Source organism: Ammospiza nelsoni, chromosome 1 (genome assembly GCF_027579445.1).
Source record: "Ammospiza nelsoni isolate bAmmNel1 chromosome 1, bAmmNel1.pri, whole genome shotgun sequence".
NCBI lineage: Eukaryota > Metazoa > Chordata > Aves > Passeriformes > Passerellidae > Ammospiza > Ammospiza nelsoni.
Window position 1 is genome coordinate 153,151,699 of NC_080633.1, and position 121,896 is coordinate 153,273,594.

General features: G+C 46.7%; 7 protein-coding genes across 7 annotated transcripts; 2 read left to right on the forward strand and 5 right to left on the reverse strand.

Moving 5' to 3' along the window:
• The first annotated feature begins 17,186 nt into the window (after nucleotides 1-17,186).
• LOC132077450 (prostate stem cell antigen-like) lies at nucleotides 17,187-21,549 on the forward strand. The gene is made up of 3 exons (XM_059479169.1): nucleotides 17,187-17,414; nucleotides 19,659-19,763; nucleotides 21,100-21,549. Exons 1-3 carry the CDS (start codon nucleotides 17,363-17,365, stop codon nucleotides 21,309-21,311), a joined length of 369 nt encoding a protein of 122 aa, XP_059335152.1. The 5' UTR covers nucleotides 17,187-17,362; the 3' UTR covers nucleotides 21,312-21,549.
• Nucleotides 21,550-41,180: 19,631 nt separating this feature from the next.
• LOC132078511 (ly6/PLAUR domain-containing protein 2-like) lies at nucleotides 41,181-47,347 on the forward strand. Its single transcript, XM_059480703.1, has 3 exons — nucleotides 41,181-41,351; nucleotides 44,392-44,511; nucleotides 45,539-47,347. Exons 1-3 carry the CDS (start codon nucleotides 41,300-41,302, stop codon nucleotides 45,748-45,750), a joined length of 384 nt encoding a protein of 127 aa, XP_059336686.1. The 5' UTR covers nucleotides 41,181-41,299; the 3' UTR covers nucleotides 45,751-47,347.
• Nucleotides 47,348-59,898: 12,551 nt separating this feature from the next.
• LOC132079977 (ly6/PLAUR domain-containing protein 2-like) lies at nucleotides 59,899-65,109 on the reverse strand. The gene is made up of 3 exons (XM_059482917.1): nucleotides 64,882-65,109; nucleotides 61,309-61,428; nucleotides 59,899-60,694 (listed from the first exon to the last, which is right to left on the reverse strand). The coding sequence occupies exons 1-3, from the start codon at nucleotides 64,931-64,933 to the stop codon at nucleotides 60,480-60,482; spliced, it is 387 nt and encodes a 128-aa protein (XP_059338900.1). The 5' UTR covers nucleotides 64,934-65,109; the 3' UTR covers nucleotides 59,899-60,479.
• Nucleotides 65,110-74,276: 9,167 nt separating this feature from the next.
• LOC132074804 (lymphocyte antigen 6E) lies at nucleotides 74,277-84,384 on the reverse strand. The gene is made up of 3 exons (XM_059474833.1): nucleotides 84,154-84,384; nucleotides 79,871-79,990; nucleotides 74,277-78,751 (listed from the first exon to the last, which is right to left on the reverse strand). The coding sequence occupies exons 1-3, from the start codon at nucleotides 84,203-84,205 to the stop codon at nucleotides 78,543-78,545; spliced, it is 381 nt and encodes a 126-aa protein (XP_059330816.1). The 5' UTR covers nucleotides 84,206-84,384; the 3' UTR covers nucleotides 74,277-78,542.
• Nucleotides 84,385-93,848: 9,464 nt separating this feature from the next.
• On the reverse strand, nucleotides 93,849-100,492 carry LOC132081891 (lymphocyte antigen 6E-like). Its single transcript, XM_059489764.1, has 3 exons — nucleotides 100,441-100,492; nucleotides 95,916-96,035; nucleotides 93,849-94,072 (listed from the first exon to the last, which is right to left on the reverse strand). Exons 1-3 carry the CDS (start codon nucleotides 100,490-100,492, stop codon nucleotides 93,861-93,863), a joined length of 384 nt encoding a protein of 127 aa, XP_059345747.1. The 3' UTR covers nucleotides 93,849-93,860.
• Nucleotides 100,493-105,251: 4,759 nt separating this feature from the next.
• Nucleotides 105,252-111,646, reverse strand: LOC132082200 (lymphocyte antigen 6E-like). Its single transcript, XM_059486362.1, has 4 exons — nucleotides 111,424-111,646; nucleotides 110,420-110,745; nucleotides 106,557-106,676; nucleotides 105,252-105,872 (listed from the first exon to the last, which is right to left on the reverse strand). The coding sequence occupies exons 2-4, from the start codon at nucleotides 110,469-110,471 to the stop codon at nucleotides 105,664-105,666; spliced, it is 381 nt and encodes a 126-aa protein (XP_059342345.1). The 5' UTR covers nucleotides 110,472-110,745; nucleotides 111,424-111,646; the 3' UTR covers nucleotides 105,252-105,663.
• Nucleotides 111,647-114,064: 2,418 nt separating this feature from the next.
• Nucleotides 114,065-118,105, reverse strand: LOC132079274 (lymphocyte antigen 6E-like). Its single transcript, XM_059481777.1, has 3 exons — nucleotides 117,914-118,105; nucleotides 115,329-115,448; nucleotides 114,065-114,507 (listed from the first exon to the last, which is right to left on the reverse strand). Exons 1-3 carry the CDS (start codon nucleotides 117,963-117,965, stop codon nucleotides 114,299-114,301), a joined length of 381 nt encoding a protein of 126 aa, XP_059337760.1. The 5' UTR covers nucleotides 117,966-118,105; the 3' UTR covers nucleotides 114,065-114,298.
• Nucleotides 118,106-121,896: the final 3,791 nt, after the last annotated feature.

A 121,896-nucleotide genomic window follows, 5' to 3' on the forward strand; every position in this document is an offset into this window, starting at 1 on the left:
TGGCAGCCACTTCCCCCTGTCCAGTCCCTACATGCCCTCTCCATCTTTCAAGAAGACCATTGGCTGATGATTCCAGCCAGGAGAATAAATCCTGGAACTCAGGTGACATCCTTCCCCTCACTTGAAGCCCATTCCAAAAGAGAACTTTCCTGGGTGTCCCATCATCCCTCGGGCTGTGTTTTCCTAAGCCAGTCCTAGAGCTTGGGAAGAACAAAGGCAGATCCCTGTGGCTGAGCAAGTTCTCCAGAGTTAAAACCACCCAACAAAATTTTTGGCTGGCTCATTTAATTAGGAAAAAAAAAAAGATACTTCCACTAATGGCAATACAATGGCTATATATAAACATATAGAAATGTCTGTGAAAGGAAGCAGCTCTCATTCCTAATTAACTGCTGGCTCTCCTGGCTGGGCTCCAGCTCCCACTGACAGATGGTGATGAGCCACTCTCCTCTACCCTCCCTTCTATTAATGAACTATCCAGGAGAAAATTCTTCTTCCGTGAGATCCAGAACTGCCCGGAGCCCGTGGCCAGCCCTTCCTGGGTTTTCATTAAGCCAGGAATATCTGAGCTCTGGCTCATTAGTGCCCGCGTTGCTGAAGGCCTCTGGTGCAATTAAGTCTTGAAATGGCAGCAGATTTCTCTGTGAAAGCTAAATCAGGGCTGACTCGTGATGGAAGATCTCAAAAAGTGGCATAAAAGGATGGCTGCAAAGCCAAGTCTCCAGGGAGAATCTCACAGCTCCACCCTAAGCTCCATGTGTATAGAGAAAAATAAGAAAGTTCTTTCTCCCTCTATTGGTTTTTATCTCAAAATACTGGTGATGGCATGGAAATGATCCCTGATTCATTCCAGGGGATGTCATGCCTGAAACACCTTGAAGATGAGGAAGGCAAACATGGCCCTGGGATAACAGGGACAAGTTTTTCCCAAAACAATCTTTTAGATAAGTTTGGAAGGGTTGGAGAGGCACATTTGGACCATGAAGTGAAGCACTGAGCCCCCCTAGAACTGGAACCAGAATGGCCTTGCCTCTTATCTCCTCCAGAGATGTTAGAGGGAGCAATTACCGCCTCCAGAACAACACCATGTCCTGATGTTTAATGAGTTAATATAGAATAATATTATGTAAATAATAATAATAATAATAATAATAATAATAAGAAGAAGAAGAAGAAGAAGAAGAAGAAGAAGAAGAAGAAGAAGAAGAAGAAGAAGAAGAAGAAGAAGAAGAAGAAGAAGGTTAATCCTTATCATAACCTAATAATAATAATGGTTAATGTTTTCCTGCTCACAGCATGGTTGGATCTGCCCTCCAGCCCATGGTGCAGAGACTGGAATTGGATGATCCTTCAGTTCCCTTCCAACACAAACCTTTCCATGATTCCGTGTTCTCGTGCACCCAGGAAGGAAGGCACAGCAGGATTTGTTGGGCAGGGGATGTTGGTCACACAAGGAGATGAGGGCAGAGTCCTGAATGCGGCAGAGTGAATTTTGATTTGAGCAACAAAGATAAAAACAAGCCTCAAGTTCACATCCTTGTCCCTAGCTCAGGAATGTCCAACATCACATCACTGTGAGTGTCCCAAGCCAGTTCCTGAATTAGGGACCAACATTCCTGCTGCAGCTCCTGATATCCCCTGTCAGAACCTCCTTTTCTCTTCCCTTTCTCCCACAATGGTGACAGTGCTGCCGTTATTGAGGGAAACCCCAGGATCCATGGATTGAGCCTCCAGATACTCAGTTTTATTCTGGGTTTTGTCACTGCCAGTGGGGTGACCTTAGGCAAGTTTTTGCTGCTCTGATCCTCAACGTCCCAGCGAATCTAAAGGGACTATTAACACTAAATTTGTTTTTCTTGTGCCTCTCTGTCCCACAGGGCAATGAACTTATAATTTACCAGCCCTCCCAACACCTGCTCCCTCCTCAAGTGCAAAATGTCTTTCCCCTCAAATTATCTGTCTTCCCTCACAAATTATCTCCCCAATTAACACCATGAAGATTACTCAAAGCAGTTTTGCTCTCATTTCTCCTTGTGTTCAAGCCTCCTGCTTCTATTTCACACCTGATTTGGGGGTTCTGTGTCTGAGAGCTCAGTGGTGTTTTCCAGCTGCATCTGGTGGTTCAATAAGCAATATTCCTTCCCCTTGTGAGTTAAAATCCCAAAAATGCTTCAGAACAAGTTGTTGAGGAATTCTAAATCAGACCAGCCATGATTTCGTGACCCCAAACAGCTGACCCATAATTAATATTCCTATCAGGAAATTTTTCAGATGGATTGTTCCAGGAGCAGAGGTCACAAAGAGTGAGAGGATCCAAACCTACATAACTTCTTCCTTTAGAATTATTCCTCCTTTTCTCTCTATATTGTATATCCTGGCTCCGTTAAAGGTATTCCAGAATGGTTCCAGTGGCCTATATTCCACTTTTTATTTGCTCTCTCAATTTCCCTCCGGTGAGTTTGGGATGATCCCCATCATGTATTTCATTCAAATTCCAGGAGAATTCAAGGAGAATTGCACTTTTAATTGGCCTATCAAATGTGATCTTACTGTACAATGCCATCTAATCCATGGCTTTTGTATATTTGGGAATTGCAGAAATATTTTATCTCACGATGAAACAGAGTTCTGTTTTGATCAGACATGAGGCAGATATGGAGCAGGATGAGTTTTCCACCTGTCCATTCTTAAGGGTTAAACAATTAGCATAAAAGAGCAAAAGCCAAAGCACAAATAATGGTGAAAAACCCACTTGGATGATTACCACATATTCCTGTTTTTACACTTTTTGATAAAAACATCATGAAAGGGTTTGGGTTGAGAGGGACCTTAAAGATCACCCAGTTCCAACCCCCTGCCATGGGCAGGGACACTTTCCACTATGCCAGGTTGCTTCAAGCCCCATTCAACCTGGCCTTGAACATTTCCAAGGATGAGGCATCCACAATTTCTCTGGGGAATCTGTTCCAGGACCTCACCACTCTCACAGGGAGGAATTCCTTCCCAATACCCAATCCAGAGCTACTCTCAGTTTTAAGCCAATTTTGAACATGTCTATTGAGTGTCTTAATTTTCAGGAGCATTGGCAGCAACAGCTCTGCTAAAATATTCATAGGGGAACATTTTCCCACAAGGGAATTGCCTGGATTTACCCTGGAGACTCCCCAGGATGAGTTATGCTTACCCAGCCCATGAGAAACAGCAGGCTGGGATTTTCCAACCTGCTCCAGTATCACTCCACATGGCTACACTCAAAGCCCAGTCTCTCCTCTCTCCACAGGGGGTTCCTGGATTTTTTCCATGTTGATTCCAGCAGGGGAAAATGAAATTATTCATAAAATCATGGAATTGTTAAGATTGGAAAATACTTCTGAGATCATCAAGTCCAACATCAGCCCAGCACGATGTCCACCATCAATGCTATACCCATCATGCTATATAAAAAGTGTTTTTTGAATACATCAGTGCTATAAAAAATGTTTTTTGAACATTCCCAGAGGTGGTGATGGGATGAATTCCACAGTGTTTGTGATAATTTGCTTTCCAGTTCTCCTCCCCTCTTGGACACCACCCATTTCCTCTGTGACCTCTGCAAGTGCATCACAAATATTGTTCCAGACTGGCAATAACTGGAATGCAAAGGGAGGGAGAGGAGGTTAAATCCATGCAAAAGGAAAGGGAGAAGGTGGAAACTCCTTTACATTTAGTGCAAAAATCATAGAACCAACCATCTTAAAGGCTGGAAAAGACCTCTGAGATGATCGAGTCCACCTCATGGTCCCAGCTTCTACCCCAGCTCCTGCCTCTTGTGTTTCCTTGGATTTCCTCCCTCCTGAGATCCCTGCTGCTCCTGATGACTGCAGGGGCTGCATGAAAATAAAATCGGAGGCTGTGTAACCTGGAAAGCGCTTTCCAAATGTTTTTCTGCCCTTTTGGAGGGTGAGAAAGCTCCCACCCCGTGGGAGCAATCACTGTGTGCATTCAGAAAAAGCCTGTGCTGAGAGCAGCAATCCCCAAGGAGATTCCAAGGGAAAACAAGATCTGTGGGAGTGCAATCAGCCGCTGCAAAGTGCCTTTCCCTGCAAGACTCAGGCAGTTCCTATCAATTCCTTGTGTGAAATCAGTGCTGGGGAAAACTCAGGGACAGGATTTCCCTGCAGTGCCTTTGCAGGAGGATCTTGGTGGATCACAGGACTCATCCCCTTGGGACACAGATGCTCCTTCAGTCTGTCCTGCCCCAACAAGGATCCATGGGGTCCTGCAGGACCTTCCCACTCTTTCCCATCACCATTCACATGCCCAGCATCCCAAATCTCTGTGGTCTCTCAACCAGAACCAAAAGCAAGTTGATTTTCCAGCTCCATCAGCTCCTCTGCACGAACCAGGGATGAGGAACAGTTATGGAGTTTCTCTGCCATCTGAAAAGACAGATATTTGTCCTAAAGTCAGTGATTTTACATCTCTCCAAGTAGGCACAGGGGATTTGTGTGCTGCATTCTGTTAATTTTATGAACCCTAAAACTGAGATGGGAAATAGAATTATGCTCATTTTATATAAATGTATCCATATAAGAGGCAAAATGACACCATCATGGACCAGACGACCTCCAGTGGTCCTTTCCAACCTCACCCACTCCATGTTCCGTGATTTTGTGATCATCCCCCATATCTCTGTGTCATGGATCATTCACCCTTAATTAATACCTCCTTTAATTAATACCTCCTGCCTAAAAAGCACAGCACTGTCTCCCACCTCCGAAGCCAGAACATTTCTGACTTACACTGATGATTTAGGGGGGGAGGACATTGCCAGCTCCAGCTTTAAAAGTCTCTTGGGTACAGCAAGAAAAGCAACAGAAATCATCTGGGACAAGCTCTGGACCAAAATTCACAACAGAGCCTGAACTGCTTCTGCTCCATATCCAACAGCAGGCATTCCCTTAAGTAAAATCCCCAAAGAGTCCTGGTGAAGAAAATTGAACTGGAAACTCAGGAAAAACTGGGAGAAATTGAAACTGTTTTTTCCTCTTTGAGCCACACTCTAATTTTCTCATTCTGACCCAAAGGGGATCAATTCCTGAAGCATTTAAGAGCAGTGGGAATCAGAGCTGTTCCAGCCATTCCCATGTGCTTCAGGAGATCACAGGAAACCTCCAGTCCAGATCTTCAGACTGTTAAGAAGATGAATATTTTATAGGTTTTAGGCTGATCTTTTTACTCAGGGATTTAAGGAATATTTGCCACAAAAAAATGCAAGCAAAATTTTCAGTGAAACCTAATCCTCCCTGGCCTTCTCCAGGTGAAAAGAAGAAAATAAAAAATCCTGGTTGGAGAGATATCCACAAATATTAGTTACCCAAAAAATATCAAACTTTCTTATGTTTTGTAACTTCTAAATATTTTGGCAAATTTGCTGCTTTCCAGACATGGAAAATGTCCATCTGGACAGCACACACAGCTAACTAAACCTGGCTTGATAAAAATGCTGGTGACAAGTGAGAAATGCCACATGCTTTGCAAGAAGTAATAATTAAATCCATGGATGCAACCAAGGTGAGCCATGGCTGAAAAGGCAAAAAAAAAAAAAAAAAAAGAGAAATTTTGGTAGATGGGGAAAAATAGGGACAGAATTTCATAAAGGCTGAACCTTCAAACCTTCCCTTGGTCTGATCCTTCCATGAGGTCACATGGAAGCTGTTTCTTGAGCAGGACAAGAGGTCTAAAACAGAAGGAAAACCAATGGAAAAGCTGTTTCACTTTGTTCTGCTCCATCTTGATGAGAAAAAGAAAAAAAAAACAAAACCAAAACTTTGGGTTTTCTTAAATTTATTGAGGCTTTCCAACAACTTCATTCAGAAGATCATTGAAATAAAGAATAGGCATCTTTCACTTAAACATGAACAACCAGAGGAGAGAAAGGAAAATTTTCCATAGTTCTGAGTGTCTCCATTGGCAATTCCCACCTCTGTTCCTCAGCAGGTGGGATCTCCAGGACCTTCCGGAATCACAAGTCACTGGTTGGTCTGGAATAGGAGAGGCTTCAGAATGGACAGAAATGGACAAAACTGTCCATTTGTGGGCAGTTTTGGGCACCACTGTAATATAAAAAGGATATAAAGATATTAGGAATCATCCAAAGGAGGGACATGAAATTAGTGATGGGTCTGGAGGAGAATCCTGATGAGGAGAGGTTGGGATTCCTTGGTTTGTTCAGCCAGGGGAAGATTCTGAGGGAGGACCTGGAGCTTCTGCATGAGCGGAAGGGCTGGCACTGATCTCTTCTGTCTGGTGACAGTGACAGAGCCAGAGGGAACGGCCTCAAGTTGTGTCAGAAGAGGTGTTGGAACCCTGGTTGCTGCTCAGAATTTTAGACTTTCTGTGCTGACAGGCACTGACCCCAAAAAGAACACTGCATTTGACCTGAGGGTGTGGAGAAGGCTTCCAAAATTGAATGATAGAACTGGGATTGTGGGTGTGGAGTTTGAAATTAAGTGTGTAATATCACATGGTGCAAAACTTAAGAGTTTAAGCTTTTAGAATATAATAATAAATATAAAGTAAGATGGAAGTTTTAGGGTGGAGGCTAGTGCTTGTTTGTCACCTTCTTCTTCACCTTCTTCTCCATGGGTTTGGGTGGTTTTGTGTAATTGGATAAAAAATCTGCATTTCAGGCCACGGGTGGTTGGATATTGGGCTAAAAGTAATAATAATTTAGGTGTCCTTTCTAAATTGGAAATTCATCCTTAAAAAGGCCTTGTGGAGAGAGAAATGGGGCTCCATTTTTAGTTTGTTAGAGTGAAGTGCTGCAGAGCTCAAGGTTTGTGAGACTGTAACTTAAATAAAAACTAATAAACATCTGAGCCCGAACAAGAAATACCATCTCACACATTTAATACTGACCCTAGCAAAAAGAAGATACCAGAGGGGTTTAGTAGGATTTTAGGAAAAGGTTCTTCCCACAGAGGGTGGTCGGGCACTGGAAAGGGCTCCCCAAGGAATGGCCATGGCTCCAAGCCTACAGAGTTGAAGGAGAGTTTGCACAACGTTGTCGGGCACAGAGTGGGATTTTTAGACATCTCCTGGAGATGGAGGTTGACCTGGAGCTCACCTGGACAGAATTTGGGCAAGGCCATGTGCTCCTAAAGGAAGAGGGATAAAAGAGAATTCCTTCCCATCCATGGAAGTTCCAGGACAGGCTGGATGGAGCTTGGAGCAACCTGGTCTAGTGGAAGGTGTCCCTGCCCATGGCAGGGGGTTGGAACAAGATGATCTTGAAGGTCTCTTCCACCCAAAAGCAGTCTCTGATTCCCTGGGAAAAAAAAAACCAAAAAAACAAAAAACCAAACCAAATAAAAATAAACGCCACTAGGAATAAAATATAACACATAAATCAATAAATAAACCAGGAGTTAAGATTTATAAACCTGGGAAAGGAGGTTTAAAGAATGATATTAATAAAAAAAAAATCTATGAATCCAAGTCCCTTCCTTAATTCTTCCTTAATTCCTTGCTGAAAATAAATGAATTTACCTCTTGTTTCCATTTTTTTCCACACAAAAGAGGGAAAACAAAGGCTTCCTGAGCCTTTATGATGAATTGAATGCAGTTAGAGCAGGCAAGGTATTTACAAGTTGTGCTTAATAGAAAGGTTTATCAAAGCAGGGTAATTACCAGACAGTTTGGGGGCCTGAAAACAGAGTTATTAAAAAAAAAAAAAAAAGTAGAAAGACAAGTAGTGGAGGAAGTAAAAGAGAATTCACAGGGAAATATGTAAAAGCAAGGGGTTGCAAGCTGAACTGGTGCCTCAGTTCTCTTTACACAGAGCAAAAAGCAAATTATGTCAGGGCAGGGCGGCCAAGGAAAACAATACCTGGATTAGTGAGAATAAATAACTCCAATAAAGGGTCAGGAGGTGCAAAGGATGTCCCTGTCCATTGTTCAGGGAGGTATTTCATCAGGGATGCCAGGTGCAGGTGAGGTCATGGAATAAAATGTTTTGGGTTGGAAGGAGCCCTAAAAACCATCTCATCCCAACCCCTGCTATGGGCAGGGAACTCTCTATCGGACCAGGTTGCTCCAAGCCCCACCCAGCCTGTCCTTGAGCATTTTCTGGGGTGGAAATTGGTGAAATCTTTTACTTTCACTGTGAAACCTCTAAGGAGCAATGTCAGAAGGGGCTCATGACCCAGATGGATATTTTGATCCAACTGGGAATATTTTCCCCTTCCCAAGCATCAGGAGCCCCACAGCTTCCCCAGGTAGCTCTCTCCAAAGTCTAATCAGTCTGAGTGCTAAAAATAACTGCTGCTTATCCATGCTCAAATCATTCCAGTAATTAATAGAAAATTAATTCAAGGCAGGCGGCAATGCCCCTGAGAGCAAGCGACCTTGCTTTGTGCAGGGAAGACAAATTAGCCAAGGTCCATCCAATGTGAGCCATCAAAATGGGAGGGACGGGATGTTCCCAACCTCCTGACTGTTATTATCCACACAGGATTTGTGGATAACAAGGGAGGAACAGCTCCCATTACCATTCCTATTATTCCCTGGCAAGCAATTATATCATCCTTGATATTTTGTTGGGATCCTTGACATTTGTTTTGATTTTTTTTTTTTCTATTTCTTTTCTTTTTTTTTTTTTTTCACCTCTGGATGATGTTCCTACAGTTCCATAAGTCTTAACCTGGTCTATGGAAATATGGTTAATCCAACTCCAGCACTGTCCATCCCTCTGTCCATCTGCTCATGGATCAGACTGGCTACCACCCTGTCCAGATTCAAGCAAATTAAATGAGGAGAAAGCTCTCAAAGTTCTAGAAATAATCTCATGAAATTCATGAAAATTGGTCAAAAAGAGGAAAAACCTCAAAATGAAGGGTACCACAAAAGCTCCTCAAGCACTCCTAGAAGCAGCAGCCAGGTGGACAGCAGGAAAATTCACCCCCGATGATGCCTTTTCCTCAGCAAAAGAGGAAGAAATCCTGGGAAGGAGCCCAAAGGCAAGGAGAAAACCAGAGAACTGGGAGCTAAGAGGATTGAGGGACAAGCAAATTGGAAATTCAGTTTCATTCATTCATTCAGAAAATTTTGGGTTGAGGAACATGATTCTCTCCCTCTACTCTGTTCTGGTGAGACCCCACCTGGAATTCTGCATCCAGTTCTGGGGTTCAGCAGCAGAAGGATGTGGAGATTCTGGAGCAGATCCAGAGGAGGCCCTGGAGATGCTCCAAGAGATGGAGCCCCTCTGCTCTGGAGCCAGGCTGGGAGAGCTGGGAATGTCCAGCCTGGAGAAGGTCAGGATCCAGGGAGAGCTCAGAGCCCCTTCCAGTGCCTGAAGGGCTCCAGGAGAGCTGGAGAGGGATTTGGGACAAGGGAGAGAGGGAGGGAGGGGCAGGACAAGGAGGAATGGCTTCCCACTGCCAGAGGGCAGGGTTAGATGGGATATTGGGAAGGAATTCTTCCCTGGGAGGGTGGGGAGATCCTGGAATAGAATTCCATGACAAGCTGTGGCTGCCCCTAGATCCCTGGAAATGTCCAGGGCAAGGTTGGATGAGTCTTGGAGCAACCTGGGATAGTGGAAGGTGTCCCTGTCCATGGTAGGGGTTGGAACGAGATGATCTTTAAGGTCCCTTCCAACCCAAACCATTCCATGATTCCATGAAAATTGCACCCCTTTGGCTGTAAATCCATTTCCTCCATTTCCCTCCTATCAGGTTTGTTTAGTTCTAGACACATTCCTGGTCAGCTTTTGCCATCCCACTTTTTGCTGGAGAGACTGACAAGGCAGCTGTTAATTCCATGATCAGTGCTGGCTGTGCTACAAATCCCAAAACCTCTGGGCTCAGGATCTGTGGCACCTTGGAAAAGGTCAGGGCCGAGGAGGAAGTGCAATTTGTAAAGGTCAGGCAGGGGAAGGGATCCTTGACTCCTGCCTGGGCAGCTGAGAGGGATGATTTCATTCCAGCATTGAAATCAAAAGTGGAACTGCTGGGAGTAGCTTTGAATCTCACCACAGGATTTTGGTTTTCCTTTTATGTTTCAGTTTATTGTTAAGAACCTGACAAAACACAACCTTCTGCAAGATGGTGCCTATTTAGTAGCCAAGCTCCTGTAAATCAGGAAAGATTTAGCCAAAAAACAGAGTTGGGAATCCGATTTGTTTAATCAAATTCAGGATTGGCTTTAGAACACATTGGACAATGCCCCAAGATCTTCAGGCTTCTCCTGGGCATATCGTGGAATCTTGGAATGGTTTGGATTGGAAGGGATCTTGAAGTTCATCTCATTCCAACCCTCCTGCCATGGGCATTTTCCACTATCTCAAGTTGATCCAAGTTCCATTCAGCTGGTCCTGAACATTTCCAGGGATGGGGAAATCACATTTTCTCTGGGCAAACTGTGCCAGGGCCTCCCCACCCTCAGAGGGAAGAATTCCATCTAAATTCCATCTAATATTCCATCTAAACCTGCCCTTTATTGGGGGAGCCTTAAAGCCATTCCCCCTTGCACTTCCAAATTAGCAAATTCCTAATGACTTTAAGCAATTGAGGGTTCATTTTTTCCAATTGATTTTCCAGCTAAACAGTTAAACCAGGAGGAAATGACAGATATTAATCAGAATTCCTATTATCTCTCCTGGTTTGTGCAACTCATCTTCTGCTGTCCTAAGCATCATAGCATTTGATAAAGCAGTCAGGAGAAAAAAAAAAAATCAACTTTTTTAATGAAATAGTTTTTGTAAGAAATTGCCAATTCATCAAAATCAAATTGCTTCATGCCACCGCATCTCTGCGGCCCAATTAGTTTGTAATTAGTTAACACAAAGTGGAACAGTTCTAAGAAGAGGGACAAAGACAAGTGCAATCAGAATTCCTGCCTCTGTAAATAGAGGAGCATCTGCTCCAGGGAAAGGAAACCTGACTTTAAAGGACTGATCTTGCACCTCCTGCATCATAATTGCATGTCCCGAGTGGAGACTCGCTGGTTCAGATGGATCTTGCTCTCCATACCTGGGTTTGATCCCAAAATCCATCCTGGACTTCAAATAACTTTGTTACTTCTTCACAGCGCTTCTTTGTCTACAGAATCCTATTTTTCAACACTTTGTCAACAGCTTCAGAATCAAGACACAAAAAAAGCCCTGACAGGAATGATCCCTCAAGAAAACATTTTCCCAGTGCTCATGAGCTCTTTCTGTGCAGAAAATTTTTCCCAAAACCTTGTTAATATTGGGAAAGCACCATCACTTCTGGGGCCTGACCACAAACTAAGGGCAGGATGGACAAAAATTGAGATTTTATAACTTTTGCATGAGGGGGAGACAACTTAGGAAGACTTCAAGGATGCCATGAGGTTAAGCAGGGAAAAAATTAGAAGGACCAAAGCCCTCCTGAGTTGGGGATTGATCTTTTCTCCCAAGGAATATGGCACGAGGAAACAGCCTCAAGTTATCAGGAAAGGTTTAGATTGGATATTAGGGAAAACTTCTTCACCAGGAGGAATGGAAAAGGCTGCCCAGGGAGTGCCCATCCCTGCAGGGATTTAAAGGACGTCTGGATGTGGCACCTGGGGACATGGGCTTGTTTTGGGAATGGTTGGACTCAAAGATCTCAGAGGTCTTCTCCAACCTGAAGGACTCTGATTCTCTGGGAAAGGAGAGACCAAGAGGACATGGATTGAGGGCAGCTTTGGACACATGAGGGGCAATGGTCCCTGCTGGTCATGTCTGGCCCCAAAACCACCCTCTTCTACCCAGGGTTGGACAGGACTTGGAGCAGCCTGGTCTGGGAGAAGGTGTCCCAGCCCATGGCAGGCACTGGAACTGGAAGACCTTGAAAGTCCCTTCCACCTAAAATTTTTCTGTGATTCTGTGTTTCCTCCTGCAGCAGCAGCACTGCAAATCTCAGGTTCTTCCCCATCCATATTCTCTGGTTTCTTGTGGGGCCAGGAAAATTAATTTTCCCAATAGAAGGAAAAGTTCATAGACTGGGAAGCAGCAAGGGTGGTTAAGGGTCCTGATATAAGATCTGTTGTGTGATCCCAGGAAATTCACATTTACTCCCTGCATTTCCAATATTTTGCCACATTTGCACACAGGAAGATGCAACGCCTGGTAAGGGAAAAGTCAGAAAGTTTTTTGTGAGGGCAGAACAAGTACAGAACCTCTTTGTGGTCCCAGCCCAGGCTGTTCTACCCACCCTTCACCCCAACTCCAAAGTGTGGGTGCAGGAAAATGCTCTCCTTTCTCCCTGAAAACAACTCTGGGATGCACCAGGCATCGCTGACAGGAGCTGGCAGGCATCTCACACTCCGAGTCTTTTGCGAGCAGAAGAGCTCAGCAATTAGCAAAATAACAAAAAAAAAAAAAAAAAAAGAGAGAGAGAGAGGAGAGAGACTCAAATGCATTTTTGATGCTCTGCAGTTGCTGAGATTTTTAAACAAACAATCTGGGGCTGCTCCCACACTCTGGGAGAGGTTTGGGCTCCAGCCATGTGGCAACAGCACCATCGTATGGGAATCTCCAATCCCTGCAGCCCTCGGAATTTTCTCCATCGACTCCTCGCTCTGCAGATGAGATCAGCACCGTGGTGGGATTTATTTTCAGCCGTGCATTGATTTCATGGTTGTCATCAGAAATGTGTGCTATGTCAAGGTGAACTTTTCCTCCGGGGCTGGTCAGGCTGGCTCCACAAATTGGTAATCCCAATTGGAATCACTGGATGCTTCACTCTTGTGCCCAGACCCTTGGAGAAATGCTCAAGGTCAAACAGACTCCTTGCTCCTTAAACTTTTGTGTTACACCCTGGTTGTACCTGTGTGCACCCATAGATCCCAAAAACTTCACTTGGGATGCAGGAATTCCAAGCCCTGAATGGTGCTGGAGGAAAAAGAGGCACAAAGAAAGGAAGGATCGAGCCAAAAGTCCCTGAGAAGCTCAGTGACAGAAACCCAAACCCCTTCCTGCATCCTCCCAATGTCTTGCCCTTAACGGCAGCTCCAGTCTCCATTTCTGAGCTGTGGAATTCCAGCAGGAATGCATCCATGTACTCTGAAGCTCATTTGAACAGCAAACCTGGATATAAATCCTTGGGGAGGGAGGTGGACCATGGCATGGAATGCTGTTAAATATCTGCAGATGTGGGAGCTGGAGCCACTCTGTGCTGGCAGCCAAGGCCACCTCTGGAGCTGCTGGAATAATTTTTCCTGCTCTGCTGCTGGATCAGCATCATTCATGACCATCCCAGAACAGAGGAAAGTGGAAAACAGCCAGGAGATGGAGAAGACTGAGATAGGGGACATCCTTTGTGTTTTCCATAGAATCATGGAATGGTTTGGGTGGGAAAAGACCTTCCAGGTCATCTTGTCCAACCCCCTGCCATGTCAGGGACACGTTCCATTTGACCAGGTTGGTTCTGTTGTCCTGTTGTGGCTGTGGACAGTTCCAGAGATGGAGCCACAGCTTCTCTGGGCAACCTGTGCCAGGGCCCCACCACCCTCAAAGGAAGAATTCCTTCCCAAGATCCAGTCTAAACCTGTCCTTCCTTCCTTCCTTCCTTCCTTCCTTCCTTCCTTCCTTCCTTCCTTCCTTCCTTCCGACACTTCCTTCCGACACTTCCTTCCTTCCGACACTTCCTTCCGACACTTCCTTCCGACACTTCCTTCCGACACTTCCTTCCTTCCTTCCAACACTTCCTTCCGACACTTCCTTCCTTCCGACTCTTCCTTCCTTCCTTCCTTCCTTCCTTCCTTCCTTCCTTCCTTCCTTCCTTCCTTCCTTCCTTCCTTCCTTCCTTCCTTCCTTCCTTCCTTCCTTCCTTCCGACACTTCCTTCCTTCCGACACTTCCTTCCTTCCTTCCTTCCTTCCTTCCTTCCTTCCTTCCTTCCTTCCTTCCTTCCTTCCTTCCTTCCTTCCTTCCTTCCGACACTTCCTTCCTTCCGACACTTCCTTCCTTCCGACACTTCCTTCCTTCCGACACTTCCTTCCTTCCGACACTTCCTTCCTTCCTTCCTTCCTTCCTTCCTTCCTTCCTTCCTTCCTTCCTTCCTTCCTTCCTTCCTTCCTTCCTTCCTTCCTTCCTTCCTTCCTTCCTTCCTTCCATCCATCCATCTCTGGGAGCATCTCTACATCTCCTCCTTTTGAACTTTTCTCTCCCCTTATCAATCCATCTGTTATCCTGCCCATCCAATTCCATGCCTTATTTGGGATCCACACTTCCCACCTCACAGAAAAGCCTATGATGCGATTTGCCCCACTCCCAGCTGGTGACTTAATCTCATTTATTCCCCACCCATTCTGATTTGGGACAGCTGAATATTCCTGAGGCTGTGTTCCCAGCAACAGCCATCAGAAATTCCCCTTTGGATGCCTAAAATTGGTCACTAAAATCCCTTCTCTAACATCCCACAGCCTGGGTAGATTTGCAGACAGCGCTTCAGGCAGCATCAGCTCTCTGTTAACACCACCCAGGAGTGGAAAAGGCAATAAAATTCCAATTTTAACCACACACAGGGACTTCAGAACATCCTGGAAAGGAGTTACAGGCACGAGCATGCTGAGAAAACTGTGGTAGATAGGGACAGGCGGTCGGAAGATCTCGCGATGTAACGGGAAGGCAGGACTCCTGTTCCCCTTAGATAAGAAATTATCATAGGAATGTAGCCTCCCTAAACCGAGTGCCAGTAACTTTCCATTCCCTACCCAGTAACTTTCCACTCCTTACTAACCATAGATAGTAAAGACAGACCCCCTCTGACGTAGAAGACCCCCTAGATTACAAAACCCCACGAGATGAGATAATAAAGGCCTTTGGACCGTCCACCACATTGGTGTCTGCGTGCTCCTTGGCCCGAGCGACCCTGGAGAGTTTGGGTCGCTGTGCTGTTCCTCAGAACCAGGTCGCCTTGCCTTACATCAGAAGGCAACAGAAAACAGCTCAGAGCTCAGCTCAGCTGAGCTGCCCCATCCCTGGAACTAAGGCCAGGCTGGACCCGGCTTAAACTTGGCTTAGACCATGGAAGGGATGTGGAATGAGATCATCTTGAAGACCCTTCCAACCCAAATAATTCCATGATCCTGTGATTTTAAGATCTGTGCCATCCTACAAGCTCCCTTACAGATGACCAAGAAATCGGAAAAACTTCCTTTTGATGTCTCTCTGTCCAGATTTTCCAGGAATCCTCTCACCTTTTTTTCCTCAAATCTCCAGCTCATGGCTGCTCCTTGCTGTGATCCATGGTCTGTACCATGATCCATCACCTTTTTCCTGACGCCAGGCAGGAGCAAATAATCCAGAACCAAGATAGAGCAAATAATCAACTCCTGTTTCCCCCTTCCCAAACAGAGAGCTTCATCAGAAATCTGCAGTGACAGCAAAAAAATATTAAAAAAAAAAAAAAAATTCCAAAGGATTTGCAGACATTGTGAGATTTCCAGAGGAAACTGATGTTTTTTTCCATGAACACAGGTGAATTTGGAATTTTATAACCTCAGGAAAAGAAAACAACACCTCATACACCCAGTCCTGTGGATAACTGTGTGTTCATGCACATGGAATTATAATGGGCTGCATTTGCCATCTTCAGGAGTAGGGCAGGAATTGCAGTTCATTTTCCCAAAACACAGTGAGAATCAACAATTTATGTAAGAACACAAGAATTCCTGGGATCTCACACAGCCTCAGGCAAGCAGGACTGGGGGATGGAGAAGCTCTCAGCTGTCAATTCTCTCACAGCACCACAAGTTTTGAGTTTTTCTGGCTGATGTTAGAAAAAGAATGCAAACAATGGCACTGGGAAAGATGGAAAGAGTTTTTCTTCCTTATCAATGCTTTTTAAAATAAATATTTAATTCCAGGCCTTGGTGGATTTGATAGGGAATGTTTTTTTTTCCCCTCAGCCCTGTTCTTCCTTACTGCAAAAAGCCAAACCCTTTTAGTCCCTCAGGAACAGTCCTGAGGGACTAAAAAATAAAAATAACCTTCAATACCTCTGAATGAGGAAGTCCAGAGCCTGAAAAAAAAATTGGGATTTTTTATCCATAAAACTTGGCTATAAATTATATGGTCTGTAAAAATATGATGAGGCAAAAGCCAACAGACACAGAAAAAAGGTGTTGGGGTGGTTTTTAGGTATTTTTTACACAGAAAAGTGCAAGTGGAAGTGGTTAAGATCCTCATGGAGGAATTAGGATTTGTCAAATCATCTGCAACAAAGACAGGGCAGGAGTTTTAGTCTGTATCCTTCATCCCACAGCCACTGATAAATGATCCATGTGCACACCTTTTGGAAAAGTCGCATGGGAATAAATCCCTGAAGGAGAGAAATGCGCAGCACTAATCCCAAGATCCCGGGGGGGGGCAAAAAAATATTACAAGTTGAATTTAGCAAAAAAAGCCCTGTTTTCTTTTGCCCTGGCATGTCCTGAGAAGTGGTCACAGGATGTGAGGAATGGGAGAGGACTCTGCTCAACCCACGAGAGCAAACATTCGCACTCAAGGCTGGAATGTGGCTGAACTCACCCTGTCTGTGATGGGGAAGTGGCATTTTATGGACAAGCCTGGGTTGTTGACTTTGCATCTGCTCTGAGCCAAGTATCCAAACTTGTACCCAGCCTATGCCAGACAAGAGCGCACAAAGAGAACCAAGCCACAGAGGAGACATCTCAAAATGCCAAACAAAACCCAGCACAAAGTCCCTGTGGGTTTCAGACATCAAAAATAAGAGTTGGCCATTGCTTTGTAAGAGAAAACAAACGCAAACGAGGGCAAATGAACCCCTCTATACCTGGAAATGCCAATGCACTTTTAATTTGCCCACATGCCTCCCTACCACATACCTTGTTATCACGAGTATCACTCACACGGGCAGATAAATACCCGGAGCTGTTGATTCAAAGAACATTTTGTCCTCAGTTTAAACACAATGGCTCCACTCAGGGTGGCACTGGGGGTGGAGAGCCTCGTTCACAGGGTGCCACCACAGCCTCAGTGGCTCTGAAGAAATGCATAAGGCCGGCCTTGTTCGGAAGAATCTGGGGCTTTTTCCACTCCTGTGAGCACTTTGCCCAAGGGTAGGAGGGAAGAATCTGGGGCTTTTTCCACTCCTGTGAGCTCTCTGCCCAAGGGTAGGAGGGGAAGGCAGGGGTGGAGGGGAGACCAGAGAGTGGCAGGGGAAAGAGGAGAGGCACCAAACACAAATATCCCAACTCCACAAAGCAACCCCTCCCTTGGTGCCGCCAGCAGCTCCCTCACTCAGGTGCCTTCTCAGGGATGACCTTGTGGGCACGCCCGGCCTCCCAGGATATATAACCTGCCCCAGGAGCAAACAAGCCAGAGAGGCAGCCCCAAGACAGGTTATTCCAAGATGAAGGCTTTCCTTGTGCTCCTGCTGGGAGCGCTCCTGTGCGTGGACTCAGGTAAGTCCCCACAAAGGATCTGCCCTCCCATCCCTCCCTGCAGGTTTTCAGACTGGAAGGAGGATTTGTAGTGGGATTTGGTAATTAGGGAAGAGAGAGATGTTGGCACATTGTCATACCAAGGTGTTTCCCTTCAGACGGGTGTTGAGTGGGAATAATGCACATCCCACATGGGGATGGTGGGAGCTGAGTGATGGGGAGAGAAGCTTCCAGGAAAGATAAATCCTGAATCCTGAATTAATCAAAATTAAATTTTTTTTCCCAGCCAGACCATATAGTTAAGGAGGAAGGGGAGGGGCTAAGTGGGGTGGGAGGATTATTTTCCTTCTTTCCAGGCTATCAAAAATGCAACATTTACGCAATGTTTTCTACCAACTTTTTTTCTGACTCTTCCTTTCAAAAGCAGACCGTGACTCTGCTCAGATTTCCAGAATTTTAGTGGGACAGTAAAAATGACTGTGCCATGATGTGTTATTTTATAGACTGAATGGGTGCGCTTTAGATAATATCAGATTTTTATAGCTTCAGTAAGAAGAAAAAAAAATGGGTTTAAAGCAGCTTTTCCCTATTACCAGAGAAGAGAAGAATCAAATTTGGGGAGTTTCTCAATCAGCAGAGGATGCTTAAGGAACAAGCTGTGAAGGGTCTTGCACAGCCCTCAGACCTTTCTCTCTGCCGGCTTCCATCAGAACACTCAAAATTTGACTTTTATTGCTTTAAAAATCAGATCAGTGTGGGAACAGTTCAGCACAAATTGAGGGTTGGCTCCTCACCTCTGTGACTGCATCAGTCATTTGCAACAGAGAAGATTGGACAGAAGGAGACCAAGAGCCTCAAATTAATTCCTTCAATCACTAATTTCCAAACAGGTCTTTCCAGTGTCCTAAAAGAGTATTGAGATGCAGGTTTGATGGTCCTGGGGCTCAAGGAAATTTATTTATTTATTAATTAACTGACACTTGCAAGGCTCCAGTGACACCCTGGGGCACAAGTAGCTGACAGGAATAGGTAATTACACCACAGTCTCACTCCTCTGGGGACAATTTTTCACCAGGCCTATTTGCTTGGGAGGTGCCGTGTTTTCCCTGCCTTTGCTGGATGCACAGAGCAGCTCAGCAGGTGTGCCCAGCACTGATTTCCATCCCCTCTGCAGTGACATTTCCACAAGGGGTGGTCAGAGAGGGCTGAAAGCCATTTGCACTTTGATTTCCAGGAGGGCGTGATGGAAAGGGTGAGTCAAAAGTTAAGAACTGAGACAAGGGGCTGGAAGAGACTTTGCAAATTCCTTCTTCATCCCTCACGCAAGGCCAGGTCAGATGGGGCTTGCAGAAACCTGGTCTGGAGGAATGTGTCCCTCATGATCCTTCCAACCCAAACCATTCCATGATCCTCTTCAAGCCCTGCTGTCCCTCTGCTCTCTTTTTGCTCCCTCACTGCACTGACTACATCCAAAACATCTCCAGCATCTGCCAAACCTGGCTCCCACCTCAACCAGGTATATTATTATCCACACAAAAAAAAAAAAAAAAAGGAAAAAAAAAAAAGAAAAAAAAATTTCCCAAAGCAGAGAAGATATCTTCCTTTGAAGATCCCCAGATCCCCAGAATTGGTCCTGTTCTGTTTCCCTGTGGTTGAATTCTCTGGAAAGCTTTGGATAGATTGAAGATACATAGATACATGAGAGGTGTAGAATTGTTCCCCACCTGCAGGGCTGGGTCCAGTTCTGGGGTCCAGCATCAGAAGGACATGGAGCTGCTGGAGCAAGTCCAGAGGAGACCACAGAGGTCCCCATGCTCCGAGAGCTGGAGTCTCTTTCCTCTGGAGCTGGGAGAGCTGGAGGTGTTCACCCTGGAGAAAACACTGAGAAGGCCTTACAGCCCTTTTCAGTGCCTAAAGAGACTCCAGGAGAGTTGGGGATAAATTTTTAGGAGGTCCTGTTGGGATAGGATAAAGGGTAATTTTTTTAAAATTAAAAGAGGGTGGATTTAGGTTAAGTATAATTAAGACATTTTTTATAATGAGAGTGGTAAAAAAAACCAATCAGGCTGCCCATGGAAGCTGTGGCTGCCCCATCCCTGGAAGTATCCATGTCCAGATTGAATGAGGCTTGGAGCAACCTGGTCAGCTGGAAGTTGTCCCTTCCCATGGCAGAGGGGTGGAACGTGATGATTTTAAAGTCCCTTCCAACCCAAACCATTCCATTATTCCCTGACTTCTCTCCTAACCCCTCTTGGTCTCCTGCAGCTTCATCTTTGCAGTGCTACAGCTGCACCTCCCAGCTCAGCAACTCCAAGTGCCAGACGGTGAAGACGTGCGGAGAGAACAACATGTGCAAGACGGACGTGATCCGTAAGGAAAATCAGGGGTGGGAAATGTCTTAGTTGGGATGTTGGAGCTAAAACTTTTCCCAGCCTCAGGTGTTCCATCCAGGCTCACCCAAGTCTGGATACACCAGGTGGTTTGGGCCAGCAAACCTCAGTGTGCAAGTGTCTTTCACCTGTGCAAAATTTGGTTTATTTCTCTTTCACAGCACCAAAAATTATTTGTTTGAGAGGGAAATGGTTAATTTGTTTTGCAATATTTGCAAACATGAATTAGGATAGGAGGGGCTGAGCCTGATCCATCCTGGTTGTGAAGTTAGGAGGCACTGATTTGAGGTGAAATCAATGAAAATGACAAAATTTCATCTCTGTGTCTGTGGGAAAATGTGAAAAACTAGGATTTTATCCTTCTGTCCTAAATCTGGTTTGCCCTGTCCAGAGCTGTGCCAACAGCTGAGTTGCTCTTGGACCTGGGGCACAAAACTCATCAGTGCCACATTTAAGCTCCTCTCTGTCAGGCAGTAGATGGGATATCTCCAGTAGGAATTATCCCAGTTGGGAATGTGCAAATCCATGACATTCACATGCAGGAGAGCCAAGATGTTGTAGGACTCTTTGTTATTTATTGCACGTGGCAAAGATTTGGTGCCCAGAATGGATTTTAGATCTCCTGGAGGAGAATGGGTCAAATCTCCTAGAGGTCAAAATCTGCTGGTAACCAGCAGTTGCCAAAAATGGCTAAAAAGATGGGCTGTGCCTCTCAGAAACAAATCAAACAACATCTGTGCCATCTGAAATGGGAATAGCCATGTTTCCATAATTTCCCAGGTGTGGAAACGCTCCATGCAACAAAGATGTTTGGGATTGGGCTTCACATGAGAGAGGGCAGGGTTAGATGTGATATTAAGAAGAAATTGCTTGCTTTGAGAGTGGTGAGGCCCAAAGAAACTGTGGGTCCTCCATCCCTGGAATTGTCCAAGGAGAGGTTGGACAGGGCTTGGATCAGCTTGGCCTAGTGGAAGGTGTCCCTGAGCATGAGATGATCTTGAATGTCCCTTCCCAACCCAAACCATTCTGTGATTCTGATTTTTGTCCCACAGAATGTGTCCCATTTTTCAATTCCACAAGTCTTGGCTTGTACTGAATCCTTGTAATAATGGTCCTGCTTTCCTCCCAGGGGTAGTGGCCTAGTGGAAGGTGCCCCTGAGCATGAGATGATCTTGAGTGTCCCTTCCAACCCCAAACCATTCGGTGATTCCGATTTTTGTCCCACAGAACAAGCATCCTGCTATTCAGTTCCACAAGGCTTGCCTTGTGGAAGGCTGAATCTTAGGCTAAGCCTAATGGTCCTGCTTTCTTCCCAGGGGTCGTGGGGCTCTTCAGCATCATCAGCAAGGGATGTGACTCCTCGTGTGACCCATCCTACCAGGACTTCAACGTGGGCAACAGGAACATCTCCTGCTGCAGCAGCGACCTCTGCAACGCCAACGCCGCGGGCAGCGTAAGGTCCAGCTATGGGCTGGCTGGAGGGATAGCGGCCGGAGTGCTCTGGACCATCCTCAACAACAAATTCTGAGGATCAAAGATGCCTCCCATGACCACAGAAAGTCTCAGAGCACCCCTCTAATAACAGGAACCCTAACCAGGAGCAGTGGGGTGTGTTGGGCACCCAGCACCCCAGGAGCTGATGGCAACTCTTTGCCATATGATGGCTTCTGCTTTAATCTCATTGCAAAGCTCCTGTGCTACCAGATAAGGAAAGGTGTGTTCATGTTATCTGCAAAACACCTAAAATAAAGTTATTTCTCCACCAACTGTGTCTTTCACTCAGTCATCTATTTCAGCCCACAGCAGAGCTGCAGGTGTGTGTTTTATGTCTGGCCAATGTCCAGCCCAGGTCATTGCTGTGCAATGTGACCTAAAGTCCTTTTTATGACCAGGTAATCTCCCCAGAGGAGAAGGGAAAAGCTACAGATGTATCTCCCTGGAGTTCAGGGAAGCCTATGATGCTTCTTCCCATGATGTTCTCCTGGAAAAACTGGCAGCCCAAGGTTTGGGAATGTGCACTCTTGGCTGAGTTAAAAACTGGCTGGATTCCAGGCACAGAGTGGTGGGGAATGGTGCCACATCTAGCTGGTGGCAGGTCACCAGTGGTGTCCCCCTGGGATCAGTACTGGGGTCAGTCCCATATATTTATTGATGATCTGGATGGGGAGGTCAAGACCACCCTCTGGAAGTTCATGTATGACACCAAATTGGGTGGGATGTTGATCTGCTGGAGGGCAGGAAGGCTCTGCAGAGGGATCTGGACAGGCTGGATCAGTGTTCCAAGGCCAGTGGTTTAAGATTGAACAACACCTATGAGTACAAGGCAGACTCTTTAACATCTCTCATAAACAGTAACAGCCCCTCTCTGTGGCTATAAATTCAAAGTTCTTCCGTGCCTTCTCCAGATTATTCATTTTATGGATATAAATTCAGATGTTCCCACCTTGCCTTGGGAGATCAAAAGCAGCAGGAAAAGCTCAGTACAAAGAGGCCTGAGAGAAACTCTCAGGTGTTTTCTAAGCTACACCCACATGAAGAGATCTGGTAAAAAAAAAAACTAGGGGGAAAACATAGAGAGTGAATCTGGGAAAGCCCTGGATGGGAAAACAGGATTTAAGGAGCTGTGAAGTCAGGACAGCAATGGTTGGAGGATTAAAAGGGGAGGGACACTGGCCAAGAGCCCCAAATTCCTCTCTTCCACCTTAAAACCTACTGGAGCTGCCAAGAATGTGGAGATCCACAGGCTGAAATAACAGGGAATCATTTCCCTGGGGGGATGAGTCACCTGGAGGATCCATAGCCATGGGACAAGGGTCAAAATCCCATATGGGATGTAGTCAAAGGAACTAATGACACCATCTGCTGTTGTGAAAAGCTCATAAATCCTCAGGATGTGGGACTAATTGTAAGGAAGCTGCTAATTGTAGGAAGCTGGGAAGGGGTTTCCCCGGAGGAAATCAAGAATGAGCCACCTTGTTTATAGGAATCCAATCTGGTTATTGGTGAAGGGAGGATTTGGGACAAGTGCAGTGATTTATTCTGGCTTTTCCAAACCTCCTGAGTCATATCCCTGAAAAGAGGCTTGTCCAGCTGTAAGTCTTCCAGTCAGGCTGTTTTCTGCATGGGTGACCAACTCCGTGAGCTCTCCAATCCAGGGAATCTTCTCCTTGTGCTGCAAGGATGTCCCTGACACCCTTAATGCCCTGTGTCCACTTTCTGAAACAATTCCACATCCAGACGCCATTCCCAACAAGCAATTTTGCTGCTGTGGTCTTTTCTATAAACTAGGAATTTAAGTGGCCAAAGCATGGTGGCACCAGAGCCATTGGAGTCCTCAGGGAAATTGGGTCAAACAGCCTCTTCCAGCCTCTTCCAGCTTCTGGAGCAGTCAAACACATTCCTAAAATCATGGAATGGTTTGGGTTGGAAAGGACTTTGAAAATCATCTCATTCCACTGCCCTGAAATGGGCAGAGGCACTTTCCACTAAACCAGGGTTCTCAGATTCCCATCTAACCTGGCCTTGAACACTTCCAGGGATGGGAATTTTGGGAATTTGTCCCCAAAATTTATATTTATACCTCAGGGGAGTATAAATGGGGGCTGTTCATCTCTAGTTTAATATTTTGGTCCTGTGGCAATGCCATCTACTTCCTCGAGCCTGTAATTGAGCAGTTTCCTCCCAGAGCCAAGAGGAGGCTTTCCCAAGCTCTGTCAGTTGAGACCCAATGTCTAAACACTCAGAGGCTCAAGGGATTATTTCTTCTCCCAATTTCTGCCCTGAAGGAGTCCAGGACTGACCACTGAGTGGTTCTCATCTGGATTTACCCAGAGATAAATCCTCTCTGTGGATGTATCTGGAAGTTGCACAGGTAGGACGGCATGGAGCACCTCTCCTATAAGGAGAAGCAGAGAGAGTTGGGGTTGCTCAGCCTGAGAAGGGAAGGCTCTGGGGAGAGCTTTCAGTGCCTAAAGGGGCTCCAAAAGAGCTGGAGAGGGACTTTGGACAAGGGATGGAGGGACAGGACACAGGGAATGGCTTCCCACTGTCAGAGGACAGGGTTAGACAGGATATTGGCAAGAAATTTTTCCCTGGGAGGGTGCTGAGGTCCTGGCACAGGTTTTCCCAGAGAAGCTGTGGCTGCCCGATCCCTAGAAGCGTCCAAGACCAGGTTGGATGTAGTTTGGAGCAACATGGGATAGTGGAAGTTGTCCCTGCCCATGGTGGAGGGTTTGCAGCCCAGGATATTCTGGGATTTTCCATTATTTGGTGGTGAGATAGTTTAGAAAAGGTGCAGCTGGGAGAGGCCAAGACTGGGACAGAAACAGGAAAGAGCTGGGCAGGAGCCCCCTGTGGAACTGATGGCACCTGGCACAGCACTTGGAATATCCAATATCCACTGTCCCTCCTGGTCACCAACGGAGCAGCCTCAAAAACAACCCTCTGGTTTTTGGGAGGGCAAGGAGGTGGCAAACTGGGGCAGATAAATGACTCAGCTGCGGATCAGAACCTGGGCTGGGCCAGGGCAGGACCAGGAAGAGAATGAGATGTTTTCTTGAGGGCTGTGACTGCACCTTGGCAGAAAGATTGGTTCCCCCTCCTGCTTTAAACCCATCATAAATCTCAACAGGACTCTGGGTCAGGTCCCTCTGGTCTGCCCTCAACCCTCTGTCACCAGCTGTGCTCTGTTGGTGCAGAAATCTGTGATAATTTACATTTTGGGTGCTGATAAAACATCCTGAGAGCTGCTGCAGGACACACAAGCACAATATTCATCTGAAAAACCAGGCTGGGTTTATTTTGCCCAAGGAAGTTGCTTCTTGAACAGTTTTATCAATTCTTCTGTCCTCTCCACACTTCTCAAATTTGAGAACAGGGTCTTAAAAAACTCAAGTGTCCCAGGCTGGGTTGGATGGGTCTTGGAGCAATCTGGTCTAGAAGAAGTTGTCCTTGCCCACCACGAGATGATCTTGAAGGTTACTTCCAAATCAAACCATTCCATGATTCTAAGGTTTCATGAATTCTCTTTTGTCGCAGACATCTTTTTTTGAAAATCCTTTCTTAAGATTTTTTCTTCCTGAGAAGCTGAGAGGCTCCAGGAACAAAATGTAAACAATGGTTATCTGCTGCTGTGGAATGCATCAAGTGGATTTTTGATTGGCCCATCTTGGATGTGTATAATTAATGGCAGAGTCCAAGACAGCTGCCTTTTGTTATCATTCCATTATTCTTAGCTTAGCTAGCCTTCTGAGATGAACCTTTTCCTTCTATTCTTTAGTATGGTTATAATGTTATTTATATCATAAAATAATAAATCAAGCCTTCTGAAATATGGAGTCAGATCTACGTCTCTTCCCTCATCCTGAAAACCCCTGTGACCACTGTCACACACTTTATTCCTGGTACAATTAACCAATTATTCACCATCCCTGTGGATAAGGATTAGGCCACCCAGTATTTCCTACAGCATGGTAGAATTTACGTTACCAGTCTGAAAAAGTTACTCTGAAACCACCCCAATTTGCAGCAGCTGATTAAAAACTGGATTTAAACCACTGGAGAAAGTCTGTGGATAAGCTGGACTTAGGGACCAGCAGTTGTGCTCCACATTTCCTTTATGACCCGGGGTGAGTTCCACAGCATTTCCATTCCTCTGCCTTGTTCAGATGTTATCAGGCCCAACACGTTCAGAGATGTTCAGATAGTGACTTTAACGGGCCAGGGGAGAGATTGAGGCTAAAAATGATCTCACAGAGCCAGCTGGGGAAGGCTCACCCCACTCCCAGCCCACCCTGCCCAGCCACATTCCTGCTCTGAATCATGCACGTGTTGCTGTGCAATGAAAGTGTTTTTTGGGGACAAATAGAACAGTTAGCTCTCCTCCACCTCTTATTAAACTGATGGTTTTCTGGGCTACCTAAAAACAGAGGCCAGACAAAATTAAGAGGATAAAAAGCAATTATATTTATTGAAGGGCTTTCATTTGGGCAGATGAAGCCCACCAGGGGGCTACACCCAAAAAAACAGACAAGGGGTCACAGGTTTTTATACTTTTATAAGTTTGGTCCATTTGCTTATTGGGGGTTAATCCAATTACAGCTTAGGTAATGAAGTAATTTACCCTAAGTTTGCGCCTCCCAACTCACTTTTGTTTGTATTTCTCAGGGCCTGAGACAGTGAGTTGTCCTTGATTTCCAGGCCTGGAGAGAAATTGTTTTGTCTGACCAAAATGGGAAAGCAGTAGCTAGCAATGTATATGGACTTTAGAGTTATGCACTAAAGAATTACAGGATTACAAATACATGAAAAACATAAAATCTTAAATCCTAAGGCATCATTACCACTAAAAACCAATCCAAGTTCCTGCCCTTCGCAGGAATGTATAAAAAACACATGAAAAATATAAAAGCTTAAATCCTAAGGCATCATTACCACTAAAAACCAATCCGAATTCCTGCCCTTTGCAGGAATATATTAAAAAACACATGAAAAATATAAAAGCTTAAATCCTAAGGCATCATTACCACTAAAACCAATCTGAATTCCTGCCCTATGCAGAACTTCCCTTGATGAATTGTAGTTGCCTCTCATGCAGGACAAGCCAAGTTCGTTCCATGGCGTCTTGATTATTCCCACTCCCATCCTGCCACTTGACAGCTCCATGTGCCAGGGGACCCTTGATCCCTCATTTCTGACCTTATCCTGAGCTCTCTTAATGCCCTTCCAAACTCTTTTTCAGGACTCTTTGCAAAACAGGTGCTGCTCTGACTCACCTGATGATGTTCTTGATGCTCAGATTCTCTTGCAACCCCAACCTCCTCCCTCTATGGCTTCTCTGATTCCTCATCCATATTTTATGGAGACATCACCTTAAAAGCCATCAACTCAGTAAAAAAGCTCTTGTAATGTGCCTTTCCCAGAATTTTTTACACCAGACAAGTTCACCCCTGACAGTGGAATAAATTCTGTGTCTGGATTACTGAAATTTAAGGGCACCTGCCCACCTCTGCCAGTGGTTCCCCACATGAATCACTCAAAGACACCATGACCCAGCCCTGGAACCTTTCCCAGCTCTGCTGGTGGCCCTCCCTGGCTGGGGTAGTGTCACCACCTCCCCATAAAGAGAGGTGACAGGTGTGGGCCTGAGTCAAAAGAGGCGAAAAACATTTTGCTCCTTCCCCTCTGCTTATTTTCATTCAGATTCAGTCGAGGAAATCTGTGGAATGAGGACTTCACCCAGGGCAGGGAGTGAAAGTGGAGTGATGGAGTTGTTCTCCTCAGGGGTCACCACACACTGAGTTATTTGCAGGGACAAACCTGGGTGGTGCCACACAGAGGTGCCAAATGAGTTGTGATGCCTGCTTTTGGATTTACATTTGGCAGCAGCCTTTGAATTCGCGAAAATAACAGATTTGTCTGCTCTCACCGACAAATTCAAGAAAAAAAATGATGTAATCTCTGTCTGTAACCTCTAGTATTTCTTCAATGAAGAGGAGGGTGATCATTCATCCTGCTTAAAATATTATTTTTTTTTCACACCTTCCTTCCTAACTGCCATAATTAAAAAGAGAGGAAGGTGTGGCCAAGGTTTCAAATCAGCACTTGAAATGTGATAATTGGAACACACCTGTCCTATTCCATTCCTCTGCATGTGAAATGAAAAAAAAATAGAAAAATAAAGGCAGACTTGCCATCAGAATTTGACAATTAAAATAAAATGGGAATATTTAGAAGAAAATAATTGGGAAAGCAACCCTTTCCACTCTTGCTCTTGCAAGGAGGAGGCAGGGAATGGCGATTCCTTGTCATGAATGAGGCGCTCATTTCCAGTCATTACCTTTGGACTGGCTCCAGCTGCCTTGCATAAAATGACAGAGCATTTAACAACATTCTCACACCCATGGACTATCAAAGACAGCTGTTTCCCTGCCCTTCATAATCCCAGACAATTAATTTATCTTCTCTGATGTTTTTGCAGCAAACGTTCTGTTACCAGGCGCTCAAGTGCAGCAGCTCTGCCCTGCTTCTCCTCATCTCTTTGATGAGGAAAAGAAATATTTGCCTTTGCCATGGAGATCTGTTGATTCACAGTATCCATGCGAAGCAGGGATTCGTTGTCAGCATGTCCCTGTCAGGAATTCTTGCAGGGTTTTCATCAGTGTCACCTGTGTCCATAAGAATTGAGAATTCCCTGACACTTGGATTACCAGAAAAAATTAGGTGGATTCACTTCTTGGCTATCCCCAAAATTTATTGTCCCTTTGTGTTTGTTTGTTTGTTCGTTTGTTTGTTTTAACATTACTGTACAAGTTATGAGGTCCATTTTGGCATAAATCAAGCCCAAGACATCCTGATATACACTGAATTCCCTGTAAGGATCCTGCTTAATGAGCACAGGAGGTGGGATACACCCACACACCCCCCAGAAATGTGGGTTGAATAAAGAGTGAGAAAAATATTTCCTTAAAAATTATGGAAAGCAAAACACAAACAAATTACTACTTTTCTGGCCTTCTAGAAATGGGATCAGCCCAGAAGTCACAGCTCCAGGACAGTGGACACCTCTGAGCACTGGAGGTTCTTCATCCCTGCTGTCACCAGCATGGGTTGAGGTCAAGGATCTCCCAAACAATTCCTAGGGGTGGCAGAGGAGTTAAAATAACCCAAACACCATTCCCAGAGGCCATTTGGGTTTTGGCAAGCAAAATAATCACAGATCATTTTTTTAGTCAGCTTCAGTGCCAGAGACTCGTCCTCAGCATCTCTGTCCCTGCCCATAGCAGGGAGTTGTTTGAGAGGATCTTTGATAACCTTTCCAAAATAAACTATTTCCATGATTCCGTGGTCTTCAATTTTTTAGATGCTCTGCAGCATCATTTTTAACCAACAAATAGTATTTATTGCAGTAGAGATGCACAGAGAAAGGCTGTAGATGTTTGAAGAGACTGAAGGGTTTTGTGTGAAAATGTGACATTGAATTGTGGGATTGCTGAGGCAGGAGAAATCTGAGTAATCTGGTGAAGGGAACTCCTCTTCCAAATGGATTCAAGAGTTCTCAGACTGAACTATTCCCAAAACCATTCCCGAAACCAACTCCCAAACTGGATTTGTCCAGTTTTCAACCAGTGTCTTCAAAATGTCTTCAACCAGTCACTACCTCAACCCAGATCAAGGTCTACACAAATGGTCATTGCTGTTGCTGGTCCATGCAATATCCTCACATCCAGGGCTGCACATCAGTATTCTCCATTCTCAGCAGAAATTCCTAATATCCAGGCTGGAAATGTTTGTTTTCCTCCAAAGTTTTGTGACTCTGTTGTGAAATGTCTCATTCTCAGAGACATTTGTGTAAAGTGGAAAAGATGCAAAGAATAGAAATGGAGTCTGGGATGGGTGTTTATTCCCCACTTGTGAAAGAGAAGGAAATTAATGGTTAATGGGATGAAATTTAACAGGTCTAAATGACAGATTCTGCACCTAAGATGGAGCAATGCCAGGCACAAGATAAACTGGGAGAGGAGGGACTGGAAACCAGTCCTGCAGAAGGAATCTGACAGGAGTTCCATAGGAGTCACCAGCGTGTCCTGGCAGCCAGGAGGACAAACCACATCCTGGGCTGTGTCCAGGGAGATTATCCTGCTGTGTCCAGCATTGCTTCCCCTAGAACATTCTGTACAATTCTGGGCCCCACCAATCAGGAATGATGGGAATGTCCTGGAGTGCATCCACGTAAGGGCAATAAAGCTGGAGAAGGGCTGGAAGGAAAGTCCTTGAGCTCCCTGGGTTTGCCCAGTTTGGAGAAAATGAGGATGAGAGGAAACCTAATTGCAAATCCCTGAGCAGGCAAAGTGGAGAGGGGTGTGCTGAGCTCTTCTCCCTGGGACCCAGGGACAGGACATGTGGGAAAGGGTCAAAGCTGCACCAGGGGAGGTATAGACTAGATATCAGGAAGGATTTTTTGCCAAGAGAGCGGTCAAACACTGAAACAGCTTCTTGGAGTGGTGGTTAGTGCCTCAGGTCTGTCAGAATTTGGATTTCAGAATATGCTTTAAATTCTGGTCAGCCCTGGACTTGGACTGGATGGGCATTGTAGAACCCTTCCAACTGAAAATTCCAGTCAAGTCTAGTGTAATCTAATTTATTCTAATCTATTCCAATCTAACCTAATCCATCCTGTTGAGGACAGCTGGCTCTTTCCCTGCACATATTTTACCACACTTTCTGTGAAGAACCTCAAAACACCAAGGGTGGAGCCCAAACAGACCAGGAAACAAAGCCACAACCCCTTGTGTCTAGGCCAAGGTAAATGCCCTGCCACCACCACCCCGGTGATTCACCACAAAATAAAAACCAGGGGACACCTTTGCATCACGGAAATGACAGGGGAAACTTTTGTTGGCGCTGTTATTTAGATGTCGACATGAACAAGCCCAAATCCTCTGGCTGAAGTAGAGCTCACAGCTGCCTCTTTCCAACCCAACGGTGGGATCAGGAGCAGGCAGCATCCTGAGGACAGCCAGGAATGCAGGAGGCAAAGAGACAATGCAGACACTCTGGGAAGGTTTTTAGTGAAGGGTGGATGTGCTGCTCTGCCCCACATGACAGGGCTGTGTCTCCAAGAGGAGCCCAAGAGGAGAAGAAGAGATCTGCTTCATCAGTATCAAGTTCAGAATCGTGGAATGGTTTGGGTTGAAAGGGACCTAAAAGATGACCCAGTTCCAACATCCCTTCCACTATTCCAGGTTGTTCCAAGCCCCGTCCAACCTGGCCTTGGACACTTCCAGGGATCCAGGGGCAGCCACAGCTTCTCTGGGAATTCCATGGCCTCACCACCCTCCCAGCTCTATCAGATGTTCTTTCCTCCCTTCTCCTTCTCAATTTCCTTTTGTCCCATTTTGAGGGGAACTTCAGGGAAGATGAAATTCCTTCATTAATGTCCCTGATTTCAACCCAAAATTTTCATTTTGGAGATTAAAAAAGCTACCACTGAGGTTTTAATTTTCATTTTTGCTCCTGGTTAATGGAAATTTGGACATATCCATCCCTCAAGGTCTCCTGAGGTTTTTTCTCCAATATTTTGGATGCCTCAGAAGTCTCTGTGGAGCCTCCAAAATATGCAGGAAATCAGCACCATCCCTGAAGCAACAGCTGAAGGAGACACAGCGAGGCCAAAATGTATTTATTGTTTTAATTTAAATCTCATCAGACTTTATCAGTTTTACCCCTTGTGCACCTCTTCCCTTACCTTTTGCTGGGAAAACCTGTGCCAGGGCCTCCCCACCCTCACAGGGAAGGATTCCTTCCCAATATCCCACCTAAACCTGCCCTCTGGCAGTGGGAAGCCATTCCCTGTGTCCTGTCACTCCATCCCTTTTCCAAAGTCCCTCTTCAGCTCTTTTGAAGCCCCTTTGGGTACTGGGAGGGGCACTAAGGTCACCACAGAGCTTCTCTTCTACAGACTGCACAATCCCAGCCCTCTGAGCCTTTCAATATATTTAATAGGATGCTAAGGCAAACAGATCCCACACATCACAGCACAGTGAATATTCCACTTATGTGTCACCCTTATTTTCCTTGTCACCTTCCTCCAACTTCATCCAGGCAGAGCTGCCACGAGACCTTGGGAGCGCTTTCAGCAGAAGCAAGGTGTAAATTTCAGTCTCACCTTACTCACATGGGGAATAACTTTCAAACCAGCTCAGTTCACCCCCAAACCAGTGGAAATCTCACCTGGGCTCTTCCTCCATCATCCACTTCTACCATTCCAAATCTTGGAGTTATCCAAACATGAATTGCCAGGGCATAGGCACTGCCAAAATAGTGGAGTGTGGAAGAGCTGGATTCATCTGTACCCAAAGCTGAGCACTGTCCATAAACTCTTATTTTTAGCTATGTGGGGTGTTTGCTAACCTGGAACTCCAAATGAGGCATTACCCAAAATCCTTGGATCACAGGACAGATATCCAGGATAGATAGACATTGGAACATTGGATGGACAGGTGGGCATTGGAGGCTGAAAAGACTAAAGGTTTTCCTGGAATGTTACTGCTGGGAAGGTGATAAAACCTTTCCACTCAAGTGTCTGGCAAAACCACTGTTTATATTCAGTCCAAACCAGTCCAAACCTTCTGTGTCTCCATCCCAGTTTTCCAGTCATGAACGTGGATCTGTTCTCCAGCCTTGAAAACTCCCAGGCTGGCACTGAGCCTGGGACATTTATATGGAGAAGTGAAGGACTATTTTTCTCTAGTGCCACCATTTTTCTTATCTCAGGCAATTCTTCCCTGCTGTTGAGTGTGTCCATATTTGGGAAAGAAATCCCATCTCTTTCAGAATTATGGAAAGGTTTGGGGTTTAAGGGACCTTCAAAACCATTAATTTCCAATCCCATGCCATGGGCAGGGACACCTTCCACTATCCCAGGTTGTTCCAAGTCCTCTCCAACCTGGTCTGGAACACTTCTAGGGATGGGGGAGTCACAGCTTCTCTGGGCAACTTAATCCATTGTTTCCCCTCTCTCACAGGGAAAAAAATTCTTCCCAAATTCTGATGTAAATTCTCTTTTAGTTTAAAACCATTTCCCCTTTGTCACATTGCCATCTGTCTGTGTGAAAAGCCACTCTCCCTCTTTATTAAATCTTCCCTTTTGGCTTCATATTCCCTCCATTCTCATCTCCCCATGAACCTTTTGATGGGAATTCAGGTCCCTCAGCCACTGGTGGGGAAATGCACCTGGTGTTGAACCTTTTCCATGCTCCACAGAGATTCCAGCCGGGAATCATCCAAGAATTCCGGCGTCTTTCATCTCCCAATCATCTCCAGGTGACGTCCTCGTTTACCGTGCAATTGACTTATTATGGTGGATGATCCTCTTTAATCCATGACTTGCATCCAAGCCACCTGCTTGTTCATGATACCCTGATCCTTCCTGGAATTGCTGAGGCTTCCCGAATTTGTGCCACCAGTAAATTCCCTCCTATTTGGCATCTTTCAAGGTCTTAACAGAAAATTTTAAGCAAGAGCACTCCAAAAGTGAGGAACGGCACTGAAGAATTTCCCCAGGCTCATATCCTGCTCCCAACACATTAAATATTTCTAGCTCCTCTACTCCCAGGCCTTTAAAAAATTCTCACCCATCTTATTTCAATTTAATTTCCATCTGTGCCATCTTAATAAATATTCCCACATTATTTTGTGTTATTACTTTGCTAAACTTGACTTTAAATATGATTTTATTAACATGAAAACAGAAAATACAACATTGGATTTTAAGTATTTTTCTGGGTTTTTTATTGTTTTCCTTCCTTCAAACCCTGTTTTTACTCCTGGCACTCTATTGAGGTCAGACAGTGGCTGTTACCCCTCCTCTTTTTAATTTAGGGGTTAAATTCTGACCTCATGATTCTGCCTTGACCAATTTATAAACAATATTTGGGAGTGGACCTGGACCTGTTTTTCTGTATCTCATCCAAGAGTTCTGGGATGGAAAACATCCTGTCCTGCTTTGTCATGGTTTGAATACATTGAATTTTTTTTTCCACCCCAGTTGTGGTTGTTTCTTTTTTTGGACACTTTTTTTATGCTATCTTTACCCCCAAATTCAAAAGCATTTTATATATTGAATAAACAAATGGTTAATTTATTATTCATTTTTCATCTATCACTAGTTTATTTTGCCTTTCAATTTAAAAGTTAAATAATTTTACATCATATTTAAATAACTTTAAATAATTCATTTAAAATAAATTAATAAATAACATTCAATGTCTTTCTCAAGATCTAAGTAATTTTGACTATTGCAAATTTTTACTTCATATATTTCTTAACCTCCCTCGTGTTGTTTTGTCTGCTGCTCCATTTTTCATCTATTCCTTTTGGCTTCCCTCTCATTCCTGGAATAATCTTTGAAATTATTCAGCTATGTCAGGCCACAGTCTCTCTCTCTAGAAATTTTTTTCTCCACTTTTCCTCTTTTTTACTGGAAAAAAACCAAAGAGGTTTCTGAATCTTTCATTTCAGTGAACCACAATCTTCACACTTTGCATCCATACCCTTGAACTTCCAGTTCACTTCTCTTTTTTCCTGGATATCAACAAATACATCTGGATATCAACATAATTGTCTATATATCAACCATATATCAAAGCTTTTCTGCTTATCTAAAACTGAATAATCCCAAAAGTCAGCCGGATGAGGGGACAACATTATTCCAAGTGCTTTATACTCCTGATCCCAGAAATCAGGGTGTGCCACCTCAAAAACTTCTCTGCAGGGAGGGACAGGCAAGGAAGGAAAGACACGATTGGTCTGTGGTGTAGGAGGCTAAAAGGAGCTGAAGTCAAGTTAAATCAAAATTAATTGGCAAAGCCAAACTGCTGTAGGAAGCCAAGAAGCAGGACAACAAATGGAGAGAGCATTGGATGTGGTCATGGAAGTTGGACACGTGGATGGGTGAGGAAGGAGCTTGGTCCTGCTGGGATGGATTGGAAAAATTCAGAGGAAGTCCAGAGTTGGAAGGGACCTTCAAGGATCACCAAGTCCAGCTCCTGGCCCTGCACAGGACTCTCCAAGAATCCCAGAGTGTGCCTGAGAGTTGTTCTGGCAGGGAGAGGCAGCCCTGAGACTCCCCTGTGTCCTGAGCTCTGTCCCCACAGTGTGGGCAGCAGGTGAGAGGGGGATTCTGACCCACTGCCCCCCTGCTCTACTCAGGTGAGATCCCGCCTGGAATTCTGCATCCAGGTCTGGAGTCCAACAGCAGAGGGATGGGGACATGCTGGAGCAAGTCCAGAGGAGGCCACGGAGATGCTCCAAGGGCTGGAGCCCCTCTGCTCTGGAGCCAGGCTGGGAAAGCTGGGAATGTCCAGCCTGGAGAAGAGAAGGATCCAGGAGACCTTAGACCTTCAGGCAATGGAAGGGGCTCCAGGAGAGTTGGAGAGGGGCTTTGGAAAAGGAATGGAGTGACAGGTCATTGGGAATATCTTCCCACTGCCAGAGGGCAGGGTTAGGTGGGATATTGGGAAGGAATTCTTCCCTGTGAGGGTGCTGAGGAGTGGAATTCCCTGTGAGGGTGCTGAGGAGGAGAAGCTGTGGCTACCCCTGGATCCCTGGAAGTGTCAAAGGCCAGGCTGGATGGGGCTTGGAGCAATCTGGGATAGTGGAAGCTGCCCTTGTCCGTGGCAGGGGTTGGAACAAGATGATTTTTAAGGTCCCTTCCAACACAAGCCACTCCACAATTCCATGACAAAACACACACATTTACTAAGAAGAGTCCTCCAGGTGACCCCATCTCCACCCTTGCAGGGCTTGCTTTAAAGCCAGTGAAGGTAAGCAGGTAATCCCCAGTGCCATCCACTTTTTGATGAAGCTTTTGTCTGATGAAATTTGGTTTTGTCTGCCTGACTGGAAAAAGAAACAGCTCCAGTGAGTCACCCAGGAGCCACCTATGGTAGAGAAGAAAGGCTGTGCTTAGGCTCGGTGGCTCCCACTCCAGACTTTTTGTCTGCTTCAATCTTCCCATGACTCCACAAATTTTCAAAAGTTATTTCTGCTGCGTTTTCTGCTAATTGAGGCTCCCACAAATTTATGCCTTGACCATACAGAACCCCATGATGGGAATTGGCTTCCTTGTCATGCTATTCCCATTATTGTGCTGGATCCCCATGGCAACACCCAGCACAGGCTAATTTTATTACTTAGCAGGGGTTACTTATTTAGCTTGACTCATCCAGATCTGTATCTGGCGACAGACTTTGCTGCCAACCTGTCAGTCAGAGGCACTGCCGATGATGCTGAAGGGTGACAAAGTGATGTCAGGCACTTCTCACCCACAGACTCAGTGACAGCCCCTGGGTTTGACAAGTGACAAATTCGTGGCCAGGTCTGTTTCCTTTCTCTGCACAATCAAAGTTGATAAAGAGGGAAAATCTTCCTGAGATAAAGGAAGGAAGTAGCTCTGTGACTGGCCAGTCTCTGCACGTTGCCCTCGTACTGCAGAATGTTGATAAGAGATCAACAGTGCCATCAGCTGAATAAAGTGTGGAAAAAAATGCTGGGGACTCCCAGCCAACAGCAGCCCCGAGGAATGTTCCCAGCATCCTTCAGCCTTGGCTTTTTTAGTGTTCGAGCGCCAGAAAAGGGAGGGGTCACCATGCCTGGAAGTGTTCAAAAATCACATGGATCAATTGAGGACATGGTTTAATGGGGAACATGGTGGTGGCTGGATTTGGTGATCCCAGAGGTCTTCTCCAACCTTTAACAATCCCATTATTCCAAATAGTCCAAATTTCAGGTGGAAAATCACATGGCCACAGACTCCTTACATGTTGGAGTGTGGATTTATGGGTCACATGGGCTTTCACATAGAGTTGGCAGCAATTGCCACTGGGATGGAAAAGGGATGAATGAACACCAGAATGAAAAGGGAATTTAAAAGGGATCAGGATCTATTCTCTGATCCTGATCACAACTGTCCCAGCTTGTGCCTGAATTTCTCATCCTTCTAACCAGAACAACCTTTCTGGAAACATCCTTGGCCCTCAGAGTGTGCCTGGACATTCCCTGGAACAAATCCAGTGGGTTCAGGACATGACACATTCAGGAACCACTTTACACTAGCTAGACATCTCTCAAGTTTGTGGTAGGACTGACACAGCTTAAAGAAAGCCTGAAATGCCTGAATTGTGGATATTCATCCCTCTGGGATCCAATCCAGAATCACATCTTGGACATTTTTGCTGTTTTCAGAAAATGCTTAAGGGACCTACATTCCCTGGGTGGATCAAACACAAGTGATGCCTGAAGGAATTGTCCCCAGCCCTCTGGCTGGAAGAAGAGGAACTTGAGCAAGTTGGTCTAGTGTAAGGTGTCCCTACCCATGGTTGGGAGGTTGGATGAGATGAGATTTGGGGTCCCTTCCAACCCAAACCATTCCATGATTCAATGATTCCAACCTCCACGTGACCACATCCCTGGACTTCCCTTTTTCCTCTCAGAGCCCTGAACACAACTCACCTTTTTGTAAAAGTCTTTACATCTTTTTGTAAAAATCCAGCAAGCTGGGATCTTTCCTCCCATCCTGCTTTTTAGTCTTGGGATTAGTGATCTTAAGCCAGAATTCGGGAAATGCAAGTACAGTTCCCTTCTCTGCTTGGAGTCGTTCAACTTCTCACCTCACATCTTCAGATGTGCCAAGCAGCAAAATGAAGCTCAGACACAGAAAAAAAAAAGGGTAGAAGCTCTTTAGAGACTGAATCAGAGCTGTGAATCTGGATTTTTTTTTTTTTTTTTGGGATACTTTCCATGGAGGAGAAACATTTAATACCAAACAGCTCCTGGAAGACAGACCTGAAGCGCTCCTTGGAGAAGGGTTCTCACATTTTCACCCTTTTCCAGCCCAATGAAACTTGAATTCCTTCCTGCCCAGTGGCAGAGTTTCATCAGGAGGGTGGAGACCAACTCCACCCCAACAAGCCCAAAGTCTTGTTGTTGACACACACCCATGAGAGGTGGAACTTCCATTGGATCATCAAACATCGCTGCGGCCACAGGCATGGGCAGAGAGGTTCCCAGCCACTGAGTCACACGTGAAGATAGATGGTGGAGCATCCAAAAAGTCCCCTGGCAAAAATTCTGCCCCTTTGGAATCACAGGAGCTGAACTCCAGGTGGCTCAGTGTAATGATCAACAGTATCTGTATTTTCCTGCAAACCAATTATCACCAGGATGCTCGGGAATCCAATATCTGGGAAATGGAGCAGACTCCATGCTGCAAATCAGTTCTCAGGAAAGACAATGATGTCATGTAGATTGATGCCATGGTTACCATGACATGACCACGGTGTCACCATTACATGACCTGGTGTTCGTATCACAAGTGGATCCATAAACAGGATTCCCCCTGTTTATTCCTGGGATTGCAGAGGAGAAGGCTCTGGGGTGATCTTGTTGTGAGCTCTCATTAGCTGAAAAGGGGCTCCAGGAGAGCTGGAGAGGGATTTTACACCATGGGCATGGAGTGTTGGGATTTTGGACAAGGGCGTGGAATGTCAGGACAAGGCAGAATGGCTTCAAACTGAGAGTGGGTTTTATGGGATATTGGGAAGAAATTCTTCTCTGTGAGGGTGGGGAGCCCTGGCACTGGTTGCCCAGAGAAACTGTGGCTGCCCCAGCCCTGGAAATGTCCAAGGGCAGGTTGGACAGGGCTTGGATCATCCAGGGATAGTGGAAGGTGTCCCTGCCCATGACCAGGGATTAAAACTGGGTGATCTTGAAGGCCACTTCCAACCCAAAACATTCTGGGATTCTACGGAGTGGCTCAAGAAATGTCCAGATCTGGGCTGGACAATGTGGGAGAGAAGGTGGTGAAACAGAGGGAGTTCAGAGAAGGACCATCAGAAGCATTAAAGCCTTGGAGAACAGAGAAGTCAGAGAGCCCACCAAAGTCTATCCAAGACATATCCCAGACAAAATACATTTCTATGGAGAAGAGGAAAATTGCAGCAGTGAGAAACTGAATTTAGTTGAGAGGTGCAACAAGAGCCACTGGCTGTAGGGACTCCATAAATCATCATAGAAATATTTTACACAGGACTAATTTCACGTGTGGCTGATAAACAACAACTGGAACAGCTGAGCAAAGCTTGGTGTTCACTCCCTGCCACAGAACATCTCATAAAATGTGGGGTTTAATCATTCAAACAAGAGTTGACTGTAAGGGAAATTAGAGCAGGTGAAGCATTTCACCTTCTTACCCGCAAACACCAAATTTCTGTAATCTGCCTTTCCTGCTATTTGTGATAAGCAGAGAGAGATTATGTCTCCCTGTATTACGTTATAAATTAAGACAGTCTCCCAGGGACAGGCTGGGAGAGGGTTTAGATTGATCCCACTGAAAATTCCCGAAGGCTTTTGGCACACAAACCTTTCTCCCTAACATACCACACCTCGTTGATATTCTCAGCTCTCTAGACCCAAAATGACATTTCAACCAAAGTCCCTTCTGGCTCCTGTCAGTCAGTGCTTAAAACCTTTCCCAGGCTTTATTCTTCCCCTGACAGAGACAGAAGGGAATTTTTAGGACCTCCTGAGTCCTACAAGCTGTCTAAGCCTTTCCCAACTGCCCCGTCAAACTACAGTTTACACATACTTATCAGGTTTAAAGCAGGTCAGGTTTCTTCCCTGCCTTTGTTTACAGAAATAATCCCAATTTTTTTAGTGTTTAATATCCAGCCTCAATTTCCAGTCTCATTTAACTTAGGTTTGTCTTAACTCTGCCAAACTAAAAGGAGCCAGTGTTTTCCATGTCATCTTTTGGTGTGAATCCTGTTGTCCCACTCTCCTCATTATTGCTTTGGTGTTTTCTCGTTTTTTTTTTTTTTTTTCGTTAGGATCCCATTTTATTCTTGACAATGGCAGTGGAATTCTACCTGGGAAGCCAGAAGGGTGTTGCCACTTCCAAAATCAAAAATCCAAATCCCTCCTATCCCAATACACACCCAGACACCACCTGGGGCTGTTTTTGTTAGGTTTTGGGTTTGTTTCCAGGGCTCCATCTCTCCGTGAGCTCCTGATTATCTTTAGATCAAGGAATACCTTAAAGGTAACAGACCTTAAAGGTCTTTCCTTGCCTCCACAATTTTGCTGGAATGCTCCCAAATCCTCTTTCCCTGAAGTCTGGCACTGCTGCACCTCTGCAGGAGCTCTGGTGTTTTGACAGTGTTTTGCCTTATGGAAAGATTTCCAACATCTCAAAGCCTTTAAGACAGAGTTAAGTCAGTGGTTAAGTATTTATATCCTTATTTCTTCAACCACACAGATTTATCCCAAAAATTTCTTGGTATGGAATGACCATGGACATTTCCACTCCACAATCCACCCAGCAGCTTTACTGTGCCAACCCCACTGTGCTTTCCCATTGAGGCACAACCACCTGGAATGCTGAAAGCACTGGATCTCTTCCAGTTTCATGGCTCTTAATTAGGATATTGCTCAAATGTGCCTTGAGCTGCCCTGTTCCAAGCAAGGATCTGGATGTAACCAGGTCTGGCGGCTTTCACCAAGTGGATTTTTTTCCTATGTCCCCAGAAAAATATAAAAATATGTTTTATCCAGTTGGTTTTTTTTAGCACCTGAACTTGGAGAGCACAGAGAGATAAAATAAAGGATAATTTTCATTCTTATAGAAAAGGATTAGGGTGTAGGTCTTTCTCTCCCTTTCCCACAGCTCTGTCAGCTTTGTGTCATCCGTGGCTGTGGAAATTTTCATTAGCAACACTTCTCGGGTTACTGGGAACCATCCTCCATCTGGGAAGAAGGAGAGGCTGCTGGAAATGGCAGAAATATTCCCACGTGTGTTGTCGTGACAAGTCTGTGACAGGCAAAGCACCTCATTAAAGCTCCTTCACTCACCTCATCTCCAGCCCTAAAATCTCCCAAGTGCTCCAGTGATTCACAAACTTTGCCTCTTTGGCTTATTCAGCTGTTTTATGGGAAATTGCACAACTCCAGGGTTTTCCAATTTGGATCAAAACAAACCCAAGGAAAAGTCTATCAGCTCTTCCTGTGAAATATAAAATACCAGCAGCTCAGTCCAAAGGGAGAAGTAAATAATTTCTCCCCGGCTCCAAGCATTTTTAAGCTGTCTCCCCAAATATTGGATAAGATACAAAATAAATTAGGATGTTTGAAAGGGTTGCCCTGATGTGGATAAAGTGAAATTTGCTATCAGGAAGGTGCTGGAGTGGGAAAATTGATTAATTGTTCCATGTTGGGCTTATTTCCCAGCTTCAGGATAAAATTTGGTAAAAAATTGACAGCTTTCCAAAGGGAAGCTGAGCATCCTGCTTTGCCAGCATGACCCAGGACCTAAAACCACATGATTTATCCCAATTCCAGACTTGGAAGTGGGATATGGAAGCACCATATCCCACAGGCCTCCAAGTGATTTCTATGCCCAGCAGCTCAGTTAATAATCAAGGAATCCAGAAACCAGGCTTGATTTTGAACTGGATTTGGGAAAACATCTTTGGGCAACCCCAGTCCTGCCAGCCCATGGAATAATTTCTCCAAAGCACGTGGAAGCCAAGCCTGCTGTCACTTGCCCCTTGCCAGTTGTTGGCCAGTATAACATGTGTGACACAAGCCAGCTCTGGGCTCGTAGAGCCAGACTGGAAGGAGCAAACAAACCTTGTCACATTCCCCATCCAAGCCCTGGCACGGGGCCACACCTTGCAGTGCCAGCCGTGTTTTTCCTTTTTCCATGGGACCAGCCCCAGGACATAAACCTGGGGAAGAGCGGAGGTATGGCAGGAGTCTGCTCGTTGGGGTGATGTCACCTCATCAGGGAACTCGTTCCTCTGCAAATCCCAATCCAGACTGGAGCTGGGCTTTCCCCTGATCACCCCGAGGGAATCCGCCCACAGGATCAACAACAGCTGATGGTGGAGGGTGGGAAAACATATAAAGCTCCTTGGGAGAAGCTCTCTGGATCTGTCCTGGCTGCCTGGATCTGCTCTCAGCATGAAGAAACTCCTGGTGGGATTCCTGCTGGGCCTGGCGTTCGTGGAGTTGGGTAAGAGCTCCTCATTTCCAACACTCCAGGGCCCCCCACCCTGGAAAATTTGTGGGAGGGGAAAGAGGGGAAAGACCTGGTGACCCCCAGGTAAGGGAAATGATGCCTTTTGTATTGAAGAAGGTTGAAGGAGAGGGTGAAATGGGAAAGGGGAGATGCATTCCTGGTGGGAAGAGCTGTGATGCCTGACTGGGAGCGATGCATGTCTTTTGGATTCCTGTCACCCACATCCAGGGATGGAGGGGACAACCACAAGGCACAGGGGAGAACCAGCCTGGGCAAGAGCTTGAAGTGCCAGTCTCTACCTGAGCTGCCACCCTGTCCCATCAGGAATGTTCATTCCGAGCTCCTGACTTTCCTAAAACCTCCCAGCTGGCTGCTGGAAGTGCTGGAAGCCAGAAGGTGAAACTTCAATACAGTGGGGGTATGAGAAATAACTCCAAGGACATTGGAAAGTTTTATTAAACCCTCAGCTCCAGGATTTTCCCTTATTTCAGAAGATAGGAAATTCCCCTGGAATTCCAGGAGATATTTCAGGAGATAGGTGGAAATGGGAAATTCCCCTGGGTGTGTGATGGGTCTGGATCTTGGGCAAGCTGGCAGCAGGGTTTGGCCATCGCTGTGTCCTTCCTCCATGCAGATGTGACCAACTGCAGCCACATCCCTGCCTGGAGCAGGCATTCCAGGGATGACACCACCCCAGAGGGGTTTAACCCACAGCCCATGGGCCCCAGATCCATGGGTTGTTTCCATGGAAGATCTCAAAGGAAAGGCAGCCTGGGCAGGGATCAAACATCTCCATCCGAATTTTTCCCTTGGATTTAATGGAATTTCTGAGAAACCACCCAAAATCTCAAAGAATTTTATGGAAACAGAGTTATCAACCCCATTTGCTTTGCAGTTGAAATCAGGCAGAAATATTTTGGGGGGATGATCCAAAGGGAAGCAGCTGGTCTAGGCACCCCTGTTGTGGCTGAGGGATATGTCTGTGACCGTTCATATTCCTGAGGTTTGATATAGGAATAGAAGGTCCTTTTGGACAGTGAGGAACTGGGAATTATTGGCTCAGATCAGGACACAGAGTTGTCCCCGTTCAGTTTTCTTGTCCCAGTCCTTACGGATTTGGACTTTCCTCTTCCATGCAACCTTCCCACAAAACCCATGTCCTCTAAATGTCCCATCTGGAGTCGGTGAAAGATGAGGGGGTTGAGGTTTTCCTTCCTTAAACCTGCTTTTAACTGGGATTAATTCCCCCAAGGCACTTCCCAGTATATCTATGAAAATATTGAGGTTTGTAAATGGAAACCACCTCACCCCAAGGGTTGCAGGGCAGTTTCTCAAGTTCCTGAAGCCAGAACTGCTCTGTCCATCCATCTATCTATCCATCCATCCATCCATCCATCCTACACATCCACAGACATCCAAATGATTGTTGATTATGTGTTACCTCTGTTAAAATATATAACAATTTTATGGATTGGATCATGGATTGTTGGGAAGGGAACTAGTGAGGTCCTGAGCTAGGATAAACAGGGATGGCTCCACCACCCTTGTTTACAGGCAGTATGGCCACAGGAAAATTGAAATATTTCCATGAAAAATTCCTTTTTACTTCTGCAAAGAGACAAGGAATTGTCTCTTTGAATTGAATTCCTTAGCAAGAGCTAAGGAATGAGAAAGCGAAGTTTTGCACTGTGTAGGCTCTACCCCACAGGTCAATTTTCCAAAGGAGCTGCTGCGAGGAGTAGATGTTTGAAAATTCCTTTCTGAAGTCAGGTGTTCAAACAAATGCCTTCAAAAATATTTATCCTTATCACAAAGCCCCAGAGGTTCCTCTGATGGCGGAACGGGAATTAAAAAAAAAAAAAAAAAAACAGCGTCGGTTTGAATTTTTACCAATAGATGGCACTGGACGCTCGCCGGTTGTTTTTCAGCCGGTGGAAGGAGGGTAGGATAGAAAATCTCAAACCAGGCTGGTTTTTGTCACCAAGCCACACCAGCAGGACTTTGGAAAATCCACACTCTCAGTGTCTGCTGGCTGTGGATGGACAGCGCTCACACTGAGGGTTTTGAGAGCTGCTTTGCATAGATTTGCATATTTAGAGATGTCCCTCCCTCAGGTGGCAGCCAGCAAGGGTTTGTACATGGCCTCTTCAAAAAGCAGCAGTGGCCCCTGATGAGAGCGGTTTTAGGGCCTCACTCAGCCCTCAGGATCTCTGACACAGCTCTGAAATTTAAATCCTGCTCTCAGTTACTGATTCCTGCAGAATTTCCCTGAAACGAGCAGGAAGGAGCTGTTGCTGTGAGGGGAGGGATGGGGAAGCTGCCTATCTGTCAGAGCTGGGGAATGCTGCTCTCAGCAGAGGGAGCTGGTTTTTACCATCATGGAATATCCTGATATGGAAGGCACCCACAAGGATTATCAAAGCTCAGTTCCTTGTCCTGCCCAGGACATCCCAATAATCCCACCCTGAGGCCTGAGAGCGTTGTCCAAACATGTCCTGAGCTCTTGAGGCCATGACCATTCCCTGGGGAGTCTGTTCCAGTGCCTAACTGGGGGAAGAACCCAGTTAGGCACTGGATATCCAACCTAAACGTCCCCTGACACGATTTCAGGCCATTCCCTTGGATTCTGTCACTGCTCCAGAGAGAAGAAATCAGTGCTACCCCTCCACTTCCCCTCATCAGGAAGTTGTAGATCCCAAAAAGTCTCCCCTCAGCCTCCTCTTCTCTAGGCTGAATTCTTAAAGAGGATGCTCAGACACACCAAAACTCAAGCTTAAGTCCCTCTAAATCCCCCTTTTTCAGGCTGCTGAGCCTCCAAAGTCATGTTTAGGCCCAGCTCCTGCTACATCACCCTTGTCCTCCAGTGCTGGGATTTATCCTTTTCCCCCCTGGCATATCCAAGCTCTGCCATTGCCTCCAGACACGCTTAATTTTGGACAATTTTGGACACTGCTGCATTTTGGTCAGAAAGCTGCAGATTTGGGTCTGTCTTCCTGGCTGTGTCACCTCAGAGCCTTTTCTGTCCCCTCTGCAGCCCAGTCCCTGCGATGTTATGTGTGCAAGCAGCCCACAGACATTTCCCAGTGCAGGACACCCGTCACGTGTCCCCCAAGAGCCACCGTGTGCACCACGACCCTGCACTCCGTGGACTTAGGTGAGTGACACCACTGCCGCTGAGGGGCCCTGGGGAGAATTCCAGGATGGGTTGGGTTGGGGAAGAGCTTAAAGATCATGGAACTCCAAATTCCCACATTCCAGTCGACCAGGTTGCTCCAAACCTTGTTCAACCTGGTCTTGGACACTTCCAGGGATGGGACTGCCACAGCTTCTATGGAAAACCTGTGCCAGGGCCTCACCACCCTCACAGCCAAAAATTCCTTCCCAAAATCCCATCTAACCCCAGCCTCTGGCAGTGAGAAGCCATTCCCATTGTCCTGTCCTTCCATCCCTTGCCCAAGTCCTTCTCCAGCTCTCCTGGAGCTCCTTCAGGCGCTGGAAGGAGCTCTGAGATCTCCCTGGAGCCTTCCCTTCTCCAGATGAACATTCCCAATTCTCCCAGCCTGGCTCCAGAGTAGAGGAGCTTCAGCCTTTGGAGCATCTCCATGGCCTCCTCTGGACCTGTTCCAACAATTCCCTGTCTTTATTGTATCAGGACCCCAGAGCTGGATGCAGATTCCACTCTTCAGGTGGGGTCTCACTAGAACGGAGGGGGAGAATCACCTCCCTCAATCTGCTGGCCACATTTCCCTCTCCCCATCCCAGTCCCTTTAACATCTCTGTAAAAACTCTGGTGAAATTATCCCACTTTAGAGAGGGAAGGAGAGAAATCCATCAGATTTGGAGCCTCACAGTGAAGTATCAGGACTCACTGCACCTGTTACCGCTGTGTTGCCTTTCCTACCCTGATATCTCTCTGGACCTTGAATTTATAGAGGGTGCAAACCTGTATGGGGAATTGTGTCCCTTGTCCATGCTAGAATGATTTGAAAGGAGCAGGAGGGTGAGAGAGAGTCAGCAGTGAGAGCTGGCAGGCCTGTTCCCACAAAAAATAGGCTGGGTTAGAGGCACCCATGGATTAGGGATGTCCAACCCCTCCTCTGTCAGTGTTTCTCAATCCCATTTTCTTTCCCTGTTTTTTCCCCTCTCTCACCTCCTCCTCCTGTCCAATCTGCCTCTCCCAGGTTATCCCTTTTTTGGCAACATCACCGTGACCAGGGACTGTGAGGAGGAATGCCTCGCCTACAATGGGATAGGGGCCCAAAAGCCCAAATCCTGCTGCTACACTGACCTGTGCACAGATGACACAAAGACCAGCAGTGGGGTGAGGAGCAGCTCTGCAGCACTGGCTCTGGTGGCACTGGTGGCTGGCACGGTCCTTCAGTGCTCCCTGTGAGGTCACAAGTGTCCCAGCTCCAGCTGAAAGCCCACCACTCTCCCTGCCAAGCTGCCTCATGAACTCTTAGATGCTTTGGGAATGTCCTTCTATGCTGACGGGTGGCTTCACCCCATCTTCAATGCTGGATTCAAGCCAAGAATGGACTTAAACCTGGACTTAGCCTGGACTTAAACCCCTCAAATCTCCAGTTTCCTGCTGTTTAAGGAGATGTTCCTCACCTTCAGCTGCTTCTCAGGATCCAAAGAGAATGGGTTGGGTTGGAAGGAACCTTCAAGATCATCCAGCTCCAATCCCCTGCCACGGGCAGAGACAGCTTCCATCATCCCAGGTTGCTCCAAGCCCCATCCAACCTGGCCTGGAACACTTCCAGGGATCCAGGGGCATCCACAGCTTCTCTGGGAATCCTGTGCCATGTCCTGATTGAGAGGAGCAGATGGATCTGGGCCCAGTTACTTCCTGCCCATCAGGGTGTGGGTGGCAACTGCAGAGATCTGGAGCTTAAGTCCAAGGATAAGCTAAGGAATGAGTTCAGAAGGGCTCAGCTTCCATGTGGGAAGAGGATGGATTTCTGGAAAGCTCAGCACACCCCCTGGACTGACAAAGCTGCAACTCAAATTTCCAACTTTGGCCAGACAAACACACATCCGCCTCCCTCAGCTTCTGCCTGAGCTCAGGTTGCAGTTGGAGCTCCCGGATTTCCCTTTCCAGATGTTTTAAAGACTATTCCAAGCAAATTCTTCCCTTATTCTGCCCTCCCTTCATCCCTTCAGAGCAGAGACTGCAGGATAGGAAAAATAATGGTTATCCCAGACCCTCAGCTCTAGGAAAAATTGGTTAAAAGTGCTGAGATCCCAGCTGGGATTTGCTTGGAGCAGATGTGGGATTGATTCTGAGGCCCTGCCTTCTGCAAAAGCAGCTGGAGTGGAAGCAGATATGAATGACCCAGGTGTGCCCAGCTCACAGAGATGCAGGAAATTTTCCATTCCCTCTGCTCCTATTGCCAGGGATCGTCCAGATGATCAGGAAACAAGGGTAGAGTGGAGCATGGATACACCCCATGCACCATCCTTGTGTGCTCACAGCATCCCTGCAACCTCCTCTGTGGCAAAATCTATTTATCCTCCATTTTCCCCCCCCTTTTCCACTCTCTTTCCACAAGAAACCAAAGCAGGGGGCTCTTTTTCCTCCTTGCACAGAGGGAGTATTTTCTCAATGTCTGTCTCAGTACCATTTAGGAGAAAACTCTGACAATCTTGCATTCCTTGGCAGAGCTCAGGAGGATGGTGGGCCCTTTTCCTTGGAGGTGAAACCCACTAAAACACTGAAACACCCCCCTGGCAATGCTGAGATCTGCAGGGAGCAAATGCCATGGAGAGGACAATAATTGGAAGTTACTCAAATCCCAGAATTCCACCCACCCTCACAGGCACTGAGCACCAGGCCCTACTTCCCACTCGTTTGTTCTGTTTTTCCCTGCTTCAAAACCAGTTGGATGTGTCAGGCCAGAAGCAAAGCTCCATCCCTGCCATTCTCAGATCACATTCCTTTTTTTTTTTTTTTTTGTCCTGGATTCCAGCTCTGTCTCCAGCAGCCTTTCCACATTTTCTGCAGGATCCCGGGTTCTGCTTTCCACCCGTGGATGAGGCAGGGTCTGGATACAGAGGGACTAGGAGAGTGAGGGTGAGAATTTGGTAAATAAAGTTGGATTCTCTGTTTTTCAGCCTGCAGCATCTTTATTTTGTCCTGGATATTCCCATGGGAAAGGAGTGTGGGGCAGCACAGGGTGCAGGGAGGGGGTTTATTGTGATGGTATTCACAGGGGTTTTCAGATGAGGGAAGAGATGAGGATTTGACTCTATGTTTCAGAAGGCTTGATTTATTATTTTATTATATATATTACATTAAAGCTATACTAAAAGAATAGAAGAAAAGGTTCTCAGAAGGCTAGCTAAGCTAAGAATAGAAAAGAATGAATAACAAAGGTCTGTGACTCGGACAGAGAAAGAGCCAGCTGTGCCGTGATTGGCCATTAATTCCAAACATCTACATGAGACCAATCACAGATCTACCTCTTTTTTTTTCCACAGCAGCAGATAATCATTGTTTAAATTTTGTTTCTGAGGCCTCTCAGCTTCTCAGAAGGAAAAAAATCCTAAGGAAAGGATTTTCATAAAAAGATGTCTCTGCGACATTTATGGCTTGTTTTTTAGCTCCCAAACTGTGCTGTGCCAGACAGGGGGAAAACCACACACAGGGATGAGCACAGGAGTGCAAAAATCCTCCATGGAAAAGTCAGATTTATGGCCATCCCGGCTGGAAAAGGAGGGGGAGAGGGGTAAAATAGTGGGACAGGAGGCATTTTTGGGATATGCACAGGAAGAACTGGGAGGGTTTCAGGGAGCAAAAGAGACTGAGCTCAGCATCGAGGCCAACAGGAGGCTGGGAGTGACCCTGCTGTGCTACAAAAATGCTCCCTGTGGGGACTGTCCCCTCATGTCACCAGTGCTGGCTGTGAGCATCCTGCCCCTCCCAGCCTCCTGTCACCCAGGACTCACCCACCAACATGACCTACAAGTTTCTACTGGAGCCAAAACAGACCCAGAATCAGATTTTTATCTTCAAAGCACCTCTAATGCATTCCTTGATTAGGAGAGGTGACAAACCCTTCACGCAGGGGTACAAAATGGCCTTTTTTGTGTTACAAGTCACCTGATCACACTGTGGCAGCCACCAGGCAGAACAGGCACACTTTAAAAAATCAAATTTGCTGTTTCTTGGGTTATTGCTGTTATTTATCCCTCCCTTTGCCCCTTAGGAGTTAAACACAGCCAGTGCCAGTGCCCCAGGAAATGCAGGAGAATCAAAGGCCTGGTCGGATTTTTGCGTCACTGGGTCGAGTGGACACGGGGAGAGAGAAGTTTAAATATAGGCTGGAGAAAATAGAACAGAGGAAAATGTGTCTCCAAAGGGCCAGAAAAAGACCTGCAACCTCTCAGCCCTGCCGGGTGAGGCTTCACAGCCAGCGGAATCCAGCACTGGTGTTGCTCTGCTGAAGGATTTTTCTTGTCTGTCTGAGGGCTTGTTCTTCCCAACACATGCAGAGGTTTTATATCCAGATTTGAGGGCATTCCTCAGTGCCTTATGTTTTATCTGGTCAAAAAAATTGCCTTTTCCACCGCCTTCCAGCCCTTCTGCAAATGTGGGGCAGCACTAGAGGTATGCAGAGTCATGGAATGGTTTAGGTGGGGAGGGAGCTTCAAGATCATCAAATTCCAACCCCCTGCCATGAGCAGGGACACCTTCCATTATCCCAGGTTGCTCCAAGCCCTGTCCAACCTGGCCTTGGACACTTCCAGGGATGGGGCAGTGTCCTGGTCCAGAGCAAATCTGGGAGAGGATCCCCAAAGGGGTTCCTGTAGGAAAACAGATTCAATCAGCCTCTCCTCCCAACTGGTGCAGGAGAAACTACCTCCTTGGAGAAAAGTGGAAAAAAACTGTTTATTAAACAGTAAAACCTAAACAATATTAAACAATAAAACCCCTTGCTGCTCCAAAAGAGATGAAAAATTGAAAAAACCCCTCCCCGGGTTGCAGCTCAGCTCACTCAGTCTCTGGTCAGTCCCTCCGGTGCTGGAAATGTCGCAGGCCAGGCCTGGCCTGGTGGGCCACAGGTGGAGCTGCCGGTGCTCCCCTGGGTGTTCAGTCCAGAGCAGGTTTAAACAGCTCCAAAGAAAAGGGAAAAAACCACAGTCCAGGGAACTTCTTAGCCTGAGCTAGCTAACATTAACTAAAAGCAAAAAGAGCTCTGTGCAGCTGTCTGTCCATTCGCAGACATCACAGTGCAGGAGCAGGAATGTGCAGGAGTGAGTGCAGTGTCTGAAAACAAACTGTGTGCTTCTTCTCTCCCCCCCTTCACTCTCTGGAACACGTCTTAAAGGTGCAAAACTTACTATTCAGCATAACAGAACGAGACGATTTGGGATAAAAGCATCATATAGTCAGCCCAGGACAGGCAGCCACAACTTGTCTGAAAAACCTGTGGCAGGGCCTCCCCACACTCACGGGGAGGAATTTTTTCCTGATCTGCATCTCCTGCTTCCAAACCTGAAGTGCTTTTTTCCACTCAAGAATTAGAAAGTAAAGAACAAGAGAGGCTCATCTGTGAGGATATTCCAGCTGGGATATCCTATGGAGTCCCACCTCCAGCCAAAAATCAGTGCTAGGTATGAACCTTGAGTAGCCTTTACTTGTGAGCTCCACAATTCCAGAAGGTGGAGTGGGCATTCCAAAAGATAATTTCCCCGGAAAGACAAAACACTCAGCTTGGATTTAAACTGAAGGAGGACCCAGGTTCAATCCTAGTTTGCCCTGAGCAGGATTCCCAGGGAAGCATCGCAAGAACAGCAGGATTAATATTTAAAGGACTGGGTTTTCCAGCAGGGATCTTTTCCAGTGGCTTTCCACAGCAGGACACTGGCCAGGCCATGAGTGGTGGTTGTTATACCAGCACGCCCTGATTGCAGAGGTGGGAAACACCAGGAGCTGTTTGGCTGCTTCATTTTTAAAAAAAAATTATATATTTAATCATCTTTGAGAGCAAGAAAGAGGAAAAGACCCCCACACAGCCCTCTTGGAACACACATTAAACATGAAAGAGAGATGAGATAAGGACAGAAATTGTTGCAATATTCCAAGAGCAGGAACAAGAAGGGGATATTTTTTGCAGTCGGGACATTGCATGTAAAACAGAGCTCTGATGTCATCAAATACAGAGAGGACTTGTAGTTCTTGCTAAAAATACTTATCTAGAATATAAATATACATTAGAGTGTAGCTGCGAGGCTTCTGGAGAGCTCTGCCACAGCCTTGTATTTACAGAGAGGGATTTAAATGTTTAATTCTGCACCCTCAAAGGAAAGTCACTCCATCTGAAGGAGTTATTAATTATGGAATGAGCCTGGCAGCGCTGAAGTACAGCAGCAGTGATATCATTTTCAATATCACTCCCAAATTATTTCTCATCTCAAACCTATCATGTGCACTTTTTTCCTGTCTTAAAATAGAGCTATTTTTCCATATTAGGGTTTGGAGGGCTTGGAGCATCTGCCTCTGACACAGCAGCACATCCTCTCTCAGATATCTTCATTTTTCTCCTGCTTGACTCTCACATCCCTAATTCTAGAGGAGCACAGAAGCCTCTTTCCCTCTTTATTCTGTACAGCCCCAGGCATGAAAACAAAGCCTAAAAATGAGGTGAAAAGATCCTTTCAGTGTCAGCAGCAGATGTGTTGAGGGGGAAGGAAGTTGAGCACGGCATCGTGGTTGGGATCTTAATTTAGAAAAGTCATTTTGGGTCACTTGGATACGAGAGAGACGCTCAGAGTGTTGCAAAAGGCTGGGGCAGATGGTCTGGGTGGGCTCCACCTCCAGCACAGACCTGGGGCTGCACTCTGCACATTCCCATCCGGTTGGAAAACACAAGAATTAAAACATGTTGTAATCCTTCTGTGCCCTGTTCTGGGTCCTGATCCCTTTTATCCCTCAGTCTCCATTGGACAGATGGGAATTGTCACACATTGGTGGCTCCAGGCTTGGTCCAGACACACTTTTTTTTTAGGATTGAGCTTTAAGTTTCTGAATATCCTCAGTAAATATGGGTGGGGATGTTGTGCCTTGGGGGGAAAGGATTTTGCACCAGTTCATGGTTGGGCAAATTGCTGAAATCCATGAGATCCAACATTTTACAGGGAACTGAAAGCCAAAACATATGAAATCCATGTATCAGAGTCCCAAAAACCTACTCCAGAATCTGAACAAAAATCCTACACGCTGCCTTTGGCCAGCAGGTCTCTTCATGGAATCATGGAATGGTTTGGGTTGGATGGGTCTGTAAAAATCATCAAATTCCAACCCCTTGCCATGGGACACCTTCCACTATCCCAGGTTGCTCCAATCCCTGTCCAACCATGCCTGGAGCACATCCAGGAATGAGGCAGCCACAGCTTCTCTGGGAAACCTGTGCCAGGGCCTCCCCACCTTCACAGCCAAGTATTTCTCCCCAGTATCCCATTTATCCCTGCCCTCTGTCAGTGGGAAGCCATTCCCCCCTGTCCTGGCACTCCAGGCCTGTGCAATACAAGGGGTGAATATGTTTTCCATGTCTTCAGGTCTTTCCTGCCCATCCCAAGGACAATTTGATGTGTCCCCAGTCACACCAGCAGTGACACCCCTATACTGAGGCACAGTTCAAACCTTGCTTTAATGCCCAGCCTTGCCCTGGACTCATCATCCAGGAGCAGTTGAGTTATTCCTGTCTTGTTGGGACTGGGACATCCATCCCTTCACATCCTTCCAAAAGAAATGGCTTTGACTCAGTAATCAGGAAAGGAGATATAAAAGATTTCCTGGAAAAGCAAGTTGAGTGAAGTCAAGGCACTCCAGTGTCGGTGCATTTGCTCCTGCAATACCTTTGGATTTCGAATCATGGAATCACAGAATATCCAGAGTTGGAAAGGACCAACAAGGCTCATCGAATCCAGCTCCTGGCCTGACACAGGACACCTCCAAAAACCTCACCAGAGGAGCAGAGTGAGGAGCTTGGGATGATTGGGAGAAGCTCAGCTCCTTCTTTTGAGGCCTGCTGCTTCATACATTCCTTGGCTGCTCCCTGGACCAGGCACAAACACGGGCTGGGGCTGAAGGCTTTGCCTCCGTGAAATCCCGGGGGCGGGTGGAAATGTGCCAGTCGAAACTGTGCCCTGGGCAGTGGCAGGATTCCAGACGGTGGCTGGGAGCCAGCAGGGATGGGAGATGCTTGCAGAGGGACATGCCACTGCTCCTAGTGAGGAACATTGATCCAAAGTGGGATTCCTGGGAGCAGGCTCACCACGAGCTGATATCAACATGCTTTGGTGTCGTTCTTCCACACAAACCTTCTGAATCTTTAAAAATGTGTCTTCAGATCCAGTGGGAGCTTCAACAGAACCTTTTCCACCCAAAAATCTGTTTCCTGAAATCCACAGGGCCTCCAGAAATTCCTTCTGTGCAGCAAATCCAAAGCAACAGTTCTGTGTTGTTACCTGCTCATGCACAAAACCAGGATCAGATGAGCCGTGTCCTTACAAAGCCAGGCTGAAAACAAGCCAGACGTTGTTCCTAATCTTTCCTGGCTGCTGCCAATCTCCAGAGAGAGAAGCCACGGGGGAAGAGGTGTTTTTAGCATCAAGACAGCTGTCACTGTGTTGGGAGATGCCACCCAAATCTGAGAGAGAAACAAACACCCAGGAGATGGTGACAGACTTTGATGCACTGACAGCAGAGCAGGAAAGTCAGCCTGGAAAGGAAGGGAGAGTGAATAGCAAAATATCTGATTTTTCCCCACAAAATTATGGGTTTTAAACAAAATGCCGTCATCCGCCATCCATGGGCAGCTTAAGAACTTTGGGAATGCAGCTACGGAGGGTTTTATGCTTGCTCGTGCCCTTGGATCACAAAAGGAGTTTCTGAAATCTTATTTTTGCTTTTTCAGCTCTGTGCAAAGATGTCACAAGCTGGTGGGGTTCTTCAAGCACAGAGAGCCTGTCTTGGTATCTCAAGGGGCTTTTACTACTCAAGGGGCTCATGCCTAGAGTTTCCAGAAGTCATTTCCCACTCTTATTTCTATCCTATTTCTTATTTCTTCTGGGAAGAAAAAAAACTCATCTGAAATCTGTGCATCTTTGTGCATATTCCAGAATTTCACAGCTGTGATAGTCAAAAAGCACATGGAGAATAAATCACTGCTCTTCTTCCCCTGCTCTTGGGGGATATTTCCTGTTCTGATCTGCTCTTGGGAGATCAGCACTCCAAATACAATAATTATCATTATTTGTGACTGTTACCTTGAGAAATCCAAGCTCTGTGCAAGATGTGGGCAGTTAGGATAATGTCACAAGAAGGGTCCTTGGAGGATCCGTTGTTTTCTGTCTTCTGGGCTGGATAAAGGAGCTGAGATGTTTTATTCAGATAATATCTGAGCTACAATATTACCACTAATAAATTAATTTAAATAATTCATTAATCCTTACTTCATAGAAAAACACAGGAAGTCCCACAGGTGCTCCCCCTTTTTTTGGAATGAAATTCAATTCCTGGCAGAAGGCTGCTTTGAAAAGACACGAGGTCACTGGGAGAGAAGAGGAAGGAGAAGGAGAAGGAGAAGGAGAAGGAGAAGGAGAAGGAGAAGGAGAAGGAGAAGGAGAAGGAGAAGGAGAAGGAGAAGGAGAAGGAGAAGGAGAAGGAGAAGGAGAAGGAGAAGGAGAAGGAGAAGGAGAAGGAGAAGGAGAAGGAGAAGGAGAAGGAGAAGCCATTTCATTTGCAAGTGACCTACAATGACCATCTAATCCAACTGCTCGACATACCTCTGGACTGATCAAAAGTTAAACCTTGTTATATATGGCATTATCCAAATATTACTTAAGCATTGAGAGATTCAGAACACCAACACCTCTCTGGGAAGCCTGTCCCAATGTTTGACCCCCCTCCCTGTGAAGATATCCCTCCTAATTTCTACTCTAATCTGAGGTGTTCAGCATCTCTTTTTTTCTTCCATCCCGCTCTTTTATTCAGTGTCATTTCTCCACTTGCCATGATTCCATGGATTTTTCCAAGCTTTAGACCTCAACCATCCTCCACCCCACAAGCAGACAGCACCTCACCCTGAACTGCTCAGGGAAGGTCTGCTCAAGCTGAGAATTCCCAGGAACCTGAGGGAGAGTGACGGAATCCATCCTGATCCATGTCCCAGCCTCTGAAGGATTAGGAGCCCTGGGGAGTGGCTGGATTTTTTTGGGAAATCCAGGACAGCAGGAGGATGGATGGATGGATGGATGGATGGATGGATGGATGGATGGATGGATGGATGGATGGATGGATGGAGCTGTGTTCTTGTTTCTCCCTCATTGCTCAATAACCTTATTTATTTTGGCAGCTTCTTGCCAGCCCTGGAGGCCAAAGAAGGGGTTTTATGGAATCCTGTAATCATCCAAACTCTGGAAAAACATGTGACAACATTATTGGTTCATTAAGGATTAGGTGCACCCCAGCTTAATGAGGCTGTTGGGAGTTTGTAGGAGATGACTGTAATCCCCCAGATATTTGCAGCTGGATTGGCTCCAAGATCCTCATGCTTTGTTTTTGGGGACAAGGAGTGACAAAGCCACCTCCTTCCAGCACTGAGGTAGAAAGAACTCCAGGAAATGTCCCTGCTGTGTCCTGGGTTCACCCAATCCCAAGGAAATTATTATCCCATGGGGACGGGTGGCAACAGGTTCCTCTCTGCAGCCCAGGCAGGTCCAATCCAGGGTGGGATCATTTTTTCCCAATCACAGGAGGAGAAATGAGGCTGAACCATTTTTATAGCATTGCTTCTCTCCTGGAAACTCAAAGTTCTGTCCCTGGTCTGTATCCTTCCATTCTACAGGTCTGGAAAGATGCATGGAATTAGTCACCACTGGAGAAAACAACTTTTTAAGGAAAGTAGGCCCATGACAAACCTGAGCTGTTGAAATGCAGCACTGTTGTTTCCAATGTCGTTTTCAATTCCTCACGAAGCTTTATCCCACACTATTTTTGGGATCCAGATGTAGGTTTTCCTTATAAATAGCTGCATATTCTAATTCTGGCTGATAACTGGGACAAGGATGCACTGGGCATCCAGACCTTGGTTTTGGGGGGTGGAGAATGCAACATTTCCAGCTACGATTTCTGTGAGATCCTTCTCTCAGGAAAACTTTGCACCTGAAAAGTGTCCTGAATTCCCTGGATACAATCAAATGGGAGCACTGGGAAGGGTTCATTGCCAAGATAACAAATTATTGGAATTAGGTTTTGAAACTCTACAACAACTTTTCCTCTGAGGAGCTCAGATCCTGAATTTAGACCGAAAAACTCCAGCATCACAGCTGGCTGATAAATATTCCTCTCACTTCAGAGTCAAGGAAGCCGTGTCATAAACCCGTCCTGTGTGACACTGAACCAAAGCTCTTTGCAAAAGTTCATAAAATAAAAAACTCTGTGTGGTTTGTGAAGATATTTAAATTAATTACTCAAAAAAATCAAGTTTCAAACATGTCCCAGCAAACAGAAACAATTTTATTTGAAAGAAAGGGTAGATTTAAATTGGAATTTAGGAAGGAATTCTTCCTTGTGAGGGTGGTGAAGCCATGGCACAGGCTGTGCAGAGAAGCTGTGTCTGCCCCATCCCTGGAAGTGTCCAAGGCCAGGTTGGACAGGGCTTGGAGCATCCTGGGATAATCCCTGCCCATGGCATGGGATTGGAACTGGGTAATCTTGAAGTACTTTCCAACTCAAACCATCCTGTTATCCCATGAAATATTGCTCATCCATGAATAAGGGAGAACTATGAAGGATGGCTCAGTTCCCACCCCACCTTCATCTTCATAATTCACCAAAAATGGGCTTTGGAACAGAACTTCCATCCACATGCTGGGAAAAGCAGCAGAATTGTCCCCCAGAGCAGCCCAGGGGATTGGGCCGCAGATTCCAGAGCTGCCTTCCAACCCCATGTATAATTCCAGATCTGGATCCATACTGGGAGGCAACTCCTTTTATTTCTGCTTTACCCCCAAAACGCCTTTCACTGCGCCTCAGCTGCTGTCACATCCAGCTGGATGTCTTTCCAAACATCAGCAAGAGTTTCCATTCTCCCTTGGATACCTGTGCTGGCTCCAAGTCCTTGCCAGTTCGTTTGCAAAGGGGATGGTGGGGTTGCCATATGGAGCAGGGATTCACAAATCCATAACCATGGCCTGGTGACACAGCCCTGCCCTTGAGGGCCTGAGTCACGTTGACACAGCCTTGAAGTCAAAGATAATCTTCTTATATAACCACGGGAGCCCTCCTCAGAGTGAAGGAAGCCATCTAGATTTGTTTTTAAAATCAGTTTTGAAAAGAACTTCTTGGATTTTACGAGCGCACATTTCAGCTTCCTGGTCCAGGCACACGCACACCTCTGCTTGCAAACTAGAATGTTCAATCTGGGTACAACTATCCAGTTTTTTGTTTATTTTCCAGGAAATTAAGGTGACACTGCATGGACAGGCTGGGAGAGCTGGGTGTGTTCACCTCGACAAGAGAAAATTCCAGGGAAAAGAACTCCTGGTGCCTAAAGGGGCTTCAAGAGAGCTGGAGAAGGACTTTGGATAAGGGATGGAGGGACAGGACCCAGGGAACGGCTTCCCACTGCCAGAGGCCAGGGTGAGATGGATATTGGGAAGGAATTCTTCCCTGTGAAGGTGGCACAGGTTTCCCAGAGAAGCTGTGGCTGCCCCATTTCTGGAATTGTCCGAGGCCAGGTTGGACAGGGCTTGGAGCAACCTGGGATAGTGAAATGTGTCCCTGTCCCAGGGAATTAAAGGTGTTAACTTCCAGATGGACCAACTCAAGCACTGCTGAAATTCAGACTTCATATTCTCAGGAGCAGCAGCAAAGGGCTTTTTTTATGCAGGTACATAAAAGAAAACCTTGGTGCCACCTCCTCAGGATGTCACTGAAGGGTTCTGCAATCCCCAGCAAGAAATCACAACTGCCTTGGCCTCTTGGAACACCGCCTCCAAGGAAGAATTAGCAAACACACTGGAGGATTGGAAGCACGACACAGATCCATCCCTGTGTGAAATGTTCTGGCAGGGCTGTTTGCTGATTCCCACATTACTGAGCTTTATCCTGCAGTCGCCAAGCTGGATTTTACCTGGAGGGCTTCCAAGAGGGAATTCACCTGCTTTTGCCTCTGGGACAGGGAAAAAACCAAAATATATTCAGAGAATTATTGTAGGGAGCTTAGCTCTGTGTACAGCAAGGTTGTGTTTATCCAGAGTGCTGCCTGAATCCTACTGCTCCCAAGGGAATCTGTTTAGACAGATCCAGGCCCTTGGGAAGGTGTCTCAGGCTGGGAGCTGAAGCAACAAACCAAAGCCAGGTTGTTCTACAAAAGTTCGTGCCTGAGCTGAGCTGGGAGGAAAACACAGATCACTTTATTAATTCCCAATAACAAAAAAATTAGGTGGCAACTCATTTGAGCTCCATACAAGAGTCAGGAAGGTGTGGGGTGGGTGTCTACTCCAAAGCCAGTCTCCAGTGAGCAAGCAAAGCCCTGCCTCATTTCCTCAGACAGCTTTTGGACAAGTTATCCATCTCTCCCTGAAGTTCTCCTTGACTTTTGTCTGAAACATGAACCCTTGTCCTCTCCAAGTATTTCAAAAAACATCAAGAAACGGCTGAGCCAAACTCTTCCAAAGATTCACCATGACAGGACAAGAGGTAAACCCAAAAAGAAAGAGCTTGGGAGAAAAAAAAGAAAAGGAGCAAAACACTCAAACAAATCCAGGGAAATCTTCAGGGACAGCTTCGAGCAACTCCCAGGAATGAGGAGGATCAGAAAAAAAAGATGGCCCTGGACGTCAATTGGATGAGGAGGGAATTAAATTTCAGCAAAAATGAACAAAAATAATCCTTCTGTGGCTGTTGGAGGGAAATAAATAATCAGAGACATTTCCAGAAGCGGGAAGTTGAGGACAGCTTCACTCCAGGTGGAACAGAGCTAATATATTAATCAATATATTAATTTTTATATCTCAGAAAAGTTACAAACCACAGAGAGGTTCAGGTTGATGTCTAACCACAAAGCATCACCCCGTGCTTGGAGTGCTCCACTTCACTCCAGGGGGAGCGGCTCCAAAGCCTCACCCACAGAGATTTTTTGCCTTTCAGACCAGATCTTCTCCCACAGCCATGATCTCTGCAGGGAACAGCTGGAATGTGGGAAACACGGTGCCAAACTGGCTGGAGATCAAAGGGGTGAAGCATTCATGGCCAATGAAGGGAGGGGAGGATCAGCTCCTCCGCACGCGACTCCTCAAAGCGATGACGGCTACGGAGCCGCTCCGGCTCAGCCACGTGAGAGGTGCCTGCAATCAGCCGTGCCTGATCATTTTTGGAGGGTGGGGACCTCAAAAAAATCTCAGTGGTTCAAGGGAGTCATAAATGGGAGAGACAAAGGGCAGAGGAAATTGAAACAAGGAAGGAAATTGAAAACAATTTCACCACTTACCCCAAATGAAATCTCAGGGCGGGTGTTGGGATTTCCTGGTTTTATCCCAGGTGGCACCTCTGGGGTCAACCCGCTTGGCATCAGGATCTGTGACTTTGGCAGAGCTGGAGAAGTCCCCACCAAGGAGTTTTCAGAGTTTCATGGAATCATGGAATGGTTTGGGTTGAAAGGAGCCTTCAAGATCATCTCATTCCAACCCCAGAAATGGGCAGGGACATCTTTTGCTATCCCAAGTTGATCCAAACCCTGTCCAACCTGGCCTTGGACACTTCCAGGGATGGAGCAGCCACAGCTTCTCTGGGCAATCTGTGCCAGGGCTTCATCATCCTCCTAGGGAAGAATTTCTTCTCAGTATGTATGTTCCTTTTAAAATGCCTGGAAATTATGGCTTTTGTGTTCCAGTGATCCCATTGGAATAATGATTTACAGGGAGCTCATGTTGGAAAGGCAACCTCAGAATGTTCCTAACCCAAGTTCCTGATCCAAGCTCCCAGTTCTGAGGTCAGCCCAGGTTTCCCAGGACTTCATCCATCTAGGCCATGAAATCTTCCCAAGGATGGGAATTTTGCCACCTCTCTTGGAAATCACATCTGCCACATGGAAGAGTTGATATCACATTTGGATTGATTATCCCAAATGTCAGGAGCAGGGTGATAATTGGAGGAGGATATTTTTGCTGGACCTTGGAAAGGGGATTGTAGGAAAGTGCAGAACCACAGCAGGAAAGATCAAAATGTAGGAGCCTGGAGCAATACACAAGGAATTCAGGGAAAATTCAGTAAAGATAGATTTGTACAGTTAAGATAGATTTTTATTCCCAGTAAAGATAGATTTGTACAAGGAGAGTTGATGGAAGAAATGCTGATGGAAAGTCACTTCCAGTGAGGGATAATGGGAAATGTCTCATCCATCTGCTGTGTGACTGACCCCAAAACCCAACTGTGTTAACTCCCTGAAAGAGGGAGTCTGGAAATGAAAAAAAAAAAAAAGGGAAAATGTGATGTGATTACAACCATTTTAACACAAGATTCATTTTATTTTACTCAAAAGGGTACAGAGAACATGAGATTTTAACCTCCCTGGAACAGATCATTGGCATGGGAATTTCAGTCTCCTGCCTCATATTTTGGACACAGAAATGTCTTCTTATTTTTTTTGGGTACAAAGAAGGAGATCTAGGAACAACAGCAGAAAATGATGGGGCAGAGAGGACCTGCTCTAAGGAGATAGTGAAGGCTCTTCTCAAGGTTTTTTGCCTTAAATATACTTCACACATTTTAATATTTTACTTCAAACCCAACCACACCAGCACAACAAAGAAACTCCATAGTTAATTTTGGGGGAGTTGTTGGAAAATTAATTTAAAAAATTGAGTTGGGCCTTCCTGTGTTCTGCTTCTCTCTATTTGTGGGGAAAGTGTGAATATTAGAAAACAAACAAACAAATAAACAGAACAAAACAAAACAAAAAAAAAAAAAAAAACAACAAAAAAAAACCAAAAAAACCAATTTTTGGGAGCTGTTGAGCGCTGTTCATGAGGCATCCACCTAGAAAGCTGGGCTGGTGGGGGGTTATTTTCTTCATGGAATTTTTGGAATGAATGACTCCCATCATCCCCTCAGAGTCTAGTCCAGAAAAAGGCACAGAGGGAACTTGCCAGGATCCCAACTGGCACAACACTGGTCCCCAACGTCGATGCTGCATCATCGATGTTGCACAGGTCAGAGAAACAGCAGGTGACAGGATGTGTCATCCCGATGCCATCCACGTCAGAGGGCTCACAGAGAGAGGAGCACATCTTGGTGACAGTCGAGACTCCCGTGTGGGGATAAACTATGGCAAAGAAAAAAAGCAGGAATAGTCAGGAATGGGAAAAACAGAGGAGAGCATCATCATTGTCTTTTGTCTTCTGATTGACCAGGAGTTGGTGTCATGGAATTAGAGAATGGTTTGGGTTGGAAAGGAACTTAAAGATTGTCAAATTCCAACCTCTCTGCCATGGGACACCTTCCACTATGCCAGGTTGCTCCAAGTCCTGTTCAACCTGGCCTTGGACACTTCCAAGGATGGGGCACCATGGCTTGTCCAGGAAACCTGTGCCAGGGCCTCCCCACCCTCCCCACCCATTTCTTCCTAATATCCTAAATCAAACTCACTACAATCCCCATCTAAACTCATCCTCTTTAGGTTTAAAGCCATTCCCTGTTTGCCTGTCACCACATGACCCTGCAAAAAGTTAAAATCTCATTTTTGAGCATTAACCAGGAGCTTGAATTCACCAAATATTCCCTCGCACAAACACTGCTTCCCACAACAGCCTGAGAGCTGGAGCTCCCATAGGAATTCTTCTCCACTTTTTAAGTGGAAAGAGGAACTGTTCTCCACAGCAGCACTGTCAAAGCACTGATTCCTGTTAAAACTATGGATAAAGAAGGAATTGTCCTTACCATCCTCCAGGGAATAGATTGTAGTCTTGCATATGGTCTCAGTCTCTGTGCAGTTCTCAATTTTCAAGCACTCCTGAACTGGGGTCAATTCCTTGCACGTGTAACACTGCAAGGAGTGTCCTGTGAGGAGGGAAAACAGGAGGATGGAAAACATGAGGATGGTCTCAGTGTGGATCCTCACCAGGTATCTCTCAGGGGGGATTTTCCAAAATAATCATGCTGAGAATGGGAATGGAATAATAGGACGTGTTAAGACTGATGGGAATGAGAAACACAAAGGTCTGGTGGTCAAAGCACAGCCTCAGGTCGGGTTCAGACCCCTTGTGATGAGTCAAACAAGACAGAGCCACACACACAGGACACCCCATGACACAGGAAAGAGCTTGGGCTGATTTATTTCTCTGTTTTCTGGATCTACACATCTCCTTTACTTTAGCAGAGCATCAGAAAGAGATCCCAGACTCCCAAACTCCCAGAATCACAGAATGGGAGAGGTTGGAAGGGGCCTCTGGAGCTCCACCAGCCCAATCCCTGCCCTCAAGCAGGACTCCCTAAAGCCTCTAATTCAGGACTGTCTCCAGGTGGGGTTTTAATACCTCCAAGGATGGAGAACCCACAACTTCCCTGGGAAACCTCTGCCAGTGCTCAGTCAACCTCACAGTCATAAAGTATTTCCTGATGTTTCCTGTGCCTCAGTTTGTGTCCTTTGCCTGGTCCTGGCACTGGGAATCACTGAAAGGAGCCTGGCTCTGTCCTCTTTGCTCTCTCCCTTCAGGAATTTACAGACATTTATAAGATTCGCAATCTGAACCTTCACTTCTCCAGCCTGAGAAGTCCCAGCTTTTCCTCAGAAATGTCCACCCAGCCCATGCCTTGTCCATGAGGATTTTGGAACAGGTTTCCTAAAGAGGTTGTGGACGCCCCCATCCCTGGAATTGTCCAAGGGCAGGTTGGACAGAGCTTGGAGCAGCCTGGGATAGTGGAAGGTGTCCCTGCCATGGCAGGGGGTGGAACTGGATGATCTGTAGGTCCCTTCCAACCCAAACCATTTCCTGAATCCACAATCTTATAGGAGAGAGCATCAAAGTCCTTCCTGAAATCCAGGCAGAAAATATCCACAGCTCATTCCTTGTCTACCAGGTCAGAAATTTGTCAGCTTGGTCAGGTTTGTCCCCTTGGTGAAGGATCTGGATACACACACAAAAAAGTTGGATTTGGGCATGAGTTGCAGCAGTGAGAATTTCCCCTGGTGCCATCCGCTCTGCCAGCTCTTCCCAAAGGCTGGGAGGGTGTCCCAGAATGAAGGAATTTGTCTCCATCAAACTGAGAACAACCTGAGCACAACCCTTCCCCTTGTGCTGAGATTCTGGATGTGTGAGGGGTTATTTTAAATCTTGGAACAGTTTGGTTGGAAGGGACCTTAAAATATTCCAGTTCCAGCCCCCTGCCATGGGCAGGGACACCTTCCACTATTCCAGATTGCTCCAAATCCTGTCCAGCCTGCTCTTGGACACTTCCAGGGATGGAGCAGCCATAGATTCTCTGGGAAAACCTGTGCCAAGACCTCACCACCCTCACTGAGAAAAATTTAACCAGACAGCAGCACCGTGAATGGATTTCATGTGACAAGTTCTGCTCTAGGCAGAAACCACAGACACAAAATTTGTTACTCAAGACTCCACATTTGTCCTGAGCCAGCTCCTCCTGCCTTCTCCCTCACTACTACAGAGATGTTCCTCATCCCTGTCAGGCTGTAAAGCCCTTGAGAGCTGCAGGTACTTCTCAGCTCCTACAACCACAGAATAACCACAGCCCAAGTCTTTCAGTGCCTAAAGTCTTCTGAGATGGAGAAACTTTGGAGGAAACCACTGAAGAACCCAGATTTTTGTGACACAGAGCACTCAAAACTAAAAATATCAAATCAAAACAGTGTCTGGTGCTTCCTATCACCAAAAAAAAAGCCATTTTTGACAAGTTTTTCAGGGCATTTTGCTTTTTGCGGGTTTTTCTGAGGAGCCCAACATTTGATCTGGGTGCTGTCTTCCACCCCCTCAGCAGACACCTCAAAGTGTGTGCTACAACCACACTGATGTATTTTGGTGCCATCACACCCTAACAGCCCCTCTTCAGTCTGGGAAGCCCTTGTTACCCTGTCTGTGTGACATTCCTGCTGAAATTCCTTAAAACCTCGCTAAAAAGGAGAAATTATTCAGCTTCTCCCAGCACAGCTCCAATGGGATGTCAGCAGGCTCAGGCAAACAAGTCACCCTGTGAAAACAGACACCATCCTCATTAATGAGCCAGGAAAAGCCCTTTTTAAACAAACACAGCAATTTTCCTGCTAAAGCAAACTTTATTCTCTTGCTTTGCCCATCATGACCTGATGCTTTGTTTGCACTAATTCACGTCTGACAGTTGTGAAATTCATCTTTAGGAGGAAGCATCACTTTTAGTCTCGCATTTCAGGATGCTGGACAAATCCAACCCACAGGATTTGTGTTCCTCTCTGAAAAGAAAACCAAACAAACCACCACCTGTTTCTCCCCTGCAGAGTCTGCTCAGCAAGGAGGGAAGAACTGAAAATGTCCTTGCAAAAGAAGGAAATAAATAGGAGTTAAAAAATCCTGACATAGCTCCATAGACAGGCACAGATAAAATCAGAGCTGGCACTGTCTAGATCTGAGAATATCCCAATGAACAGTCACAGATCCTGGACTGATCCTGCTCACAAATTACCTTGGAGAACAGGAGAATATATCCAGGAGAACACCAACAAAGCTTGGGATCATCAATTTTTGTCCAAGAGGTCGGTGTGGTGGTAGAAACAAGAGACAGAAAGGATGGAGGGAGGATCATGGAACCATGGAATGGAATCACAAAATGGTTTGGGTTGGAAGGGACCTCTATGATCATGGCATTCTACCCCCTGCCATGGGCAGCAGCACCTTCCACTGGACCAGGTTGTCCCAGCTCCAGCCCAACTTGGCCTTGGACTCTTACAGGAATGAGAATCCAGGGCTTTATTGGGTAATCTGTTCCAGTGCCTCATTTTGATCCTTAAGGTCCCTCCTAACCCAAACCATTCCATGATTCTATGATAAACATCAACCCTGGAGTACCTGGGCCTCCAGCAGTGTCCCAGCCCATCTTTCCCATTTCTAAAATTGGATAAATCCCACATGTAACATTTTTGGAGAGCTCCCACACACGCTGCATGGAACTGACATCCAGGGCTAAGTATCAAAAAAGGTGCAGAAAGTTAAAAATAATGTTAAAAAAAAAAAGAGTGAGATAGAGCACGAACATGGAAAAAGTGAGAGTGGGAATTTGCATTAAAGGAATGACAGAGTTTAATCACACTCTGCCTTGTGAAACTTCCTAAAGAGCCTGACCTGATAGTCCCAATGACACCAGCACCATCCTGAACATACGAAAAATTCCGAAGACAGATTTTTTTTTTCCCTGACAACTGCCTAAAGTCAGAGACATGACTTTCAGAGGGAACAGGGCTCATCCTATCCCACCACGCTGCATCTCCTGAAGGAGTCTGGATAAATCCAAGCAGGAACTCACCCAAATCCATGCAAGTGACAGCAGCCAACAGCAGAGACAGAAACACCTTCATCTTGCACAGCCTTCGCTGTCTGGTCACTGAAGGTTGTCACCTCTCTTCACCGATGTCACACGTCCCGGTGATTTGCCATGCAACGATTCCGTCCCCAGATCCAAATCTACTGGAAAAACAACTCTCATTGAGCTATAAATGAATTGAAGGAGCTCCAAAGCAGGCCCCACCTCCTGCCACTCCGTCATGTCTTTTCATGTTCCTTGGAGAAGAAAATTCATTTTTGCAGGGTGGACAATGGCTGGGATTGGTTAAGCCTGGTGTTTTGTGTCCAAGCAGGATGTGGAAGGCCCGGGGTGTTAAGTAATCCTGGTGTCCAGGTCTTGTCTTGCAGCTTGGGGATATTTCCTTATTTCCTCTCCTTTTTTGGGAGTGGTTTCAAGAAATCCTGGATAAAAATGCCTTGGTGGGTGTGAACATCAAGGAATTGAACCTCATGGGTATTTCTCCTCTGCATTTTTACCTTCAGTGGGGTTCAGAGTTTATCAGGAGGAGGAGAACCATGGAATGGTTTGGATTGAAAGGGGTCATCTCATTCCAAACCCTCTCCATGGGCAGGGACAACTTGCACTAGACCAGGTTGCTCCAAGCGTTGTCCAGCCTGGTCTAGAAGTGGAAATCTGACTTTCAATCACTCACTCACTGGAAAAAAACATGGAGCACTAGGAAAAAAACAGGACTGGGACCCAAAAGTTTGGGCCAAAGGAATCTCTTCAGGCTCATTATCCCAAGGAAAGATAAAATGGAGAAGCCCCTCTGCTCTGAGCCAACCCTCTCCAAACGTGGTTGCAAGCTCAAGACATTTTTGCTTCCCAAACACTTTTCCCATTCCCAGCCCTGCTGCCCCAGGCATCTGCTGGATTTTCCTGCACGTCAGGCCAGCTCCATGCTAGGAAATCCTCCTCCAACATGTGACAACCAAAGTGTGGAATTGCAAAAACTGGGAAGGAGGAGCCTTTTGGTGGCTATGCCAGGCACCCTCCCAAACAGACTTTTACTAAGGAATGGAGAAAAGCTGAATCCAAGATGGTGTTGGAGATATCCCTACCACCTTTGTTATTCCACCATTGAAGGAACTTTATTCAGGGTTATTCACTTGAACTTTTGGAATGATAGAGCCATTAAGGTTGGAAAAGATGTCAGGATCATCACATCCAGAGTCCAACCAGCACCAGCACCATTTTCTCCACCAAACCCTCTCCTCAAGTACCATTTTTGAGCACTTCTAGGTTTGTGACTCCATCACAACTACCCTCAAGCCTGTTCCAATGCCTGACAACCCTTTCTGCAAGGAAATTTTCCCTAATATCCAATCCAAACTTTCCCTGGTTTGACTTGAGGCCAATTTCTTTTGCCCTGCCTTGGAATGTTAAAAGTTTTTCTAGGAAGGCTGGATAAAAAAATTCCAATCATCATCTCTCCAAATCTAAAGCTCCAGAATCATGGAATGGGTTGGGTTGGTAGGGAGTTTAAAGACCATCCAGTCCCAACTTCCTGCCATGGACAGGGACAACTTCCACCATTCCAGGCCGCTCCAAACCCCATCCAACCTGGCCTTGGACACTTCCAGGGATGGGCCAGCCACAGCTTCTCTCAAATTCCATTCCAGGGCCTGCCCACCCTCACAGGAAAGAATTTCTCCCTAATATCCAACCTAAAGGTGGTCTCAGCATTTCAGCAATCCCTGCAGCTTTTCCAAACACCATTTCTGGGAGACTTCCAACCTCGGGAATTCCGACAGGTTGTTTTCAGAGTTGCCTCACTAATACAGTAATTATGTGGATTATGAGAGCTAAGCAGTTATTTGCAGCCCCAAAAATTACCTAGGGAAAGACATTTAGGTATATTCCACGTCTGGCATTCCTCATGTTCAGCAGAAAATATTATAATCCTATTAAAAAGGTGAAATCCTCTGACGGTGTTTGCCTTGTTCATAATGAACAAAAAAAAAAAGAAAAAAACATTAATGGGGTGTGGCTTCTGGTTTCTGGTATTAAGTGGCCTTGAACAATATGTGTTAAATGACTGGTTCCACCTGCACAGCTGAAATGTGATCTCCCTTGCCTTAGAAAATCTTGGATGGAAGAATCTCTGCCACCACCCTGCTCTAAATCCTCTTCCCTCCTTCGCTCCGCAGGGTGGTTTTGGGGGGAATGTCAACACACCTTGTTTATGGTTTCAGTTGATCTTATCTGAACCCTGAAATGTCTCCTCTTTTATGCACACCCTGTACTGCTGCTTTGCAAGGCTGGCAACTCACCCAAAAAAAAAAAAAAAAAATTAACAAGAACTAATGAGAATATTCAAACGTTGTTTTGTTGAATTCCTTTTATTATTTTGTAGGAAACCACAACCTGTCCTACGGGGAGGGTTTCCCACTAATTGCAGAAAAAAACTAAAAAGACACACAATCGGCATAAATCTGCCTCATCACAAGTTGGATTAAAAAAAATATATACATTTTTTAGTGTATCTGTTCAAAGGAAAATTAACACAAAAACTCTCACTCTTCAGATAAGTTTGTTGTCATAAATAAGAGGAAAAGTTCAACCAAATATTTACTTTCAGCCTGGGAATCCCGTGCCAAATTCTTTTCCTGTCCTACCTTGCCAGCTGAGGCAGTCTCAGGGTGGAGGCACCTTCACCAGCCCTGCCTGATTCGCTTCCAAGCCTGGAATTCTCCAAATCCCACAACCTCCCAGGCTGCCCAATTCCACTGCAAATCCTAAAATTCCCCATCCACCTCCAGGGCAGAGTTTCAGGGACCAAGGGCTGCAGGCACTGAGAGCCTGCTTGACTTAATTACTTTGAACTCTCCATATTCATTCCTCTAATGAGCTCTTGATGTATCTCCCATGAATCCCAAATTTCCAGAGCCGGCAGATGCAGGAGTGAAAGATGGGATTGGATTTAAGGGTGGAGGAGTGCTGACATGACCCTGGCACGTGCTAATGCCAAGCTTTTTTGGAAGAGGATTTAAAGATCATCCCATTCCAACCCTTGCCATGGGCAGGGACGCCTTCCACTAGCCCAGGTTGCTCCAACGTGGCCTTGGATACCTTCAGGGATGGGGCAGCCACAGCTTTTCTGGGAATTCCATTCCAGACCCTCACCATCCTCATAAGAAAGGATTTCTTCCCAATATCCCAATTCCTGTTTAAAGCCATTCCCTGTGTCCTGTCCCTCCACCTCTTTTCCAAAGTCCCTCTCCAGCTCTCCTGGAGCCCTTTCAGGCACTGGAAGGATTTCTGAGGTCTCCCTGGAGCCTTCTCTTCTCCAGGCTGGACATTCCCAGCTCTCCCAGCCTGGCTCCAGAGCAGAGGGGCTCCAGCCCTTGGAGCATCTCCGTGGCCTCGTCTGGATTTGCTCCAGCAGGTCCATGGGTCAGGGATGAAAGACTCTCATGGAAGCACCAAGGATGGGTTACTCTGACACTGAACTGCTGCTGGGAAGATGCCAGGGATTAAATCACCATGAATTTCACCTCTTGGGACACCACAGCCCCCACCTGTCCCTCACAGAAACAAAAAATTCTCCGGAGCTGAAGTTCTCGCACCAGAAAGAGAGGAGTTAAACAGGTGTCCCTGCCCTTCTCCATCTCCTCTATTGATGAGGAAGGTCTTTAAAAGTTAAAGAGAATGCTGGAAAAACAAAGTAAAAAATAGAGAATGCCAAGCCTGACTCTGGCCTATCCCTGTGAATGATGAGTCAGGAATCCAACCCTGCAGCTCTTTTAGAGCCATTTTCACTAAGGCACCACTCATTAGCTCAGTCACAGCAGCCTTATTCCTGCTAATTGATTTTACTACAATCCCCTACAATGTATGGCCAGGATCCAACATGTCTCTGCCTGGCTCAAAAACCATTACATTGGCACAGCTTTGGAGTCACTTCATCACTCTTTCAAACCTCTGGAATATGTAAACATCAGGTGATTCCCATAAATGAGCTTCTGGAAGGTGCCCTCAGGGAAAGGACATGTGTCCCCTTGGTGGGACAAGGCTCAAAGGACCCAGCTGAGCAGAGAGTTTTGGCTTTCACACCTGGGACCAGGTGGGTTTGGCACAGATTTGAGCTGCAGGAAGTTTGGAGCTCTCTCCACATGGGTTTTCACCTCGGCACTGAACTGGAACGAAGAATCATGGAAAGGTTTGTGTTGGAAGGGACCTTCAAGATTATCTCGTTCCTAACTCCTGCCATGAGCAGGGACCCCTTCCACTCTCCCAGGTTGATCCAAGCCCCATCCAGCCTGGCCTTGGACACTTCCAGGGATCCAGGGGCAGCCACAGCTTCTCTGGGAAGCTTGTGCATCACCACCCTCACAGGGAAGAATTCCTTCCCAGTATCCCATCTATCCCTGCCCTCTGGCAGTGGGAAGCCATTCCCTGTGTCCTGTCCCTCCGTCCCTTGATCCAAGTCCCTCTCCAGCTCTTCTGGGGCCCCTTCAGGCACTGGAAGGGGCTCTGAGGTCTCCCTGGAGCCTTCTCATTTCCAGGCTGGACATTCCCAGCTCTCCCAGCCTGGCTCCAGCCCTTGGAGCATCACCTTGGTCTCCTCTGGACCTGCTCCAGCATCTCCAGGTCCTTGTGCTGAGGCCCTCAGAGCTGGATACAGAACTCCAGGACGGAGCGGAGCAGAGGGAGGGAATCCCATCCCTGGACCTGCTGGTCACATTCCTTTTGATGCATCCCAGGGTTCTGCTGTGTCCTGGCTCCAACAGGGACCTGAGAGAATGTGATTAAAGCCAGACCCAGGGCAGACAGGTCAGACCACCCCACAAAGGGTTCCCTAAATCTGCTGCTCATCCCAGATTCCCACCAGACCTCACTGTGTCCCCCTTTCTGCCCCAGCCATGTGCTGTGAGCTGCACCTGCGGCTCAGAGAAACTTTGGATGTTCCCCAGGGGAAGAAGGCAGGAACAAGATGGTTTATTTTTATAAGGACTCCTGTACCTTCCAGGTAATCATTCACGTGCCTTTTTTTTTTTTTCCCAACCTGTTTTTCTCCCTCTCTGAATTCCATGCAGGTACTTCTTATCTCCAGGTTATTATTTAGATTAACCTCTGTGTAGTTCTTAACTCTTTCAGGGTGAGACCTGCACGTACGTCCCTTCCCTGCCCAGTGGCCAGCACATGGATACAGCAATGCCATGGGGGAATCTTAGAGGATTCATAATTCCTAAAATCTTAGAGGATTGATAATTCCTTAAGTGTGTTTATGTTGTGCGCATAAAAGATTGATCATATATTTATAACTGGCGGGAATTTTAATTCCTTCCCTCTCGATTCTTTTCTCGCTGCCTTTTGTTCTTTTTTGCTTCTAAGCTGAGAAATTCTCCCTTCCCACCAACTCTGACTGAGGCAGCAATCACTTATTTAGAGATTATTTGCTCCATCCAGCTTTTCCAAGACATTATTAATGATGCAGGAATGTAAATCACTCAGTTCAGTGTAGCTGTTACCTGCCTTTATTACCCCTTGCCTTTGTTCCAGGCTTAATCCAAGGAACAGGAGATACTTTCCTACCTGAGTCACTTCTCGCTGACCCAGAAGGGAAGAACAAGGACAACACGTGTAGAACACTAAATAACCCGACTGAAAAGTACCAGCTTTGCCCCCAGGCCCTTTTCATCTCCCTCTAATCCTGCAAAGCTTGGCACTGGAGCTGGAAATATCCACGTTTTTGGCTGCTGGGAGCTGCCCAAACCAGTAGAAAATTTAAATGAAGATTCCACTGCCCAGGTGAGAGGCTCAGTGTGTCCTGCACCAAAAAAAACAGCTCAGGTATGGCCTCCAGATGCTTGAGGATTTCAGGAAGATGTTTCTGATCCCAAAACTTGTGGCTTCCAGAGCATTTCACCCTGGGGAAGGTGAGGAAACCAACACGTCCCCTATGAGGAAAGGCTGAATTGGGATTTTTCTGCCTGGAGAAGTCTCTGAGGAGACCTCTGAGCCCCTTCCAGTGCCTAAAGGGACTCCAGGAGAGCTGGAGAGGGACTTTGGACAAGGGCATGGAGCGGCAGGACAAGAGGGAATGGCTTCACAATACAAGAAGGCAGTTGGGAACGTGAGGCTTGTTCCAGATGTCTGGAAAAGGCCTTATCTCCTCCCACCTGATCAGGCTGTTATCAGACACACACCACATCACCACCTGTCCTGATCTACCCCCTCTCCCTGCCCAACCAGAGCCCAGCCACAGCAGAACTCAATTCTCTGAGCTTCTCCCACCATGTCCCTGTCATCCCAACATTTCACGTGGCTCGGAACATGGATTTAACCCCAGGCAACAGGAGGAGTTATGAGACAGATGGATTTTTCAGCCTGGAAAACAGGCTGGGAAGGGAGGGCTCAGGGGGCCCCATAGCATCTGGTATGGAAAAGGGTCAAGGAGAGGTCTGGGATGGATTTATTCCTCATCCACAGGTTCCAAATGAAGTAATTTTTCCATCACTTCCCACAGGAGAAGGGGCTTGTGGTCCTGGAATGGCAGCACTCCCATCCCAAGGGAATGCACTGGAAGAACTGGGACCTGCCACTGCCACCTCCTGACAAGAGAAGAAAATGCAAATCCCTCCTCCCAGCCCATTTCCCAAGGAAGGAAGGACTTTCCAGGATACTTTCGTTATTTTTAAAGTTTCACTTTTCCCAAAATTCGTAGGTTGAAGTCACTTGGTTCCAACCAGCTTGAGGACGAGAAACTTGCAGGTGAAAATAAAATAAGGAGAAAAATTTCACTTTATCTAAATTGCCTTGGACAACCCAGGAGCTGAATTCCAGCAGCAGTAGCTCCACCTTGTCCTTATAAAAAACCTGAGTGGTCACATGCAAGGTGCCACCATCCTTTATCTACTGAGTGAATTGAACTTTAATTTTTTTTTGCTTTTTGGCATCTTTCCATTCATAGTTTGGTACTAAATGGGTGCTGCTGCTCCTGGAACTAAGCAGGTTTTACTGGTCTGGGCTCGGGTGCAGATCTCAGCCTCTGGAGCAGCAATGGGTGAGTGAATCGCCACAATCTGAGCAATGAGAGATGGAATCTGAGCCAGCAGCGCTTTGGGCACCTGTGGAAAGCACCTGGTTTAGCTCTGGGTGACAAAGTGTGACAAGAATCCGTGTGAAATTCAACCCACCCAGTTGCTGGTGTTAATTGGAGCGGAGCAGAGAGCAGGGAGCTGCTCACACCTCTGTCCCCATGAGTTTGGTGCTGTTTGTGTCACATTTCTGTACAGCTTTATTAGCAAGTTATTAATATCAGCCCTGGGTGGCCAATTTTTTCCCTGTATCCCACAAAAGTCACAAAAATCATGGAGACTCAAGCATGTTGTGCAACTCCTGAAATCTCTTTTGTTTTGGGAGATGATAAGAAGGAAGGGTGGGACATGCTCCCACAGCCACAGAAAGCACCTCCCACATTTCCATCTCCTCTTCAGAGTGACATCTCCCCCTTGCCCCCACAATCTCTCAAAATCCAAGGAATGGGGAGAAAAAGGGGTGGAGTGGGTCAGCACTGGCGGGAAGGTGGAGCTCTTATTCAATCTTTTTTTTTTTTCCTTCCTTTAGCACCACTCCAATTTTAAATTCCAAACTTGCTTCCTACAAGCCTTTCTTGACTCCTCCAAAATGTCAAAAACTCCCAAATAAATCAGCTTTTTAGCAACTCCTCTTCAGTTCCAGAGCTTTTTCCCCCTCCAAAAGCAATATTTGCCATGGATAGAGAGGAGTCCTGTCCAGAGAGAGAGCGAAGGGTAGGAGATAACCCCTCTGCTCTGCCCTCATGAGATCCCATCAGGAATACTGTATTCAGGCCTACAGTCATAAGCACATGGATGGCAGGAATCTGCTGGAGCAGATCCTGAGGAGGCCGTGGAAATGCTCCAAGGGATGGAGCCCCTCTGCTCTGGAGCCAGGTGGGAAGAGCTGGGAATGTCCATCCTGGAGAAGGGAAGGCTCCAGGGACATCTCAAAGCCCCTTCCGGTGCCTGAAGGGGCTCCAGGAGAGCTGGAGAGGGACTTGGGACATGACAGGACAGAAGGAATGGCTTCCCACTGCCAGAGGGAGTTTAGATGGGATATTGTGAAGGAATCCTTGGCTGTGAGGGGGGTGAGGCCCTGGAATGAAATTCCCAGAGAATCTGTAGCTGCCCCTGGATCCCTGGAAGTGTCCAAGGCCAGGTAGGCTGGGGCTTGGATCATCCTAAGAGAATGGGAGGTGTCCCTGTCCATGGCAGCAGGTTGGAATGAGATGATCTTGAAGGTCCCTTCCAACAAAAATCATTCCAGGCTGCTGTGATGGGAAGGCCGGAATTCTCCCACCTCAGCCCCGTTTGGGGTCTCCCATCCTGGGATGATCAGGACAACCTTGGGATGCCAGTGAGGAATATCTGAAGAGCAAACAGGAGACGTGGCGCCATTTCCCTCGACTTTCCAAACAGGTGAAATATGGAAAAGCCCATCCTGGGCCTGTGCAGAGACAGGCAGGTCCTTAGGGAACAGCAGGAGCTGGGACAGGGGTGACAATGTGAGGAGAAATGGGAACACCAGGCAGGAAGGACTTGGAGGTTTCTTCTGTACAATGTCCCCCTAGACCCCAGAATATTCCCTGTCACCACTGGAGCCCCTCCCATCCCAAAAATCACTTGCAAATCAAGCTGCAAAATATGGATTGCAGCAGAAAGGAAGTCCAGCCTGGAATTATCCTGAGGAAAGGAATGAAACTCCCAAGCCCGTCACTGTTATTCCACATTCGTCTTACATTCCCCAGGGAATATAATCCCTTTCTCCCATGGGATCCCATAAAATCTTTAAACAAAAATTAGAGTGCCGTAACTTTGCAGAGCTGAATGTTGGGGAAAGCAGGGGGGGAATCTCCAGAGCACCCAGCCCTGTGTCCGTGTGTCTGTCCGTGTGTCCGGAGGCAGGAGCAGGGCTGGATCCCTGGGAGGGCAGGAAGAGGAGCAGCTGCCCACGGACACCCAGACAGGGCCCTTTTTGTGCCCAAAATAGCAGCCCTCTCCCACAAGGAAGAGCGCAGGCTCCAAGGCCAAATCCCATCTCCATTCCCAGCGGGGTCACGGGCAAGTCAAGGATATTTATGAGCTATTGAAGGCAAAGACAATCCCAGCTCTTTATCCATCCCCAGGAAGAGATTCCAATGGCCCTGAGATGAAATGCAGGAATTTAACCCTCCTTTAGTCCCTCAATTTGGTCTATCCTTTTTATTTTCCAGCCCACAACCTACAGCCCTGAGCTTGGAATACAATCCAGGCAATTTCCTTGCACACAAAACAAGAGTTAATATCTGGAATATCTGCAGAACCATCCAAAAATCTCCTTCAAAGTGTGTATTTTTTTTTTATTAATTCCATATATTTTTTATTAGAGTATAAGAAACAAGATGGAACATACACTTCACTTATACTTAGGTTAATATATTTAAAGGGATGGATGCTTCTTTATCCCGCTTATCCTGTTACAATAAAGATAATACACAGTTACAAATCTCACAGATAGGAATTAGTAAAATCAGCATTTCAGGGAAACCACCTCGGATAATCCAACAAAGCTGAAATAAAGCATGCCAACTTTTTTTTAAATTTTTCTGCAACATTTTATTGGCTTTGTGTATTTTCATTTGATGGAACTGGAGGATTAGGGCTGGCAAAAAGTGCTCCCATGGAAAACGTTGGACTTGGGAATCCTCACAAGCCTTTTATTTCTCAATTCCCACAATCAGAGAAAAGCTGGATGAATTAAAACCTTTAATCTTTCTCTGCTGATGACGACTCTCTGCTTTGGGTGCATTTATTTGGTTTGAGGCAGCTCATCCGCCTTGCTTTTGGAGATTTGGACTTCAAAGTTCCTCCACCAAGTCTGGCAGAAGCCAGTAAGTGGCAGGACCAACCCAAGGCTTCGCTTCCCTGGGCACCATGGGCATTCCCAAAATGCAAAACCAGGCGTTTCTGTTCCCATTCCTGTTCCACAGCCTCAGAGAGGTGTGGAATAACTCCTTCAGGATCAAGGATCCAGAGCCACCTGCAACCCAAACAACTGACACCAACCAGAGCAAGGGAAAGAGCCCCAAACCTCCACGCATCCAGATGTGCACCACATCTGCTTTTTCCAGAGGGCACGGATCCTATAACTCATCCCATGGACACACGGACATCCCCACCAGAGCTTCCCACAGGGGTGGTGGGACCACAGCCTCCTTTTTTCACAGCAAACAAAGTCCCTGGGAGACAAATTCCTTCAAAAAAACCCCAACTTGAGCAAACCAACACCAGTCCAGGACATCCTTGGAGCAGCAAAGTGGATCCTTGGAGCAATAATCAAACAACAAATCAATCATTTGTTCTCTTGCAGCAAGGAAGTCACCTCAGGTTTGTGGTTTCCAAAAGAAATTTTTCCCTTAAAAAAAATTAATTCTCAAAACCAGCTGGAAGAACTGTTTGGTTCTTTGTTTTGAAGTCCTTTTCTTGGGCAAACAGCAAACTCCCAGATCCTGGGTGAGAAACGCTGATGCCACAATGGATTTTGAGCATTTTTAGACAATCCACAAAAAATTCGAGCCCTTGGTGGGGTGGTGGGAGATGGCAGCAGCTGCTGGTGAATTACAGCCTTTTCCAGGATGGAAGCACTGAAAGCATTTTCTCAGGAACACGCTCCAAAGTGGGCAGGAATTTCACTTTAGTTCTTAATTTCCAGTAAAAACTCTTCCAGGATATTTTATGTTTCTAGGGAGCCAAACCTCCTCCCCTCATAACTTCTTGTCTTGTCAGAACAGGTGAATATCTGAGTTTTCTGCTCAGATTTTGATCTCTTAATTTCCACAGTCCACAGAAACACATCCAAAGCACTTCAGGGCTGTCCCACCATGGCCTTTAAATTCCAAATCCAGCATTTGGATCAACAACCCACTCACCAGCCCGAACACTTCATAAATCCCATTGCTTTTCCTACTTATTGCCTTATTAATGATTTTAATTACTTCACCTGCCCATTTTTAGGCCTGGGTTTTACAACAGATGAGGTTCTCACCAAGGTTGTCATTCTGGGGATTTGGAGGCAAAAAATAAAACCTAGAGTAGGACTAGGAATAGTGAGAGTTGGCATGACTGATGAGAAAGTGCTTGGGATTCGACTGTGACAACCTGTCAACCCCCTCCCTCTCTCAAACACGCATGGATCCATCCAAATGTCGTTTTTGCCAGGAAAGGAAATACTGAAAATATCTCTTTTTTCCATATTCTAGATTAGAGTACATGGGAAGGAAGAGACAAAAAGAGAGAGAGGAAGAAAAACTAATCTCTTTGTGAAATTTATCCAACCAACCCTCAGCTCACTCCCCTGGCAATTCCATGAATGTAATTAGTTATTTATTGGGATAAGCAGCCTCTGGATGCTCCTCCCATGAGCCTGGCACTACCAAATCCTTGGCACTGGCCAAGGAACCCCGAGAAAAGAAGGAGATGGCCCTTGGAGGAGACAACCAGGGCCCTTGGAGGAGACAACTAGGTCTTCAACGAATGAGACTGTCCAGTGTGGCATCGTCAGGATCCTCATAAAAGCATGGATGGACATCAGGGCACAGCTGATGGCTTTGAACTTCAGCTCTTTGCTAAAGGTAATAGAGTCCCAAACCAACCCCAAAACCTTTTTGCAGGTGGCCAGAAAAGACAGAGCCTCCCTAAATTCAATGTAGAGTGCTCTGGTGTCACAGCAAGTGCTGAAGGACAAATGAACCCAAAAAACAAGGTTTTGAACCCTTTTGGGAGGAAGGCTGAGGCACGAGGAAGCTGGGGAATATTCATCTCAGTTTAGGAAGTTTTTCCCCAATTTTCCCTGTGCCCCACGTGCATAGCAGAGGTTTGTGGGGCACCTCAGGCCCCAAGGTCCCAGGAGGATGCTTTATCCAAAGGAAGGCACATCCAAGGACCAGCACAAGTGATGCATTCTTCCCAAATTAACCCCTAAATTGCAGCTCACATCCCACTGACCCATCCCTCCTGTTGGAAAAGCTGTCATTAACATCTCTGTCCCTTTAATTAAAATAGGGGGAGAAGGGAGGGAGGGAAAAAAACATAAAACCACTTTTGTTACCAACATTTCTGTACAACTCTGCAAACACCTTTCATTTATCACTACCTGAAGAGGGGACAGAGGTGGGAACTGAAAGGTTTTGGAGCTTTTGTTTAGGTTTTGACACAGAATAGGAGAAGCAGGTACAAGGCATGGCTAAAATGTGCCAACACCTGGGTTTTGCTGCTAGAAATAGAAGGAAAAAAAGAGCCCAGTGCACCTCTGATCAATCAGTGGAAGTGACAAAGAGCTTGAACTTGACAGTTTAAGGCTGAATTCTGGCTTGGTTTGTGGCGAGCAGGTCCCCAGGCAAGCAGAGTAGGCAGGACAGAAGACAGAGAGGGCAGGAGACAGCTGAGAACTTCTAGGAAAAACCTTGCCAAAACACCTGGGAAGATCCTGGGAGCTGAGGGACAGCAGATGTGGAAGGCTGGGTGGTGAAGTCACCTCCAGAAGTCCATGGGCACCATCAGGCATTGAAGGTTGGACCTTAAGATCTGGGTATGGACATCTTCTCCTCTGACTCCATCACATTTTTCAGACCTGTTGCCCATTCAGGTATCACCATTGTGGTGGTCACCATGACAAGTCCAAAGTGGGGAAACTGAGGCACCAAGTCTTTGTAAAATGCAGATTCACTTCAGAGTATCCTCCTGCCAGGGTAATTGCTCCGTTAGAGTTGACTCAGACCCCAAAACTTGGCATTTATCAGTAAAATGCATCTGGAAGAAGTCACTCCCAAGGGAGGTGGAACAAGCTGGCTCAGAGGTTTTTTTATCAGGAAGGACAGCAACAGGAAGGAGATGGATTTGCTGCTCACGACTGGAAAGGATGTGGAGATGAAGCACCCAAAAGCTGCTCGAGAGGGTGAGGGACCCTCATGCTGGGCACCAACATTGGGATTTTCCATGAAAGAGTTCCTAATCCCTGGAGCAAGGAAACACACACACGTCCCATCCCAGGTAACAACAGGAGCAAGTTTATTCAGGTCTGGCACTTACAGAACTTGGAAGGACAAGGTACACGGCATTGGTTTTCCAGAAAAGTCAGCCCAGGATCAGAAGAAACGAGACTATTTTATAAAAAGAGACTGCAGCTGTGAGGGGCCAGGAATGTGTCTCCCTTTGGATCCTGCATTCCCTCTGCCTCTGCCACCCATATGCTGGAGCAGACCTGGTGGTGCTTGGGGTGAATCTGTTCTCTGCGAGTCCCAGCCTGGTTTAACCAACTTTAGAAATTAGGGGAGGTGGGAGGGGGGATTATTAATAGGTAGAAAAAGCAGAAACCCTTCCAAAAATCATCCACCTTGGCGAAGGAGGAGCGAGAGTGCAGCGGGAGACGTCCACAGGAGGAGGAGAACAAGCTCAGCCAAACCACCCAGGTCCTCCAACTCGCTTGGAAGAGCAAAAAAAGTCTGGGAAACAATCACCTTGGAAGCCTGCTGAGAAGTAGAGGATCTCCTTGCAGACAGCAACAGAGAAGATATTGGCTAACGAGACCCGTGGGAGGCGGCCCTTCCTCAGGCAGCCCCATCACTGGCGAGCCCAGAGGACATAGATGAAGCTGATGAGGATTCCCAAGGCCAGGATGGTGGAGCTGGCTCGGACGCTGCTGGAACCGCTGATGTTGCAGAGGAAGGAGTCGCAGCAGTAAACGGAGGCGGCCGCAATTCCCAGGTTGATCCCGGCGCTGGGGCAGATGGGAGAGCATCCCTTGGAGATGGACTGGCCGGATTTGCCGCCTGGGTTTGGGGTGGGGGGGAGAGGAAGGAAAATAGGCAGGTTTAGAATGTGGTTTTTTCTGATCACCTGCTCTGCAAAGAATTTCAGTGCTGGAAGAGCCAGGTTGGTGCAGGTGGCACAGGGAGGATGAAGTGCTCTGGAGGGGATGAAGTGGTTCTCAGAGACAGGAATCCCAGCCAGCCCATCTTATCAAGGATCACCCCTGATAAGCTCACACAAACACCCCAGAGACCACACAACACCCCAGAGACACCCCTTTGGATTGGTCAATGCTCAGCAACAATAGCTCCCGTGAGGAATCCCAAAAATCCCTCTTGAGCTTCACTCTGGGGCTCCTCAAGGGAGACAGGGAGCACTGGGGAGGCACTTGGGAGGCAAGACTGCATTTAACAGAGAGGCACAGCCCATGTTAAGAGGAAAGAGGAAACCATTAGCAGTGGGCTGCGAAGGGAAGTTTATAAAAACTCCTAGTCTCTGTTTGTGCACATCTGACCCACCCACGCTGCAAACTTGGGCATGAAATTCCCCCACTCCTGCCAGGGAGAGCCAGGATGGGCTCTGGCTCCTGCAAAGGTTCCAAGAGATCTGCCAGAGCATCCTGCCTCCCTCAGCACAGCAGCTGGGAAGGACAGAACCCCCCCCACATCTCTCCAGGCACACAGGAAGGAAACTCACAACCCTCCCTTCCCGCCTCGTCCACAGAAAGTGAAGCAAAGGTTGGGACTCAGGGACCAAGAACCCAAACAGGAGACAAAACAATCAGCAGGAACAGCAACCCTGGAGCTTCCCACACAGGGAGCCTGCAGCATCCTCCACGCTTTCACTTATTCATCAGCAAACTCCCCGCCCCCAGCAGCCTGAAATTCCCCCCGGACTGGCGGGCATCGGTGCAGGCACGTGGGCTTTAACGTGACTCCTCCTGGCAGCGCATCCCTCCTCACAATCCCCGTGGGATGGTCCGACACACTCAGTTGCTAAGCAGAACTTTCCCTTTATTTTTCTTTTTTTTTTCTTCCCCCCCCAACCCTGCCAGAAGAAGGCAAAGCCTCGCTGCAGCTCAGCAGGTGACCCAGGAGAGAAGGCAGGAGGGGCAAGGAGGAGGTGCCATCAGCACTCACCGAGTCCCACTCCGACGTACGTTGTCACGCAGTGGTTTTCATTCTCTCCACACTGGACAGGCGTCAGGCAGGCCCAGTTGGAGGAGGCATCCGAGCAGGAAAAGCAGACGAGCGTGTGGGCTGCGAGAGAAAGGCAAACGTCATTTAGGAGCTGGTGGGAAGATGTCCTAACTTGGAAGTCCCCACCTCTGTCCCACAGCATGTCTCGCATCTGCCCACAGCCAGGTTTTTGGTTTCACTTTTATCAACCTGCAACAGAGGATTTTTTTTTTCCCCAAAAAAATTGGCCAAGCAAAGTGTTCAAGCCTCAGGGAGGCATTTAAAGCTCTTATCTGCTAAAGCTGATACAACCACACAGCCTGGTACTTTCTGTCACCACCCTGTTTGCACCAAGAATGTGCCCAAGCTACAGCTGCCAACTTTAAACCAAACTCCAGAGGAGAAATTTTTGAGGTTTGGGATCATTCAGTCCAGCCATCATGGACATGATATCCCTGCCTGGGGCAAGGGGGTTGGAACTGAATGATCTGAAGTCCCTTCCAAGCAAAACCATTCTGATTTTAAGATGCTGTGACACTGATGGGAAATGCTCCAGGTGTGACCATAGGTTCAAACTTTCCATGACCCGGCTTTGGACACCAAGATCAGGTCATGCTTGAGCTGCAGCAGGAGGTAGAAATGATTTTGCAGCTCAAGACCTGCAAGACCTGCCGGTCCCCTAAAATTACAGAATCGTGGAATCATTTCAGGAAAAGACCTCTAAGATCTTTGAATCCAGCCATTAACCCAGCACTGCCAAATTCCAGCAGTAAACCAAGTCTTTAGGCAACACAGCTGCACAATTTTTTCAACGCTTCCAGGGATGGTGATTCCACCACTGTTCCAAAATTTGACCAGTGAAGAAATTTTTTCCCCATTTCCAAACTAAACCTCCCCCAGAGCAACTTGAGGCCATTTAAGGCTTATCCTACAGCAGCAGGATGGATTAGCTGGCTCCCATCCCTCATCCCTCACAAAAAGGAATGATTGGAAAACAGCATTTGGGGTGGGAAATGGTTGTGGAGGCAGCCGGGACCAGAGACTCAGCAAGGCCACGGGCACTTTGATCTCTGTATTTTACACACAAGAGCATCACATCCACGCTGCAGTTGTTGACCTACATATGCAGACAGATCAGGTCTGCTCCCAGTCTTCCATGGACTCGGGATTTTGGAGCTCCCAGGCAGCCTTTCCACGAGGCACTGCCTTTCCCTTTATTTATGGGATGCAAAACAGAGAGGGGGCTGACTGAGGGTGGGAAGTGCAAGGCAGCCCCATGGATTACCAAAAATCACAGAATGGTTTGAGTTGGAAGGCAGTTTCAGGATCATTCAGTTCCAACCCTCTGCCATGGACAGGGACACCTGGAATCCCACTATTCCAGGTTGCTCCAAGCCCCATCCAACCTGGTCTGGAACACTTCCAGGGATGGGGAAGCCACAGCTTCTCTGGAAAACCTGTGCCAGGGCCTCACCACCCTCACAGGGAAGAATTCCTTCCCAATATCCAATCTAATCCTACTCTCTTTCAGTTTGAACCTATTCCTGCTTGTCCTATCCCTCTCCAGCTTTCTTGTGGGCCCCCTTGGAATATTTTCCTAAGGAACTGAAGCCCTGGAAGAGCTCTCTGAGGCACAGCAGTTACTGACATGGATATTTTGAAGAATTATTATTTGGACAAACATTGCTCAGCATCTGCCCCACTCTGCCACAGGACTGTTCTTCTCATTCCTGCTTCTCTCAGGAAAATAAAAGGCTTCTACAAGAAAAAATGAGAAAAAAAAATAACAATTGCTCTCGGAGGAATGACTTTTGAGCAGCCACAGCCGAGGAGGGGAAAGAAAACAAAATATAATCTCAGGGAAACAGATTAATGTGGGTTAGTGGGAGAGCCTGAATGTTACAGCAGAGCAGCCAAATCTCTGCTTTGGAATGGAAGCCAAGACCACAAACCCCCCAAGCAGGAATTTCCTGGATCCTCACTCTGGAAACAACCCCCACAACAAACCCGGGTTACCTGAGCACGCCAAGGCAACCACCACAACCCACAGCACCGGGATTACAGGGCCACCAGCTGAGTCAACACCTCCAGGAGAGATTCCTCAGTGGATCTCTGCGTTTAGGAGACGAGGAGGAGGATGGGACCAGCCACTGAGTCACTGTCCCTTGCTGGGCCGGCCACAGCTCCCTGTGGGACCTCGGAGTGGAGCCCAGGTCTGCTCCCAAGTCTCAGGTGACCCGTCCCAAACTCTTTTACTTCACAACCACCCCGAGGAGGTGGATTGACTCATCCCAGGAATCTTCAGCAATCAGGAATGAAGTGGATTACAGGCTTCCTGCACAGGACAGATGTCCCCATGTGTGTTTGCTCACTGCACTGAAGGCACCGAGTGGTGCAATGCTGTTCATTTAAGGTTCCAGCAGCAAACGCACCAGAAATCTTTGGACATGACATAAAAGTGCTGTTGGGCATGAAATTCTCTGCCACGTGACTCAATCCCTGCTCCTGCCACTGCATGTCCTACCTGTCCCCGTGCTTTTCATTGTCACACCTACCCATTACCCCTTGTCTTAACAGAAAAAAAAAATCCTTCCAGCAGAGGCAGAGTTTAAGAAAGGAAATATTGAAATATTCAGCCACTTTCTGCCCCCAAAAAAACACCCACTGCAGAGTTAGGAGAGCACAAATAGGCTGAGTGGTTTAGACAAAAGACACAAGAGGGGTTGCAGAAATAATTTCATGCAGCTGTAGACGGAGCAAAGAGTTGGAGCTCAAGGTTACAAGAAAAAAAGGGGGAAAAAAATCACAAGACTGAACAATGCAAAAGAGAAGCCTTGTTTTCACCAGTGGAAGAATTCATGTGTTTGTTTGTTTGCTGCTTAGCTTCTCGGAGGAACAAAGAGCTCCCAAAACAGAACAGGGCATTTGGGGGAATTCCTAGAGATAAGAGGTTGAATCATTCTTGCAAAGACAAGGGGGAAAAAGGCCTTTAAAAGCCCACTTTGGAGCTCGTCAGCACCAGGAAAATGCTGTTGCTTCGGCAGCTTTCCCATTCAGCCCCGATGTCGCTTTTCCATTCTCTTAGGCAAAATCTTTACCAAGATCCACAGGCAAAATCTTTGAGCAAGCTTTTCTGTGAAATCCCCCCAGGACATGCTGGAAGTGTTTGGGGATAAAACCACCTGCAGCAAACCCTTTTGCCTGGATAAAAACTTACTTCTAAAGCTGAAGGGGTTGTGCTTTTTTGGGGGGGGATGAAACCCTTTACTGCCTTGGCCTTGGCCGCTGGAACTGAGCCCAAGCCAGCTGGGCTCTGCCGAGACCCAATGCTTTAATGGCCAGTTGCTTCCCGGATCCCACTGGGAGGGAGGAATTGGAAAGGGCAGCAAACAGCCAGTTTCACCTCAGAAAACAAGAAGGGACCCTGCTTGCTGAGCGGGGGCTGGGAGAGCTCAGAACTCTCCCGTTTGCCTCTTTGTTTGGTTTCTCCCATATGGGAACAATACGTGGTTTCGCACGGCCCCGAGGAGTTTGGAACAGTGAGGGATGGAGTCCGTGGGGAAGGAGGGGATAGCAGGCCTTGAGACTTGGGCAACTTGGCAGCTTAACACACAGCAACAGGAACCGCGTTCTCCCCTGGATGGGCGGCAGCCCTTCACAGGGCATTGTCCCCTTAGGGGTCATCGCGCCCCGAAGGATGCTCGGAGGGGGCAGCAGGAGCCAGAATCACGAGTGGCTCTGCCCTGACTTTGCTCCATCAGCCATTGCCGGGGCTGGGCTGCCTCTCCCCTCCACTCCCCTTCCTTCCCCTCGGCTGCATCTCAGCCCATCCCAGCGCCGTTATCCCGGCTGGCTGCGCCGAAAAAGGGGAGCGGAGCCGGCCCTGCTCTTTGTTCGAGCTGCAACTGGGAAAAGCTCCAGCATATCCACCCGCACAGCCGGAGATGCTCACCTATTCATACAGGCGGGGCAGCCCTGAAGTTCCTGCTCCAGGAGGGACATTGCTGCGAGGCACATCTTGGGAAGACACCCCCGCATCTCGCTCCGAACCATAACGCGGCTCAGCGCCCTGGCCCCGACCCCTTTTCAACCCTTATATCCCCAAAAGACCTCCAACTTCCACAGCCTACCCTCCCACACGCGTCGCTCCCCCAACCCCCAATTTGTTCTCTAACGCAGGTCTGGCGAGGGACCGGGAGACCTGCAGGGCAGGCGACGGTGGTGGGAGCATCCCCTTCCCTTACCTCTCTCCACGCACAGCACCGCGGCCAGCACAGCGAGCAGGAGCGCCTTCATGGTGCGGACGATGTGGCCGGAGAGATGCGCAGAGCGGCTGGAGGAGCGCAGGGCTGGCGGCAGGGCCGGGCGCCGGGGGTGGGGAAAGGGCGGCGGCTCCGCCCCGCGGGCCGGGCCCGGCCCCCGCGCCGCCTCCCCTCTCCGCCTCCCCGGCCACGCCTTGTTTCGTTTCCCCGCTAGGGAGAACCGGGGCCGGGAAAGGGGCGCTGGGAAGTGCCTGTCGGCATGGCAGCGGCTGGCCAAGGGGGAACAGAGCCAGCTTTCCCCTAGCCGTGCCCCAAGAGGCTTTTTCCAGCCCCTTTTCGGGTCCCCTGTGTTTCCCTGAAGGAGGAGACGGGAGTAGGGGGCTGCGTCCATGCTTGACCCCACTCATCCAAGTCAAATCCTTCCAACTCAGTTTATTCTGGGATTCCGTGATTCTCTGACTCCCTCTACCCACAGAACCTGCTGATTTCCTGCCTCCCTTCCCTCCTCCGTGCATCTCCTCTCACAGATCCCCTGAGCAGCACACACACATCGTCCTCCACGCATTCCAAACCACCCCGTCCTCACACATTACCTGTATCCAGGGCTCCCTGCATGGATCTCCTACAGGCGAGACTCCCCCGGATACAGAAGCTGTCCCTGCGTTCAACACCCCCCTTCAGATCTGACCCCTCTGCACGCACAGCCCCCGCTCACGATCCAAGCGCATAAAGAACCGACTCCCCCATCTGTTAACCAGAGCCTAAATTGGATTAGACATACAGGGTAGAGAAGCTTGAATGGCCCAGCAGCTGGGGTGGCATGGGACAGCCTGGGCTGCTTGGCAGGATGAGTCTTCAGACTGTAAATAAGTCCCCTGATGTTGGAGTGTCCCGAATTCAGTAGGTCCCATGGAAATAACTAAATCCTCTAGGAAATGAGCTGCAGGAGGGGCAGTGGGGGAGGGCCCCTGTGAAACTGGCTCGAAGGAAAGCCTGGCAATGGAGGATGAGGCTGGTGAGCCAGCAGGAAACAAGCAGGCTTGACAAACTCTGTGCCACAGATGGGTTTAATTCTGCAGAGTCAGCATTTCTCGGCGAATGCATCTGTCAGGAGAAATTCCGGCTCCTGTCTTGTCGGAGGCATTCAGAGCACTCTGCTTGGGAAGCAAACCAATGCCTGCAAACCTCTGCTTCCCTTTTCTTTCCCGTGGCTCAGTTTTATTTGTCTCTGCCAGATACTCTAGCAGGAACTGACTTCCGAGCAGTTTCTGTGGTCTCATATCTTCCTCTGGAACAGGCTGCTGGGACAAACCAATTACTAAAAAAATGGGAAGTTTCAGCTTTGTGCTAACTTGAAAAAACAATTCAGACACATTTACAAAACCTCTGTTTTATACAGGCTGAGGAAGTAGATTTTGGTTGGATATTGGGAAGGAATTCTTCCCTGTGAGGGTGGTGAGGCCATAGCACAGGTTTCCCAGAAAAGCTGTGGCTGTCCCATCCCTGGAAGTGTCCAAGGCCAGGTTGGATGGTGCTTGGAGCAACCTGGAATAGTGGAGGGTGTTCCTGTCCATGGCAGGAGGCTGGAACTGGGTGATCTTTAAGATCTTTTCCAACCCAGATTTAGGATTTTTATGTTACACTCTCCTCATCCCCAAGATCTACAGCTTCCAGGATTTCTCCAACACTTAAATTTAACATTATCATCCCCCTTTTTTTTTTTTTTTTTTTTTTTTTCCTGGTGAGGGTCTGTCTGCTGATAAGAAGGAACAGGGAAGGACCTAAGAGTCACAGAGGTCACAACCCAGCACCGGATCTGGAGTCAACCCGATACTGCTGGAATGGCTGGGTGGGGACAGCACTAATGACAGGATGCTGCAAAAGGAAGAGGTGACCAGAGCCACCAAGGACCAGTTTTCTGTGGTGGGGATTACACCAGGTGAGGAAGGAAGCCCTTCTGAGAACCTCATGATCCTTTTGCGTCCCTTCCAACTGAGAATATTTTATATTCTCTGGTCTAAGATCGTCTCCCACCTCCCCCCAAGGTTGTTGTGTGGGACAGACTCAACTCAGCAGCTCTGCTGGCAGAGATTTCTGTTCTAGCCCAGCCCACAAAACACTGCCCCGAGTGCTCCAGCCTCTTCTTGCAAGTTTGGAGGTCACTGAAGGACTTTATTTAACCATTGGCTTAATTGTGTGAGTGCAAGGCCAAAAAGTATTTCTTCACGAAAAGGAGGATGAAGCAAGAGAGGCAGCAGGGGTAGAGTCCAGGCCCAGGAATGTGACACGTGCTGGGAAAAGGTGGAGACAGGTATAAAAACACACTTGAGGGAGAAGGAAATAAGGAGGTGGCTGGATCAGAGGGCAAACTGGTGCTGGGGTAAATACTTCATGGCTGTGGCATGCAGGGTACAGTTAAAATCAGGAAATTATGTGTCACAGGACCCTTGATGGGTGGGGGCAGCAGAGATGGTGCAGAAATTAAACCTAGACTAACTAGGCCTGCAAGGGTTTGATGTTGAACTAGACGAGTTAAAGCTTGTAATTGAGGGTCAGTAAAAGCTTGCTCAGCTTCAGGTGGGACACAGAGAGGTTCTGTCCCCACCACGCTTGTGTTTCAGGGTTTGTGTGAGACTTCCTGGGCCTGGCTGTGCACCTGAGAGGCACCAAAACCCCAGAGGAATTTGCAAATGAGACGTTTCCCCTGCCAGTGGAGCAGAACTGCTCAAACAGCTTTCCTCCAATGACACACGAAGGGGACAGAGACCTTTTTTTTTTCCCAGTAATTGCATCATGCTCTGGAGTTGGGAATTGTTCAGGTTTCTTCCAGAGGGGGTTGGAATTGCTCTCACCTGCTAAAACGTGGAGAGGACTGGGAGGATCCTTGCTGCCTCCTCTCATCCCCAAAATTCTCTTTGTCCCGAGCACTTTGCTGCAACAAAGTGCATTTCCAGGTGCTGGCACAGCCCTCAACACTCCATGGAATGCTAGAGCTGGAATTCCATCCCTGGAATCCCTGGAATTCCTGCTCCCACCATCCTGCTGGATGAGAGGCCCGACTCCATATCCCAGCCCAGCTCCATATCCCAGCCCTTCCTCCTCATCCCACCCTGAATATTTCCTCCTCCCAAAGTCCCTCCTGATCTCTCTGGATCAAAGTTGTCCAGGAGACCCTCAGGATCATATTTGGAGCACCCAAGGGTGCTCCAGACATAGATTTTTCCGTGGACAAACCAAGCTGCAGGTTATTCTTTGCTGTCTGTGGTGCCAAACAGGTCACTGTCCTCTATTACACCTCTGCTGCATCTTGTGGGGGAAAAATTGAGATTTCTCTCAGGTAGGCTCTGAGATTCCTGAAAATTCCTGAAGTAAAGGTGCCCAACCAGATCTTTGGGCCACACCATTTATTATATTTTTTACAGATAATGGAATAAAACTTCTCTCTGCCCCCTCCAACCACAACCTGGAGCAGAATTTGGCTGTCAGGTGGATGAACTTTCACTTCTGGCCGACATCCACGTTTCCTTTTCCCTTCTCTCCCCGAGCCTGAGGTGAAAGCGGATTGCTGTCTGGTGAGGCTCAGCTGGTGTTGGAATTCTCACACTTCCTCCTTCCTAAGTCTGTGTGAGTCACCCTCAGCCGTGCTTGTTTTAGGCTTTTGACAGGAAAACAACTGTGACTCTTTAAGATCTTGTTTCCCGGGCAAAAAACTTTAATTTCCCTGAGCAGTCTCAGCAGGGCCCTCCTCAGACTGTGCTCATGGCTCCAGGAACCCCTTTAAGCTCAAGGTTAACCCTTTAGGCCCTGTCAGTGTCCCTGTCTCCAGCCATGTCCTGGATGACCTTGGCCATGTGCTGGGGTTTGTCTCCATCTGTTTCTGGCCTCAGGTTGTAACTTTTAGGGTTGGAATCACTGATCCTTTTGCTCTTCCAACCCAGGATATTTCATGATTCTCTTCTCCAACACTAATCCTTAATTATATCATGTCTATCCCTGTCTCCAGGCCTAATTCCATCTCCTGGGCGAACTCTGGACTTATTTTACAGCCTTTTTTCCCAATCCTGACTTTTTTTTTTTGTACCATCAGAGGTTCTGGACCATCCAGAAAATTTTCTGGGCACCTCCTCTCCCACAACAGGGGCCTCATCTCCAGGTTTTTTGGGGTATGAAGAGCATTTTCAGTCCTTTCCCTTACTCCTTCCACCCAAAAAAATGCACTTTTCTGTGGGCAAGGAATTCACCAGGCTCCAAGGAGGCAGCACAAAAATATGCTGAAGCTGTAGGCAAGGTGATAGACTTATGGAGGTTTGTAGTGGAAATGTTAAACTTGGTGTGAAAAAACAGGAATGGGGATGTGTGGAAGAACCAGAAGAACCAGCAGAGCAAAAGGTAAAAGCAAAGGCATTTGCTGAGTGCCTGTGCTCATTCAAAAGTAGAGAAAGAACAAGCTGACCTTGGACAAGGAAACTCCTGAGGAATAAGAGCAGGGTGAGAGCCATAAAATGCCCAGATAAAGTAAACAAAAGAGCTGGAATATTCAGGAATTACATGTCAAAGGGGGAAAACGAAACAGAAAGTGAGCAAAGACAGTACTGTCTCACCAAAAGCTGTAAAAAACCCAAAATTGGGGGTTTTTTGCTCTGCCTTTCACCTTTTACCTTCACCTTGTGCTCAACTTTAAAGGCACAAAGTGAATTGTGGGGCTTTCATCTTTTTTGGCTGCTGGTGGCACAGAAATGACACAGGACAGATGATCTGGGCACACCCACACCGGTGCTTGTGACCCAATGAAATCCACAAGGAAGAATGTGAAAGGCAAAACCCACTTTCTCCAAGATTTTTTATATTATCAAATATAAAATCTCTTCTCCCCACAGATCTCAAAGTGGGGAGTTTTATTCCTCTGGTTTCCTGTGACTGCAGGAGGGAGTTTCTCATTCCCAGGAGCAGTGTCTGCTCGTTATCTAATTGCTGATTAACATCAAATTCTGCATCCTGGAGCTGCAGGCAGGTCCCAGGTGAGCTGTTGTGAGCGCTGGGCACAGAGCCAGGGCTTGTTCCTGCCTCTCCTGGACCAAGGAAAATTGTACCCCTGGCACCCCCAATTCTTTGTGTGGAATTTAAGGATTTGCCTGAGTAAGGAATCGGCTGGAAAATGGGGAAATCATCACTCCTGTGCAGAGCTCTCTCCACCTTCTGCCTCAGCATTTCTTTAATGTTGACTGAAATCCTGGGACCCCTGGAGCTGGGCATCCTTTGGAGTGAAAAATTCCTACATGGAATTGCTTTCCACATCACTGGAAGAGCTTTGGGTCACTTTTGCTGTTCAGCCTTTGTCCTGGAGCAACCTGATCTCATGGAAGAGATCCCTGCTCATGGCCAGAGTGGTTGGAATGAGATCTTTTGGTCCCTTCCCACCGAAACGAGATCTTTTAGGTCCCTTCTCACCCAAAACATCCCATGGTTCTGTGATAAAGCCAAACCCAGCCCTGAGCACCCCAGTTCTGCTCTGGTGGAGGGAACCAGCTCCACATGGGAATGACAGAAAGGTGACAGAGAGAGGCAGGAATGGGAATGACCAGGAATGAGTTCATTCTCCAGCCCCAGTGGAGACGCTGAGACCAGAGTTTTTCCATGCTTTGATGAATCCTAATTGTGGTACTAAAGCTGCTGCTTCTGGAGGCAGTTTTCCAGCTCTTCACCCTACTTTGGATGCCAGGAGTTCCCTCTGATCCTACCTGAAATCCTCTTTCCTACTGCATCAACCCCAGCACAAAAAGTGGGAAGAAAAAGCCTTCCATTTGGAGGATCTGGAAGGTTCTCATCCCATCACACACCACTTCACACTTCCCAGTGCAATGTGTAAGATTTTTCCATGGAGTGCAGAATTCCAGCAGGGCTTTGTTTCACATTTTTTTTCCCAAAGTTTGACACGTGTTAAACTTGTGATCCAGCACATCTTCTTTTCCTGCCAGATTGCTGCGAGGGAGATTTCCTCATCCCATACTTGTGCCACATTAACTGGAGAGCTTTATGTGCTTGTCCTTCCTAAATTACACCCCCTTTTCTCAACCTACCACTTACATTTTACTGGAATCACCCAAAATTCTCCTGTTTGCAGATTCTCTCAGCTCATCACCCGTGAGCTCAGTGAATTTATTGTCTAATACATCATCCAAACCAGCAATTAAAACTTTGCATCATCCCGGAGCCAAGAGGAGCCTTTTAATGGATTGTTCCAGCCTGACAGCAAATTGTTGGCTGTGGTTTGCTCGTGATTTCAGCCCGACTGGGTTTCCTTGGTTTTGCTCCTGAGCCCATCACGTCACACTGTGCCAAAAGCTTTATTAAGGCTGAGCTGTGTGACAGGTACCACTTTTACCCTCACAGATTTTGTTATCTTGTCACAGGGAGGGATATCACCCACCTGTCATAAAACCCTCGCTGATCATCCCTGCCTCCTTGATAACCCCTACACTGTTGATTGATGATTTATTTCAGAGCTTTTTTACCTACTCTTGGTTTGGCTGCTCTGTGTGTCTCTATGCCCTTTTTAATAATGGATTATTTCCACATTTTGTCATGGAAAGGCTTTGGAGGTGGCACTCAGTGCTCTGGTCTGGTTGACAAGGTGAGGATTGGTCACAGGTTGGACTCAATGATCTTGGAGGTCTTTTCCAACCTAAATGAGTCTGTGATTTGTTGTTGCTCAGTCTCTCAACACACCCAAATTTCCCTTTTGCAAAGAAACAGGAGCAGGAGAAACAGGCTGGGTTTGGTAGCTGTGATGGATTTCTTTCCCCATTTTTCCTGGACACCCCCACTGATTTGCATATTTACACAGAAAACACTAATTTTATTCACTTTTGATGTGTTAATTAGTTCATCTCATTAATATCTGTGGCAGCAAAGTGGCTCTTGCTGTTGTGTTTGATGTGGTTGTGTCTCCACACCTTTTTTCTCTCTTGCTCCACACGTGGAAGCACAAACACAACTCCTGACTCTGCAAGTGCAGCTCAAAGCTGTGGCATTGGAAAAACAAATCCTACACTGAGGCTCCAAGAATCACCTGGAATTCTTTTCCCATACTGCTCAGCCTGGAGAGCAGCAGCGCCCAAAACTCACACTGGAAAGAGAAATGGGACTGATTTAATCCACAGGGGAAAAAAAAGGAGGTTTTGGCTTTGCCTAAAGCTGAGCCACCTTGATCTTTTACCTGCACCTTCCTCCAGTCCAGGGAAAGAAAAAGGTGTAGAAAAGGAGCTGTGACCTCATAATCAGCCCATTCCTCACCTCCAATCAAGAAGGAGAATTTTAAATTGTCCCTCTTCCTTCTTTATTTGAAAGAGTTCCAGCAATCTTCCACTGGGAGGATCAGTGGTGACAAAGTCCATCCAGAATTCCCACCTCCATATTTACTTTTCTGTGACCTTCAGCTCCCACAACCAAGAGCTCTCAGTCCGGGAGCTAGGTGGGTGGACAAGACAAGGAGTAAATCTTGTTAAACACAATCCCTTCACCTCCAGAGAATCAGTCGGGATAATCCCAGCTACTTCAGCTGCTTTGGCATCCAGAAATTTCAGGAAGAGAAAGGGTTCCTCTAAATTTGTAGACAGTTCTCGGAAACCACTCTCACTTGACCTTTTGGACTGCTGTGGTGAAAACTGGGGGAAAAGCTGGGAGTAAGGGTCTGTAAAAGATCAGGATAAAGTTCATTCTCCATCCTGAGCTGTGTCCATCCTGGCTCCCCACACCCTCACTGGACTTCTCTCAACCCTCCACTTGTTCCTTCCCCTCCAGATGGTCTCTCCACCAAGATTTTGCTTTCTTGTGTCCAGGAAAACTGGTTGAGATACAAATTGCTCCTTCTACTTCCTCATTCTCCTGCCAATATGACAGGTGGTAAAACAATAACAGCTTTGGCCTGGATCTCAACTTTATTGGAGTTTTTTAAAAGCACCTGAGGTCCTGCAGGGGAAAACTGTGCAGGGCAGGGAGGACTTGCTCCTGGAGGAATTGCTCCTGGGATTGGGATGCAGCATAGCCACCGCAGCCCCACCAGTGCCTGCCCTGAGCAGCTGGACTTCTCTTCCTTCTTTTTGGTTTAAAAACTTGTTCTTCTCCTTCTTCATGTAATTTTACCTTCCCTTTTGAGGTTGTGTTTGGTGAGAGAAAATTACCAGCAGGTTCTGCTGTTGTTTTGGTCTTTTGACATCTGTCATCTCCAGGCACAGCTCAGTGGGGTGTGAGTGTCCTCTCATCCCTGCCCACCACTGTGGTGTCACCTCCTTAATTTCCTCCATTTCCCCTCATTAAACAAAATAGTTAAAACCAGTCACCAGATCCAGAGCTCACAGCACAAAACTTGTTGTGAAGTTGATGTGAAATCTTTTGTCCTCCTGGAAAACTGAAATCCAGGCGCTCTGAAATGCCTCAAAAACTCACATGTGCAACCAAAACCCAGCAGAGTTCCAGGGCAATGCTTCAGAGAAAGCAAAGATCTCACTCAACCATCAAACACAACAAAAAAACCCCCAACACCCTTCAATTGTTTGGACCAGCTCTGGTTTCTCCCAGGACACAGCTGAGCTAGGGATGCTGCCAGCTTTTCCTTTTCTCTTTTTCCTTTTTTTTATTTTTTTTCTGTGTGTTTTCCAGGGATGGGAGCTTGCAGCTGGGGCTGTGACCCAAGAAGCTCTGAGCTGTTTGTGTGAGTCCCTGGCTGACTGCCCTTCTTCTTCTTCTCACTATGACACCCCCAGGCTTCCCACAGAGCTTTTCTGTGTCCCCTCAGCTGCAGCTCCTGCGGGGAGAGGAGGGAGCAGAGAGCGTGGAGGGCAGAACCAAACAAAGCTCAACACAATCGATGGTTTCTCTGCCAGGAACGTGGCTCTGTAGAAAGCCTCTCACAAGCTCTGAATGACAGGGGTTGGTGACAGCTGTGTGAGGTTGTTTTGGCCCTGGGGAGAAAAAAGGGAATGGATCTGGGGATGTCTTTTCCAGCTGGATGAGGTCCATGAGGAGGCAGTGTGAGAGCAACTCCCAGCTCAGCGGGCTGCCCCCATTCCTTCCCTTCTCCCTGCCACCGTCCCACTGCCTTTCCTTTGTCAGCCACATATTTCCCCCTCTGCCTTTCCCCCTTTTCTCTGCTGAGAGAAGCTAATTTCAAAATGGGAATGGGAGGAAAGACCCTGAGGAGGCAGAAATTTCTCCCCATTGAGGCCGGAGAAAAGTCCACAACACTGCCACAAATCAGCTTTACTTCCACCTGCTCGTTTATAAACAGATGTTTGATAACCCAGACTCACTGTGAACAAATTCACTGATCATCCTCTGTGCTGACACAACTGTGGAGCCATTGTAGGGTGGGATGTTATATCTCACAGAGCTTTGAAAGTGAGAGACAAAACTATGCCTTCAAGGATCTCCTCGGAGCAATAATGATTTGAGGCTTGAACATGTCAAAAAGGCCATTTTCTATATGTTTTCTTAGGTGAGTTGGATGTCTGGGGACACTGTGGATTCAGGCAGGCTCAGGAAATCAATGGGAGTTCAGCACCTGACTTATCCAGGCTCTCTCAAAAATCCCAGGGGGAAGCTCAACCGCAAAACACGAATCTTTGAGAGTGGAAAATTATCCCAGAACAACACTTTTATTTCAGCCATCATGGGGAGCTCTTCCAAACCCATCACAATCCATATGTAAAGATGTAAGTGACGCTGGCCAGGACACCCAGGGACATCATTCCGTGGCTGCTTTGCCTGCTGCTGACTCCATTCACGTTGCACAGGGGTTTCTCACAGCAGGAAACATTCTGGGAGCTTTGGATTTGTTGCTGGCCTGTTTCTGGACACGTTGGAGAACACATCTTGGAGATGACGTATTTAGGCTTGTTGGGCTCTAGTGCAGGAAAAAAAAGTGGGGGAAAGAAGAGAAAAAGGAGGATGAAAAATAATTATTTAAATGTTTTTGTGGCTAAATCTGTTTCGGTGAATAAAGGAAGGCCAGGTATTAATCCTCAAGGCAAATTTCATGGAATAACCATAGAATTATGGAATTGCTTGGATTACAAGGGACCTTAAAAACTATCCATGGGCAGACGTGAGAAGTGGATTTGTAATGAATTGTATACTTGTATACTTCACTATGTACAACAAATGATAAGTGAGACCATCAAAAAAGTTTTCACAATCCAAAAAATGAGGGAGATATGTGAGAAATGGACTTGTAATGAATTCTCACAACCTGACTGAAAGCTCACACAGTCTTGTGCATCTGTATGCAAACACTGAGATAAAGTGTGCTGAGTTAGGAAGGCCATGGAACAGAGATGACATTGTTGAGAGAGAGAGGCTGAGCTAGAAACAAGTTTCAACAAGTTTCAAACTGTGGCCTTGCAAAAAACTCAGGTATTTTAGAGAATTATAACTGTAAAAGATGCATTGTAGCAGGACCATGTGGGGTAAAAATATCGGTGATTGGTTTTAAAAGTATTAGCAGCACTGTGTGGCAAAAGCTAATAGGCTTAAAAACATTTATAAAGTATTGTAACCTGGAAATGGGTTGGCTTTTGATAGAATGGTGTTGAGTTTTACATCTCTTATGTCTCACCCTTCTATGAGACTGATAATGGAATAAAATCTTTTAAAATGCCTCTTGGTTGCCCAGTTTCTATAAAACCCAGGAGTAATCGAACAGGCAGGGACACCTTCCACCAGACCAGGCAGAGAGAGAGACTGAACTAGAAACAAGTTTCAAACTATGGCCTTGCAAAAAGCCCACGTGTTTTAGAGAATTAGAACTGTGAAAGATGCACTGTAGCAGGACCATGTGGGGTAAAAATATCGGTGATTTGTGTTAGAAGTATTAGCAGCACTGTGTGGCAAAAGCTAATAGGCAAAAAACCATTTATAAAATATTGTAACCAGGAAATGGGTTGACTTGTGATAGAACGGTGCTCAGTTTTACATCTCTTATATCTCACCCTTCATCGAGACTGATAATGGAATAAAATCTTTTAAAATGCCTCTGAGTTGCCCAGTTTCTAAAAAAGCTAGGAAAAATCCAACAGGCAGGGACACCTCCCACCAGACCAGGTAGCTCAGAGGCTCATCCAGCCTGGCCTTGGACATTTCCAGGGATGGGGCAGCCACAGTGCCATAGAATCCTGGAACTGTTAAGGTTGGAAAAGGCCTTTAAGATCATCAAGTCCAACCAGGACTTCTCTGGGCTACGTGGTTTTAGGTTTTGTCAATCCTAACGTGGAGTTAACACCGGTGGCTCTCAGCTCCAGCTGCCTGAAGTGATGCTCAGGCTGGGTCATTCCCACCAGGATGGTTTTTCCTTCAACATAAATACAATGTTCTGCATGACGTGAGATTTGGGATAAGAGCACATGGAGGTCTTTGAGGGCACAGAGTCACCAGGACAGACCTGAAGGATTGTGCTTGGCAAAGGGAGTCAGCCACGGTGAGGTTTGGCCAAAACACTTCTCAAAACAGTTCTGGCAGTGAAACACACCCAGCTCCAGGTGTGAATCCACTCCCTGGTGCTGCTCCCTGTGTCCTCATCCTTTCCCCAGTTTCCAGAAGGAATATCAAGGGTGTCTGGACATGGCAGCATCCACAAGGTCAGTGTCTCCTAAAAGTTGGTCACCGAGGCCTGTTGTTCTCATACTGGGATGAAATCCCATTCCTGGGACTGCTCTCCTACGAAACAAACAAGGTGTTGTTCCCAAACCTACTTGTCCTGACATCCTTCCGGATGGTCACGCAGTGTTTGTCCTCCTTGGCACACATGGAAATGGTCAAACAGTCCTTGTTGGACTCCTGTTCTTGGCAGGTGTAGCACATGAATGGATAAACTGGAGAAAAAAAAAAAAAAAAAAACAGTAAAAAAGGACATTACAAGGTTTAAAGGCTACAAAAACCCCACTGCAGAGATCTCCATTTCCCTCCTTACAGCCTGAGGAATGTTTCTGTGGGAATGACCAGTGTCTTTCTTTATCTCCTGACCCGTGGCAGCAGCGCTAAATCCCTCTCTGTCTCCTCTGGCTCAGGCTGAGAAGTGTTATCGATCTGTTTGCAATCCCTGGGAGCAGGAGATGTGAGCAGAATTCAAGGATTTGGGGGCTTTTATGAAGGAGATTATTGCTGAACCATAGCAGCTCGGTCCTGAGGGCCCAGCCACGGGAATTGCCAATTACTGCTCAGGGTTTCTCCTGGGCAGGGCTTGGCAGGGAGAATTTAAAGATGCCCGTAGCGTTTTGAGGAGGTGGACAATGCCCAGTGTCCTACTTCTCTTTCATCTGGCTCAGGGACTGCTGTCACATCTCTTTTTTTGTGCTTGAACATCACTGAACTGGCCTAACCTCAGTTCTAGGAAGTCTGGTGAGAGCCCTCAGATGCTCTGTCAAACTCCTGTTTCTAGCATAAAATCGGGAATGAATGGAAAATCTAAACCAAAAGCTTGGTTTAAGTGCTGAAGGCAGATTTGGTGAGATAATTCCTACAGCTGCAGCAGTGGCAGATGATTGGCAGGAAGGTTACACAGCGTTTCCTGCCGAGAATGTCTGTGTCTGCCCTCAAAACCAGAATGTGGTAGGCCAGACCTCTGGAAAGTACTTAAAAAAAAAGGAAATGATGCCTTGTGAAGGCTGACCTAGAACAGAGACTGGACAGAGATAAAGAATAAAGGAGGGATTTATTAGAAGGCTTTAATGGATATGCCTTGGGCAGCACAAGAGCCCAGCCAGGGCTACACCCAAGATAAACCCAAAATGGTCACAAAATGCACGACCAGTCATGGGGTCTCACACTTTTATAAGTTCTGGTCCATTTGCATATTGGAGTTCATTGTCCAGTTACAGCTTTAGGTTATGAAGTCCCATCCTTCTTGTTTTTCTCTCTTCAGTCCTCATTGTTTATGCTCTTGGGCCTGAAATTTGGATCAGTTGTCCTTGGTCCTCAGCTACAGCAGGAATTGTTTTGTCTCTCTGCTCTGTGACGAGAGCTCACCATACCCCAATATGAAGCTCAGAACTACACACTAAAGCAGCACAGAATCTGAAAAACATAAAATCTAAAACCTGAGGCATCATAAGAAGAACAAAATCACCCCAACATATGTGCAGAGCACTCCCCAGCCAGGCAGATGGAAAGGTTTAATACTGGTGGTTGAGTTCAGAGCTTGTGAATCACCCAGAGCGAAGTGTGGGGTTTTGTGACTGAGTTCCTTTAAAAACAAAGCTAATTTTTGGAGGGAAACAAAGCCAAATGCTGGCTGAATTCCTGCTGAGTCTGGGGCCAGTCTGTCACTTTGGAAAGGGCAAAAGTAACTAAAGGACACATCCCTGTGGGCGCACTTTTGCCCGATAAGAGGTTGGCAGTGAGAAGGTGGAAGGACAGCAGAGGTCACACCATGAAACGAGAAGTTTCTAATAGGAAGGAAGGAAAAAGTCCCCAGCTGTTGATCTTGTGCAGCTTTTTTTGTGTCACTCTCCTCTACAAGAAGTTGAATTTTCGTGTGCAGAGTAGAGGAGATTCAAGGAGGTTTTATGGAGTTTTTGGCACAACTTTGAATGATGATGTTCTCGAGCTGCTGAAAATTCCAGGGAATGGGTACAAAGCTAGGCATGAAAACACACTCAGAGGGTAATTCCCGAGGATTATTGATGAAACCAACTGGAGCAATGGGAGGAATTCTGCCCTGTGAGGGTGGTGAGGCCCTGGCACAGGTTTCCCATAGAAGCTGTGGCTGCCCCATTCCTGAAAATGTCCAAGGCCAGGTTGGACAGGGCTTGGAGCAACCTGGGATAGTGGAAGGTGTCCCTGCCCATGGCAGGGGTTGGGATGAGATGATCTTAAATCTCCCTTTCAACCCAAACCATCCCTGTGATTTTAAGTGATTTTGACAGATGGATGCAATAAAAGAGTGAACAAGAAGATTGGATGCAGTTAAATCAAGATAAATAAATTACAGTAGATAAAACTTAGACACTTAAATGTAGGGTGACAAATAACTGGTTCAGTTACAATTCAGTTACAATTCAACTGTGACCGTGTTCACAGGGGTCCGAGGATGAGGGAAGAGACGAGGATCTGACTCCATGTTTCAGAAGGCTTGATTTATTATTTTTTGATGCATATTACATTAAAACTATACTAAAAGAATAGAAGAAAGGATTTCATCAGAAGGCGAGCTAAGAATAGAATAGGAAGGAATGACAACAAAGGCTTGTGTCTCAAACCGAGAGTCCAAGCCAGCTGACTGTGATTGGCCATTAATTAGAAACAACAACATGAGACCAATCACAGATCCACCTGTTGCATTCCACAGTAGCAGATAACCATTATTTACATTTTTTTCCTGAGACCTCTCAGCTTCTCAGGAGAAAAAATCCTAAGGAAAGAATTTTTCATAAAAGATGTCTGTGACACAGAACCACAGTGACAACATCAGGAGTCTACAGTGTCACATTCCAGCCACGGAAACAGGCGTCACCCAAGGGGACACGGGCAGAAATGTCATGTGCAAGATACACAAAGTGGCCTTTCCACCCTGGCAAAGCCTCATCTGGAGTCCTGGTGCCCAAATCTCTCCGCAGCACTTCCAAAAATGCAGAGCGTTTGGAGAGGGACCAGAGGAGAAGGAGGAGAGAATGTCAGAGATCCTGGAAATGTGACCTTGTCAGAAAGGTTGGAACGGTTTTAGTTTGCTTGTTTGTTTGAAAATGAGAATATGCTGAGAAAGTCGCAAGAATCTTCTTCATGATGCAAGAAAAATGACGCAGCAAAGAAGAAAGTAATAAAATAATTTATGTGCCCTGTGGTGGAAATATGGGAGAACAGAACAAACACAGATGCTAAGAGATATTAAAATTAAATTCCTAAAGGGATCACAGTCTCTGAGCAATTCCAGGCTGAGGAATCTTCCTTGTTGGAAACTCTCAGGGACATCTTAAGCAAATATCTGCCTGGTCTTGTCCAGCATTGCAGCAAGGACTTGACAATTTTAGAGGTCTTTTCCACCCTTAATGTGATTCTGCGAAGAGGGTCAAGACATTTTATGATTTTTGCTGGACACAAAACTCACAAAACAGTGAGTTTATGGATTGAAAAAGCAAAAAACCCTCTTTGATCGGCTGAGAGATCGAGTTTTGACCAAAATTTGGTCATTAGGGTCTAGGATGAGATCCAGGGTACCTGAGAAGGATCAAATGCCAGTTTCCACATTTTCTTATGTCCCACTTTTAGGCCAGAAAGCTGAAATCTCTTATTCTGGGTCTAGGCTGGGCACAGAAATGTGCTGTGTAAAAGTCCTTAAATCCATTGGGAATCTGCTGCCAATATCAAATGTCACTGGTGAGGAATCCCACCATGAATCTGTGATCCTGGATATCTGTGAGCTTTCCAATTCATCCTGGGTCACACTGAGAATGTTGCCTTTGAAAATTCTCCTCTTCTGCCCATGTTACTTTGCTTCAATCAGGAATTGTGGGCACCAAATCAAATTTTTTTTTTAAATAATGAATAGTCATTTTCCCACACCCAAAACCGGCCAAAGGTCCTGCTCTTCCAGGCAGGCTGGAGAACCATTCCAAAGGATGTAGGAGTAGGGGGTTGATACATCAGTGATAATTTATTAATTAGATGCCTCTTTCTCAACCAGATTTGTATCGTGGTTTCTGGGAAACCATCGTGTGTGGGGGAAATTTTGGCACTCTGGTCATCATTCCCGCGTGCCAGGAGCGATGGAGCAACGCGTGTGTCTCACTCCCAGAAGGAGGACAACACTTAGCAGGATGCCTTTAACATGAAAAGTTCTTTCACCTCTGCCGCTGATTTAATCTACAAAAATTCCCAGTGTTGCATTTTCTAGGAAGACACGTGGCAAACCACTACGAGGGAGGAAGCAGCAGGACGGAAAAGTCTCTAAAATACTCAAAAACTGAAATTATTAAGGGAAAAAAAGAAAATTTTGTTATGCTTTCTATCACTTCTAGCTTGCCTTCTTCTGAAAGATCCCAAGGACCACAGTGTGGATTTAATGGCTGGAGCACCACCAGAGCTCCAGCACTGGAAAGAAGAATCAATTAATCAGATTCTTATTTAGGCATCAAATCACTGATTGAGGTGCAAAAGGACATTGGTGACACGATCACAACACTGCAAAGATGGTGACAACCCTCTAGAATTTTGCCACGTGGAAAAATGACACCACCTTCCCCCTAATCCTTGTCTTAAGTAGGAGCAGCAGGAGAGGCTCACCTTGTTCCACACAGAGCGCAGCAGCCAGCAAGGTGACCAGAGGAGTCCTCATCTCCAGCAGATCCTCCCAGCAGCACTGGGAAGCTGCTTGGAGGGCAGGTTTTATACCCCAGCCCAACAGCAGCAGCAGTTTTACAGGTTCCAGGTGGACATGAAATCAACCCGAGGGTGTGGAATGTTCGTGTGTGGGAGTTTTCCACACCAGGGCCCTTGGAAAAGGGCTGGCACCTTGGGGAAAAGCCCTCTCAGCCACACATTTCTTGCTTTTCTGGTCGTGTGAGTGATAAGAAGTTGGGATCTGCTCTCTCCTCCTCTGAATTTTTTCCTTTCCTCCCTTCCAGAGCCGCTGCTCTGATGAAAGCAGAGCCTGGAGGCATGGGGAGATTGTCCTAGGAATGAATTTTTCTGGTCCCTTTGCATGGACAGCACGTGATGTTCCAGGGTTTGCACCATTCATTGGCTTTAATTATTCAATAGCACCAGACTCAGCCTCTGAGCTGGCCTAAGCTGGTTTACCTCAAAATCAGTGTGTTTTACACTAAATTAAATTAGCTAATCGTTGGTTAAAAAGAAGATTTTCCTCAAATTTTCATGTCAGTCTTCATTTCTTTATCAATTTTTCTCTGGTTAATCCCTCTGCTCGCTCTTTTTCCTGCTTGCAATCCTCCAGTACCTTGTACAATTTTGATTTAATGAAGTTTTGCTGCTATCCAGGGATTCTGTAGAGGAGCTGCTTTTTTTCCACACCCAACAGTTTCTCGAAATCAGGCTTCCAGTTCCAAGCCCACAAATTGGCACCCTGGAATTGCAGCTCTGCTCTGGAAAGAGCCATCCCTCAAAGTGTCATTTTTTCAAACTCTCCTCTTAAATCAACCCTTTTGCTTTTATTCCTCTGTGTTGTTCCTCTCCTCTGAATTCCTTAAAATGTGTTCATGACAGTCTGGGATAGAGACCCTCATTCAAGATGCATCTTGTAAGAGCTCGAGCTGCCAAGTCCACAGAGCTTCTTCTAAAACAAGATTAGTCCCGGACAGCAGAAAGAAAATATTGTCAAACTCCGCTTTTTCTGGCAATTTTGGAATAACTTAACTGGCAATTCCCTGCACGTAGTGATCAGCAGGGCATTTTTGACTGTTTCGAACATGAATCATTCCAACCCTAGATGATTTACCGATCCATGTGATTTTCTGACACTTTTTCAGACCCTCCTGATCCCAGAATGATGTCATCAGGTGGTGAATTCCAGAGTTGTCCAAGCCCTGTGTCCAAACAGACATTCCCTGGGTTTTGGAGGTTGGTGAGGTCAGTGGTGATGATCAAATTGAGCCTTGTGCTTCACACAGGACAACTTGGTCCTTTCCCCCAGTGTTTTGCAAACAGGTTTTTCTCCCTCATTAGTGGGTGTGGCTCCTTGCTGTCATTTTGCAATAGGGCTGAAAGAACCTTTTTTTCCCCTATTTTTGGTCTTATTTATCCCATAGACTTGTTCTGTTTATTGCTTTCCCCTTCCATATCCCAGCTCCTGTTGATTTCCATAGAATCATAGACTGGGTTGGTAGGAAGGGACCTTAAAAACCACCTTGGACCTTAAAAATCACCTCATGCCATGGGCAGGGACACCTTCCACTATCCCAGGCTGCTCCAAGCCCCATCCAACCTGGCTTTGTTGACTTTTCCAACATCCATTTTATTCCCACATGAATCTTCCGGGAATAGGATCAGCACAAGTCAACTTAAACTTAGACTTGGACTTTTTACTTTGACGTTGACTTTGACTTTGACTTTGACTTTGACTTTGACTTTGACTTTGACTTTGACTTTGACTTTGAAGGAGCAGTGAGACTGAAACATTCCCGGCACATCCAACAAATATGTACCAAGGAGAGAAATTTGGGTGGGAAATGGGAAAATTTGCTGAGTTTTCTGGGAGCTGTCTCCGGGACGTGAATGTCTTCCTTAGCACTGTGGTTCTGAGGTACCTCGGAATGCTGGAGTATTCCCTCTTCCCAGTGTATGGAGAGCATGGAAAAAATATTTATTTCCCAACAGGGCAGATTACAAAACTCAAAAGCACTCAGAGGCTTCACTCAAGGATCCAGCATGGAGAGGGTGTCTCCTGCAACCCGGGATCACAGCCTGGAGAAGGGGGGCTGAAGCAGGGACACCAAGTGAGGAGTAAATTGAGGAAGACTGGGGGGAAAAAATCCCCAAGGAAGTTGAGTCACCTCTCTGGAGTAATCTTATTATCCATACAGGAAAATTAAAGTGGATCAAATTGGAGCCATGAGTTGGCAGTGGGCTCAAATTGGAGCCATGGGTTGGCTCTGTGACAAGAAAGCAGCAGTCAGATTTGGAAAAAGGGTTGGTTTTGTCCCTTTCCATGGCTTCCAGAAGATTTTTAGACTCACTGAGGGTGTTGCTTTGACCTCTTGCCTCCATCCTGTCTCATGCTTTGGCATTGAGGCACTGTGTTGGATCCGGGCAAATAAACAGGGAAAAGTGGGAGAAATTTCACGTTGTGGGGGAAAAGGCAGGGGAATTATTCAAGGAGAGCAGCAGGCAGCACAGATCCTTCAAAACCAATGGTGGGAAAGCCCCAAGGGCCAAAGTTAAAGCACCTTGTGCAGATGCCTCATTCAGGCAGGGAAAGGCCTCCTTGGCTGATCCAGGTCCTGGTGCAGTGACTCAGAGCTCTGAAAAATGACTTTTATATAATCCACAGGGAGAGAGAGGCAGTTACCTCGCAGGATCAATCCCAGCCACTGGAATGAGGCTCCCATCTCCTTCCCAAAAGCCCTCCAGGCATCACAGATGTCTCTGCTCATGGGGCAGCTGAATGCTCCCATGTGAGGAGTGTGCAGCCATGGGAGGCACCAGAAACCCGGGGTGATGGGAAGATTTGGAATTAGGGAGCAGCGCCCGCGTGGGAGGTGCCAATCAGGATTTCTCGGGAAGGCTGGCAGAGTCTCCTCTTACACAACAATCCAAGGGGAGGGTTCACCACAGGAGCTCTCATGTTTTTAGGTCCTCCCGTGCCTCAGGGAAGTTGCTGCTCCCGCCTCCAGATAAGGGCTTTGGGACATGGGTCAGCTTTGGAGCACATGGATGCGTTTTGTTGGGCACCAGGGAAGAACCTGTGGGGTCAGGGGAAATTAGGCAAGAAGGAGGCAGCCAGGATGGAGCTACTCCCTTAGGGATGGCACTTCTGGATTTCCAGGGTTGTTTATAACTTTTCCATGCAACAGCTCCAGGGGGTGCCCCACGTGCTTCCATCCCCTTTGCCATGCCAGGATCCTTCCCATCCCAAAACAGAGGCACCTGCCAAGTCCAGGCAGCTCAAGACATGACCTTAATTTTAAACCTGGCTGCCAAGGGCAGGTCTGGACTCCCAAGCTTAGCAGAACAAGACCTGAGGCCGTACCAGCCCCGTCTTGGCCCTTCCCTGTGCCAGCCATTGTCCCTAAGAAGTCCTGAACTTGTGGATGGCATGGGATGAAGATTGTTCCAAATAGTTCAGTTGTCACCGTGTTAGGAGAAGGATGTGGGGCAGAATATGGCCAGCCAAGGTCATGGAATTGGCTTGTTTGGGGTTTTTGGATCCCTAGATTTGACAGGAAGGGATGCAGGGTGAGGAGAATAAATCGGGCAGATGGATGGAGCCAGCTCAGCTGGAAAAGGCAATAAAATCCTTATTGGATTTTATTGGGGAGAATGGGGAGACTCATGCCCAAAATCAAAGTATCATTGGCCAATCTTCCATTTAGACTGAGGAGGAAACAATGTGTTGAGGCAAGAAAATAGAGTTTGGATGGAAAAACCCAGAGTAAGACTGGAGGAAGAAGCCAACAAGGAAATCTGGGAGAGAAAACAATCAGGGAATGCAGAGCTGGGGTTGGACGTGGATGGGAGGAAGGTGAAGAGGAAGGGGTAAGACCAGGTTGGGATGAGCTGGAGCCACAAGCCCAGGTTTCCTCAGCACAGCTGTTGGAAAGAACAAAGATGTGGCTTTTCCCAAGTGTTGTTGTTCCTCTAATCCCAGAAAATGCCTGTCAAATGGAGCTGTGCAAGGAACTTAGGGAAAGAAAACCAGCTGGGTGAGTTGCACCCAACTGGTTTCCCTGGGAGATCTCCCTCAGGATGATCCTTGTGCAGAGTTCCTTCCTCCCAGGAGAAAGTTCAGCCTCCCTGGAAGGGTCCGAGGGAGCAAACCTCTCATTCCTAAGATTATCCACAGGGAAGGTCAGAGCAGGGTAATGAGTCCCCTCAATTTTACCTTGATGAGCAAACATAAAAGGTTTATTTGCAGTGTGAATATTTTTTCACAGATGAGTATGAAAAATTCCAGGTTTCTTTCCAGAAACCATCTGTCTTTTCCTACGATTTTCCTTTAAGCATGTTGCAAGATACTTTTCTCCCTTTTCTGAATAATCCTAATGCTTCTAAAGGAACTTCCACTGGCAGATCTTAAACCAGTTTAAAGAAAATGCTCCAGATCCCTTCCCTGCCTTGTTCCCTGTTTCCAGGAGAGCTCAAGAGCTGTTTCCTTCCAGGCAGCTGACCCAGGAGAGGAATTGAAAGGAAGTTAAATAGAATTCAGTTTATTCCAAAATGGAGTCACAAAAATGCCATTTCTGCCAGTGCAGAAAAAATAAAATCTGGGGAGAGGCTTCCTGAAGTGAATGCAGAGTAATTTTAATATATTTCAGCATTATTCCCATTCAACTTGCAGGCGAAAACGCCTCCGCTTTTATCCCAAAACATGGATACATCCAGCAGCTACACCCAGTGTGCCATACCATGCAGCCACACAATAGAATAAAATAACACTTTATTGTGCCCAGTTTCTGTTTAACAACTGGAATATTAAAGGCTTTCTCAGAGCAAAATGATACAGGGTCGAAAATGGGGAAAAAAATATTGGCACGAGAGAATGGCGGGGATAGAATGAAAGGCAAAAAATGCACAGAGTTATAAATGCCAGGAGTAGGAGAGATGGTGGCCACATGGGGCCATTCTGCACGTGCAGGGCTTCATTTTACCCCTTTCTCTCCCAACATCATTTTATGTTGTCATCAGAGCGTGGAAAGAGCAAAAAAAAAAACCCTCCTGATGGGAGGTGACCTTCCAAGTGGGAGGCACAGGGCAGCATTCCCGCCTGATGGATCGCAGCTTGAACCATGCCATGCAAAGCCAAGCAGCTCATTTTCCCCCCCAAAAAAACCCTCAAAAACCCATCCTGAGGATGCAGGCAAGACTGGCCAGGACGCCCAGGGTGAGGAGGGTGGAACTGGTTTTCACACTGTTGGCCCCACTCATGTTGCACAAGGAGCTCTCGCAGCAGCTGGTGGCGACTCCGGCTATGCCAATGTTCAGGTCAATTGTTGGGCAAAATGCAGAACATTTCTTGGTGATTCGCTGGCTCCGGTCACTGCCTGGAGTGGGAGGGAGAGAAAACAGCAGGAAAAGTAGTTCAGTTTTTCATCTCAATTTTTTTTTTTTTTTTTTTTTTTAGGCAGGTTTCAGTCATAGCCTGGCTGTGCAGTCCTGTGGGGAATTTATTATTCTGTCTTGATGCCGTTGGGTTTTCCCTTGGGTTTCATCACATTCCATCATTATTTGTGTATGTGTGACCTATGGACAGCCTCTCCAGGCCTTACAAGTCCTTTGCTGGTTTCAGGGCCAGCTGAGGGCAAGAATTTGGGACTTATTTGTACAATGTGAGATTGCAAGACTTTGGCACCGTGCCTTGGGATTGCTTCTTCCACAGCATCCGGCACTTTCCATTTCCACCACTTCATGGGCCTAAACTTGAGCTTGGAGTTGAGACAAGGAGTTTAATAATAAAAAATATAATAAAAAATAATTATTTTTATTCCAGCATCTCCCTGTCCTGAGAGTGTTTAATCAGCAGTATTAATTTCTGAGTTTAATCAGAAGTATTTTTACGATATGTCGCAACAGACCAGGGCCAAGTTCCCACCTTCCCAAGATTTGTTCTCTGCACACTAAAATCCTCATTAATTCCTCCATTGTACTGCCTGATGGGAGGAGGATGAGTGTCAGCCCCACCTGAGCCCCACCTTGTCCTCAGGGCCTTGGGAAAGCTCCACACTCACCAGTTCCTGAGGTGGAATAGGTTGTCAGACAATACTTCTCGTGATCCGAGCATTTGGTGGTGCTGAGACAATGGATGTTGGAAGTAGCATCCTTGCAGGTGAAGCAGGTCAGGGAGAAAGCTGCAAAAGAAGCACAAAAACATCCATCAGGTGCCTCTGGGAATATCCTCAGGAGCATAAAAACATCCATCAGGCACTTCTGGGAATGTTCTCAGGAGCACAAAACTAGGGGTGGATGGATGGAGGATCCATCAAGCCCAGTGGCCACAGGCAAAAAATTCCTGCATGGGTTAAACTTGGCCCCAATGACTCTCCAGGAGCCAGATTAAGCTCAAGTTGCTGCCACAGCTGTGGTTTGCTCATTTAGGAACCTTCAGGGATCTTCCCTCTGGATGTTTGGCTGACTCTTCCTTGAATCCATTAAAACATCTGACATCTCCACTGTGTTTTTGGGAAGAGCAGCCCGGTGTCCCACCACCTGTAGCGTGAAGCTCTTGGGTTTTCTTTCCAACCTGGCCCCTCCAAGCCTCAGTTTCTGGCCACTGGTTCTTGTATGGAGACACTGGACCAGGGAATCTGTGGCTGGTCCATCCCTGGAAGTGTCCAAAGTCAGGCTGGATGAGGCTTGGAGCAACCTGGGATAGTGGAAGGTGTCCTGCAGGGACATAGCAGGGAGGTGGAACTGGATGATCTTTGAGGTCCCTTCCAACCCAAAGCATTTCAGGATTCTATGATTTATTCGATGTGGGCATCAGAATGGTTCTTTCTCTCAGGTCATCCTGAGAGAAACCCCAGAAACCCTGAGCAAAACCCCAGAAAAACTTGAGTTAGGATTACTGTCACTGTCTAAACTGTGTCTTAAATGGGGTGTGGACATGTGCCATGCAAAAAAAAAAAAAAAAAAAAAAAAAGCAACAAAACAAAACAAAACAAAACAAAAAAAAAAAAAAAAAAAAAAAACAAAACAAAAAATTAAAAATAAAAAGACAATATAGACAAACATTCAAAGGTAGCAACTGTCCAGGACTTGCTCTGAATACCAAACACTAAAATGAAATGTTTTTTAAGATCCTTTCCAACCCAAACCTTTCTATGATTTGGGTTGATTTTCAGAGCTCTCCTGTGCCAGGGGGAGAATCTTGGATCTGCAGAAGTCCAGGCTCAGCAAATCCCTGCCTTGGCTACAGCAGATTCCTTTTCCCAGCCATCCATGGGGGAATAACTTCCTTGCTCCACAAAACGTGCACATCTGGAACACTCAGCATCTGCAAAGTGCTTTGCTGAAATCAGTGAATGAGAACAGCTGGCACTCGACGAGGCTGAAGCATCATTGAGAGCAAAGAGATCCTTGGGGAAGGATTCTTTGCATGATAAGGGGAATTTCCTCCTCATCTGTTTATCTGGCTGCAATGTCACCCTCCAGGGATTAAACTCATCCTCATTTCAAGAATATCCCTGGCTACTGGAAGTTAATGCCGCGCTAATTCTTGCGGCAGCTTTGTCCTTTAGCTTTGCCTTCCTTGCTCTTCATCTTCCTCACTCCTCGCCCTCACCCAGGTTTCTTTGTGGCTTTGTCAGCGATGTCCCAACCTCACCACTGCCCTCATTTGACCTTGGACAAGTCCTTCTGGCCCAAACAGGCTCCTTGAGTGTCTTGCTAGCCCAGAATTGGCTCCTTGAGTGTCCTGCTGGTCCAGATCTGGCTCCAGCTCAGCCCATGACTGCAGGATCACTGTTTTGCTTTTAGCTCTCTATTCTTCCTCTGCCTGTGTGGAAATTCTGCCTTCTTCTCCCACTCCAGCCAACATCCCCATGGCCTTTCCTCTTGTGGCCCACAGCCCTCACATTCCCTACTCTTCCTTTGTTGTCCCTCACTGGCTGGCACTGAGCAGAGGCCACCAGACAACTCAGATTTCACCTCCCACCATTCCTGTGGTCGTTCCAAAAGTCTCAGACTTGGCACCCGGCTCTCTTTGACTTCATATCCAGACTTTTTCAATTTGCTTCCTGTCGTGGTCGTACCCATCTCCAGAAGCTCCATTTGTCCTACCTGGCTCTTGCCTAGTCCTGACCTTTCAGGCACAAATTTATTTTTTCAAATCTGGGACCTTCCTTTAAATTGTCCTTGTCCAAAGTGTTTTGGTTTCATTCTCTTTTCTCATGCAAAATTCTCTTATATGGAATATGATATGGGATATTTCACCTCCACCCCACTGGGAACCACCCTTTCCTTACAGAAACACTCAGCTCCCAAACTGGATTTTCCAGACACAGAGCTCACTTTAATCCTTAATAAATGCAGCATCTTTAATCCAGGCCAATTCCCAGAAAATCTTCCTGAATCAGTGCAGGAAACAGTGGAGCTGGTTCCACGCCCAAATCCTGTTTCATCCCAACCTCCCAAAACTCCTAATTTCAGACTCCAGTTGCCCTCGGAGACTCCTTGGCGGGAGAAGGCAGAAGCACCACTCAAGGATGGATTTTTCCACCACTCTCTATGCTCCAGAGATTTCTGACTCACCAATTAATCCAGAACTCTGGGATTGGCTCCTAAACTGGCACACCCTGAAGTCAGGGAGGACAATTTTGGTCAAGCTAGAGAAAAACACTATAATTTTATTTCTTGAGGTGTCTGTTGCAACAAGGGCTGAGAGTGGGAGGAAATTTTATTTCTTCCAGATGAAACCTTGAGTTAATCCAGGCTACTTTGGGATGTCTCCACACTCACCGAGAGCTCTGCTCTAACTGAAGAGAAAAACATTCCTCAAGGAATTTGCTGTCTCATTCCTTGATCTTTAAAAAAAAATGGGAGTAAAGCTGCAGGAAAAGATCCTTTTATTTGCCTTAACATCCTGAGCTTATGCACAATTCCAAGTTTCAAGCCTGTGAAATCCATCAATAGGAACATTTCCCTCCTCAAATTGAGTGGTAGCCAAAAAGATCTGTTAGTCCAGGACCAGAATGGCTAAAAATTTGCAGGTCAAATCCTGTAGGAAAAAATACAGTTTGCAAAAAGGCAAAAGCCCCCCTAGCTGATATTCCCTGCCTGTCCCAGAGCACAAGGTGTGGTCACTGGCAGAGTCCAGCCAGGAAAATTGAGGTGCAGCTTCCCAGTGCTCTCCCAAAAAATCCCCCAGACAATTAACAGAGTGAGAATGGGACTCTCTGTCTCCATCCCAAACCTGGGATCAGCTGGGAATCCTGGAATCATTAAGGCTGGGAAAGACCTCCAATCCAGGTTCAGCACTAAACCCTGGCTCTGAGCACCACATCCTCGGATTTTCAGAACACTCCCATGGATGTGATCCCAACACTTCCCTGGGCAGCCTGGATGCTCGATCACTCTTTCCATGATGGAATTTTTTCCTAATAGATCAGATTCCATGATCTTAGTGGTCTTTTAAAACCTTAGGGACTCTGTGATCAGCAAAGTTGCACGTGGAAGCAACAAGGAAGGGCTGGGAGCCAGAATTGCACCTTCTTGTGGCTCAACCACCTCATCAATTTAGGAAATGATGGTTTGAGATGCAACCAATTAAAAAAAAATTTAAAAATCAGGCTTTAGTGCCAAATCCAGAGATTTACTGCACATATTACCCTGGATATCCCTCAGGGATATCCCTATTCCCATGGAGCCATCCCAGGGGCTGGGCTGGGTCTGTGGAATTATCTGAGGTGGGAATCTCACCCCCCACTCCTCATCACCCCTCCAACTCCAGGTGGGGTTAAACCCCCTGTCCCCTTTCTCCTGGAATAACTCCTTCCTGACCCTCCAGCTTCACCGTCCACACTGCAAAAATCCTGGAATACCAAAGCCATGCCCCAAAGTTTTGGGATGTCTCCCCAATCTTTTCGGGACTCACCGCTTTCCGTGCACAGGGCGACGCCGAGCACGACCAGGAGGAAAAGCTTCATCCTTTAGAGGTCTGGGAGTCTCCAAAATAAGCAGGGCTCGGGCAGGGCAGGTTTTATACCTCTGCAGTGCTCGCTTTGATCCAGAGATAATAACCAGAGGCTGCTGTGTCAGATGATGGATAATTGGGAGCAGCGTGTCCGGGCTTGTATGGAGAAGGGCGTTTTTTTGGAAATCGGGAGGGGGGTGTGTTTTCCACCACAACTTCTCCTTTTCCTGGTTGTTTCACAATGCAGCTGCTCCAGCTGACGTTGAACTCTGCAACAGTTTCTAATTCTGGAGAAGTGGGGGAAAAGCAAAACATGAAAACAAAGCAATTTTCCCTGCAAAAGAATAAGGGTTTCTTTTCCAGGTCTCGGAGCGGGCTGCATCCTCCAAGATCGTGTCCATGCACATATGGAAATGGAGGGAATTTAAATTTAAAATTGAATTTGGGATGGGAACTTCTCCCAAATGTCTCACAGGATTGTAAAGGCAGTGAGATCAGAAGAGCAGAATCCTTCCACTGCTTTTCATAGGGGGCCAGGCATCATTTTCTGTCTCCTTTTTAAGTTCAAAATCAGAAATATTTCTGAGATGTTTTTTATGAGGAGAAAATGTTATCTTATAAAAAAATAAATTCCACAGAGCAAAGGAAAATGTCTGTGTAAGTTAACAAATAGAAATAACACCCACTCCCATGGCATGGAACAAGCTGGGAATTTTTTCACAAATTCATTTAAATAAAAAGTCAGGGAGAAAAACACAAACTAATTAAAGCATGGAGAAGGAGGGGCTGGCTACTAAACGATCTTAACTCATTAAGTCTTCAGAAAAAGAAAATTTGTGAAATGCCAAACAGGATTATTCCATTGGATTCCCACATTGCGCTCTTTATCCCTCCTTTTTAAATTTTTTTTTCCTTTAAGTCATGTTTCATCCAATCTCCATGAATAAAACCAGAACCTTTCCCACCTTCTTGGGGATTGCCGTTGTTTTTCCCTCCCACTGTTGCCTTTCTGCCATCGAGTCGCAGAACAGAGGCACAATCCCAGAAAAGTCGAGCTGGATCCTCTCACGTGGCCCTCGGAGCTGCAGGAGCTGCCCCAAATCCTCTGCCAGCGCCCTTGCTGCTCTCCATCTGCTTTATCCCCTCTCTCCTCCTCTCCAACTCGCCCAGATCCCCATCTCCCATGGAATATTTTGGGCTTCTGACATGCCCCACCTCCAGCCCTCCTCTCACCAGGAAAACACGCCAGTTTTCCTGAAGTGATGTCAGTTTTTCCAACACCTCCAAGCTGGACTTATAAACACTGTCCCTCTGCAGCCCTGCGTGAGTAAGGGAATTTTGGCTTTCCCAATAGGCAGAGCATGAAACTAATTTGGAGCAGGGGTGGCAATTAGCCAGAAAAGCTCCAAGGAAGGGCGAGGTTTGGCTCTGTCGGCCTCCTCGTGGCAGCCAGCAGAAGGAAAACAAAGCTCCCTCCATGCCAGTGCAAAATATTGCAAAATATTTTATTTTCTCCAAGCCAGGATAGATTTAATGAGGTTTTACTGGTAAATCCATGTTTTCTGGGGCCTATCTGGAAGGCTCCAATCCCGAGGAGATGCTGTTCCATCCCAGAGCCAGCCCACGTTGGGGTTTATCTCCAGCAGCATCCCCTGACAGGTTCAGAAATAGCAGCTCAGGCACTGCTTTTTTTTTTTTCTCTTCCCTCAAAATCTCATCCATGCCAAACCCTAAAATATCTCCTGTCTCCTGCAAGCTGCTGAGATTTGGAGAGGGACAGAATGGATTTCTTCAAGGCTTTATTGCAGGATTCCTGACAGATTTTCCACGAGATGCTCCTGAAATCTTCCAGCTGGTCCATATGGCCCTCTGATATTTTGTCCCTACCAGGGCCAGGTGACAGAATGAGAGGAGCCCATGAGGGCAGGAAGGACACAGATGACATGAGAAGAACCGAGAAAAAGGAGAAGTTAAAATCCCAGTTTACAAGAATTTGAAATTCATGAAATTCAGGACGATTTTGTAAAAAGCAACAGGGGATTTAACTGGAGGTGAAAGTGGAAGGTGAGGTGGAAAGATTTATTTCCCTTGGCACAGAGGAGTGGAGGAGGAAAGGAGGAGAATGTTTTGCTTATATTGTTCTAAACCTGGTTGAAATCGTCACATGAGAAGGGCAAACAATTTTTTATTTTGGGTGGAAAATGCAATTTTCATCAAACAAGTGCTGAAATGCAAAAGTAGCTGTGAAACTCAGATGTTGTTACTAAATGTAGAACTTCAAGTTGGCTGAAAGCTTCGAGAAGCATCTCAGAAACTATTGTGATTAACATAAAGTGATTTTATGTTAAAAGTAATTTTTAAAAGTGCAAAGCCCTAAATTTCTGGGGAAATAGTCCCCTCAGAAATTCTGCAACAATTCCCCTTCAGTTACTCCATTGAAATAAATTCCAGAACATCCTTCCCAACCAGAAATTAAATCTTTATAGGATGACTAAGCCTAATCCCATTTCTACAACTTTCACCAAGCACTGCGGTTTCTCCCCATTGCATGGAAACACATGGAATTTGCAGTGCTCTTGGAGTAGGATTCCCCTCAAATCCAGCACAGGATTCCCATCAAATCCAGCACAGGATTCCTCTCAAATCCAGTACAGGATTCCTCTCAAATCTGGAGCAAGATTCCCCTCAAATCCAGCACCAGATTCCCCTTAAATACAGCACAGGATTCCTCTCAAATCCAGTGTGGGATTCCTCTCAAATCTGGAGCAAGATTCCCCTAAAATCCAGCACCAGATTCCCCTGAAATTCAGCGCAAGATTCTGCTCAAATCCAATACAGGATTCCTCTCAAATCCAGCTCACGATTCCCCTCAAATCTAGCACCAGATTCCCCTCAAATAAAACAGGGCTGGAGGTTTTTTTTCCAAGTACCACTATAAAGACCCTCCCAAAATTCAGTGCTGCACTTTTCCTCACTCTCCAGCACCAAGATTATTTCATTTGCCTGTTTTAGCTGTAGTTCTGCTCCTCCAAGATCTCCATCCCATTCCCACCATTTCCAAGCCTGGAAATGCACCAGAAACCCTGGAAAGGGACAGAGCAGAGACCTCCCCAGTCACCTCAGACACCATCACCTTTTCCAGGCTCTTCCTGTCCATTTCCCACAGGAAAACCAGGAGCAATCACCCAGCAGCTTCTCCAAGCAGGCACAGGGGTCTCCTTTCCAGATTCCAGCAGTATTTTCCTTACCTTGGGCATCTACAGCATCTTGGGGTGGGATCTTTACCTGTTTTAAAATCTGGAGCAACCCACCTTGCAGAGATCCCAGGAGAACTTCCCAGTGCAAATACCTGCAGGGCCAAATTCCTGGTCGTGTCTCAGCATCTAGAAGACAATTCCCGCTGATGTTTGCAATGGGAACAACACAAACATCTCTGACCTTTCCTTATCTCAGAGGGATCTGGGAGATCATCCAGCTCTGTGGAGTGTCTGGAGCTGCTGGATGGAAGAAAGTTAGAAAAGGCAGCTTGGAGAAGGCTCCCAAGTGCTAAAAAGAGGAATTCTGATTTCTCAGGCTGGCTCTGGTGCGGATGCAACAAACACACTCTAGAATAACACAAATCTTTATTTTGTCTGACAATTATCACACACGTGCTATCAAAACAGCTTTTCCAGGGGAAAAATTAGTATAAAACAACAGGGGGGGAAAAATAGGTGTCATGTTGGGATCTGAAGCAATGTCTTGGAATACAACAGGGTCACTCAACCTTCGGCTTGAGGTTTCTCACTTGGGGAATTTCTTGTGGGTCCTTGGGTGGTCACAATCTCCTGCCAGGCCTGATCACAATCCCACCCTGAGCACACAGATCAAGCTTCCCAGGATTCCCAGCAGGACCACGGCGTAGTTGATCCGGATGCTGTTGGCGCCGCTGAAGTTGCACAGGGAGGTTCTGCAGCACTTGGTGGAGTACGCGGCCATCCCGAAATCCACGTTGGTCTCGGGACAGTCCGCAGAGCATTTCTTGGTGATGCGGTGCCCCACGTCCTTGCCTGGGTGGAGAAGGGGGAAAAAAGGAGAGCTGGGATTTAGGATTCTGTTGGAAGAGCCAGCCAGAGGAGAGGGATTTGCAATTTCCTTAATTTTCCACTCAGTTAAAGCTCTCAGGGAGTTTGACAGGGCTGGGTGTGAATCCACAAGTCCTGGATCAAGTGTGGGATGCTGGGAACTCCTTGATTGAAACCCACACAGATTTGGTTGCCCAGGTGGTGGCCAGTCAAAGTTTGGCCTGAAGACCTTGGAGGTCTTTCCCAACCGAAATGATTTTGTGGTTCCTGTAGGACAGCAATTCCAATGCATTCCCAAAGCATTGGAAAGACCTTGGAGGTCTTTCCCAACCTAAATGATTCTGTGGTTCATGTAGGACAGCAATTCCAATGCATTCCCAAAGCATTTTTTCAATGCATTCCAATTCCAGTGCATTTTTTAAAACCAAGTTATTGGCACCCAACCCTTTTCTATTCTCCATCCCAAAACACAACAGAGGCTGCTCCCGAAATCTGGGTGTTCCAGCCAGCCCTCCTGCAAGGTGGTGAGGCCCTGGCACAGGTTTTCCAGGGAAACTGTGTCTCCTCCATCCCTGGAAGTGTCAAAAGCCAGGTTGGAGCAACCTGGTCTAGTGGGAGTTGTCCGTGGAACGAGATGATCCTGAAGGTCCCTTCTATCTCAAAATATTCACACTCATCACATTGAGACACTTCAACCTCAAAATCATCACTTCTTTCCAACAAAACCATCGATTTCCATCAATTCCCTTTAAAAAAGTTGCCCACCAACTTCTAGAAGAAAAAAAAATCCCATTTTTAGGACTCACCCATTCCAACAGTGCTGTACGTGGTTGTGCAGTATTTCTCATGGTCCTCGCACTTGTAGGTTTTCATGCAGTTCCAGTTGGAATGTTCATTGTCGCAGATGTAGCAAAACAGGGAGGAAGCTGGAAAAAAACACCCACAACACAGATTAGTGATTCCCAGCAATTCTCTCCTGGGAAAAAAAAGTGTCAAAAGCCTTGGAAAATACAAGGGGGAAAGTCTGCTGTGAACAACTTTTCCCAGCAAGTGAAATAAGTTTGGGTTTGATTAATGGAGCTGAGAAAACAAATGTAGAGAGCAAATCAAGTTTTCTTTCTGGACTGGAGATTTTAAGGGGTTAAATTTACATTTTTCAGCCTGAGCAGCATTTTTTCTTCCCCCAGGATCCACATTGGCCTTGTTGAAAAACCAACCTCCAAAAGCAAAGTGCTGGCAAGGAGAGGAGGAACTGGCCAAATTCTAGAGGTCAATTTTAAATATTTTCACCCTACATCTGCAAAACCCTGCCCAGACATGAATTAATTAATGCCTGGTGACACCCATGGGAGCCAAATTGAGGCACCACAGTAAAGGGAGTTCCCTGGAAGAGGCTGCCCTGGACAATGGATGGATTATTCCTATCAGCACCTGGAACAGGGTGTTCTCCATGATAATTTTTCCTCAGTGAACGAGCCAGGTCTATCCCAGAGCCAGAAAAGAAGTGGGATATTATTGGGCACAACTGAAGTAAATTGAGTAAAACTTCCAGGCTGGCCATTTGAACACAGATGTGCCTTCTCGTTCCCCAGAGGTGGATCCACAATTGGTGGAAATTGTTTCCCTCCTGCCCAAAATTCCAAGAAATGCTTCTCATTTTGGGGCAGCTGGGCTGCTGCCAGGAAATCCTGCTCCATTGTCACCAGCAGTGAAGAGTTCTTGGTTGAAGGAGAACAAAAATTACAAACCAGCCAGGGGTCTCCATGAGGCTGAGATTTCCCTGGTTCTGTTTTTCCTGGCTTTCTCAGCCCAGGGAGGCTAATTTTTATTTTTTTCTCACAGAACACCCCTTCCAATCAAACTTGATCTTGTTTTTAGCAAGAAAACCTCTCCCAGTGGCCCTTCAATGTTTGTTCTCGATTCAAGCTGGCATCTGAGGCTGATTCTGCCCATGACACTTGGTTAAACAATTCCAGAAGCAGTTTTAAAAGAGAACTGAAAGCCCTTTTAGTCTCTAACTATCCTGAGGAGGAGGGAAAAAGGCCTTCCCTCTGTGACCTGGGGAGCTCTGGGTGTCTCATCACGGGACTGGCTTGCTCTGAAACCTTCCCAGATGCTTCAAGGAAAGTTGGACAGGGTTTGGAACAACCTGGGACAGTGGAAGGTGTCCCTGCCCATGGCAGGGGGTGTAACAGGATGATTTTTAAGGTCCTTTCCAATCCAAACCCTTTAATAATTTTCTGTTTCTCTGCTCTTTTCCAGTGCCAGGTGTTGGAAGCTCAGGGGCTCTCTGTAGCAGGAGGCTAAATCTGTATTGTTGCAAACTGTATTAAAGTTCTCCCCTCCATCTCTCACTATTTCTCCATCACTTGGGAATTTTCAGCCTCCCACCTCTCCTGTGGAGTTTCCCCACCCCGATCTGGGGGCTCCTGCCCCTCTGCAGGCAAAGCAAAACCCAGACCTGGCGAGGATTATTGCAGTTTACAGACCCTGGAGCTCTCCTTGATCTGCTTTTCTGCCAGATTTCCCCAACCACTTCCTGCTGCAGATGGAGCCGAGTTCTCAACACGTGCCTGAGAGCAACTGAAAGTGCTGATGCTCCCTAAGTGATCCAAGGAAAATCCCTTCCAGCCAGGAAGCAATAACAGCTCAAACCATTAGAGCTGCTCTAAAGCCTTTCCTGCGTCTGCCCTCCACCCTCCATTAGCTGGAGTTTTGCAAATGCAGCCAGAAAAAACCTTAAAGGTGCAAATTGTGCTCCTCGGGCTGGCAAATCCGTGCCCAGAGCCAAGATTTCCCAACTGGATATTCCCCCACAATTATCCAGGTACGGCTGGGCCTCCTTTTTTAAAGAGGACAAGAGCAGAGCGTGGTTGTGCATCCCATTCCATACACACTCCCAGGCACTTAACAGCTCTTCCAATTTATGAGCAAAGAGCTCTGAGGCTTTCAAATACCTGCCAGCAGCCTCATTACCTAATTGGAGTTGTGGGGAATAAAGTGAAATGCTGGCAGGAGATGTGGTGCCAAGACCAGCCCAAGCTTTCGTCCACAACAGCTCCTTGAGTTTCATTCAGGAACAAAAATCAAAGCAAAGGCAAAAACCCTGAGCCCTGCTTGATTCCTGTCAGCATTTTTCAGGTCGTGTCTTCAGCTGTGAGTGGTTGGAGCTGGATATCTGAGGGTGTGAGAAACCAGAATTCATCTCCTCTGGGTCACAAGAGAACCCACCCAAGAGCGAGGACTCAACCACACCAAATATTTCTGGCCATGGCTGACACCAAAAATTCCCCGCCAAGACCTCGGCAGCTGCAACAAAAGCTGCCAAACCCTCTCGTCCCTCATTTATCTCCTTGTTTTTCCTCTCCTCCGGCTCTCCCAGCCTCCTTACCTTGTTGGGCACACAGGACTGCAGCCAGCAGGGCCACCAGAAAAGCCTTCATGGTTGGTCCTCGTGCCCTCGGAGCTGGAGCAGTGTGGGAAGATGCACCCCAGGAAGGTTTTATACCAGCCCTGCCTCATCCCTGGCTTCCTTTGATTGCAATAATTTGAGGTTTGGGCAGTGGCAGCACCCAAGGCGTGATCAGTGCTGGGTGTGTTTGTGCGTAGGGACCTATTATGAGGCTGCAGATAGCAATGTTTTTTTACCTCTCCTTCCCATCCAATCTTTTTTTCCGAGGCCTGCCCCTGTCTGCATTGCTAATTTGTGGAGTAATTGAGCTGATCCAAACACGGGAGTCCCTTTTTTGGGCTGAGCCACAAAACCTGGAGTGAGTCAGGGCATTTGCTGGCACCCTCCATCCTTTCTCTCTGCCATGGAATGGGAGCTTTAATATCTCTGGGAAGTGGTAGAGGAGGCAAGGAAAGATTTTTGGGCTGTCCAGAGCCATTCAGAATTTCTATCTCCCTTGTACAAAATGCTTTAGGCAGGAAGAAGCAGCATTCCTTCAATCATGGAATCATAGAAAGGTTTGGGCTGAAAGGGACCGTAAAGTTCCTCCTGTTCCACTCTCATCCCACTATTTCTCCCTGGAGATGTCACTCAGAGGCTCCAACAGCCCAGGCAGGGATCAGGGATGGGGGTTTGATGCTTTTGTTTTGTTCTCCTGTCCTCCAGAACCATCCGGGGTTTCCAGGTGACAATGTTTGTTGCTCCCTGGAGACCATCTCTGGACTCTGTCAGGTTTTTCCAGTCCCCCATGACCTTTCCAGTCTTTCTGGGCTCCCTCCTTCTGCTCCCACACCACCTCTTGACTCAGGGTGCAGAGGAGCCAAATGACTCAGGCTGCAGGAGAGGGACAAAGCGCATGGAGGAGTTAAAAATCTACAAATGGCAGTGAAAATGACTGAGAAATAAAAGAAATCGTGGTCAAAAAGTCTTGGCAGGGCCCTTTGGAGAGAGAAATTAGCAAGGGGAGCTCAGGGTCAAGGTTTGTAAGGTCACAAATGGTGTGGAAACAGAAGAAATAACATCCAGGTGCTCTTTGTTTTCCCCAAATTAGTCACAGAATCACGGGATGCCTTGAGTTGGGAGGGACCTAAAAGGAGCAGCGAGGCCAATTCCTGCCCTGCTCAGGCATAATTCTGGGAAGCTGGACCCATTCCCAACCCCTGTTAGGAGTTTTTTTGCTTTTAATAATTCTTTCTTTGCCCAATTCCTCCTTTTTTTCTACAGCAGCTTCAACCATCAGTGATTCTGTCTCAGTGTCCAGAGGGTGGAGGGGGATGAGCCCCCAGTTTTCCAAGTTTTCTATTCTGTTCTCTGGTCTGACCTTGAGCAGGAATTTTGAACTATTTCATCTTTTAGCAAGGATGTGAAAGGCCCACGTGACAGATAATGCAGCAACAATATTTCAGAAATAATCTGGGGAAAAAAAAACATTCTCTCTGAGCAAGATTCTTTATAAATGCAGGCATGAAAAACATCAGGCAGGAAACGGGATCTGCTGGAGCAGGGAGGGGAAAAAACAGGTATTAATCCATGTTTGTTTAAAGTATAACACCAGAATTGTCTCAGTCAGCTGGAAAAATGGAAAATGAGACTTCCTTCCCTTTCATCCCATCAAAAATCCCAAAATGAAAATGAATTATCACCCCAAATCCAGCTCATCTCAGAGCCAATCGAGCAGAAAAATGCAGCTTCTCAGCAGGAAGAGGGAACAAGGCTTGAACACAGCCCACAAACAAGAAAGAAGAAAAGCTTTGGAATTAAAACAAATAAATGAGCAGTAAATAAATGAGGCTGTTAAAACAAAGTGCAGCTGAATAGAAAAAATGTCAAGTGAGAAATGGGCTGTGGGAAGTGGGAATGTGAGAAAGCTTTTAAATAGATTGGAGAGAGGAGAGGTTAATAATAATAATAATAATAATAATAAACAAGATTAATATTTCAGACAGAAGTGGAAAGAGAGAAGCAGGGAGCGGAGAAATATTGGTGCAAAGCAAAATAATTCAAGACAAACACACAAAGCTTGGGGGGAAATAATTAAGGACAGGCAGAGTGAGGGAAAGGAATAAGATGGGATGGGAGGGAAGTCCCTGCTGTGTGGAAAATGTGCATTTTTCTTATGTCCAGACCCTGTTCAGGTGCTAAAAACAGCCATTCAAGGGGCTGGGAACCTGCGGAATCCCCAAATCCCAACTACTGGGGGCTCCTGTGTGACCTGGATGGGGAAAGCATCACCTGACCCCTATCCCTGTGTCCCCAGGGGAGGCTGCCAAGGCCCTGGGAGGCATCCCAGGCTCTGGCCAGGTCCCAAATCCCAGCTATTCTTGGGCCCTGTTGGCATTGCAGTCACGCCCAGGGCCACTACAAGGGCTCTGGGCTCCAAGCAGCACCATGACACCGGAGGGAACGGTGCCTTTGGAAGCAAAATCCAGTTTTTTTCCAAGCAAGGGGTGAAGAGAGCTGGAAGAAAATCCAGGGCAAAGACAACTGAGGGAGTGGGAGTGTAAATGGTGCCAGATGAACACGGCAGGGAGGTGTTAAAACCATTTCCCAGGGACATGAAAAAAGCAGGGTTGAGGGGACGGCAGCAGGGTGAGGCTGGCAGCAGAAACTGGGCCAGGTGGGTGTCACCTGCTGGGCATCACCCAGTGGGTGTCACAAGGGGAATTAAACAGTTAACAGGGCCTGGAAGTTTCAGGAAAAAGAAACCTTCACCCACTTGGGTCTTGGCAGGCACAGAGGGTGTTTGTGCCAGACTTTAGGAATGCCTTGTGCAAGGCCAGGCCCTTTTGTGTAACTGGAGCCAGACAAAGTGTGGTTTCAACCCGGGATGGAGGGGATGGGATGGAGGCAGATCCAGGGATGTTTCAATGTCAACACTTCCCCCCTTTTTTCTCTCTGGAGGGTGGCTGCAGCCTCAGCTCCCCTCAATGGTGCAGGGAGGAATCTCTGCTTCAGCTCGGGCTTGTGAAGTGCAGCCAAGAGGGAAGGAGAAGGGCCATGGATAAGGTGGGAGGGTGGACGACAGGGATGGTGCTCCCCATGTCCCTGAGTCATGCAGATGGTGCAAGAGGTCCAGCCTGACTCCAGACAACACCAGGCTGCTCTGGTTGTTTCCTCTCCTCCTTCCTTGGAGGGTCAGGGAAGGCTGGGTTGCTTCATCTGGGCCTGCAGTAGCAGCAGGGTTTGGTAAAGAAGCAGAAGTGGGAGATTGTGGGGTTCAGAAACACATAGAAAAGAAGGAAAAGCTGAGCAAGACATTTTGCCTTTTCCACTCAGGCCCGTTGCAGGCAGCCTGCTCTATTCCTTCCTTTCCCAAAGCACATCTGGCACAGCTGCTCTGGCAAGTTCCAAACAACAGAACACAGCTCCTCAGGTCATTCCCATGGCAAATTTTGGGAAATAGATTTGTAGGGAATTTTGGGAGTTTAATAGAAGGCTTATACAGTATGTATTTGTATGTAAACTTTAAAATAAGATAAATATTTTATGGAATAGATATGTTATGGAATAAGATAGATATTTTATGGAATAGATATGGATAGATATGTTAAGATAGGTATCTTATGGAATAAGATAAGTGTGACATTTTGCGTTTTCCATTTAGGCCTGTTGCAGGCAGCCTGCTCTGTTCCTCCCTTTCCCAAAGCATATCTGGCACAGCTGTTCTGGCAGGCTCCAAACAGCAGGACACAGCTCCTCAGGTCATTCCCATGGCAGATTGTGGGAAACAGATTTGTAGAGAATTTTGGGGGTTTAATAGAAGGTTTATACAGTATGTATTCATATGTAAACTTTAAATTAAGAAATGTTGATTTAGAAATGTTATGGAATAAGATAGATATTGTTGAGAGAGAAATGGAGTTAGAAAAAAGTTTTAAAAGATGATTTTGTAAATAAGACTAGATATTTTAGAGAAACAGAAC

What these genes read in the sequence shown, in the direction of transcription:
- LOC132074804 (XM_059474833.1), bottom strand. Translation starts at nt 84,205, where the DNA reads ATGAAGGCGCTCCTGCTCGCTGTGCTGGCCGCGGTGCTGTGCGTGGAG. An exon ending in GGTGCTGTGCGTGGAGAGAG is followed by an intron (nt 79,991 to 84,153) that starts GTAAGGGAAGGG and finishes TTTCTCTCGCAG; the next exon opens with CCCACACGCTCGTCTGCTTT. An exon ending in GTACGTCGGAGTGGGACTCG is followed by an intron (nt 78,752 to 79,870) that starts GTGAGTGCTGAT and finishes CCCCAAACCCAG; the next exon opens with GCGGCAAATCCGGCCAGTCC.
- LOC132079274 (XM_059481777.1), bottom strand. Translation starts at nt 117,965, where the DNA reads ATGAAGGCTTTTCTGGTGGCCCTGCTGGCTGCAGTCCTGTGTGCCCAA. An exon ending in AGTCCTGTGTGCCCAACAAG is followed by an intron (nt 115,449 to 117,913) that starts GTAAGGAGGCTG and finishes GTTTTTTTCCAG; the next exon opens with CTTCCTCCCTGTTTTGCTAC. An exon ending in GTACAGCACTGTTGGAATGG is followed by an intron (nt 114,508 to 115,328) that starts GTGAGTCCTAAA and finishes TTCTCCACCCAG; the next exon opens with GCAAGGACGTGGGGCACCGC.
- LOC132079977 (XM_059482917.1), bottom strand. Translation starts at nt 64,933, where the DNA reads ATGAAGGTGTTTCTGTCTCTGCTGTTGGCTGCTGTCACTTGCATGGAT. An exon ending in TGTCACTTGCATGGATTTGG is followed by an intron (nt 61,429 to 64,881) that starts GTGAGTTCCTGC and finishes CCCTCCTCACAG; the next exon opens with GACACTCCTTGCAGTGTTAC. An exon ending in AATCTATTCCCTGGAGGATG is followed by an intron (nt 60,695 to 61,308) that starts GTAAGGACAATT and finishes TCTTTGCCATAG; the next exon opens with TTTATCCCCACACGGGAGTC.
- LOC132078511 (XM_059480703.1), top strand. Translation starts at nt 41,300, where the DNA reads ATGAAGAAACTCCTGGTGGGATTCCTGCTGGGCCTGGCGTTCGTGGAG. An exon ending in CCTGGCGTTCGTGGAGTTGG is followed by an intron (nt 41,352 to 44,391) that starts GTAAGAGCTCCT and finishes TCCCCTCTGCAG; the next exon opens with CCCAGTCCCTGCGATGTTAT. An exon ending in CCTGCACTCCGTGGACTTAG is followed by an intron (nt 44,512 to 45,538) that starts GTGAGTGACACC and finishes TGCCTCTCCCAG; the next exon opens with GTTATCCCTTTTTTGGCAAC.
- LOC132077450 (XM_059479169.1), top strand. Translation starts at nt 17,363, where the DNA reads ATGAAGGCTTTCCTTGTGCTCCTGCTGGGAGCGCTCCTGTGCGTGGAC. An exon ending in GCTCCTGTGCGTGGACTCAG is followed by an intron (nt 17,415 to 19,658) that starts GTAAGTCCCCAC and finishes GGTCTCCTGCAG; the next exon opens with CTTCATCTTTGCAGTGCTAC. An exon ending in GTGCAAGACGGACGTGATCC is followed by an intron (nt 19,764 to 21,099) that starts GTAAGGAAAATC and finishes CTTTCTTCCCAG; the next exon opens with GGGTCGTGGGGCTCTTCAGC.
- LOC132082200 (XM_059486362.1), bottom strand. Translation starts at nt 110,471, where the DNA reads ATGAAGCTTTTCCTCCTGGTCGTGCTCGGCGTCGCCCTGTGCACGGAA. An exon ending in CGCCCTGTGCACGGAAAGCG is followed by an intron (nt 106,677 to 110,419) that starts GTGAGTCCCGAA and finishes CTTCTTTTGCAG; the next exon opens with CTTTCTCCCTGACCTGCTTC. An exon ending in CTATTCCACCTCAGGAACTG is followed by an intron (nt 105,873 to 106,556) that starts GTGAGTGTGGAG and finishes CTCCCACTCCAG; the next exon opens with GCAGTGACCGGAGCCAGCGA.
- LOC132081891 (XM_059489764.1), bottom strand. Translation starts at nt 100,492, where the DNA reads ATGAGGACTCCTCTGGTCACCTTGCTGGCTGCTGCGCTCTGTGTGGAA. An exon ending in TGCGCTCTGTGTGGAACAAG is followed by an intron (nt 96,036 to 100,440) that starts GTGAGCCTCTCC and finishes TTTTTTCTCCAG; the next exon opens with TTTATCCATTCATGTGCTAC. An exon ending in CCGGAAGGATGTCAGGACAA is followed by an intron (nt 94,073 to 95,915) that starts GTAGGTTTGGGA and finishes TTCCTGCACTAG; the next exon opens with AGCCCAACAAGCCTAAATAC.